The sequence below is a fragment of the Macaca nemestrina genome (genome assembly GCF_043159975.1).
Source record: "Macaca nemestrina isolate mMacNem1 chromosome 10 unlocalized genomic scaffold, mMacNem.hap1 SUPER_10_unloc_2, whole genome shotgun sequence".
In the NCBI taxonomy this organism is placed as follows: Eukaryota; Metazoa; Chordata; class Mammalia; order Primates; family Cercopithecidae; genus Macaca; species Macaca nemestrina.
This window is the reverse complement of record NW_027257571.1, coordinates 1,255-144,252: the sequence shown is the minus strand read 5'-3', so window position 1 is coordinate 144,252 and position 142,998 is coordinate 1,255. Positions and strand designations below refer to the sequence as shown.

Here is a 142,998-nt window from a genome sequence, read left to right as displayed (position 1 = left end):
TGAAAAATGAATCTTTGTTTTTGTAAATTACCCAGTCTCAGACACTCTGCTAAGAGAAGCAGAAAACAGGCTAAGACAAAATGTTTTAGGATCCTCTTCCCTCACAGTTGCAGTAAGAAGTTTATTGCTTTGTTTTGCTTTGTGGAAGATACAATGCTAAATAATAGGCATAATTTTGAAGGTTTCTCCTTCCATCCAAATATTTGATTCATTTTAAAATTTCTATTACACTCAGCTGTTGACCCTTGCTTCTGATGCCTCAGAGATGTCTGGAAGAAAACCACGGAGGAAACCTTGAGTGCCATGTAGTCTGTCTTATCTAAGTGCCCTCTGGACTTCGAGAAGGGTCTTTCTGTGAACCAGAGAGCTAACAATGTAGCCCAGCTCAAGACACTTTCCTCGAAAAGCTTTCAGAACATAGCCATTCCCGGGGAGCATCACAACTTTTAGACTTCACAACAGGCACCAGAGAGCAGTCAGAAGACCATGGAATATTTTGCCTGAATTCCTTCCAGCATTGTGTTCCAGGAACCTTGAAACTCCGTCCCCCTCTACGTGGGTCTTAGGTTTCTCTTTCCAAACCCAAACAGACTTGTTTTTAAACAATCCCCAAGAAGACGACATCTTAGCATTACATATAATTGAGCTGTAAATCTTCTAAATTCAGGAAGAAAGAACATGGAAATAATTCAGAAGACCTTGAGTTTTTAACGAGAAGAATCTGCAGTGAGGGGAAGACTCTTTTTATCGTGCGAATTCCCGGCGTGCTTCTTCCACACACGATCCTTGCTTGTGTCTCTCTCCAAACCTGTCTGTGAATAACCCACTCATCCTTCCAAGCTCAACTAACACGCCATGTGACAGAAACAGTTGCTTCAGTATCCGTTTCCTCCTCCTCTTGTGACCAAGGCTCTGCACTAAATGCTTCATTCCCCAGCTGTCTTTGTGCACCCATGCGGCCATGTGGGTCCATTCTGGCCCATGTGATATAAGTAGAATTGCTGTGTAGAACGTCCAAACGGACTCCTTAAAAGGAGCCAAACTACTGGGTATGGCTCTTTCTTATTTTTTCTTTTTCCTGCTGCTTTGAATGCAGCTGTGATTGCAGGAAAAAAGCTGCTATCTTGGGGTATGAGGTGATCTAGAAGATACAACCACCTTCAGTCAAAGTGCCTGAGGGAATGATAGGAGAAGCTGGGCTCTCTGATAAGATCACAGATCCAGTGCACAGGGGAGGATTGCCTGCTTTCAGATTCCGTTCATGTGAAAAGACAGACCTTTATAGGTGTGAGCCTCTGTCAGCTTGAGTCTTCTGTTTTATGCAGCCAAACTTAACCCCTAACTGTCACACACCGTCTACTCATATTTTATGACGCTCTCTCTAATCTCTTAGGTAATTGTGTCCCCCCAGAAACCTATGGAGAGCTGAAGGGGTTTTAGGGTCATGGAATCCACCCTCCTCCTTTGGTAAAAGAGGACAAAGAGCAGAGAGCTGAGCGATGCCTGAGGCATGCGATTGTAAACCAAAAGGTACCTGAGACCGATCTCAATCCATTTAAAAGTTAATTCTGCCAAGGTTAAGGACGTGCTTGGGAGAAAAAAACACGGAATCACAGAAACAGTCTGTGGTCTGTGCCTTCCTCCCAAGACGATTTTGAGGGTTTCAGTAGTTAAAGGGGAAGGGTGGGCTGGAGGGGAAGGGTGGGCTGGAGGGAAGGGTGGGCTGGAGGGAAGGGTGGGCTGGAGGGGAAGCTTGGGCTGGAGGGGAAGGGTGGGCTGGAAGGAAGGGTGGGCTGGAGGGAAGGGTGGGCTGGAGGGGAAGGGTGGGCTGGAAGGGAAGGGTGAGCTGGAGGAAAAGGGTCGGCTGGAGGGGAAAGAGGGAGTCTGTGGTTGTCCTCAGGTTGCAAGAGAAAGAGAGCAGGTGGGGAATGGTCAGTTACGTCTTCATCTCACATGCAGTAAATCAGTCCTTTACATAAGATAAGGTGAACATAGAACAGCTTCCTGTGGAGATACGTAACCCTTTATCTGTAGCTATCTGCTTATGAACAAAAGGAAAGGCAGTTTCTCATATGATTCAGCTTCCAGCTTATTGTTTTCTTCCTTTTTGGCTGTGAATTGGGGTGCTGAGGCTTTATTTTCCCTGCACACTATATTGTGTGTGAAAATTGTTGTTCGGGACCCAAAGTTGTTAACTTCCTCCAGCTACATCCCTTAGCTCAATTTCCATTTGGAGTGGCTTCTGGAAGGCTGGAATTGAAATCCACCAGTGCCCATTTCAAGGTGTTCCCAACATCGCCCAGATACGCTTCCCTGTGGATGCAGGTCAGTCATCATAATGCACAGAAACAGCGTTGACCTCAGCCTGGAGCCATTGCCCTGAAAGGGGATTCTTCCCAGCTCGGGCCTGAGACTGATCTCTGAGAAGTGGCCGCTCCATCCCTGAACCCTTCCTGCTTGTGTCTCCTAACTTCCTAGAGATCACGGCATTCAGGCTCAGAATGCTGCAGGCCTATCCCACTGGAAGCTGCCGAGGTGCCTCCTGGCACACAGGACGCCCGGCACGGCAGCAGCATCAAGGGACCAGCAGAGAAGAGGCTGCAGTGATTTGGGGTAACAGCATGAAAATCACCTGGAGTCTGGTGGCAGGCCACCTTCTCCCAATATTAGGTCCCAGAGAAAATGACAATATAAGCAACTCATGTCACCATTATTAGCAGAGTCTTTTTATTCTTTCCTTAATTTTTTGCCATTAAATTGAGCTCTATCGGTCCATTCTCTTTTCTTTTCCTTTCTTTTCTTTTCTTTTCTTTTCTTTTCTTTTCTTTTCTTTTCTTTTCTTTTTAGACAGAGTCTTGCTCTGTTGCCCAGACTGGAGTGCAGTGATGCGATCTCTGCTCACTACAAGCTACACCTCCCGGGTTCACGCCATTCTCCTGCCTCAGCCTCCTGAGTAGCTGGGACTACAGGCACCCGCCACCATGCCTGGCTAATTTTTTGTATTTTTAGTAGAGACGGGGTTTCACCATGTTAGCCAGGATGGTCTTGATCTCCTGACCCCGTGATCTGCCCGCCTCGACCTTCCAAAGTGCTGGGATTACAGACGTGAGCCACCCCACCAGGCTTATAGGCCCATTTTCTGCTTTTAATGCCACCAATCCATGAAATTCCAGATCTGCTTCTGTAAAAAAAAGTTTCATTTTCATTATTTTATTATTCATTACAATAATTCTATTATTTTATTCTCTTTGTTTTTTTAAGAAGAATTTCAGCGTGAAAGGGGCTATCCCTGCTGCTTTGTGGCTGCAGGAGAGAGAAGGAGCCTCTCCAAAAAAGGGTTTCATGAAAGCCCTGAGACGAGATATTCACTTTAGAGGATTCAGGACAAGGACACTCACTTTGTTCTGTGCGGTGTGGAGATGCGGGTGAGCATTCCTCAGTGGCACCACCTGGTTCCCTCTTGTCCTCAGCTGCCAGTGTGCCCTGGGACATGTCATTTGGACAAAACACTTTTCCATGTCTGCCCTCCATTCCACGGAGGCAGGAGAAAAGGGTCTGGAGGCAGGAACAAAAGTCCGATTCACCCTGACTTCGGAGAATTAATCAAATGGAAACTTTTGGGCTATGACAGGAAATATCCTCTCCATTTACACAGGGCATACACTGAGTACATGACTTTGTAATTTTACTTCATCCTCTTCATTTACATAGGGTACACATCAAGTAACCAATGGAAACCTCTAGAGGGGATCTAAACCCCAGAAACTTCAGTAACGGGCTCCCTGTGCTCAGGTGCTCCCACCCCTGTGGAGTGTGCTTTCATTTTCTCTAAATCTCTAATTTGCTGCTTCAGTCTTTCCTTGCTCCATTTTTGCATTGTGTCCAAGTCTTGGTTCAAGACACCAAGAACCTGGACACCTTCGACCAGTAACATTATCTTAATATCTTGTTTTAAAACTGAACTCTGTTTTTCATCTGTTCACCTAGTTTTTAGAAAATTACAGTAAAATACAACTTGGAACTTACCACAGCTTAATACGGGGGTCACTATTAGCTATACAACAAGTTTGATGTTTAAAAGTTTGCAGCATTTTTTATTGCTCTTTCATATACACACTACAGTAAATATTTTATTTTTTATGTTTAATTATGAAATATATGACACAAAGGAGTCTATAAAATTTGGGTGGGCACGGTGGCTCAGGCCTGTAATCCCAGCACTTTCAGAGGCTGAAGTGGGCGGATCTTTTGAGGTCAGGTGTTCAAGACCAGCCTGGCCAACCTGGTGAAACCCGTCTCTACTAAAAAAATACAAAAAGTTAGCTGAGCATCATGGCAGGCACCTGTGATCGCAGCTACTCGGGAGGCTGAGGTGGGAGAGTTGTTTGAACCCAGGAGACAGAAGTTGCAGTGAGTCGAGATCGTGCCATTACACTCTAGCCTGGGCTACATGAGCAAAACTCCACCTCAAAAACAAACAAACAAAAACTGAATGTATAATCCGATAGATTAATAATTGCTCTGATGTCATCATCCGTTAGCATCGAGTGTCTTGAAAGGCTACAATATGCCCTTCCTTGATAACCTGGGTCTCCCTTCTTCACCCAGACATAGGACTAATGTGTTAATGTTTGTCTTGCTTTTCGTAAGGTTTATCATTTCTGTGTATATTATTAAGCAATATCATATACTATGGTTTGTGAACTGTATATGGAATAGCAGTGAATTTTTCAGTAATTTCCTTTGTTCACTGTAATTTTTCATTGTTGATGCTTCTAAGTGCCGTTCATTTTCACTGCTGTATCATATTCCACAATGTGACTAGGGCAGCTTTTTTCCTTGATAGAGGTGTGCTTGGATGGCTTTCAGGTGTTTTCTATTTCTACAATCACTGCCTAAATATTCTTGCCCCGTATATGTCTCTTGGAGAAGACCGTGCAAGGGCATTTCTGGGGCAGACATACCGGAGAAGGCAAGTGTGAGGCCACAGAGGGGCGTGTCTAGCTTTTTATGAAATACAGTCTCTTAACAGGAGCAACAGCAGTGGATACTTTGCCAGCAGTTGATCATTTCCACTTTGTGGATTTTTGTGGCTCTGCTGAATTTGTTTCTTGAATTATTGGATGTATCCAAGTACTTTGTTTACTTAAGTTTTGTAACGTTTTGCACGCGGACTTATCTTCCTTGGAATTTTATGTGGGGAGATATTTTGAGGACAGGGTTGCATTGTTTCAGCAAAGATGTTCACTCACATGGGGTAGAGGTGAAGTGAGCAGCCGCCTGGTGCCACGTCGATTTGACCCATGCTCTCGAGATCTTCCAGCATGAACTCCTGGAGGACTGCTTCTCATCAGTTCTCAGGGTCAGTGGTTTTCCCTCCACCCAGCACCAATGCACGGACATCTGCTGTCCTTGCTGCTCCTGCTCTGAGGTGGGCTTTTATTTTAAGTCTAAGATGTCAGATTTCTGACCTCATTTTGGAGAGACATCCGGTTTTGTTTCTGATGCCCCATCCTCTGTGCAACTGTCTAAACAGAAAAAAAAATTCCACTTTGGTTTCTGCCAATTATTTATTGACTGCTGTGGATTCCATCCTTCAATGCCAGCTCAGTAATGCACTTACAAAGATGCATTTTGGTAGGTTTTACCCAACATCTCAGTTGTTTTTCTTGGGAAAGCTGTTTAGTGTCCCTTATGTAGAAAGTTGGAAGCGCCTGGCAACACCATAGGTGAGAGAGCTGCTCTTACCCCTTTCCATCATCTTCATGCTGGGTCCAGGACTTCTTTTCCTCTGTGATTAAGATGCCACAATGGGCTGGGCATGGTGGCTCATGCCAGTAATCTTAGCACTTTAGAGGCCAAGGTGGGTGAATCACCCGAGGCCAGGGGTTCAAGACCAACCTTGCCAACATGGTGAAACTCTGTCTCTATTAAAAGTACAAAAAATTAGCCCGGCATTATGATGCATGCCTGTAATCTCAGCTATTTGGGAGGCTGAGGCAGGAGAATTGCCTGAACCGGGACCCGGCAGGCGGAGGTTGCAGTGAGCCGAGATCATGCCACTGCACCCCAGCATGGGCTACAGAACGAGACTTTGTCTCAAAAATATATATATATATGTATATGTATATTTATATATATATATATTTGAAGTATTATCCAATGAGAGCAGGTGTTCCGGAAGACCTCATTTAAATACAGAATCTGATTGGGGGCCCATGTCACACCTGCCATTTTTTCATCTTTGCAGCTGGGCTTTTCTCCTCTTCTCTGCTGGACTCTGCTGTTTCCCACAAGGTCTTCAGAAAGTTTGCCCTGAATCCTACAACCAGGAGATGAGAAGCACAGTGTGACACCAGCAGGAGAACATAAAGATGCAGTGATACTTGTCCTCCTTCTGCAGAGACCAGAGCAGTGCACTCCTACTGCTGGTGCCCTAGCTAAGCCTGGGGGCCAGCATGCCCGATGATAGCCTGGGAGTGCTGCAGTCAGGGTCCCCACAATGGACACCCAGCCTGTGCCCTTGCACTCTACTTGAGCATGGCCATTGTCACCTCAGAGCCTCTGGGTACAGAGCAATGCATCCTACCAGAGCTGCATGTGAGGAAGGACCACGTGAGTCCCGGGAAAGAGCTGAGGCCCTGCAGGGGGAGGTGACCAGGACCGAGACCTGATGCCTCTGTGGAGAATCATCTGTGGGTGTGAGTGGCACTGTGGGGTTAGTTCCCAGGTTCTGCTGCTCCCCCTCCTCAAAGATCAGTGTCCAAGCAGAGGCTGGCGTGTGTGTTGCACCTGGAACTGCAGGGCCACCACCCATGTGTGAGGCCATCATGGGGACCTGAACATGGTGTCGTCTGCAGACCCCACCCATCCATTAGCCCCAATTCCTGGCCAGCTTCTGCCAAGGTGAGAGGGTGGAATCTGGAAGGTGGGTGTAAGCTGAAGCCTGTCCCCCAGTGGCTGACATACAGGGTGACACTCTCTGTGTGGGGGAAAGAAAGAGAGATCAGACTGTTATTGTGTCTATGTAGAAAGACGAAGACATAAGAAAGTCCATTTTGATCTGTACTGAGAAAAATTCTTCTGCCTTGAGATGCTGTTCATCTGTAACCCCAGCCCCAACCCTGTGCTCACCGAAGCATGTGCTGTGTTGACTCAAGGTTGAATGGATTTAGGGCTGTGCAGGATGTGCCTTAGTGAAAATGTGTTTGCACCTCCTGGGCTCCAGGCTGCCAGCTGCCTGCCCAGGGTCTGAATGTCCTACTGTGACCTGTTTCCTCACCTGGCCCAGAGGACAGATAGAGAAGGCTTGTTTTGAGGATAAAGCAGGGTGATCCCTGTAAGCCCTCATTAGCTTGCCTATCCTCCAGGTCTTTTTGATTTCTTTTTTCTCTTCTTTGTTATGAAACTCTGGAGAATTGTCCTCCAGCCTGTCTTCAGCTGGGGAGGTAGAAACGCTGGACCTTGCCCTTGACTTCAGGGCCCCATCTGGGTGCCCCCTCCTCCTAGGGTTTTTAAAAGCATATACGTGGCAACATACCCTGTACCTGAGAGAGCTGCAGAGAACCTCCTGCATGTCCAAACCAGCACATTTTGTTCCCTGACCCCAGGCCCTCATCACACCCCAAAGCGCAAATACTTTCAGGTGGCCAGCTTCAGACAAGAGTCTGAACTCTATGCTTGCTTTCTGGGGTCTACATAGGCCCATATGATGGGGCTACCTCTATTCTACCCTTGTGCCACCCCCAATCCATTAGGGGCCTCAACTTAGTGATCCCTAACCGGGAGCAATGTTCCCTAGGCAAGGAATGCAGCCCTCCCCAGGATGCTGGCATGGCCATGTCCCAGTGGACATCAGTCCTGGAGCAAGAGGTCCAAGGCAGGGAGTTTCACCGCCCGTTTCACCAGGTGTGGTGACGTTTCTTGGTTCCTAGCCTTCAAGATGGAATTTTTACACTGTACCACAGTGGGGGAAACCGAGGCACAGGTCCGGTGAGCGGTAAAGAAGGAAAACCTCTGTGACTAGGAAACATGTCCCTTGCCCAGCACAGCCGCTCCAGGATAGTACCCTTTGAGATGTATTGCTGAGCTGTTCTTGGCACATGGCATGGCACTGTGGTGCAGGTCAACGGCTTGTGGAGTTGGGGGTGGGAGTGCTGGCAGGAGCAGGTAATTTTGGAGCCACCATGGGGAGGAAGGGGACATTGCCCCTTTCCGCACAACTTGGGCACAGCAGCAATTTTCTTCTCTGATGTGTGTGGGCACCAATGCCTACGTGGGCGTGGGTGCATCCTCCCCTTTTGTTGATGAAGAACCTTCCCGCAGCCATTGGGGTGGGTATGGACACCACGTGTGCCTGGCAGCAGGGTGGTGCCTGCGGAGGCTTGGCTACTATATGTCTCACTGCCACCTCCCCAGGGGAAGGAGACCCTGTGCCCTTAGTGTCCCTCATGCCCAGTCCCTCACATTCTTCACTTGGCATCCCCCTGCCTGATTCTCCCAACTCAGCCCCTGCCAGGTTTCTCCAGGGGCTGTGGGCCCTGGGATGGGATCAAAGGAGGCAGCAACTGTGCTGCCTGCCTCTGCCTGAAGTCGGGGATCCCTGGCCGCTTCTGTCATCTGGTGGGCAGGGTATGTGGGGAGGTCAGGGATCAGTTTTTCCACTCCCCAGCCTGCACTGCCTACGTCACCAGGTGTAACTGGGCTGGAGGCTGATCTGTGTCCTCCACAGTCCCTTGATGCATTATATTGAAGCCAATCCTTGTGTGAATGACAAGACCTGTTGTTACCGCCCAAATCAAACCAGAACCTAAAGACTGTTGCACTTGGGTCCAGAGCCTGGGGCTGAGACTGCCATGACCACTCTGTTTTCTTCCTTCTGTTGCATTTGGGCCCAGAGCCTGGGGCTGAGGCTGCCATGACCACCCTGTTCTCTTCCTTCTGGGGTCCCCAGGAAGCTCCCAGGACTGAATGATCCCCACAAAACCCAGTGGCCAGGATGGGAGGGCTGGAGGTCAACTCCCCCCCGCCCCTACCACCACAACCAAGAGGCCCCATGGAGGTTGGCCCCGAGTTGTGGGTCCCTGTGGGATGCAGGCTCCCACGGATACTTCAGGGGATGAGCATGGGTCCTCCTGGCTGACAGGAGCCTGGTGGGCACAGGGTGTGTGAGGTCTGTGTAGGTGGGTTGGACAGCACGGGGTCTAGCCAGGGAACCAGGGACTGGTGTGACCAAAGTGGGCAGCAATATGTTGCCAGAACCAAAACTACAGTGCAACCAGCCCAGCTGGTAGGGAGGAGGAGGCCTGCCTAGCAGGACCATCCACCCTTGTCCCGGTCCCAAGCCCAGACTGCCTGCCTGTACTGGACATTGCCTGGTCCGGGAGGCCTGGGCATGATGGTCAGGTGGTGTGTCCCTGGGTTCCAGGCCTTGGTGGTCCCTTGAGAGCTGAGCATCCTCTGGGCAGGAGGAAGTCTTGTGGTCCACTGTTTGCATCTGCCCCTGGGGGTTTGCCCCTGCCCCAGCTTCTGAGCCCATACGGGGATGTGGCCAGGGTCCTCACCTGCTCTGTGGCTCCAGTTCTGATTAGCTCACTTGGTGACTCTGACAGCTTCCTCCCCAAAGTTTGGGTCCTCATCTGTGGGAATGGAGTGTGCCAGGGTCCCTGCAGGCAGGAACCCACCCCCAGGTCCTCTGGTGGGCCCTCCTGGGCTTTCTTACCTACTGGCTTGTGAGACCCAGTTGGCCAAACTTGGTGTCCTATTTTTATTTTGGCCTTCTTCTTAGTGTGTGTTTTCTGTAACTACTGCTGTGTAGAACCTCTATATGAGTTTTAGGTAGAGAATCTTGCCCACCCAGAGGTCCCCCACCCCAGAGAGCCTCCATTCAGCACCCCCGGGCTGGTCCTGCCTGTGCTCCGCTTGGTGTGAATGTTGAGTGTGACCGATCCACACGGCTGCTTGACCCTGCATCTCCTTCCTTCTTGTTGCTGAGGCCAATTCTGTTCTCTCTTTCTCTGCCTGAACTGCACTTGAAGCCAAGATGAAGGATGAGAAGTGGTTGCTAAGAAGGATCCTCCTGCAGCGAATCCGCTGTGAGGAGGCTGCACTGGCCCAGCCTGTCCTTTCCTTCTCTAAGCTCATTCCAGAGGTCGGCAAGGGGCAGCCTGTCCCTGCCTGCTCTTCTGGCCCGTAAATCAAGAATGGATTTTACATTTCCAAATGGTTGAACAAATTAAAAAAATAACACTTCACGACACTGAGACGTTTCCATGTCCATAAGTAAAGTTTGATGGGGGTGCAGTCATGCCCATCTCTTCACTGGCCACCTGCAGAAGCTGCTGTCATGCAGCCAGGGCAGAGTTGCATCCTTGAGGCAAAGATCAGTTGGCAAAGCTGAAAATACTGACTCCCGGCTCTTTAGGGAAACAGTTTCCAGTCCCTGGTTTAAAGGCTGTGTGGCAGGACCCCAGGATCTTGGTCAGATTGTTCCTCACTCAGGGCATGCTGTGGCCTTCACTAGTATGTCTGCAAAGTTTGAGTGCTATGGTGCCTCTCATGGGGGCATTGAGCTCTGTCGTGCTAGATTTCAGGGTGTCTGCCTCATGGTCATCTGTCTCACCAACAGAGACCCTGTGGCCAGATTCAAACAAGGAGGAACTGTTGGTCTTTGGCAGCAGGGATACCTTAGAGCTGAGCTGACACCCACCCTGAGGTGGTCCCATGATACCCACTGTCTGGGTCAATGTTGGGGCAGGGCTGGTGTCCTGAACCGCCGTGCGATGTAGATCATAATAGCCAGCGGGGGAGAGGGGGCTATTACTCCCCACATCGCGGAGGGTGCCTCACTCCCCTGCGATGGGGATCTTAATAGCCAATTAATCCCCACCGCAATGTGTGTCCATTATTAGCAGTCTCTTTTTTTCAGGATATTAGGAAGAATTTCACAGGTTGTGTGTACACAGCCTGCGATTGGAGAACGAATACCACAATTTGCACCTCTGGATATTAGGAACCATATCACACAATGGGTGTACACTTTTTGGGAGATTTGGGATAATGTCATCCTGTGTTTCCCTGAATATTCGGAGACATATCACAGGGCGGCTGTACACCCACTACTCTCTTGGCAGGAACATCATACTTTACCTACTGGAAATTAGGAGCAATATCACAGACTGGGTTTCAAGCCACTGTCGTATCTGAAGTTAAATCATGCTCTCCCCCACAAATTATGAGAAACAATATCACAGGGGGGTGTGTACCCTCTCCAGTAGTGGGAGTAGCATCACCATCTCTTCCTTTAGATGACAGGAACAATATCACAGGGTGGGTGTACACCCCGTGTGTTTTTGGAAGCAATGTCATTCTCTCTTCTTCTAGGTTTTACGATTCATATCACAGGCAGGGTGTATACCCCTCGTTGTATTGGATGGAATCTCATCCTCTTTCAACCTGTATCTTTAGAACAATATCCCATGGGGCCTGTAAATCCCTTCAATATTGGTACTAATATCATCTTCTCCTTTCCTGGATATAAGAAACAATATCACAGGAGGGGTGTACACCCCTTGCAATACTGGTAATAATATCACCTCTCCCCTGTTGTTATTAAGGACAAAATCCCAGGGTGGCTGTAAGGTTCCTACTTTACTGGGAGTAATGTCATCCACTCACCCCCTGGATAAGAGGAACCATATCACTGAAGAGGTGTCCACCCCCTTCGATATTGTCAGCCGTGTCATCTTCTTCCCGCCTGGATATTAGGAACGATACCCCAGGGTTGGGGGCGGTGTACACCCACTGTGGTATCAAAACTAAAATCAGCCTCTTTCCTGCTGGATAATAAGAACTATATCAATGGTGTGTGTGCACCTTCTGGGATATTGGGAATACTATCAGCCTCCACCCCGCTGCATATTAAGACCAATATTCGGGGGGCAGGGTGGTTACAGCCCCTGCAATATTGAAAGTAATATTCTTCTATTTCCCCTGTACATTAGGAACTACATCACAGGGGTCTGTACACCTTCTGCTATATTGGGATTAATGTTATCCTCTCCCCCACTGAATATCAAAAACAACATCACAGAAGGGTGTACACTCCCTGCAATATGGCCAGTAATATCATCGTCTCTACCTTTGGATAGGAGGAACAACATCACAGAGGGTGTGTACACTGCCCTGCAATATTGGGTATAATGTTATCCTCTCTTCCCCTGGATATTAGGAAGGATATCCCTGGTGGTGGGGGGTGGATTACATTAAGAACAATATCACTGGGTGGGTGTACACCCCCTGCGATATTGGGCGTAATGTCATCGTCTCCCAACGTGGATATTGGGCATAGTGTCACAGGGGGGTGTATGCCTTCTTCGATATTGTGAGCAATATCATCCTCTCCCCTCGGGATTGTAGGCAAAATACTGAAGGGGTTTTACAACTCGTGTGATATGGGCAGTAATATCATCCTCTCCCCACTTAGATGTTAGCAGCTGCATCACAGGCGGCTGTACACTTCTTGTGATATTGGGAGTCATATCATCCTCTCCCATCATGGACATTAAGAACAATATTACAAAGGAGGTGTACACCCCCTGCCATATTGAGAGAAATATTATGTTCTCCCCTTCGGGATATCAGGAACAATATCGCAGGAGGTGTGTACCACCACTGCGATATTGGGAGTAATATCATCCTCTCCCCCTGAATATAAGAAACAATATCACAGGAGGATGTACACCCCCTGTGATACTGGGAGTCATATCATTTTCTCTCCCTCTGGATATTTGGAACAATATCACAGTGGGTGTGTACACCCCCTGCGATATTACCACTAGTATCATCGTCTCCCTCCCAGGATATAGAGAACAATATCACAAGGGTCTGTACACCCCCTCCAATATTGGGAGTAATATCTTCCTCTCCCCCGCTGGCTATTAGGAACAATGTCACAGAAAGGGTGTACACCCCCTGCTCTATTGGGAGTGATATCGTCCTCTCCGTGCCTGGATATTAGGAATCATATGACTAGGGAGTGTACACCTCCCACAATAATGAGATAATATCACCCTCTCTCCCCATGCATATTAGGAATCGTATCACAGGGGTGGTGTACACCCCCTGCGAAATCGGAAGAAATATCATCCTCTCCACCTTTGGAACACTTTTTAACGGAGCTTTGTATGTGGGGAGGACTCGAGTGATTAATCGAATGTTTCATCAGGTGCGGTTCTTCTGTTTCCCAGTTTTGACACAACATTTGGTGAAATTTCCAGAGACTCCTGTGGTCAGCCTCACGGTTTCACTCTGTCACTTTCTAATGCAGTATTCTTTGGGAGTCTTTTAAATTAAGCGCCGTCATTTAAAAATAAGTTTTATAATATGCAGTTTCAGGTTAATTCTTTACCTTTGTGTCTCAGGCAGTGGCTCCCCACCTGTGAGTAGCCAGAAAGGTTCACGCAGTTTTCCAGGGCGACCTTTGCATTTCCTGGAACTATTAAGAACTCGTTCCTGCTTCCGCCGCGATTGATACGCAGTGCGCGTGAGGCCGTGCGTGGCTTAGCGTCTTCTGCAGGCTTAGAGGTCACTTTCTGTTCTTCCCCAAGCCTGCTCTGCTGTGCCAAGTGTTCACTGCGGGCGACGGTCACACTGTCTGGCACAGGCCACCGAGGCCACAGGGCAGACTCCACGTAGCGGAGCCTGCAGAATGGCAGAGCCCAGCCCCCTTCACAGGGAGCAGAAAGCGCAAGCCTGTGATCAGAGCTGTGCTAGCCCAGAAAGCCTCTGAACAGGTTTAATTGAGGAATCGGCTCCTACCAACTGCCCATGTTTAGGATGTGTCTGAGTTTTTGTGATTTTTCCTGCACTGAAGCTACTGGGCTGGCTCTGAGTCACTGTCATGGGACTTCACGTTGCCCCAACAGGAAGCCGCGGGGGAGGAGGTCTGCACAGAGGCTTGCGACCGTGATAATGAAGGGCTTGTTGCCTCTTGGGACAGCGAGTTCAAGCTCTTTGTAATTGTCAGCGTAAACAGTGACCCGCTGAGGACACGGCTGTAATTCAGGGTGGCATGTTTGCTTGTCATCGTTGGTATCAGGTACCTGCCTCTAAAGTGACGGTACCCGTAGTGCGGCTCCAGGCGGGCAGCTCCTGCCAAACACACGTGCTCCTGGGCCCCTGCAGTCAAGGTCTTGCTGCCAGCCAGGCCTGCAACTGTGGGTGCAGCGGTATCTTCAGGGCACTGAGTGCCTCCCTCATTTGCTTGTGGGGCCCAGCCCTCCATCCCTCCCGGTCCCCAGTGCAGCTCCTCCCTGGGTTCTCCCAGCCCCATGCACACCTCCGTCTTCACAGCTTCCCTAGTTTTCTCGTGGGCGCCCTAGGTGGGTGCCTGGGCAGGGTTCGTGTGTTAGTTGAGTTCTCTCCAGCCCTCCCTGGCTCGTGGTTCAGCAGGTCCCTTCAGATGAGTCAGCCAGCTGTGTGCCTGCATGTTCAGGATACTTGTCAGGGGCCTCCCTCAGGTCAGAGCAAGACCCAAGCTCACCTCCTCCAGGGTACTTTGGAGCCCGCCCTGGAGAGACGCCAGCCACGTCCAGAGGGGCCGCCCGGGTCCCCGCGGGCTGGTGGGAATGACTTCTGAGCCACTCGAGGCCCCACTTTGTGTTCCTACACCCCACAAAGACACTTAAAGCGCCATGTTCTGGTGCCTTGTGCCTCTCGAGTGTGGCACACAAGCCTGGACGGGGATCTGAGCGGGCGCTGCCTTCCTCAGGCTGCACTTGTGTTTCGGGGCCCCTGGAGCACTGGTGGCTGTGATTCCCGCTGCTGTCTGGGCTCCCCTAGACGGTCTTACCCGCAGCCTGAGGGCCACATCGGCAGCCACCGAGGAGCTGGCAGGTCTGGCGTTGGTCCCACTCAGTCTTTCTCGACTTTGGTGACAGAGCAGACAGCAAAACTTCAGCTGGGAGCCCCAGGCCTTCTCTGCTTGGGGCCCTGGGACTGAGATAGCACAGATCCTGCCATCCACTGCTGGGGGCCCCGCTGTGCGTCTCCTTCCTCTGGTCAGGGGCCGCGCCCTTGAGCTGGGCAGCTCCGGGTCCTCACACTCAGGGGCTCGGGGCGGGTCCTGGATGCAGAGAGAAGGAGAAGGGCGGCGTTTTGAGCCCAACTGTGTTGGCTTCATCTTCTGCCTCTTGTCCCTAAATGCATTCGCAAAGTTTTCCAGATGAAAACTCAGACGGGATTTTTAATGACTGGAATCTGTGAATTCCATGGAAGCCAAGTCTGTCCATCTCTTTCACCCACCTCACTTCTCCCCATTGGGGCTGATTTTGGCAGTGTTCATAGGGGCAGGGACATAAGGGGTGGTGGCCAGCCCTCAGCCCTGCGTCCCTCCCCTCCTCCCCTCAGCGCCACAGCATTTCAGTGTCATCCCCTTCCCTGCACGCGTCCTCGTGAAAACCAAGTGCGGCTGGAGGGAGATGCCTGTGCCCGCTGCCGTGACCTTCCCGGCCAGCCCGGCTGCAGTGGCCCCTCAGCAAGCATCTGCCTGGTGCTGCCTCCGTGCCCCTCCCATCACCTGACGCTCCTGCTCCCGAATCTTTACGCGTGTGCTCCGTGCAGCCACCTCACGGGCTCCCCAGGAACGGAGACAGTGTCTTACACGGGTCAGAATGCTCTTCTCTGTCCACTGAATAGTCTAACACAGAAGCATTCTTCTGTGGTTATTTATGCTTTGTTATGTAGAACTGGAATAAAGAAAAAGTGAATTTAGACATTACAGCCATCAGGTTGAAGCTAGGTAATTGCATTAGGGAATTAAATGAAAGCATTTGAGCTTCTCGAGCTCTAATTCCACATCTTGGTATCTCCATCTCCCCATAGCCAGTGTCTAACACAGCTCTTGGTCTAGGAGTTTCTTGATAAATGCTTATTGAATTGAACGGGACTGAGCTTAACATTCCCATCCAGAGTTAGAAGCCAGTCCCTGAGCAAATTGCATTTCGAACGTGAATTCTGTTACTGTGGTAAGGGGTATCCTACACGTCATAATTCCTAGTCAATATCGGGTATTTAGTCAAATAGACTCAAGTATAGAGAGGCATGGCCCATCTGGTGAAAGGGCAAGGCACAGTGCTGTAGGTCCAAGTCCCCAATATCAACTATGAAAATAAAACATTGTCACCTCCAATTACAGCCCTGTCCTCTGCTGGTCCCTGTTTACGCTACCAATTATAAACAGCTTGAACTTGGTGTCCTGAGAGGCAACACACCCTCCATTCTCTCTGCAGTGCGACTGCCTTGGTGGATGGAACATGCCCCTTCTTCCTCCCTCCCCTGTCCTCTTTCCCTCCCTCCCCCCTCCTCTCTCCCTCCCTCCCCCCTCCTTCTTCCTGTCTTCTCTCACCTTTCTCCCCCAACCTTCTCTCCTGGGCGAGGGGCAGAAGAGAAGAGACCTCCGGAATCTTCTGCTTCATCCAAGCAGCTTGGGGGCAGCATCAAGTGCTACAATTTGGCTGCCCCAGCAGGTGCCTCAGGGCAGCCTTTCTAATGGGAATCCTGGAATCACGTCTTTCCTTAATGTGTCCTAAAGGCTGGAGGACATGAAGTGAAACAATGCTCCATGCTCAGTGCTGCGATTTTGTGTATTTATTGGACTTACTTTGAAATTAAACTAAGTGATACCCAAGGTAGAGCATTAAAAAAAAAAGGAAAAAACAGGCTATGGTGTTTGAAAAACAAACAAAGCCATTTGGTTTGTTAGTTTGTTCTTAGACCTTCACAGGCTCCTAGGTCACACGTTTCAGTTTCTCAGCGAGTGACATTCTCTGCAGAAGCCGTGTCAGTCTCTTGTTTGATGATGTCAGTCACAGCAGAAAGAAGCACTCCATAGGCCTCGTGCTCAGCACCTTGGCGTGAGCTCCTGCCGTCTTCTGTTCATGCTCATCACAGCTCTGTGCAGTGGGCGTCCTCCTGATCCATGTGGGAGGGTAGAGGATGGAAGTGGAAGGGTGAGTGACGGCAGGATCACATGAGGGGTCTCTCCCGAGGTAGAGAGGGGAACCGGCCCAGGACCTCAGTGCCCATCGCGTCCTTCCTCCTCCTCCTATGCTTCTCTGTGACTGTTTGACTCAGGCTGCAGGGACAGACGTGAGTATGTGCAGAGTGTGTGTGCACTCCTGGGGTGTGTGCTCATATTGGCTGGGAGGGATGTGAGCGTGTACAGAGCATGTGTGCACACCTTGGGGGTATGTGCTGGCGTTGGCAGGGACAGATGTGAGCACGTACAGAATGTGTGTGCACACCTTGGGGATGTGTACTGGCGTTGGCAGGGACAGATGTGTACAGAGCGTGTGTGCACACCTCGGGGGTGTGTGCTGTCGTTGGCATGGACAGACTTGAGCACGTACACAATGTGTGTGCACACCATGGGGATATGTGGTGGCATTGGCAGGGACAGATGTGTACAGAGCGTGTGTGCACATCTCGGGGTTGTGTGTTGGTGTTGGCACGGACAGACGTGAGCGTGTACAGAGAATGTGTGCACACCTGGGAGTGTTTGCCGGTGCTGGCACGGACAGACGTGAGCGTGTACAGAGCGTGTGTGCACACCTGGGGGTGTGTGCTTATGTTGTTTTGTAAGCGGCAAATACGTGGCCCGTTGCCTAGGGCGGCCCTGCGCCCGTGCTGAGTCCAACAGTGGCCCTCAGGTTGGGGCCTCCATCTCCCCAGACAGCACTCGAGTGTCTTGAGGGTTCAGATTCTTCCTCTCCGGGTACTTGGGCCTCCTCAGGACCAAGCATCAGAACCAGCCAACTGCAAACTACAAGAACGTTCAAATGCATCTTCAGTAGGAAAAACAAAAGCAATTGGAATAATTTTCCAACATGACCCCGTGGTTAAGCCGTTAGATGCTCCAGCCAACAGATTGAGTCACTTTAAAATTCACACCAATTAAAATGGTTGTGAGAGTTGCAGAGCTTTACCGCTAAACCTTGAAATAATTGAAGCGTTCTGCTCCGCTTGCTTACAAACTAGGGTTGAAGATAACTTTCCGTTCAAAGTAGCAACCTTCTAAATCCAGCTTAGATGCGAGGCTCCCACTGACACGGGAAGAGACGGTGGCCCTTGTTTATTCTCCTGTGTTCAGATACTTTGTCATTTTTTCTTTGTATCCTGATCATCACTTCTGCTTTTCCAATTCAAACTAAAGGGAGTTTAGTTCTGTTTTAGAGAAGCTGTGGTTAGTGGTCTCTTTTCATGGTTTGCTTAATCTCTTCAGTTTGGTGCTTACATTTACCCAAATGGACTTTTCTTTAGTAAGACGGTGCCGTAGCCCAGGGCTTCTCCTTCCATATCTGATCCCCAGGAGGCCCCCTAGGAATGGGAGCTGGAGATCCAGCCCCTCTCCGTGTGCCGTTTTCTTTGAGTCCAATGTAGGTTTGGCTCAGAGAAGAAAACAGGCCTCCGGGTTGGGTGCCTCTGACTGCTTGCTTGTGAAATGTGTAATGATAAGGCGCCTTCCAAACTAATTTTACACATTGATAGTTGTAGCTTGAAGTATCGCTGCAGTCATAAGAATAAGAAACACTCCCATAAAGTAGATAAATAGAAAAAAGCCATAAAAGTTTAATAAAGGGCAAATAAAATGGTGTTGTAAGAAGGTACAGTGGGAAATGCTCTCAGTCCACCCAGATCGGCTGTGGCGTCCTCCTGTAAATACATTCAGCTACGTGTGGCCCTGATCACAATCACTACTGTGAATCGTGATCCAGAATGTTCTTGGGGGCGGATGCCTGGACTGTGCCAGCAGCTGAGTCTGATTGGGCGTCACAGAGGTGATGTGCTTAGCGTGGCCAGCTGGGCTGAGGGGTGGCCACCCGTGCACTCGCCACGTGCAGCCACTATTCTGGTGATGGAGTTGCACGCTTCACGGCTTGTCCAACTGGGCTCCTTAAAGTACCGGGAACCCAACCGCAGGTGGGTGCCTCCCGACATGGGAGCTTTCTTTTTTATCCAGGGCCCTCTGGCGCTGCAGACCCCAGCCACCGGTCCCTGAGCCCACGGGGAGGCACCACAGGACTCCGCTGGGCCATGGAGGTCCCCGAGCTGGTGGTCACTTGTTGCTTATGAAGTGGTCCATGGCCTGTGAGTTTATTCCCGGGGTCTGTGTGGGCGAGAGTAACCAGTTCACAGCTGGGCACTTACCCCTTACACAGGTGACACTAGTTGAAGTGGAATCTACATTAGCTCATACAGGAGTACGTGAGGAGCTAGGAGGGTGGGGAGGCATGGCCCTAGCGTTAGAGTCTGGGCTCCTGACGTTCTCTGTCTTCCTGTTGAGGGGCCGTCAGGGCCGCTGTGGGTCCTGAAGACAGTGGGTGCCATATGGACCAGGGGGTGCGGAAGCCTTTAGAGGCTGTGGGAGGCAAGGAGACGGTCGCTTACCCAGAGCCAGCCCTGCCGACACCTCGATGTTAGGTGGTGGGACCTGTTTTGCACTCCAGCTTCCAGAAATGTGAGAAAATAAGTCAGTGTTTAGGGCGCTAAATTTGGGGTGATTTAGTGGAGAAATAGAAAACTAGTCCACGAAGGTGCACGCATTGAAATGTGCTCTGTCCAGGTGTTCACAGTGGCGTGAGGGGGATGGCATCAGGGTTCGGGGAACCGTGCAGTTTTACTGAAGGAAGGGAGCTCGCCACGCCTTTCCTCATGTAACTGAAGGTATGTATGCCTGCCACACCGCCCAGGAGACAGGGACTAGAATTCTGACTTTATTTCTTATGGGAACCAAGCCACAGTCAGAACACGGTGAGGGCTGAAATGAGCTTCCTACAGCCTGAACTGGGAAGAGGAATGGCAAGTAGTTTGTGTTTTTCTACACAGACCTGTCCTTTCAAGTTTTAAGTTCTGGAAAAAGGGAGAAGCTAGACACACCTCGGCGAGGGACAGTGTTTCTGGAGGTGGTGTGGCTTCAGCCTGAATGTGGCCATGTGGCTGGGAGACTCAGAAACTGCCCTCCAAGGGCACTCATCTGTTCCTTATTGCACTAATACCTCATTTATAGAAATCCACAGAAATTCCAGAGCAGTGCGGGAGGCCTCTGGTCTGGATGGGTTTGTGTGGACCGAGGGCACAGGGTGTTGTCCCAAGTGCTTATCCTGATCTGGCAGAGGCTCTGTTCCCAAATAATAATTCCACAGTTTCAGAGCCTATATGTGAGGGATAGTCTTGTAACTTTGTTGCATATAAAGGAAACAAAGTATGTCTTGAGGGTCCAAAAATCCATTTAGTAGTCATGGCTGTAAACTCACTCATGGGGCTTTGGGATGGAGTGAAAAGCACCGTCACCTGGCGTGGACGCTGCGTGGTATTTTTAGTGTGGTGGCTTGCTCGTGCCTTGAGCTCCATCTGCGGTGTGAGCAACAGCTGTGCAGTTGAGAGATGTGGGCAGGTCAGCTTGCTCCTCCAGGTGCGTGCAGGCATCCGGGTGAGGGGCCTGGGATGAGGCCACGTCAGTGGCAAGGAGCTTGGTTGTGTCAGCAGATATGTCTGCCTCTACGGTCCAGCAAGCCAGCCAGAACCCAGTTTTCCTTTGGTCATCTAATGCCAGAAAAAAAACTGTTTCTTAGAGATTCTCATAATTTATATTAATGAACCATTTGACCATACATAAAATGTTATAAATGCATGAGGCTTTACAACTTGGCAGATATGTAACTCACATGTTATGATTGAATCAAACTGTTGAAGATACTTGTTTCACTTGAAGGTTTTTAGCATTTTATGCACAATCCAAATGACAATAGCATTTTGAAAGAGTGTTTTGGAATTTTAAACAGAGTGAGACAGTACTGGGTCTCTGGGATGCTGGTGAGGTGGACGTGACCTCAAGCTCTTGGAGCTTGCAAGCAAGCAGGATTCCTAATGTCAAACCTGCAGTGCTGGAAGTCAAAGTGGATTTCTGTAAACGAGGTATTAGTGCAATAAGGAACAGATGAGTGCCCTTGGAGGGCAGTTTCTGAGCCTCCCAGACACCCCAGGGGGAAGTAGGGGAGGGGTGCAGTTACCCACCAGAACCTGGACGGTGGAGCCGGGTTTGCAGGTGGCCCTACGTGGCAGGTCATTACGTGCAATAAGGAACAAGTGAGCGCCCTTGAGGGCGGTTTCTCAGCCCTCTTGGGAACCGCAAGTGGAAGAAGACCCAAGGTGGGGGGTGGGGGGTCAGTTATTCCCTGGAGCCTGGATGGTGGCGCCGGGTTTGCTGGTGGTCCTGCGTGGCAGGTCATTACGTGCAATAAGGAACAAGTGAGTGCCCTTGAAGGCAATTTCTCGGCCTGCTTCAGAACTGCAAATGGAAGACGTCCCAAAGTTGGGGGGGAGATGGTCAGTTATCCAGTGGGACCGCGTTTGCTGGTGGCCGCTGCATGGCAGGTCACTGCGTGGAGCCATGGGAGGTGAGTGGAGTGGGAATGGAGGACGCACCCTCCACAGCTACTTCTGGGAGTTGACTCTGGTAGCAAAGGGGGCATAGAGGGATTCCCATCAGGGGCAACACGGCTGGTGTCCCACGTGTACTGGACGCCGAGGTGTGGCTATATGTGATCTCAGTCTCCACAGTCACCCTGGGACGTGGGTTCAGTTACCTTTCCATTTCTCATTTGAGAAATCTCACAGGCTCACATCACAGCTGGGTGGGTTAGAACTCATGTCTCAGGCAGGATTGGTCCCAGAGCCCAGCTCTTACCCCACCTGCTCTTTTCAGTCCACCAATCTTGAGAGGGGTGTGTGGTGGTGGTGATGGGCGGCTGAGAAACCAAAACAGTAGAAGGGGGGGCAGGAAATAAACCAGGCAGGAGACACAGGCAGTGCTTGGGAGGTCTGCGTGGGGTCTGGGTGTGGGGGGGCACCTCTGGGCCTGTGAACCCCATTCTGTGCTCCTGGCTTGCCCAACCTTGGCCCTCAGCCACATGCTGCACACTTTAGGTGAAATCTCAGTCCCTCGCGTGGTGTGGGCATCTTTTCTCCCTGGCTTTGCCTCTCCTTAAATCACGGAGTCTCAGTGGGGGTGGCAGGGTGGTTGGTGGTCCCTGTAATTTGCCTTCCACCTCCCCATCCTTGTCCTATCCGGCCTGTTATCTGAATCTGTCTCTTCAGAGCCTGCAAATGAGTGGAGGCCACGGCAGCCTCTCACTGACCGGCCTCTCAAACTTGTTTATTCATCAGAGTTGTGTTAAATGCTGATTCCTAGGCACCCCATTAGACTCTACGCCTGCCTGGCATGGGTACTTTGAGTAAAGTACAGAGGGTTGTTGGGCTGTTGCAGGAGGGAATTTGCATTTGCAGAATGTCCACTGTGGTCCTTCCAGCACTCTTCACACACACGTGGCATTAAGCCTGGAAGATCTCTGGGTGCTGTGCTGGTGAGGAAGCCTCAGCTGGACGAGGGGCTGCTGGGGCTCGGACTTGATTCCTGGGCTGGGGGCTGCGGGCTTGTTCTCTTCAGTGGGCCTGCTGATGGGATGCCCTGGGAAGTCCTGCTGTGCACTCGGGGAAAGGTGCAGAGACAGGCTCAGGGAATACAGACCATGGATTTAAAAATTCCTACTGGAAAATCTTTTATGAGCAAATTTGCATCTGACTGAAGACAATCATTGCTTGAATAGTTGGTTTATTTACAAAATTGATCCTATGAACAAACAGATTAAAGTTATCATTCATGCCTTGTCTATAATGTAAATAGGAGCTATTACCACAACCTAAATTAGCTTTACGTTTTGTATCAGATTGCAGTCCAGATTACAAACGGCTGCTTGATAATCTAATTGAGAAAATGGAGGAATTTAGTACTTGGAACCCAGAGTGAAGAGAACAGAATTGCTTTGATTTCTCAAAAGTGTGTGACTGAGGGGGTGACCTGGGGTGAAGAGAAGTGGGGAGTCATTACCCTGGAGGAGATGATCTGCCCCAGCCTTTCTCAGCTGTCTTCTCAATAAAACAAAGGGGCGATAAATGGAAAAATTCAGCACTGAGTTCGTCTATGCCCTGAGCTTCTCATACGGTCATTAATGTGACCGGGCTATGTCTGTGAAGCCTCCATAGAGGCACAAAGGAATTAGGCTAGAGTAAGGCAGCCAGCGGCCTCTGGCGTTTGGACGGCGTGTCATTTCCTAAAGCCCTTTTGGGTGAAATGACAGTCACAATGTCTGTTCGGAGGAGTGTAATCTCACGTATGAGATGCAGAATTTAAACACCAAAGCCAGGAAGCTTGGTGGGAGTGGCTGTCTTCCAAGTGCTTTTCTGTGCTGCCGTGGACGAGGCCTGGATGTGTCATCTGTTGGTGAGATCCACTGGTGAAGGGGCTAAGCAAACCTTGGGGGGTGGGGGGGGGTGTGTGAAGTTACATCTTTTCTGGCATCCCAAGTAAATACATTTTGTAAAACTTGTGAATTTGACCCTGACCCTAACCCTAACCCTGAGTGTTGAAGTCTGGTGCAGTGTCTTGAGCCCTCTTCTGCATTGAGGATGAGTGACTGTAAATGACCGATTCCTCAGTGGCGAAGGTTCAAATTTAGCTTCCCTGAGGAAGCCAGACCTCAGTCACACGTATCTCCATTGTAAACACTGCGGCCCCTAGGCAGGTGGCTGCAAGTTTCCAGGCCCTCCTTGGAGAAGCAGCCATGCGGTTCTTGGTGATTTGACAACATCAGCTACCTTCTGTCTTCTGTCTAATCACGGTACTAAATGATTCTCCTACAAGGAAATGGATCTGATTTCTTCCCCAATCGTTGGAAGAAGCAGCCTGCCTAGGGACTGCACCATCCGCTGCACTTTCACAGCGAAGCTTGTGTCTGTCTCTGAGGAGTGTCACGTGTGTCGTGGGAATCGCGGGAATCGCGGGAATTGCCTCAATTCTTGCTTTTGAGGGCTCGGGCAGCTCTGCCTGTTTCACCTAGGATGAGCAGCGGGTGGTCTCTGGCTGCTGTGGGACTAGGGCTTGGGGTGCCTCATCACATCCGGTGGCCTATCCAGGTGGGCATCATTGTCTTTTGCCTGTTGGCTGAGGCAGCTGTGATGCCATGGGAGTCATGCTTGTGTCAGGGCCAACCCAGTTCTTCCCATGCGCACCTCTCCTGCTGGAGTGCCTGTCCTTATGACGTGTTGAATTAGCGTGGAGAATGGAGAGAGGCTCTGGGCCTCTCCTTCCCATTCTTACTCCCTGGAGCTGTGATGCCCGACAAGGGAGCCCATAACCTGAGACTCCTTTAATTAGAATAAAGATTTGATTACATAGCTAATCACACTGGAAAAGAACTTCACAGGTTAAATTCCAGATTCAGCCCTTTGGGTCTAGTGACCACGTTTCAGGGCTCAGCAGCTGTAGGTGGCTGTTGCCTTCAAGTTGGCTGAGCAGATTGGGACGTTTCCAGTTCAGCCGGCAGTTCTCTTGCATGGCTCTGCCTGTGGTGAGGGCACCTCAGCTGGAGACCCTTGTGGGGATCCCTTAGGCCTCTGGCTGCAGCCAGGCTGCACGGTTCCTGTGCCCCGGGTCCTCTGCAGGCCCAGATGGATCCCACCACAGAGCCAGCACTGCTAGACTTGTGGTACTGTGTGCAGACACCAGAGGGGCAGGTCCAGGCCTTGCAGGGGCTGGGGTGACTGGCCTCTTTAGCCAGGTTCCTGTCTCCGAGTCTTCATGGGAAATGCATCCACCATCCACACCGTGCACCAGAGGAAAACTGCAGGCTTCTCTGTGGATGGTGAAGTGAGATCATGCAGAGTGACTAGGCTTGGGCTCCTGACCAGTGTGGAACCTGATGGTACCTTTAGGTGGAACCTGACATGCCTCCGTGTGTACATGGCAAAGAGAATGCAGCGTTGTCAGCTTGAATCCAGATGTGCTCCCGTTTTGAGGTGGAAGGTTCTGGGAGTATTGACCGTTGGTTATTGTCCTCCGTGGAGGACTTTGAATGCAGGCACTGGTTTAGGATAACCCTGGTTTCCTGGTCCTGTATGTGGGCATCCCTGAATATCCCGGGCTGGAGGAAGGCAGGGCAGATGTGAGGGTGATAAGCGGTGAGGTGTTTCCAGCTGTGGGGAGTGATGACATCAGATGGCCGAGATCAGGAGGGTGGTGGCTGGGGGACCAAAGCAGGGGTGCGTGGAAATGCCATGTTTCCTGGGCCGTGGAGAGGACCTGTTGAACTCTATTCCTGGGCAACAGTTCTTCCATTCTCAGGAATCGGTGCCATTGTAAATGAGTAGCAAATTCTGTAATTGCTCTAACTACTTACTGTTAAGTCCCCATCCCAATTACCGTGAATTAGCAACAGTGATAACAGCTTGCCTGGTCAAGCCTTGCCAAGAAAAAACAGTGGAACTGGTTTTAGTTGCCTTGAGTTCCCTCCAAATCAGATTCCTTAGCGGCTTGTGTCCCCACAGCTGCTGCAGTTCCCCCTGGGCGTGGCAGGCACATTCCAGACATTCACATCTCAGTCAGATGCAGGCGTGCACATTATAGAAAATCGCACTGTGCTGTGATTGGCTTGAGCTGACATTTTCTAGGTGGGAGGTGGAGGCCGAGGACCTGTGAGGGACTGTCCGAGTGTCCTCTCATTGGAGCAGGTGCACATCTGTTCAACAGTTCTAATGGGATGAAATTAGAAATATGAATTTTTAAAATTCACGTGTTATGAACTCTCTTCAGTGATTTCCTCTGAAATGAGAGACTATTTGTGGACAAGGCAGTCAGCCTGCAGCTCTCCTTAGAACCGTCCTAGACCTTGATGCTGTCCTATGGCGTCTTCCTGGGTTTGGGGTGCTCTGCTTGAAGCAAAATCAAAGGAAAGAACGTGGTCAGTGTGCATCACTACTGCAGCCAGCTCAATGCACACCCACTGGGAGGGGGGCCGGACCACTTAACATTTTAAATGCATTTAACATTAAACCAGCAAGTCAGCCAGTGCTTTCTGTAACCAAGCTGCCTGGCTCATGGGAACCTGACACTTTTTGGAAGAGAATACTTGTGTCTGTGGAGTGTCAATATTTGTCTCATTTCTTGAGACTTTGTTCAAAGTGATGAACGTGTGTAAATTAGGACATTTTTGTGTAAATTGGGCCACAGAGATCTCTAGGCACAGTCAGGGGAGTAAACGGTTGTGAAAGATGCCGCCTGATGTGAACCATGGCCAGGCACTTTGGAACCTGGGATCCCATCTCCAGCCTTTCAAAGGACGTAGAGGAATATAAAATGCAGACGCGAGAGTTTATATTTTGGGCATCTCTGTTCTTTTGAAATCAAAGTGCAAAGAAAAAGTTTGCCTTGAGTTCTTGCCCCATACTTGTTTTTCTCCTGAGGTTTTAAAATTTTCTTAACTGTGCTTTTTTCTCCCCCGGTCCTTGGGGACCTTCTATCTTCATATCTTCTTAAAAGATATGATTAAATTCAACACTGAAATTTAAAAGTATGGTTTCATACTATTTTTCTTTTAACCGATGTATCTGACATTGGTGAAGAACTAAGTGGGCGTGTTGGTTTATTTTTACTTTTTTGTGAGAGTCTTGCTGTGGTGCCCAGGCTGGAATGCAGTGGCATGATCTTGGCTCACTGCAGCCTCACTTCCTGGTTCATGCCATTCTCCTGCCTCAGCCTCCTGAGTAGCTGGGATTGTAAGTGCCTGCCACCATGGCTGGTTCATCTTTGTATTAGTAAAAATGGGGTTTCAACATGTTGGTCAGGCTGGTCTTGAACTCCTGACCTCAGGTGATTCACTCACCTTGGCCTCCCAAAGTGCCGGGATTACAGGCAAGAGCCACCACACTCGGCCTGGGATATTCTTAATTGTAACTGTAACAGATCCCTTTAATAAAAACAAAACAGAACAACAACAAAAAAAAAACCCAGCTGTCTGAAAAGTCCCAAAATTAAAGAGCTCACTTGGACACGGATTTGCACACCAGTGGAGTGGCCCAAAACAAACCATAGTTACATGGGCCATTCGGCCTGTTAGATCCTTAGGGTATTTGAAGTCGTGGGGATATTTGCATTTCTGCCTCTGGATATCGTGCTAGTATGAATTCGACTAGTGTTTGAGGGCCAGGCTCAGATCTGGGAAAATGAGCCCCTGTCCTCATGGTTCTTCTCTTCTGTGTGTGTGTGTGTGTGTGTGTGTGTGTGTGTGTGTGTGTGTGTCTTAGGAAAATAGAAAGCATAAGAGATTTTTTTTCAATTAACTGGGAAGATGGAAAAACAAGCTTAAGATGTTTACTTATTTAGAAGAAGGGAAGTGCAAGGAATACTCAGCTTTGCTGCTGCAAAAAGAGGCCCCTGGCGGAGGCTGTTTCAGAGGTGGGATCTCTCTGAGAAAGGTGGTAAGAGGCAAATAGGATGCCCCATCTGGTTTACCAGAGATGGGGTAAGTTAGTATCCCCAAAACAGCCTCAGCATTCTGGAAAAGGCTTCGGAAAACCAGCTAGGGTGTGGGACCTTGTTGGTCACTGGGTAGAAGGAAAACATTGCTGGTCCTGAGGACTGTACTGTTCAACTGCTATAAAGAGCTACTTGAGGCTGGGTAATAAGGAAAATACGGTTTAATCGGCATACAGTTCTGTGGGCTGTACAGGCTTCTACATCTGGGGAAACTGACAATCAGGGTGGAAGGTGAAGGGGAGGCAGGTATGTCTTCACATGGCTGGAAGGGGAGAGAGTGAAGGGGAAGGCGCCATGCACCTCCAAACAACCAGATCTCAGGAGACCTATCATGAGGACAGCACGTGGAGGATTGTGCTAAACCAGTAGAAACCACCCCCATGAGTCAATCACCTCCCATCAGGGCCCACTTCCAACACAGAGTTACAGTTCAGCATGAGATTTGGGTGGGGACACACAGCCATACCATGTCAGGCTTCCCGTTTTTCTGCATGTGCTTGGCAAATGCTTCTGTCACTTGTTTTGGTTTTTGTTGATACATAATATATGTACATATTTTCAGAGTGCATGTGATATCTTGATTCATCCCTATATTGATCAAATCTGGGTACTTGGGATGTCTTTCACTTGAAATACTTTCTTTTCCTTGTGCTGGTAATGTTCAAGTTATTCTCTCCTAGCTGTTTTGAAATACACAGATGACCCACTGCCATCCCCCTGCTGATTTATCAATAGTAGGTCTTGTGCTCCCGTTAGGCTGTGTGTTTGTGCCTGTTACCAGCCTCTGCCCATCCTGCTTATGAGTGGGCTCTGCTGGGCCCTGTTGGCCACCTACTCTTGGCCTCCATGAGATCTGCTCTCAGCTCCTGCTTATGAGTGAGAACATGCGCCGTTTCTTTGTTTGGCTCGTTCGCTTAACGTCATGTTCTCCAGCTCCATCCATGCTGTCGCGGATGACAGGGCTCTCCACTGTGGTGGAGTATTGCTCCTGTGTATGATCAGGCCACATTCCCTTCATCCCCTGTTGATGGGCACTCAGGTGATTTCGGACCTTGGCTGCTGTGGATGGTGCTGCATTGAAGCCGGGAGCAGTCACTGGCTTTATACTCGGGGGACGTGAGCCACTTTGATGTTCTCAAGCAGCCTATCCCCAAAATCCTCCATGGAATGCCGCATTCCTTTGTGCCCATGGCTTCCACTAGGATGAACCGCTGGGAAGGGACTTTGAGTGAACGCTTGGGTTTCTGTCTTTAACTGGTACCTGATGGCACTGACCAAGTGGGGGTCCCAGTGACCCTGGACACTGCCTCACATAAGGTCCAAAGATGCAGTTAGGTTCTTTTTTTAACTTTTAAAAAAAAAAAAAAAAAAAAAATCTTTTGACCTGGTTAAGCTATAGCATTATCAGTGTTTTTCATATTGGAAAGATGTATATTTTATTTTCTAAGAAGGAAAAAAATCCTGTTAAATACTCTAACCACAGATTAAATCATGTCAAGGAAAGAGGTACTATTTTGGGGGAAAATCACCCCTTCATGTCAAAGATGAAGGAGATTACTTACATAGTTTGAGTTAATGATGAAATCTTAAGTGGTTTTGAGAAGACAAACTGTGGATGCTGCAAGACATGAGACTGAGGCTGATTTAATGTTAGTCAGCCCTGATAGAATGCGGCTATTTAAAGCTTGCTCCAGTATTGCTTGATAGATTGTAAGTTATTGTAAAGAGCTGTTTGATGCTTTTATTTTACAAAATATTGAGAAAAAGTTTGACAGCCAAGGAACAGCCTTCAACCAATTTCTTCCTAATTTCTATCACCAGAAAAATGTGTCCTGTTAATTCCAGAATTTACTTTTGGAAAGTTCCTGTAAGGAGAGCAGAGGTATTGGTGGTTGAATGGTGACTTGAATTTAGGTGAAGACCGTTAAATATTTCATAGTCATGTTTGTCTTGGTGGTTTTAGCAATTTTATATTAAATTTAGAACTGCGAGTCAAACCAAATGTGTTCTTTTGCTTTTGTGATACTCCTTTGTTTGTATAACTATATGGTAAAGAATGATAAAATGTGTATAGGTTATTTTTTCTGTGTAGATATTAGGATTTTTAGGGGAACAAATTAATCATTCTAATAGACATTGTGCTGTATGTTGGGTCCTTTGCATTTTGAATCAGTATAATGAGGACCACTTGAAAGTATGTTTCTATACAAGATCTTTTATATACTGACTTGTGTTATACAAAATCCTTCATCCTCTAAGACTAAGCAATGGGTTGGAGGAGAGGTTTAATCCCCCATTAGGTCTATTCCAAATGCCCAGAATTGAATGCAAGTAACAATTATGCTTTTGAAGTGGGGTGTGTGTGGGGGCGGGGGGTGGACTCCTTTTGAGGTCATGGGAGGGAGGTAAAGCAAAGATCAGATTTGCTGAAGAACATTTGTGCATATTCTAGTGGAGAAGTCATATGACTTGACTGCACTTGCGTACTCTGATTTTGGTTTCATTAGTGTCCATAGCCACAAGCCTCAGCCGCCTCTAGGAACCACACTGAGGGGCTGTGGTGAGGGTTATTACAGAGTGGTGTGTCTTAGTGAATGGCACAAATGGCCTTGTGGGCCTACTTTGGGTTTGCTTGAACCTGTAGATTGTTAAACTAATTTTACTTTAACATTTTGAGGATTATAAATTGTGATTCTTGTCTAAGAAGATGTTTCTATTGTCTCTGAAGACAGGAGCCACAATACAGATGGTCCCTGGCTCACAATGGTTACATTTGTGAGTTTTTTTTTTTTTTTTTTCAACCTTGTGATGGTGTGAACTAGTCACACTCAGTGAATTGTTCGACCTGAGATGGGCTGCCTCTGGATGAACCCGTTGTAAGTTGAAACTATTATGTCAAATGCACTTTCTATTTAGGATATTTTCAGCTTACACTGGGTTTATTGGAACAGTTTCATCCCAAGGTAAGTCAGGGAGCATATGTGCTCATAAAAGTAGAGACGATCTCATAGATACCATGAGATATAATGTCTCTGATGTTATCGAGATACGATGGAAACAATCAAGTGGGACTTGGAAGCCTTGGAGGGACTGACTCACATGGGTGGCTCCTGGAATGCAAACGTGGGCGCCACTGGCTTGTGGATGTGAGGTCTTTGCCTTCTGCTTAGTCCAGTGGGTTATCGACTGCTCTCCAGGGCAGAGAGGTCCAGTGTTCCTGTGTTTAGGTGTTTGAGCTGCCTTAAGAGGCTAGGTCAGTTCTCACTGGTGTCTTCAGGGCTTTAGGCCTTCGGAACAAGCGGGAGGAAGCACGACTTTGGAGAGCTTTGGAAATCTCAACGGACTTCAGGGCCATCCCCTTGGCAGGAGAGAGCCCCACTGGAGGCGAGCAGGGTGCCCTGCAGGCCTGTGCAGGGCCCAGGAATGTACGGACGTTGTGAGGGCCACAGGACACAGATCGGTCTTGGCTCACAACTGGTGTGATGGCCACGCAGCATTTCTGGCAGGTACATGAATGCGGGGACTTGGGTTTTGGGGTGTGTGTCCTGGTTGCCTAGTTGCTTGGAAGACCCCTATTCAGACCCCAGCCTGAGTTACCGTGAGAGGCCTCCCGTTTCACAGGCCACAAGGAAGCCGTGGCGTCAGTCACTCGGTGCCCACCAGATGTCAGATGTGCGTGTGTATCTTCCCTGGTCTCGGAATGGGTCTTGTTTTGAGGTTATAATAAACGTTCTTTAAGAGGGGTTTTTGGATTTTTTGTTTGCGAGGAGGCAGCAGGGAGTGCTTGAGCAGTGAGATCCCCTTCCCAACCAATGCGATTTCAGATCAGAGTAGGTAATTACGGCAGCGGAGCTGCGAGATCACCTTCCCAACCAATGAGAATTCAGATCACAGCAGGTAATTAGGGCAGCGGGGCGGGTGGCAGAACCCTGAACTGTGGCTGTTTCTGGTGTCTTGCCCCCGCGGACAGAGCGTGCTGGGGCCTCCCTAGTCCTCTGTGGGGTGGGTGGAGCGCATGAGCCGGGTGCTGCTGGGCCGTGGCTGGCTCCCCAGCCCGGGGTTTGTGCAGGACTCCTTCTGAAGACAATTTGGAACCCAGAAAGCAGCACTGAGGAGAACAGGTTTGTGCGTTTCTGGATCCTTGGTGCTTCCCAGTCTCAGACGCTGCGCAGGCTCTGAGGGGTCTCGCCAGGGAGACTTGCACAGTCGGCCCCAGGGTGGAGTGGGGCTGCAGCGGGTCTTGCAGGAGCCGGAAGGTGGGGGTGAGTGTCTCTCACAGGACCTTTCAAATGGGCCCAGCAGGATGCATCTGTGGAAATGGTGCCACCTAATGCTGGGCTGTGGCCAGCAGGACCTGAAAGGCTACAGCGGGCTGTGTTTCTGCTCTCTTGAGAGTCTCTGCACAGTTTTCCTTGGTTTTTGTCTGTTTGGAGGACGCTTCCCCTTTTCTTGGGCTTTCCTAGCCTTCTGAGCTTCCTTGTTAAGTATGACAAAGCCCTGAGAGGGCATTTTTATGGCATAATTATGTTATCCTGGTGGCTGGGTAAATGACCTGCAAATGCGGGTGACTCAATAGCTCTGAGGGTGTTCACTATCCAAGACAGAGGTGGGAAGGAAATGTTCAGGCAGGCGTCAGAGGATCTGTTCTCTGCTTTACACTGGGGCCCTGGTTCACTGACAGTCTTCACACTCCATCCAAAATGGGGATAATGAAGTCTCACGGATTGGGCGTCAGTTGAGAGCTGCCTCCAGCACAGTCCTGTGTGAGTAACAGTTTGTATGTTTGGTGCGAAGGGCGGGCGTCATTTGATCTTATTTGTGGTGGTGCTTATTGGTGGCTTTTCCGTAAGGAATTTAGACCTTATTAGCTTTGGCAAGGGAATCCTGAGTGATAAATTGGAAGAATGTTTCAGGAAATTCTGGAACCTGCAGTGAATCTGGAATCTGTTTGAAATTGAGATTTGGATTCTCATGATTTCCTAATGCTACCCCGAAACCCAGTAGTTGAGACAGTCGTAGAGCTTCAGTTGTGCTGCCCCAGTTCCCCATTTTAAAAGGAACACGTTGCTTTCATCTAGAATGTTCTGAGCTCTGAGTGCTGCTGGCGGAGTGACCAGCCCTCTGCATCAGAGGGGAAGCCAGGGCTGCGCTCACGACGTCGCAGCAGCTGGGAGCTGACCCTGGACCTCAGGCACGTGTGCTGCTGACCATTTTCTGTAAACTCCAAGGGTGCAGTGGTCTCCTTGGCGCTTTACAGTCTGCTGAAGCTTTTGAGGTGTCTGCACCTTACAGATTTTTCCGAAGTAGACGGCCTTTTCCCACACCCTTGTGCTGAGTTTTGTCAGAGGCTGGTGTGTGGGAAGCACCACACCCACATTCTGACAGGGAAGACTCTGGTGCCCAACTGAGGTTAGAGTGGAAATTTGTTTTTCCTTCCCTCCAGTCTGGTCCAGCTGCTCCCTGCTTGGCCAGAAGAAAATATGCTTATCCAAGTCATAGGCAAACCCCCTAAGTCAAACATTTGTCTTTTTTCTTTATTATACCAGTTTAGTTTATATGTGAATGATAGATAGAGAAATGTCTTTTTAGGGGAAAATTAATTTCTTTAATCACAGAGAACTTTTTGGATTAAAAACTGCAATCAAGAGGCTATTTTGTAATAAGATCTAGTTAAATACTACAGTTGAAAGCTCCTTGTATTAGATCTTAAACTTGGGCCCGGTGTGTGTGTCAGCACGCTCGTGCTCATGAGGCCAGGCTCAGCTGTGAACTACAGGCACGGTACATACTTTCTGGTTGCTTTTTTGAAAGTCTTACTGCTTGGCCTCTCTGACTCAAATGTCGAGTTACATTGATTCTGTTCAGAATGATCATCCTTCTATCTAGGGTCCAGTCATCTTCCTCTTCTTTGTCTCCTACAGTACTGTGTATTTAATAGTCAAATATTTTATAGGTTATATGGGTGACTGATCTGTTCATTAGGAAAACAATGCCAATTTTTACATCATAATGGACTTGTTAAATGATTATGTTAGTATAATGAAGTTTACATGGCAAAAGAGGCTTTGCAGATGTGACTGTAAGGGACAGTGAGATGGGGGAGGACCCTGGGTTGTCCAGGAGTGGTCCAGTGTCCTCACATGTGCCTTGATGAGAGGGAGTATGAGAGTCTGCCTCAGGAGGAGACCTGAGGATGAGATAGGGGCCAGAGGGCTGTGGGGCTGAGGGCAGGGCTGGGGCAGGGGCCGGAGGGTCATGGGGACAAGGGTGGGGCAGGGGCCAGAGGGGGGTGCAGGGCTGAGGCCGGGGCAGTGGTCGGAGGGGTGTGGGACTGTGAGCCAAGCTGCATGGTGTGACCTCTATAAACTGGGAGACTCCAGGCAGGAACACAACCTACTGACCCCTTGACTTCAGCCCTGGGACTCCTGACTTCCTGGGCTGAGAGGAGGTTTGCATTTGTGGTAATTTGTTGCAGCAGCAATAGGAAGTTAATGCATTGTATCTGCTCTTCACCTCCAAACCTTTGAAAAGTAACCGTGTTGTATCGGCCTTTTGTGTGCCCTAAATTCTAATGAGATGGTTTGTAGAAAGTAATGGACACAAACGATGGCAGAACAGAAAGGTGGAGAGAAGCAGTGTCTTCTGTGGTTCTGTAGTTTGGGTCTGTGAAGTTAGATTTCGGTCAGAGTGTGTGGTCTTGTTCAGTGTATACCTGGAGTACTTGTTCAGAGCTCCTGGGGGAGTGGTCTTTAACACTGTTAGGATTAAAGCTTCAAGCACATCAGAGAGTTCCTGAGTCAGTGTTAGGTGACCTTCGAATAAGAGTTGGCATGTAGAATCTGCCCACTTTACTAGTATGAAGCAGCAAAATCTTTCTTTTTTTTTTTTTTTTTGAGATGGAGTCTCATTCTGTCACCCAGCCTGGAGTACAGTGGTGCGGTCTCAGCTCACTGCAACCTCCGCCGCCTGTGCTCAAGTGATTCTCCTGCCTCAGCCTCCAAATTGCATGATTTATTTTCCTGTTTTATATACTTAGTATATGAAAACTCTGCAAACTTTATTAATACAAATGACATGCCAGAACTTATGAGAATCCAGCATTTTCCCATGCAAATTAGTAGTGATGTGGAATTCTGGGCTGGTTTGGTTTTATAAGACTTAGCGGTGGATTCTTTGCCTAATTTCTGCGGAGCTAACAATTGTTAATCACCCAGCACTCTTACCTCCCCCAACAGCTCAGGTGAGGGGTGCTACCCCCGCTGTTGTGTTGACAGGTGAGAGACTGAGGCTTAGATGAGCAGGTGACATGTTACTGTCCAAACCCACCCACCCCGTAGTTTCCTGCCATGGCTCAGTTATCTTCCTGCAAGAAAGGATAGATGCCCTGATGCTGGGTAGAATTCCTTGGGAACCCCTTTCCATCCTCCAGGGAGTTCTTGCTTTATGGTGGTGGCTCACGGGGAGGCCTCTGGCCCACTGAGAATGTGATTCATATTGTAACATGACTGTGTCTCTGTCCGGCTGCTGTCGATTGGGTGATTTGTAAGCACATTTATTGCTCACAGTTCTGGAGGCTGGGAGGTCCAAGGTCAAGGCACCTGCAGATCTGGTGCCCCAGGGCCTGTGGCTCACAGTTGGCAGCATCTCACCGGGTCTCGCATGGCAGCAGGCGTCTCATCAGGCCTCACGTTGTGGAGGAGCAGGAGGGTTCCTTCAGGCCTCCCAACAAGGACACCAACCCCAGTTCTGAGAGCGGGGCCTCCCAAAGACCCTCCCCACCTCTTAGTTTCCCATTGGAGATGGTTTCAGCATGAGGTTTTGGGGACATTCAGGCCAGAGCCGTTGCTCTGCTGTGGTGTCAGGGCTGCCATGGCATCACTACTGCAGCAGAGCCACAGCCTCTCATCTGCATTTGCTGCAGGAGGAAGATGCAGGTGCCTGTGCAAGTTGGGGTTCAGTGCAAGAAGTGGAGACTCTCTGGGAGTCTTAGCAGGAGGAACCTAAGGGCTTTGAGAACTGACACCTTAGGACTGTAGTTTTCTTCAGACTGTTAAAACCTTGGTGTGTGACAATACTGAACATTGCCTGAGCCTTGTGATCCTGTAAAACTGATGGTTAAGACATTCCCCCTCCCCACAACTGCGCCCCCACTTTTACTGCAAGAAGCCCCTTCCCATGTGGCTTAGGCTGACTTTCGGATGACCATTTACCGAGGACAGGGCGAGACACAGGCCTTCAAATCCCCCTTCTCTGCCTTATAAGTGATTAGCTAAACTGCCTGTTCCCACTGATGAATCAGAACAAAACGCTTGTTAGCCAAATCTTGGTTCCTCCTCTTCTCTCCTTACCCGAGCCTGAGACCCCTCTGAGGAAACCTCTGATCCCCAATCAGCCACCCCTTCGCTTCCCCCACCGCTTCCTCCTGGCCTTGTTTCCCCTTCCCTGTGAAGGTGGGAGCAGTTCTGGCTGCTCTGAGATGCCGGCAGGCCTGCCGTTGGAGCAGTGGGCACCTCCCACCTTGAAATGGTTCTTCGTGGTGCGGTTGTGCCTAGGGGATTGGACTTGTCTTTGACTGTTGCCTTCCGCAGAGGACGGTTAGGGTGGGCAGGAAAGAATTCTCTGCTACAAGTCTGCATTTCAGGCTGTTTCCAGAAGTGGGAATTCTCATACCCTGCAGTCTGGGAATGGATTTCGTTTCCCAGCTTCAGGTGGAGTTGAAATTGAGTGAGGCAACCCAGCACATATCTGGAGCCAGGAACTAGAGCCGTTTTTAAAGTGGCAGTTTCTCTGTGAGATTACAAAAAAAAAAAAAATGCACTCAGCACATTTCTTTCTTTCTCCCATGCATTTGGCCTTCTACAATGGGAATGGTGGTTTTTTGAAGCATGGATATAGTTTTAAATTTTGGAAACCTTAATGTAACTTCTTAAAATGTTTGCCTGATTATCTGGAGATTTACTAAACCTTTGGAGTGGTAATAAGTTGATCTATATGACTCTGCTTTCTCTGATGCAATGAAAGTAGTATAATTAAAACCTCTGCAGTTGGGTGCAGCAGGCGATTGGCCAAAACAAATTCTGCCTTTTGGTTTTCTTGAACCAAACAAGGGAGTAGAGTGTAGGCTGAAGTGGCAAATTCATTTCAGAGCACGCCAGAGCCATCAACAATTGAGCAGCCTTCTCAGGTGAAGGTGTAACGTGCCGTGAGTCTTTTTTTTTTTTTTTTTTTTTTGAGATGGAGTCTCCCTCTGTCGCCCAGGCTGGAGTGCAGTGGCCGGATCTCAGCTCACTGCAAGCTCCGCCTCCCGGGTTCACGCCATTCTCCTTCCTCAGCCTCCCGAGTAGCTGGGACTACAGGCGCCTGCCACCTCGCCCGGCTAGTTTTTTGTATTTTTTTGTAGAGATGGGGTTTACCCGTGTTAGCCAGGATGGTCTCGATCTCCTGACCTCGTGATCCACCCTTCTCGGCCTCCCAAAGTGCTGGGATTACAGGCTTGAGCCACCGCGCCCGGCCCGTGCAGTGAGTCTTGACAAGCCTGCCTACTGATGTGTGCACGTGACACCATGGAGCCACACCTAGGAAGATGTGGTTTTTGTAAGAAGCTTTGGAAATCCAAAGTTCAACTTAATTATTCGACTTTGTTACAGAAAAAGCTTTGACCAAGATGACCAAAGACCTGATTGTCTCATGGTCGAGACGTGGTTGTAAAATTGCCCTTACTTGGTGCCCATCAGTGTTGGTCCACAGTGATACTCCTCCCACCTCACTGAATAGTTTGGAGACTGAAATGAGACTGTGAACATCTCCTTAAGGTGAAAAGGGCTCTGGGACATCCAGGAATATCCGCACACCCGTGACCATTCCCCTTTAAGGTGGAAAGGATGGCTGGGTCATGCGGGAGCATCCGCACACCCGTGGCTGTCCTCTTTAAGGTGGAAAGTGCTGCTGGGGTGCCCAGCAATATCTGCACACCCGTGGCCATTGTGGCTGTCCCCCTTTCTGCTCAGTCACCTCTGGGTTCCTGCATTCAGGCTTTGAGACACTCATGAGCAGCTCATCCCCCTGGGCTGGTGAGGATGTAGTGGGAGGTTGTTCTGAGGCTCTGTCACCCTCTGCCCTGTCATGAGCTGGGCAAGGCAGCGGCAGTGACCCTGGAGGAGTCTGGTTAGTGAGGGCTCCGGCAGGAAGTGCCGAGGCTTGAGGTGGCTCTGCCAGTCGTAACCAAATGTCTTTCCTCTTATTTCCACGATTCCTTCTAGTTCTGCGCCATGCACTGCGGAGTCTCTGTGTCTATAAATACACATTAATTACGATACAGGTGTCTCTTTCCCCTCTGGGGCTGGGCCTAGGTAGTGAAGTGCAAGACCCCCTTACTGCTGGATGCCCACCAGCACGAGGCACTGCCCGCCCTGCTGACGAATGCCTACAGCGAGTCCTGGAAGCTCCCTCCTGAGCACCTGGCCTGTTGACGGTGTACACGGGAGATAGATGAGCTCCCCTTGCCCCACCGTAAGCAGAGACTGAGGAGGTGGTGGCAGCGCTGTCCCCCATGGTGCATCCTCGGTGCATGGAGGAAAAGTCTGTTCATGCTTAAAACAGCCCATCCTCTCAAAAGCAGGGTGACAACCACATTTACATCTGGAATCTTATAAAAGGGCCCGTCTCTTTGAGAGAAGAACGTGGCATGTGTGTGTGTACCTCCTTTTTTTTTTTTTTTTTTTTTTTTAAAGACAGTCTCCCTCTGTCGCCCAGGCTGGAGTGAGTGCGGTGGTGTGATCTCAGCTCACTGCAAGCTCTGCCTCCCGGGTTCACACCATTCTCCTGCCTCAGCCTCCCTCCCGGGTAGCTGGGACTACAGGCGCCCGCCACTATGCCTGGCTAATTTTTTGTACTTTTAGTAGAGACCGGATTTCACTGTGTTAGCCAGGATGGTCTCGATCTCCTGACCTCGTGATCCGCCCGCCTCGGCCTCCCAAAGTGCTGGGATTACAGGTGTGAGCCACTGCCCCGGGCCATATGTGTGTACTTCTTTACAAATCTTGCCCGACCTTTGCATTTAAAAATTATTGAAAAACTTAATGTACCTGACAAGAACTTTATAGGTTTCCTCAAGTAAAAATTTGAAAAAGTTAAGTGAACCCATAATGGATTTATTTCTATGAGTCCCACACTTGGATTTCAAAGGTGGGCAAAACATCTCAGTTCTTCAGCCTGATTTCCGTGGAATCGTGAAGGAAACGTGCTGAAGTTGCTGCGCGGATTTTGTTATGTGGTGGTGACAAGTGGGGCTGGTCATGAAACAACTGGAGCGATCCCTGTCCTTTCTGTGCTCCTGTTGGACACTAGGCACGTGCTTGGGTGTTTTCTGTGTGTGTGGACAAGATGAGGACAGAATTTCCGGATGATCCACACGGTGGTATCTTCTCCCTTTTCTGTTAAAACGTGTCTTCTGCTGCTTCTACATAGACCAAGTATTTCTCTCTTGCCTGTCTACATAAACGCTGTTTAACAAAAACTGTATTGTAGACATGTGAAGCAGAATTCCACATTATAAAGCAGATAGAGATAACTGAGTATACTGTTTTGTGGAAGGAAGGTTTAAAATGATTTTTAGCTTTTTCCCTGAAAGAGGGAATAATTTTAAGTTTTTCCCTGAAAGAGGGAAGAATGAAATGGGAAAGTTTTTCCATTTAATTGTTAGATTATATTTAATTATTTGTTAGATTATTCATGTATTGCAAGGGAAAAAGGAACTAGATCACCCCATGTACCCAAGTGAAAATTTAAAGGGTATGGGCAAATTCGTTTGAACTCCTTTAAATTTTTTTTTTTTTTTTTGGACAGTCTCACTCTGTTTCCTAGGCTGGGTGCAGTAGTGCAATGACAGCTCACTGCAACCCCAACCTTCAACCCCAGGCTCAAGTGATTCTCCTGCCTCAACCTCTCCAACTGCTGGAATTTACAGGCGTTAACCACCACACACAGCTTATCACCTCTTGGACACTAACTTTGAGTTTGGGCATTCAGTGAACTATATTTTGGTTAATTCCCAAAGTTTCTCACTGTTTATCTTTAATTTGCTAAAAATCTAAATGTATTGTGAAATGGATTAGATTTCCTTAGCATTCACGGATTCCCTGTTAATGGGGCAGAGACGTAGAAGGCGTTCGGACATCATCAGGGTTGCAGTTGAGTGCTTGCCCCGTACACACTGGAGCTCTGGGCTCTGTGGCCCCACGGGGGTCCTCTGTCCACTGAGGGGGCTGGGTTACCTGGAAGGTCCCTCCAGCCTCTGCAATTTTGCCCTTTTCAGGTTAACATCTCCTCGTTGTCCTGGACAGCATTGCCTTTCGTTCACTGACCCACGAGTGAACAGCTGGCCAGTGGCCAGGGCTGCTTCCTTCAGCTGGGAGGTGGTGATGTGATTTCACTTCTGTGGAGCTTGGTTCTTGGTGTATTAGGGGTTCAGTTGTATCTTGATTTTTAATCTGCACCTCTGAATTGCTCTTTTGATTGCAAAGAGATTGCTTGTTGGATTTGTTTCTGACTATTTCGTGGATAACAGGAGAACTTTGCTTATCTGTGTGTTCCTTTAATGTGTTTTTGCTGGGCATGTACATGGGTGTCTTAGCCTTTAGCCCACTTTCTGTGTGTGGTGGATTCATTCTAATCATTTATGTGAAGTCTCTCTTGTATTAAGGCCAGAGGACGTGGGGTGCTGTCTCCCTAAACTCGGGGGAAATGGCATTGTTCTGCCTTCCTCGCTGGGAACGCTGGGGTTTCCAGGTGTCTGGACTTGGCTCCCACACTGAGAGAGTGGCTGTGGCTTCTGGAGCTCGTTTTGTGTGGGACCAACTCCTTCACTTGCTTTATTCCCCGCTATCTTTGCTACTTTATGAGAAGGGATGAGAGAGTTGGGCCCGGGGGCGAGGCCTGTGCCTGAAAGGCTCGATGCAGAAACTCCTCGTGGGAAGGATGTTCCCTGAGGGCAGCTTGGAGTCTTTTGCTACTTTTAATAGAGAAGTAACTATTGACATGGTTCTATTCTGCTAGTGATGTTTCAAAATAATTGGTGTAGAGTTACGAAGACGTCCGAGACACCCATGATCCACTCCGGGCCAGTGCCAGGCATTGTGCTGAGATGCCTTCAGACCACATTCAGATGCCAAAGATTCTTGCTTGGTTATTCTCAAACTTATGAGAATCTAAAATACGGGCCATGGTGTGGTTTTTCTTTTGAGCCCCCGTGCCTTTGCTTTGCAGTTTGGGAATGAATGACTTCATCAAGGGGAAAGAATTTGAGGAAGGAGCCTCTGAAGCTAGGAGGGGGTGGGGAGGGGCGGGGGCAGAGGGAAAAGGAGTTGTAGGGGGAGGAGCCAGGCTGGGGCTGGGGAGTCTCCCCATGATGCTCCCCCACCCCTGGCGCGAGGCCCCAGGGAGGGACTGACTTTCCCACAGGAAATGTGTATGATTGCGTGTCTGTTTTGTGGGTTGGCCATTTGGATTGAGGGAATGTCCGTGTTGTGATTCTTTATTGATTCGAAGGTTGAAAAGGTTTGTGCTCAATACAGGGGTCTCTTAGTGCGATGGGAAACGTGATCACAGCCGCCTTCGGGGTGGGAAGGGTCCTCAGTGGTGGCCGGTGCTGGCCTTCACCTCCCTGGGTGAGCTGCCTTCAGGGTGGGAAGGGAGGTCCTCTGTGGTGGCCGGTGCCAGCAGGCCTTAGCCTCCCTGGGTGAGCTGCCCTCAGGGTGGGAAGGGAGGTCCTCAGTGGTGGCCGCTGCCGGCCTTCGCCTCCCCGGGTGAGTGCTGCCCCATCCCTGGCGTCTCCGACTCCTTGCCTGGCACCTTCCTCGTTGGAGGCCGTGATCCATCAACCTTGTCCATGCGTGTCCTGCAGACTAGTGCTGACTGCAGGTCCAGGGGTGGTCAGAGGAGGCCAGAGGAGGCCCTCGTGATGCAAAGCTAAACACTGAATGAATGCGCTGCTGAGTGCATGAGCCGCGTCAGCCCAAGAGTCCGGGTAGGAGGGAACTGCGGGGTTGGAGGGAAGACTGGATAGATGGATGCTTTCCTTGGCCCCTGGGGGCATGGCCAGGTCCATGCTCAGACCCTCCTGGTTTCTCCCATAATTCCATAAATAGCAAGGGAAGGACTCGGGGCACCCAGGGACCTCATGGGTATAAGCTGTGTCCTCGCGTGGCCCCAGCTGTGGCCAGTGACGTTATTCTCTTTAACCTCAGGCTTATTTTGTATAAAAACACAAAGGGACAGAAGTAGTTCAAGGGCCTCTAAAGACTTACGTAATTGTTAATAGGCCTACTTTTATGATTTCTTATGTATTAAGAGCAAATCATGAAACAAACTCATTTCTGTTTGAAGAAATCTTTACTGATCTCATTTTTGTGGAAAGCAACATTGATTCTTTGCTTAGTGAGAGCGTTAGTGCCCTCCTGCCCAGCGCCGCTGTCCTCGGCACACACCTCTGTCCACTGGTCTCCGTTCATCTTTCCGTTTAGAATTGTAGGAGGGGCGCTGGGATCTTAGGGCTAGAAAGAAACTCTGAAGACCACTTGTTTTAGGGGCAGCTTTTAGTCAGGGCTCTCCAGAGAGACAGCCAGCCAGCCACGTGTGCGTGTGTCTCCAGGGGAAGGCTTGCTGCAGGGGCTACGGAGTCCAAGAAGTCCCAGGACCCACAGCCTGCAAGCTAGAGTCCTGGGAGGGTGTGGCTTGAAGACTTGAGGAGCAGAGGGTGCAGATCCCACCCGGGTCTGAGGAGCTGAGACCCAGGAGCACGGGTGGCAGAAGACGGATGTCACTGGCCCATCAGCCAGACAGGTAGAGTGAGCCCAGTCTTCCCTGCCTTGCTGTTTTACTCGAGCCCTGGGTGGATAGGGTGGTGCCCCCAACACCGGCGAGGATGGGTCTCCACTCAGTCCAGAGGCAAACATGCATCTCATACAGAAATAATGCAGAACCAGCCATCTGGGAACCCAAGGCACGCTCAGGTCGAGGCACAAAACCAACGCCGCGCGTGGCCCTGACGTCTGCGTGTTCGCATCACTCCACGCGCATTGCTCGCTCATCGCCTCGGTGAGTTTGCAAGCTCGTGCGGTTCTGGGGGTCTTTGCCCCGGGTGGTGGTGGTGACAGGCTCCCCACCGCCCCAGCTCAGGTGTGGAAGGTGATGCCACCAACGGGTCCTTATTTCTCAGACACTTGAGCGGGTGCTCTGTGCAGCCAGTTCCACCTGCAGCAGCATCTGTGTTCCCTACGCCGATTCCATTCGCAGTGTGTGCCTGCCTTCTGTTGGGGTGCAGCCTTCCTTCAGGGAGGAACTGTGTCCTGTTGGACTATGTCTCCTGTGGTGTATCTCATGGCTGAATAAGTAGCTATAGGATACCTCGGTGGCTGAATGACAGGTTCATTGGAAGGAAAACTTTACACTTTTTTTTCTTTTTGAGATGGAGTTACACACTCAACGCCCAGGCTGAAGTGCAATGGTATGATCTCGGCTCATTGCAACCTCTTCCTCCTGGGTTCAAGTGATTCTCCTCCCTCAGCCTCCCAAGAAGCTGGGGTTACAGGCGTCTGCCACCATGCCTGGCTAATTTTAGTATTTTCATTAGAGACGGGGTTTCACCATGATGACCAGGCTGGTCTTAAACTCTTGACCTCAGATGATGCACCCACCTCGGCCACCCAAAGTGCTGGGATTATGGCCATGAGCCGCTGCACCCAACAACTTAATACCCTTTTTGTTTTTGTTTTTTTTAATCATAATGGGCTTGTTAAATGCTTACATCAATGTTTATTTTTAAAAATGTTATCTGTGACCTTTCAGCTTTTCATAGCACTTCTCGTGTGAATATTTTTAAAAAAGCCCTTTCATCGTGGGGGAGAAGGAGTTATTCCTTTCAGCAGAGGGATATGGAGGAACAGGGCTTAGTGGGTCTGAGCACAGGCAGTCACCCCAGCCTTGGTGCTTGCTTAGGTCTGTTCTCCATTCACCGTAGCAGCGTCCACTGTCATTGTCAGCTTGTAAAAATAAGCTTCTTCCTCTTTCTAATCAGAATGAACAGTTAGTTTGTTAACCGTCATGTTAAGGTATCGAGAATGATGGCTTTCAGGCCTCAGATATGACACAAGTAGTAAATGCAGCTGACCCTGAACGACATGGGTTTTGAGCTTCGAAGGATCACTTATGTTAATTTTTTTTCCAACCTAACCCTTATTGAGAAAACGTGGCTTTGTGGAGGGCCGACGTTTCCTACATGCGGTTCCATGGGGTGGCCGTGGGATCCTGTAGATACGTAGATTTGGGTAAACTCGGGGAGTGTTCTGGAATCCATGTCCCTGTGTATACAGAGGGACAACTGCAGCTTTTTAAAAGTTTGTGTCCTGCCTTGTCCTAAAAAGGCTCCAAGGTGGATGCAAAATTATTTCATTCTTTTGGTTTCCTTGGTGGGATATTGATGTTTATTCTTCAGTGTCTAAAATCCTGAGTGAAAAGAGTTGGTGCTTCAGGAACAAAGCCAGTCTGGAAACACATACTGAGATATCCACCTTTTCTTCATGGTTTCACAAAAGGTCATGATCATATTTTATTCGGTTGAACCGTAGCAAACTGCCAATATTTGCTGTTTTTGGCCTACAAAATGGCAAGTTCATACAATATTAAAAACAAAGGCTTCCTGGATGGGGAGAATAGGAATCGGTAAAAACCTGAAGTTGTCTGTCATGGCCTGTGAGTCACAGGTAAATAAACCTGTGTGAGGGGAGGTTGGCTGTACAGTATTTTCTTCTGTTTTGAGACTGTCAGAAAAAGATCAGTTCTATTCCGTTGGGTCCCTGCGCCTCAGCTTTGCTGCAGAGGGGACTTGCCATTATACTTCGTGTCCGCAGTGCCCAGGAGGCTGATGCCACATAGAAGACCTATAGGTCGGTGAACATGAGCAGGCATTGGACACGCTGTGCACCTTGGGACGCATCTGAGAAGTGTGTGCTTGCAACAGGTCTGGGGTGAGGGTGTGTTCCATCTCCTCTCTCTTCTCTGACTTTGCAGACCTTTGAAGTTGGTCCCCTGGAAAGTGAAATTAGTTAATGCTGATGAGCTCGAGGTCAAAGCCGGAATCAGGCTCATCATTTCCTGCAGTGTTCACAGCAGCAGGTCGTAAACTCGACATGACCTGAACCCAGAGAGTCGAGGTTCCGCCCTGCTTTGTGACTCGGTTGTGTGTGGTCTTGAGAAAGTGAACATGGGTTTTCTTGATTCTGAGGGGGCCGAAGAGACCCGCTCTTCACTAGGGGTGTGAAGCATTGGACCTTCCCATCAGGAGGCAGCAGGGACTCGAGAAAGCCCCACATGCCCTCCAGTTCCCTTATGTTGAAATGGTTTGTACTGGGCCATGCCGGGTCATTTTCGGAGGTAAGTGGGGCGTTCACATGGAGGTATACACTATTCTTGGTGTCAGGTGCGAGAGTTGAATTTGTAGAAGCTGTACAGACAGGAAAGAGCCTGGCAGGGAGTGCTGTTTACACGGAACCGATTTAACGCGAGGTCTGCGCTCTCCCTGGGTCCTTGTCTGACCAGTGTCTCCCAGTCTGCAACGGGATGTTCCCGTGACTCGGCGCTATTGTCCCACTCTGTAGATGTCTGAGGATCCGTGCGTGGTTGCTGTTAGAGTGAGTTGTGATAATGAACTGAAACAGTGAACAAACCCTGAATTGGTTAGCACTGGTTCCACGGCCACTTCTGCCGTGGTTGGAGTCATTCATATTAAAGTGTGCTGGACTCCTACGCAGAGCTCTGAATTCCAGAGACCCTTTAACTCGGCAGCTAACCAGCTGCTTCCTTCAGAAGACATTTGAGTCCCCTTTACGTGCCAGGGTGACCCTGGGAGTTTGAAGATGAGTGAGACAAGCCCTCCCCGTCTTGTGGATTTTACTGTCCAGAGGGGGAGACAGATGTGGATGGTGAAGGAGGCCCTATCAGAGGTCAGCGCACATCCGTTTTATTTCTTCAGCACTTACTGTGTTCAGGCGGTGTCCCGGGCCATGTGCAGAGCATCTGGGGACCCTGCCCATGGCATCCCAGGCACAGTTAGCATCTGCGCCATCTTCATACTTGGCCTGAGTTTTGGGGGAAGTACCGAGGACGGCTTCTGCCTTTGCCGGAGAGGGTTGGAAGTCAGGGCAGCCCTCCACAAGGAGATGATCGCCAGCTGATTCCTCAAGAAAGAGAGGTGGTCCCCACATGGGCGGAGCAGGGCAGCATGCACAGACCTGGCTGTGGGGTCTGGGGCAGGTGCATCTGAGTGGGGTCTGCTGTGAGACAGCAGGGGTGAGGTGTGAAGGCAGTTGGAATTTACAGGATAAATTATCACTAAGGCGATGCTGGGTTAACAGATAAAATCGGGACTCTCTGGGGTAAACTTGGACTTAAGGTTACCCTGGGCATGGGTGATATCAGGCTCTAAAGGCAGAGATTTAGGAAATTGGGGCAGAGCTGAGCCCCAGACGAGGATGAAGACCACCCTTGGGGGGATGTTGAATGAGACAGGGGTGGAAACCCAGTGAATGTCTTGGGGTCAGTCCAGCAGGAAGGCAGCAGAGGACACCAGTGCCCTCAAAGGCCCTGTGGATTTTACAGGCATGAGCCACTGCTCCCTGATGCTACTGGTAAAATTTCTAAGCAGCTCTCTCTCATACCCACTCCTGTATTTTTTTGTTTTTAAACCAGGTTTATGGCTGTATTTTTTCCAAGAAAACTAAACAGTTACCTGTTTGAAGTACAAATAACACCTGTTTAAAAACCAAAAATGTCAATTTGCACAGAAGTTTCCAAATACCCAGCTGGTTTGAGCCTTGCATTGCAGTGTCACTACCTGCTCTTAAATTTCTACACGATGTATAGATAGCGAGGCAGGGACAGCTGGTACATCTTCAGGTTTCGATTCTACTATCTTGGGCTATATTTTCATTTATTTTGGCACACCTGTGGGTGTGGGGAGCAATGCCAGGTATTTATTTTGAAGCTTGTCAAAGGAACAGTTGGGAAGATGTTCACATTTTTAGAATTTTCATAGTAATAGTTATAATTTACAAAGTATTTAAAATTGTGTAGTCATCATTCTGCTTTTTGCTAGATGTACCCCTCAACAGGGTTGCTAGCTATAATTCTACATCACAGGATTCAGAACAGTACCCTTTTGGAGCAGATGCCTGTAATCGAGGAATTCCGCCTAGTCAGTTCTCTTTAAGCGTGTTTAAAAGATTTTCTTTATCCTAGTTGGCACCTGTGGCTATAGTTGGTTTTCACTGCTGTGGAATATTCCATGATGGAAACAGTAATTCATCTCTTTTTGATATCGGTGGACATCTGGATTATTTTGGGAGTGTGTGTATGTCTATTCAGCCTTCATTTTTTCAGGATTTTTTGTAGAAGATAGTGTAACAGTGTAATATCCTCTGCTACGGAGCCAACACGAACCCTGATTACAGCCACACAGACTCTCACACAGACTCTCATGCCTTGTTACCAGTACACAGAACCAGTTTCTTAAGTTGAAACCCAGTAGCAGAACCTGAAGTCATGTGAACGTGTCCTCCGATCTTACACTTGGAATTCACTTTTTATTACTATGTCTGCTAATTAGGAAGCATATCAATTATACAGAAATCTGAGAATGTATAATTATACATTTATAACAGAGAAAAGCTTATTTAATACCCCGGAACACATGGCTATGTTTTTCCCTCATGCCCCACCACTGTTTTCTTTGCTTGAAATGTGAAATGACACTTGAATACAGTTTTCCAGTGACTGTTAGACTGACATAGTTCTTCAGAGACAGCGCATGTAAAGCACATGGAGAATTTCTGTTTGTGGAATGTGATTTCCCGGTCGCCTCATTCAGGCTGTCGCTGCCTTCCCCTTTGGCCGCCTGCACCGTGGGACGTCTGAGGAGGTCCCTGTTTCATCCTCTGGAAGTTCTGAAAAGGAAGGAGGAGAGGAGGGCGTCTCACGCTTAAAGTGAACTGACTAGGCGGAATTCCTCGATTACAGGCATCTGCTCCAAAAGGGTACTGTTCTGAATCCTGTGATGTAGAATTATAGCTAGCAACCCTGTTGAGGGGCACATCTAGAAAAAAGCAAAATAATGACTACACAATTTTAAACTCTTTGTAAATTATAACTATTACTATGAAAATTCTAAAAATGTGAACATCTTCCCAACTGTTCCTTTGACAAGCTTCAAAATAATATCCCCTTTATGTTGGTCCTTCGAGCTTTTATTTGGAGTCTCGGCTGCCTTAGTGGTTGCTGCCTTTATGTCCCTAGCTTGTGGCTTGGTCCTTCTGTCTAACTCACAGGCAGACAGATGGATAGGAAAGTTGTGTTCAGCCAACAGCTTGATCATACTCTCAAGGCTCAAATCGACTGGGTATTTGGAGACGTCTGTGCAAATTGGCATTTTTGGTTTTTAAATATGGTGTCTTATTTGTACTTCAAATGGGTAACTGGTTCTCTTGGAAAAGAGATAGCCATAAAGCTGGTTTAAAAAAAAAAAATGGGAGTGGGTGTGAGAGAGTGGCTTAGAAATTACACCAGTAATGGCAGGGCGTGGTTGCTTACGCCTGTAATTCCAGCACTTTGAGAGGATGAGGCAGGTGGCTCACCTGAGATCAGGAGTTGGAGACCAGCCTGGCCAACATGGTGAAACCCCGTCAGTACTGAAAATACGAAAATTAGCCGGGCACGGTGACGGGGACCTGTAATCCCAGCTACTTGGGAGGCTGAGGCAGGAGAATTACTTGTACCCGGGAGGCAGAGGTTGCAGTGAGCCGAGATCGCGCCACTGCACTCCACCCTGGGGCGACAGAACAAACTCTCTCAAAAAAAAAAAAGAAAAACACCCCGGTAAAGGAAACCTGACTGCGTCATCTGTGATGGAGATGGCGGATTATTTCACTTTTAGTGACAGGATGAATTGGATATGTTTGCAGTATTGATCTTGACAAGTGAAATGGTCAGAACCAAATGTGCCCCTCAGCTTGGGCCTCGCGGTTGGCAGAAGACTCTGGCGGGCAACAGACTGGAGACTCGGAGACCGAGGGGAGAATTCTCACGCCCTGACGCTGTTGCAGTCACTGCTTCTGGACTCCTGCTGGAGTGAGCGGCCCCTTCGCCTTGCAGGTTTTGGTGCAGTGGAGACCTTAGGACCTGCCCCTCCTGGCACACCTGTGAGTGTGGTGAGCAGTGCCAGGGCTGAGGCATAGGTGCTGAGCCCGGAACGTGGGACGGGAGAGGCTGCACACACCGGGCGGCAGGCATCTGCTCCAGCAGCCGGGGTTTCCGCAAAGGGGCGGGGCGATGGTTTTCTTCCTTGAATTTGGGTGGGGAGGGTGTCCTGGGGTACTGTGTCTGCACTTGTGTTGCTCTGAGGTCAAGGTGTGGCCCCGAGTCCCTGTCCCTCTGCCAAAGTGAGGGTTTGCCCATTTTCAGGTCAGATTTCCCTTGGGTCCGGGCCTCTAGGAGTGGGGGGCATCGAAGGGGGCGTGAGCATGGTGGACGCGCGTCGGCCTCTTCCTCTCCCCCTCCCCCCAGCTCCTGGGCTGTGTGTGAAGAGCTGCCCATCGGAATCGCCCTCCTGCCTGGTGTCTCATTCACCAGAAATCGTTCTCACTGTGGACTCTTGACTCAAATGTAATCCAGGAATGGAACGTGCTGTTGCTGGATGCCAGACGCAGCATCGGGAGCCGAGTTGGGGATTATATGATCTTACCCCACACCTTAGAAGTGAAGATTATCGTTGTCAGGCCTCTGAGCCCAAGCCAAGCCATCGCATCCCCTGTGACTTGCATGTATATGCCCAGATGGCTTGAAGTAACTGAAGAATTACAAAAGAAGTGCAAATGCCCTGCCTGGACTTAACTGATGACATTCCACCACAAAAGAAGTGAAAATGGCTGGTCCTTGCCTTAAGCAATGATATTATTTTGTGAAATTCCTTTTCGTGGCTCCCCCTGCCTCAAAAAGCTCCCCCACTGAGCATCTTGTGACCCCCACTGCTGCCCGCCGGAGAAAAACCCCCCCTTTGACTAATTTTCCTTTACTTATCCAAATCCTATAAAACGGCCCCACCCTTACCTCCCTTCCTGACTCTTTTGGGACCCAGCCCGCCTGCACCCAGGTGAAATAAACAGCCGTGTTGCTCACACAAAGCCTGTTTGGTGGTCTCTTCACACGGGCTCGCATGACAATAGTTAAGGAGATACTGAAGTCTTTGCCAGCTCCAAGAGCTTTTTCAGTTTGTGTCGGGCCATTTTAGGCAGAAGAAAAGCTTGCTTAGAGAATCTTACAGAAATGTTTGGTGCAGCGCCATTCATGGAATAAATGTGTAACTTTCTGTGGCGGCCCTCTGGAAAGAGATGCACTTTGAGTGCACCCTGGCCTGCTCGCTACAAGAATCGGCCCATGTCACCCCGCTTTCCGTGGGTCTGCAGGTGGCCGTGGAAGGGAAGATGATCAGGAATGCTGGTGACAGTTACCGGTGCGTGTTGATGTGTGCTGCTTTCTGCAGGTGAGAACATTTCTCTTGAATAAACATCGCATCAGGATGATGACTGCAAGATATTTGAGTCTCATTCAATAGTGTTTCTGAGTTTCTTCTGTTTTTAATCTGCTTTCTAGCACTAGGCAAGTGAAGACATGGAAAGTAAAAACCCATCGAACTTGTAGAGACGTAGTGTTGTGTAGGAGCAGACTGTAGCCTCTGGCTCTGTTTCAAGATTGTAGGAAACTCTTAGCTGGCATGGTCAGGGTGTAAATTATCTTGTTTAATTGAAATGTAAATGAGTCAAAGCTGGCGCCTGCATTGTTGATGAAATACCAGATTTTAAAGGAACGTGTCGATACGCCATAAGATACCAGCAAAGTTCCTTGCTGAGGTTCGGCGTGGGTTCGGAGGAGCTGGGCCTTACTTGTCACCAGGGTCGTCTCTGGGAGCAGATGCTCAGTGTGGGCAATAGTCACTTAGCCTTTCCAGAGCCCAGGAACAGCTCGCTGTGGTGTTTTTAGAACCTGTATTTTGAGTCAGTTTGTCCCACTTGACTCGAAGTTGCTGCGCAGTTTCAGACCTTTGCCTCGCACCGTGCGCTCGTTTTCTTGTTCCCTGATAACTGCCTCGGTTGCCCCCGGCCTGACATTCGAGCCTCGTCGTTCACGGACACAAGCTCCGTGGTGGGGCCCAGGCCACGACTCCGGCTTGCACAGTTCCGTGCCTGTGGTTTATCACATCACTCCCAGGATCTCCCGTTTACAGGAAGAGTGTCCCTTTCCTGCAGGCCCTGTGTGGTGTGGAAACCACCCCTCCCTGCCTTTCTCCTGTTTGAACTGTACCGTGAAGCTACTTCTGTTCTAGTCAACCATCAGAATTTAAGGAACGGTGATTTATGTAACTTATCACATGCTTCTCAGCAGTTCTTTATGAATTTCATTCTGTTGTGAAATGATTGCAGTTTTCATGGCTATGCTGGTCTCACGTTGTGGCCCTTGGTAACTATCTTGAAATGAATTGCCTTCCCCATTGTGTGTTAAGGTTTTGCCTGGGAGCTGTTGAGCCCTCACCTCTGCTTAGGGCGGTGGCTTTGCTCTCCTGACAAGAGGAAGAATCTTATTTAAAGCATTTCTAATGTGGTTTTTGCTTCCAGACAGCATTACTTTTTTCACAAAGAGACAGCCACTAAAGACGTGGAAACACGTAGAATCCTTTGACGAAACGTGTGTGTTTCTAACTTGCTATAAGATAGAATTGGAATTTGTAATGGTTTTCTTTTCTAGAGTCTGGGTAGAATAGGGAGACAGTGTAATAAAAGCTAATTTTGAAATGAAGAATTTGAAAGATTTTCAGCAGCAATAGCTCTAGGAAGTCACCCTGGAAATGTTTTTAAAGATGTTCAGTAGCAATAGCTCTAGGAAGAGTCACCCTGGAGTTGCTTCTTGAGCATTGGTTTCCTGGCTATATGTTCCGACTTTCATTTTTAAGTTTTGCTGTGAGTTGGGGATGTGTGGGAATAACCATCCCCAGGTGTTGGGTAGGAGTGGCCCTGCAGGGGTGCATGTGCCCTGAGGCCTGGGGCACTGTTTCAACCTAGCTTGGAACATGGGGACTCTTGTCAGTGGCTGGAGTAAGAGTACCAGCCTGGCAGGCTGGGGGAGCCCTGGGGTGGTCTGGGCACTGTCCTCCCTGCCTGCAGGGATGGCAGCTGGAGGAGCTCGAAGGCTGCCTGCCTCGTGGCTGTCAGCGGAGCAGCCCCTCCTGGCCCTGGAGCAAGCTTTGGGTCCACGAGTCTCTGCGCCTGGACTTCCTCCTGGGACCTCCGCCACTGTCCCGAGGGCCCTGGTGCCACTTTTCCAGTGGGACCCAAGCCTTGGGCAACTGCGACCCCAGATTCGGTTGCTTTCCCTGACGTCTCATTCCAGCACGAGTGCTCACCTCACTCAGTGCAGAGCCTCAGGTTCCCTCGAGATCCCCAGACAGAATCTTCCAATTTAACAAGATCGTTGGTGACAAGATTTGAGCGACACTGATTTAACTCAGCTTCCAGAGTTTAAGTTCCCAAGACACAGTCCTGCTCCTTTCCTGCCCTCATCCTGTGTGGATGCGGGGTTTCTGGAGGGTGGGGCTGAGGCAGTGGCTGCTGTGGGATTTCAGTTTCCGGAGGGTGGGGCTGAGGCAGGTCAGCAGCAGGGAGATGGATGGCTCATTATTGTTCGTTCAATGCCTTGAGGGATAGCTAGGATTAATGACCTTTATAGGATTGTAGGTTTGGGGTATTTTTTTTTTTTTTTAAAGCGAATTGGATTTCATGTGGGGCAACCTACAGCAGTGTGGCCTCACCACGTGCCCAGCAAGTCACCTGCTGACACTGTTACTGTGTGTGTTCCCGTCATCCCACGAGGTGGCCACAGTTATCACCGCATTTTTCTGACATGAAACTTGGAGAGCAAAGGGTTTAAGAAACTCCTGAAGCCACACTGTCAGCGGGACCCGGGTGCTCTGACCTTAGACCCTGCATTGTTTACCCCTCGCCGCGCTGTCAGCAGACCCGCGAGGTCTGGCCTTCGAACTCACGCTGGTTGCCCCTCCCTGCCACGTTGTGGGGTTTTTCCTGCTTCGGGGCAGCGTTTGATAGCGTTTGATAGCTTGTGAAACAAAACCAAGACTTACTACGAGTGGATATGCCATTCTCTGAGATCCAGAACATTCCTTGGACCTGGCCTTGCGGATGTCACGTAAGGGGAGGTAAAAAGCATTTTCACTGTGGTCATTGGGGCTCCTGAAATAGTGTTCTTCCCAGTGGAAGTTCACCATAAAAATCTGTTAACTCAATACTGTGAACAGGAAGAGGTGTGTTGGGCTCTAGTTAAATGTCTCAGAGCCACAGAAGTAAATGTGAGGGCACCTTCCGAGCACAGCCTCCTGGAGGAGGCCGAGGACGTTTGCCTGGAGGGTTTGCCGTGAAGCAGGACTTGGGCAGGGCTGGTCGGCCTGGAGAGGCCTCTGGCATGATGTAAGTTAGTTGAAGTAGTTGAGGGGTGGTGGCGTGAGGTCAGTGGTCCCCGAGGAAGCCCCTAACAAGGCCGGTTGCGGTGGGATGGAAAACTGCCCTTCAGTGGCTGTAATCCTGGCTTCACGGGTCCGACATACATTCCTGCACTTTGGATACTTGGATCGCAGCCAGGTCAGAGGGTCCTGAAAGGACATTCGGGCTGTGACGGCTGCACCCATTCTCAGCATCTGCAGGGACTTTGCCGGGTGTGTGTTTCCATTTTCTTTCAGAGGCTCAGCACAATTTAATTCTCTCTCTCAGAGAAGTCTCGAGAAATAGAAGGACACGTGGAATGAAGGACGTGATTGAAGAGAGTGTGGTGTGGTCTTCGACCTTGTTTTGCCTTGGTTGGTGCTCAAGAACTCCGCCTGCCCTGGGCTGAGCGTTTCTGCCAGGAATTCCTGCCTTTTATCCTGCCTCTGAGGCCCGTTGAGACACTCCAAGAAGCTTCTTTAACAAATTGCCTTTTCCTTTTACAGCCGTTGGATATATTTGCAGCAAAACAAAGGAATAACCCCCCAATGTGGTGATTGTTGGAACCGAACTGTCGATTCTCTCCTGGGCAGGGGTCGCCGTGAAGGATCACCGACACGAGATTCACAGCAGAGAGTTATTTATTACTAGCGCGCTAGGGTCCCAAGCTCTAAGTTGGCCCTGGGAACCCGACTGCTTGTTACAGGCTGTTTATATAGGCAAGCACAAGTTCAAACACAGCTTAGGGTGCGAAATTCAAACAAAGCTTTAGGCGCGTGGTAATTGGGTCTGTCTATGGCCTGAGCAAGGTGTCTTGTTCTAATTGGTTAGAGCAGGACCTTATGAGGTTTTTTTTTCCTGGAGTTGTTGATTCCCGGAACTTCGAGGCAGGGTGGGACCCCATGAGGTTGTTTCAGGAATTGGCAGGGTGGGACCCTATCAGGGTGGGACCCTATCGAGGCAGGGTGGGACCCTATCCAGAGCCACCTGGTGTTAATTTTTTTAAGTTCTTTTTTTATGAGGCCTAGTTTCTAAGTTTTATGCGGCCTAGTTTCAGTGATTAAATGCATTTAAGTATAGATAACATTCAGTCTTGAAGGGCCTGGGGTTTTAATCATCTTTGGGTCATGTAACCAGCGTTGTTGGTGATTCAAGTCTCCTGACAGCTCTGTTCTGCCACGTTCCTCAGTTTTGAATGATCTTCCTGGTTGTACCTTGGAGTGGCGTTTGTGGCAGTAGAGAGGAGAGTGGTGGTTCCCAGAGGCTGGGAAAGGACAGAGGTGAAGCCTCTGCAGGACGCCAGTCTTCCTGGTTTAGGGGTTTCGGGCTCAGCCACCTTCCTGTGTCAGTGTAAATTATACCCAGGATCATTTTCACTCCCCCCACTTTAGTTGAACATTGGATCTTCAGGATGTGTGCGCCCACGTCACCTGGGCCATGATCCTGGAGCTGGGTGAGACTGTGATTCCTGGTTTTATAGAATTACTTGGAGATTATTAAAAATAAAAGCGCTTTGAGGCATTCAAATGCTATTTCTTGAACGTAATTTATGTGTAGTTCTTGGGAAACATTTCTCTGAGGAAGCATCTATAATTTTTGTTTTCTGCTGCTCAGTGCTAGAAAGAATTGTGCAACACTTGAGTGAGAGCGGCGTTATTCCCCTCCCTCCGCCATGCAAGCAAGATTAAACGTGCCTCTGGCTCCCCTCGGTCTTCTCGCCTGGTGTGGCAGTGTGCTGCCTTCCGTCTTCTCTCTGGGGAGAATTAGTGGTGTTTGTGTGTGCTGCTCAGCTCAGCGTGGTGCGGGTGAGGAGCTTGGTTTTGTTAGGTGATCCTCCCAGGCCCGCCTCCTGCCTCCCCAGGCCTTGTTGTAAACTGACAGATAACTGGTGTGTTTTGGAAGAGGACAGCTGCAGGGCAGGAGAGCGTTTGTTCAGACTTTCTCCTTGCACTGACGTTTGAGACCTGGTCCAGCCTGGGCCCCTCTACCACTCCCTCCTTGTAACTGTGTGTTGCAAACCACTCCCTCCCAGTAACTTTTCTTTCAGAGATTTGGAAATGTGACTTAACTCATCTTCAATTTAAAGCATACTATTAAATTTTAATGTTGAAACTGATATATTTTATGACCTTTATTTGATTTCTCTTGATTTTTTTTTCCCCATATGAGACATGGCATCTTAAGGGAGACAACCTGGTGTTGGCCGCCTTTCCTAAGGATGGAAGTGAATTCTGAAAGCCCTTTAGGCAGCAAAATACTCAGGGAACCGTTATTATGGCTATGTCTGTCCACGTAAAGTGAACACGACTCATAAGCAGAAAAAAAATGCAGCCCGGGGGCAAGGTGAGCGCTAATGCTGCCTGTGCCTGGCCTCCCCGCCACGAGGAACAGAAGTGCAAGCGGAGGTGGTTGATTAGCCTCCAAGCTGGGTCTGCGCCCCCCTCACATCCCTCTGCATCTGCAGGGGCACAGGTCGTGCTGCCACCCCTCGCTCAGTGCCAGGGCTGATGCGTCAGGAACAGGCGGGTCTGTCCGCCCCTTGTTCGGTGCCAGGGCTGATCTGTCAGGATGCCTCGTGCTCATCTGGTCCTCGTGTCTTCATCACCAGCCTTCTGCTCGTACTGGGCTTGTTATTACCTTGGTATGGGTTGTGGAGCGGTGCTCAGTCCTCCGAGGGAATCGGCCCTTAGCCGATTCATATTCAACAGGACCGGGGAATGGGTGCTTGTTCCATGTCCTGGATCCCAGGAAGCCCGTGCCCTGGACCCTGTAATGCCCAGGGTCTTCCTGAGAAACCCCGGTGCCACTGGAGCACAGCCCGGCCCGGCCCGGCCCCCTCCAGGCATCCCTGTTTCTCCGCTTTGTAACTGCACTTGTGTGTAGCAGGTCTTCCAGGACTTAGACGTTGCTTGGTGTGAGCCAGGTTTTGTGTGGAAAGAGGACAGGTCATAAGCAGAAGCCTGAGCCCTGGTCCGAGCCAGCAACCAACCAACCCAGAGCCATCTTTTATGCTTCCAGATTCTGTTGCCAAAAACTTACCCATGGGCATTGAGGGTGATGCACTTCTGCTCCGAGACGTCTGTGGCCTCAGCTGGAGGGATGGAAAGGATGTGGAGCCTCTTCACTCCTGGCCTGGGCTTGGACCTGCTGTGCAGCCTCTCAGGGGCACCAGGGCCCCCGTGTGTCACAGCGGCCTCGGGTTGGTGGCACTGCCCCAGGATGTCCCAGGCTTCATGATGTCCAGGCTCCCCTGGCATGGCGGCCTCAGGTCAGGGGCCCTGCTCCGATGGACATCTCAGGCTCCATGATGCTAGGGCCTCCTTGTGCCATGGCGGCCTCGAGATGGTGGCACGGCCCCAGGGTGTCCCAGGCTCCAAGACCAGTGTTCCTTCCAGTAAGGGCAAGTTGTACTATAAGGTCTAGTCTCGGAAGGTGCCTGGGGTCCTATCCTTCAGAGCGGTCCCACGCCCACCACAAATCAAGCCAGGGGAGGCCCTGCCAGAATTTGCAGCTGTGCTTCAGGTGGTCCCACCAGGCCTCTTATTTTGGCCTAGCCATGTATATAATTCTTTTTCTCTTTGGTTTTTTCGAGACAAGGTCTCACTTTTGTTGCCCAAGCAGTGGTGTGAGCACAGCTTACTGCAGCCTCGACCTCCAAGGCTCAAGCGATCCTCCTTCCTCAGCCTCCTGAGTAGCCAGGACCCACAGGCACATGTCCCCATGCCTGGCCTATTTTTGTTTTTTTTTTGTAGAGATGGAGCTTTGCAATGTTGCCCAGGCTGGACTCGAACTCCTGGACTTAAGCAGTCCAGCTTCCTCAGCCTCCCAAAATACTGAGATCACAGGCATGAGCCACCGTGCTTGGCCAAGCATGTTTCTAATTTCAAAATTAAGAGGACCCAGAGCCAGTTAATGATGTCTCTACTGGAACGTGCTGCTTATAGTACATTAAGAAAAATCGTCCAGAACTTGGAAAGGGGCTGGTCAGACACAGTCCTTTGAGGTTGTCTGAGCCCCTGGGGTCTTTAACCATCTGGAGGGATGTACCATGTCAGACTCACTGTTGTCGATGGGCTGAAGCCCAGGTTTCGTGAGGTCACATGTCGGCTTGCAGGACTTTCTCTGGCAGAGAGATGCGAGCGACTTCTGTTCACTGAGAGGCTCATCTCAGGGACTTCATGGCCTGAGGGACGGCAGCCTGTTTGAGCTGATCAAGCAATCTCATGCTACCCTTATTTTTTGAAATGCCTGTGAGTGACTTTTCACACGTTCTTTGAAGCGGCTTCTTGCCCGTGTTACTTGTTAAGGAACGAATGCTTTTTTTTTGATCCCTCATCCCCTTTCTTTGGGGTGTTCCCGTCTCGGTTCTCACGTGTTCTGCTTCTACGGGAATTTCTGACGCTGCTGAGTGTAGAAAGCACTGAGGAGGCTGTGCTCCTGTCCCCTGTGAGCCTTCCAGGTGGCCTCCTCTCCCCTCCAGGGAGTCAGGAGGAACCTTTCAAACCCTTCTTAATCTTGTTTTCATGTCTTTGTTTTAACAGGTTTCTTGGCATCTTCTCCCTTATCCAGAAGTGAGGGTGAATGCCAAGTTATTCACAGGAGTCAAGAGACCACACACAGCCCAAAGTGACATTTGTTTCCCTGAAATGATTTGTGTGTGTTCACCTTAAAATGCAACTCAGTAAAACAGGTATGTTTTGAGGAATGACTTTAAATTACCCAGGTAAAAATGTGACAGTTCAATTTCATCCAGTCTGTGCAGGTGTCCATAATCCCTTCTGTGGTTGCGTGTGAGTTTATGTGACTTGTGGTTATTTTTGAAGAAAGAAAATCTGTTGTTGCTGAGGACTTCAGATGGTGCGCTGGGATTGTGTGGGGCGGACATCGGGGGCTTCAGTGTGTGGCTTCCTTGAAGAGGTTCAAATTAAGGCTGAGCGTCCCTACTCCAAAATGCTCTGAAACAAACATTCCGAGCTCCCTCATGACACTCGAAGGAAATGCTCTTCGGAGCACTTTGGATTTCAGGCTGGGGATGCTCAACCAGAAAGTGAAATATTGCAAGACCCTTCTTGTCCCAGGAGCTTGGATGAGGACATGTGGCCTGTGCCGGGCAACCCTGGCGTGCGTGGCAGCCTGGGCTCCCTGGACTGGTTTTGTAGGAGCCACAGAAGGAAAGAGGCTCAAAGTGGCCATGCCTGACTCCTGAGAAGGGCGGACCAGAAGGGGGTGGGCACGGAGGGCAGCAGTGGAGTCCCCAGCGTCTGGAGCTCCTGTCCCTGTTGGAGCTGAGAGCCTCCTTTAGTTGTGGCCTCTGCCCTGTCAGCAGCCACTGAGGCCTGGAGGGGAGCTGGGGGCTGAGGGAGGAGGAAGGATGATAGGCCTGCTTCTGGAGAGGGCCGGCATCAGCCTGTGCTAGCCTCGTGTGCTACTCCTGCATCCAGGGTGCACGGATTCCTCGTGGCGCAGCAGTTCCCGGGGTGCACAGCGCTCTTGTGTGCAGTAACAGCTTTGTCTCCAACCCTTGGAGGCAAGTTACCTTTTATTCCCCCACAGTGAAAAGAGGTAGGAAATCTTATAGAAATGCATTTGCTGGAATGTCTATTTTCCGATAAAACATCGTACGCTTAGGCTAAATTTGAAAGTGTCTCCTAGTGAGTCTCGTGTGTAGAGTAAGAACAGTTCACGCATATCTTAAAGCAGGTAGATCTAGGAACACAGAGCATCCCGATGCTAGGATGGAGTTTTCCACTAACTCTGGGAATGGAATCTGTAGAGCCTCGGGTGCTTTTGCACCATGAGGTTAGCCAGGTTAGCGAGGGTGCACTCACAGCCCCGCCTGTGCCGCATCCCTTCTGCTAGAGCGTCTGCTGGGGCCTGCGTGAGTCGCCTGAGCATTGCTGTTACCTTTTTCACTTGAGCCTTTTTACCGAATACTAGGATAAACTTGACCTCACATACTTTGTGGGGAGAGAGAGAAAAGTATATCTGGGACCTCTGTAATTACATGTTGGAAAATAGATTTGGGCAAAATATTTCTGCGTATGCGTGCTTGGTGGGCATGGGGTTCCCTGCCGCACCCTGAGGCGGCACGTTCGCACATTTTGATTTAATCTTGAGCCTATGGCAACAAAACTGTAGAAGCTGGCTATGACTTACTTTCTAAAATCTAGAAATAAACATACACTTGGAATCATAATCTATTGGACTTCTTTGTAAAACCTGATTTGAGCGATCACTTTTGCTTTGTATAAACAATTTCATTTTTTTATTTAACGTGGCGTAGAATGAATGGAACAAATATTCAAACTCAAATTTAAAAATGAAGAATTGTTACCATTTTGTTTTTGTATCAACATATTGCTTCACCAAGTTTCTTATTATAATAGTTATACTTTCTCTGAATGTGGCACAATTGTTATAGAATTAAGAAAAAGATTGGGCATGCTGACTTATGCTTGTAATGGCAGCTCTTTGGGATGCCAAGGCAGGAGGATCACTTGAGGCCAAGGAGTTCAAGACCAGCCTGGACAACATAGCAAGACCCCATCTCTATAACAATCTCTATAACAGAAAAATTAGCTGAGTGTGGTGGTGCATGCCTGTGGTCCCTGCTACTCTGGAGGCTGAGGTGGGAAGATCACTTAAGGCTACAGTGAGCTGCGATTGCTCCACTGTACTCCAGTCTTGGCGACACAGCCAAGACCCTGTCTCAGAAAGAAAAAAAAAAAATCCAGAAATATCATTTTCTTTTTTAATCATCCCAAAAGAGAAATCGGTTTTTTCTAAGAATGTCAAGAGTAACTGATAAGATTCTTTCCTTGCATTGTTTCTCCTTTTCAAGTATTTAGAGTATTCTGTCCACATGGTCTCTCGTCATCTCGTTACAAATCAGCAGGTGTCTTCGAGGTTAGTGGTGTTTCTCTGTGTTGCACCTTGGAGAACAGCCATCATGAGACCTCTTACCATGATCGTGCACATTGTAGTCCCAATTAAAATCCTCTGTAGAGCGCCTGTGCTGCTTATTAGAGCAGAACTTCGGTTGTGCTAAAACGTGCATTCAGCTAATGGTTTTAAGTTCATATCTGAGATGATGTTGTATAATTCATTAAGCATATGGGATCAGTAATGATAGAAGATAATTCTGGCTGATGTCATTTAGAGGATATTTTTCACATCAAGTTAAAACTTCCTTCGTGATAGTCATTTTGGGATTCATTTAAATATGTGGTTTATTTCATAGCTCAAATTTTGATTAGTCATTTCATAACATAGGATTTTGAAAGCAGATTTGGCAAAACCTTTCTAACAAAATGTTTGCTTATGATGTCCCAGGGAACAGCACTCAGAATTGCTGGTAACTGTGGTACATTTTTAAGGCTGATGATAGAAGTCACTTGAACAGTAAGGGCTTCTTCGTGAGGCAGATGGGGTTTTGAACCCTGACCCTCCTGATACGCCAGCCCTGACCCTGGCCTTCTCTCCTCTCCTCTCCTCTCCACTGGGAGATGAGAAGGTGCCAGCATCCACCTCACAGGCCGTCCTGAGAACCTGGGACTACGGGCTTGTGTTCCTCTTGCAGGTGGCGCAGTTGTGAGGGCTTGACGATATATACACTGCAGGCTGCCAGTGTCGGGATAATCCAGTTTTAGTTAAAAGGTGGGATTTGCTTTGCTCCCGTGCGGACCAGGTGCAGTGCTGCTGTTGCAGCAGGTGTGCGGATCCTCTTGGGTGGTCAGGTGGACAAGGAGTCACTGATTCCGATTCCCAGGGTTAGATGTGAGGGAACCATGGACCTCATGTGTTCAGAGGGAAGGGGAGTAAAAAGCTTCCCTTGTAATTCCAGAACTGTCTGTCCCAGGAATGCCAAACCACTGGCTTTCACTTGATGCTGTCGTAGGTGGCACTGTATGGAAATGAGGACTCATGTTCCGCATACCTGGGCCAGTACCCGTCTCCCTCCAGGGCCGTGGCCGAGCCCTCCTGATTTCGCTGGGTTTCCAGCCTGGGGATCTGTAAGCCCAGTGACGTCTCCGGTCTCAGCCCCCGCTCCCCTTGGGGACAGGAGGTGGCTTCAGGAGACTGGTGATGAATGCCTGAATGAAGCCGACTTGTGACTGCAGTTCTAAGGGCCTCCCTGGGTGTTAGATGTCAGTAAATGAGACCTGTGTGTCGATCTCATGTGATGAAACAGTGGGAGAAACCAAAGCTTGTGGAGTCTGCAGGTTCTGGACTGGGGGGTGTGTGCACCTGTGTACTTGGTGAGGGGTGTGATGTCTGGAATGAGTGTGCACGTGTGTCACGATTGTGCGTGTGTGGTGAGTGTATTTAGCAGGTGTGGGTGGAGTGAGCATGTTCATGTGTGTCGTATTTGAGGGTGTGTGTGGAGCGTGTACACGCATCACATTTGGTGAGTGTATTTGAGGGTGTGTATGGAGTGCATACATGTGTTTGTATAGTATTGGGTGAAGGGGTGGCGTGTGTGGAGTAAGCATGCACACGTGTGTGCTGTGTGTGGGGTTTCTACCTGGTCCTCCCCTGAGCCTGCTCCTGGGCCCTGCTGTCCTGGCAGCTTTACAGTTTGGTGTGTCTTTGATTCTGGAAGATTCTGGAACCAGATTCTGAAGCTGTGATCACAAACTTGCAGCCCTGGAGGACGCCGGCCCGTGGAGCTGGCATGAGGGTCTCTGTGCTGGCCTCTCCCTGGGCTCTGTGCACAGCAGAGCGTGTCTGATGATTGAGCTGTGCGGGTCTGTGGCTCCCCAGCCTCGAGTCAGCCCTCAATTCTGTCCCGCCTCTGTTTTTCTTGCTGAGGGGCTCCGAGAAGCAGTGCCTGGGATGACGTTTTCACCCTGGGGTTGCTTCGCCAGCTGCCCAGGTGCTGGCTGCCTGAGCCCTGCTGCCGTCCTGGGTGGACGGGGCTGGCGCGGGGACATCCCTGAGCACCTGTGGGGGAGGCAGGTTTAGGAAGTGCCAGAGGTGAGTGGTTTCCTTCCAGACTTGATTTTCTGGAAAGTTCTGGGCCTCATATTTTTCCCTAAGGGAAGTTAGAAACTGAGTTTCTCTTTAGGGGAACGTCTTTGCAGCGTCTGTTTGAATGTTCTCCAGGTGTGGAATACTCAGGGCCGTGTGTGTTTGGGAACATCCGTGTCCTGAGCGAATTCAGTAGGGAATGGAGAGAGGCCTCCTGTCAGCTTGGCCTCTGTTTTGAGTTTGTGAGGGTTGACGGCTGCTGGTATGCCAGGGAGAGTAAAACACTGGGCGCCGTGGGATGGGAATGTTCGCTCTGACAAGGTCAGTGGGAAAGTGTCTAAACAAACGTTGCTGTTCTCCTGGCTCCTCGGGGTCGAGCTTGTTTTGTGGTGTTGAGGGAAAGCTACCCTTGTTCCTGTTCCTCACCATTTGAATGGTGTCCAGGGCCTGTTCCGCTGGAGAGGTGATGCTCATGAGTGGGGGTCAGGTCACAGGCTGCGAGGTGATTTGGAATCTGTCAGCTGATTTCCTAAAAACACAGGTGCCTGGTAAAGATGTTCCTGATTAGCTAAAACATTTCAACAGGATGTGATAGCTGGTGGTGGTTCAAAGACTATCACAATTTTCCTGTTACTTTTTAAATGCCTGTTGAATAGGGGAAGATTCACATATTTTTCTTTTCCTGTCTGCATACTTGATATTTCGTTTTTTGTTTTATATGTGGGTGTGCAGTTAACTGGATTTAGAAGCAGTCTCAGCCCTGGGGAGACTTCAGGGCAGCCTCAGTCAGTGATGAAGGGAGGCAGGGATTGGGGGTCTACCTCCTTCATAGGATGGACACCAAGGGCCAGAGGTCAGCAATCTCAGTGAGGTCACAAAGACGGGCACACCCAGCACCCTCGCCCCTGTGCCTCTCCTTCACGTTTGCCTCTGCTCAAAGCTGCTCTCCTAGGTCATCACGGGTGATCTCTTGGCGTGTGCTTGGTTCTTGCAGAAGTGGTGTCTGGCTGTGGTCAGTGTGGGCCCTCAGGACTTCCATGTTTTTGGCTCACATCAATACTGGGCAGTGGTGTTCGTTTGTTTTGGAGTGGTAGATCGGGTGGATTTTGGCTTTGCCAACTCATTTAATATCTGTTTCTCCTGTTTCTGTATCAGGTGTTCTCTATTTGGTTAGAAGGGGGATGAAGGTGGTGGAACTGCTTCCAGCTGTTGAGCGCCTGCTAAGAGCTGTTTGGCGTGCACAGATCCATTTCGGCACAATCTCAAGAGCAGTCCTGGGCGGTGCAGAAAGCAAGGCGCAGGCGAGGCTGTGTCGGACACAGGAGGGCCCTGACCTGTGTGCTTTCGGCCTCTGAGCCACCCCTCTCCTGACTGCTTACAAAGCTGTATCGATAATGAAATCTGCGCATTGAAAATTCGCTAGAGGAATGCCATTTCCAGGGATCTTACTGTGGACCTTCTGTAAAGGTTTGCTGTAGAATAATGAATTGCCTTTTAATGCAGGTACCAAACAGGCTCCCTGGGATAACTCATTCCATACAAACTTTTTAAAGTAATGTTCCCAACCAGCTGTCCTATACATTCTTTCTACTAAGAGGTGCTCCTCTCCTGTGCGCTTTAGTGATATCCTGTGTTTGCTTTGCATGTGCTTGGATTTTCAGAAGAAACCGTGTTTGCAGATACACTTGGAGTACAACATTCCTCTTCCTATTAGTATAGATGCTCCATTGGAGGAGATATTCTCATGCATTTGTGTGTTTTGTGGTGAATAAAAGTAGTCACTGGCTTTTGCAAACCTAGAAGATGCCCAAAAGTTGATACATGTGAAAATATGCGGCCACTGCCATAAATCCCCTTGTATGATGTGTGGCAAAGTGGTCTGTGTGTTCTGTCTGTGGAGAAAATTAGTCTTCCCTATTTTCCCAAGAGGTAACACTTGAATAGACACCAAAAATTGTCTTATTTGAAAATGATACCTTCTTTCCATTGTTATGAGACTATGTCATAGGAACTCACACATGTAATTGTTTTCTCCAGTTAGAACTTCCAGGTTTTGTCATAGTCCCTTTGTGTCATTACAGTGTCTGGTTCCACTTTATTTAAAGTAGGAAGAGACCAGCCATGTGGCCTCACTGGTGCTACCCAAGCACAGGGTCTCATAAGGGCATGAACACTTGGTTTGAAGACACGCTGTTCTTCCTGATAGAAACCCTATCATGCCATTCTTTAGTCTCCTGCGGGGTTTCTTCCACCCTAAATGCACCCAGTTTCTGTTGGTTTTCAGTTTATTTGTATTTTCTGAGACAGGCTCTTGCTCTGTCACCCAGACTGGCATGCAGTGGCGTAATCCCGGCTCACTGCAGCCTGGACCTCCCTGGCTCAGGCGATCCTCCCACCTCAGTCGCCCGAGCAGCTGGGACCTCAGGCGCGCACCAGCGTGCCTGGCTAATTTTCTTTTCTTTGTTGTAGGGATGGGGTCTTGTTATGTTGCCCAGGTGTGGCTCTGTTTTCTGTTGAGTGTACAGTGGGTTTTTATGGAGAACCTCTGTATTTGGGTTGGGTGTGTGGCATCCTGCTCAGGAAGCTGCCCTCAGGCTTCCTTCCTGCCCAGCAGGGTCACGAGTGATGTCTCCACCTGGGCTGGTGTGTGTGCTGGCCAGTAGGGCTTAGTCCTGGACTGCAGACTGGTACTGGTCCATGGTCTGTTAGGAACCGGGGTTATAGCAGGAGGTGAGTGGTGGGCAAAGTGAGCATGTCCGCTTGAGCTCTGCCTCCTCTTGGATCAGCGGCAGCATTAGATCCTCCTAGATGCTGGGACCCTCTCGTAAGCTGCGTGTTCTCCTAGGTGCTGGGGTCCAATCATAAGCTGTGTGTTTTCATAGGCGTTGGGGCCCTATTGTAAACTGGATGTGAGGGATCTCGGAGGTTCTCCTTATGAGGATCCAATGCCTGACCTGAGGTGGGACAGTTGCATTTCAAAACCACCCCCCAGAAAAATTGTCTTCCACGAAACCCATCCCTGGTGCCAAAAAGGCTGGGGGACAGCTGGCCTAACGCGTGGATGATGTCAGTAGATTTTTGGACTCGGGCCGCAGTTGGAGAGGATTAGATTTTGAAAGGTGGGGGATCGAAGGCTTCTAAAGGGCAGGTTTTCATCTCCAGTGGGGCCTGGGCAGAACTGGGTAGAACTGACCCAGAACCTGATGATTAGTCAGGCTAGCTCACTGCCTGCATCCTGTGTATGCAGCCTTGCTGTTTATTCAATTGTCTCGTCGTGTGGTGGATTCCATCCACAGCCTCAGAGTAGTGGAACCCATTACTTCAAGGCTGACCTGATTTAACTTTATCAAAAAAAATTAAAATCACTGAGTATAAATCTTCCAGACACCCGTATCCTTTTTTTTTTTCCCCAGAGGCTTTTAAATATTGCAACTTAAAAATCTTCAAAAATAACTTGAAAAGAAAACCTCTAAGTACATTTTTGATGAGCGTCCTTGACAGCTTTAATATGTGAAGTAAATTCCCTTGACTTCTGTATTCCTAGAAACTCGTTCATATTTGCAGAAGACTTTGTATTTTGTCAACAGTGGCCACTGTTTTGTGACCATCATACCTGTCGTCTCATTTAGAAAGTTGGATGTGGATGTATTAACTTCTCAGACATACAAACACATGGGCTGTTTGTTTTTGGTTTTGATTTTTTTTTGTTCCCCCCACCCCCGAGCTGAATTCAAGAAAGGGAAACAAGTAGACTAGAGTAAGTACCAGAAAGCGTCTAAGTGGCTGGGTGGGGGATCCTACTACGGTGTTGGATTGTGTTCTGCCAGACATTGCTCCTCAAAAAGCTGACCCTGAAAGGGCTGGCATTGCCCTCACTCTGGGACATTCGTCTGTCTCACCAGAAAATGAAGAATCTGCCAGAGTACCGTGAGTCAAATTCAGTCAAAACTCAATTAAATAAAAGAGGCTTTGTCTCAAAGGCCAAAACATGAGGACACACTTCTAATTTTTAAGGAGCGCTTCATCGTGAGTCAGTCCTGACGTGTACTGCATTAGGAAACCTCTGAACTTCCACGGTCAGGCCCAGAGCTCTGAGGGAAAGTGGTTGTGCCCTTCCCACTGTTTCTGTCACTAGTTTTATTCATTAATTTCCTTAAAACCCTTTTTGTATGAGTTCTATTATAGTTTGGAAAAAAATTCACATAGGTAGAACTGGAAGCGTTTCCGCAGTGTTAATACTCATGACCCGTTCTGGGTCTCGGTATATGTGTACTGTATAAATGTACATGTGTGTATGTGGTGTATGCATACTAAGTGTATTTCACTGCATGTATTGACAGTGTATAGGTATGTACACTACATATGTCCTACACACGTACATGCTGTAGGCATGCATGTACACGTGTATGTGTGTAACTGGGCACTATGGTTATATGCACACTACTTGGACACTTATCTGTTCTGCATGTGTACATACATGCATGTGTTTAATGCCATATACATACCTGTGTACGTACACCATGTGGTTATGTGCACATTATTTGTACACATGTATATATACATATGTGCACACAAGCATGCATGTACACTACGCACACTAAAGTTCTGGATATGTACACACTAATACATATACATGCTGCATATGTATGTACACTGTTGCATATGTGTATACCTTAGACTTTATACGTTAGTGTACTGATGTACAGTGTATACATGTGCATATCTGTACACTGTGCATGTGTATGCGTGCTGTAGTGCACCTACATACATTGGATAAGAATGTACGCTATATGGACGTGTATACATATAGCAAATAGCATACCTGTGTACACACGGATGTGCATGTGTGTGCCATATGCATGTACATACAGGTTATAGTATATCTGTGTATACTTTTTACATATAGATGTGTGTACATGCTATGCATGTGCATACATGTTAGCATACCTACGTACACATGCTATATGGATAGGGATGTGTGTATGCTCTATGCTTGCACACGTAGTGAACTCTTGTACACTATACATATGTGGATGTGTACACTATGCAGGTACACTACATGGATCTGGATGTGTGTGCACTCTGTACGCATGTAGTGCACTTATGTACACCATACGTATTGGGATGTGTGTACGCTCTCTGCATGTACACGTGGTACAGTGTACCATATACGTATACTATGTAAGTGTAAATGTGTGTGCGTTCTATGGCACCAGGAATAGGGCTCCCGCAGGGATCCAAGAACGCACCATCTCGCTGGCACCAGAGTGTAGGATGAAAACAGTTGTTTGTTGCAACCGAGTTGAAATTTGGCAGGTTCCTATACCCTTGGTAACGATTAAGGAACAATCACTTCATTGATGTGTGTGTTCCTGAAATCACAAACAGCTCTGTGAGGTGTGTCTCATTCCCAGATGAGAGAGGGAACCGAAACAACAATGACTCGGTCACTGAAGTGAGGTAGAATGAACATAGCAGCTGTCTAGCTTTCCATATTATAACTTTGTCAGCAGCTCACTGAGAAATCGCCACTCATCAGGAAATGTGTCCATTTTCTACTGTTCTTTATTCGTGGCATATTTACTGCCTTGTGTTATTCCTCACGATGTAGCAAAATCCCTTCTAGAGTTGTGAATATAAACAGTTCATGAGAAATGTAGTATATTCTTTGTTAACATTGAAAATGATATGTAAGTTCATCTTCAGGTACTGTTTGGAAGGATGAGAAAGAAGATATTTAGGACAAAAGAATAGAGAGCTTTCAAGTATACAGGGAAAATAAGGGCTTAGTGCAAAATATTTCCAAATTTGGAATTTGGGAATAATAAATCTCACATCTAAGATGGTAGGTAGTTTTTTGGGTTTTTAACATTAGTACTTGGTTTTCCATGCCTTTGGGAATGTTCCTCCTGATGGAGGACTGCAAGAATAATCTGATTTTTCAGAACAGAAGGGACAGTCTGTCTCTAAAGGTAAATTCCAGGTTCTACCATAGACAAATAGAAATTGCTGCCAATTTTCTGTAAGGTTCTTCAGTTCTTTCCTCTTCTGTGGTTAAAAAACCATCTCTGGGGCTGGGTGCGGTGGCTCACGCCTGTAATCCCAGCACTTTGGGAGACTGAGGTGGGTGGATCACGAGGTCAGGAGATCAAGACCATCCTGGCTAACACGGTGAAACCCAGTCTCTACTAAAAATACAAAAAACTAGCCGGGTGTGGTGGCGGGCGCCCGTAGTTCCAGCTACTCGGGAGGCTGAGGCAGGAGAATGGCGTGAACCCGGGAGGCGGAGCTTGCAGTGAGCTGAGATCACGCCACTGCACTCCAGCCTGGGCGACAGAGCGTGACTCCATCTCAAAAAAAAAAAAAAAAAAAAAAAAACCATCTCTGGGTTTAGTCTCAGCCAAGTTCCTCTTATCAGGTTGCCTTACATTTCTCACAGCTGTTGAGAGTTTTCATTTGTAGTTAACTTGTTGAAAGCAAAAGCTTGTACTAGTTAGATCTGAGCACCTTGAAGACAAGGCTTTGTTTTATATTTTTAATGAGCAGCAGGGTGATGGCAGGGCTAGGGCCCTTCATCCCATCATGCGTTCCCCTGAGCTTTCAGAGTTCTCACTGCGTGCTGAGTGTGGTGTTGGCTGTTTAGGGTTTAAATAGGAATACGAGGCTCTGCGACTTGGTACGCTCTTACCTCCTTCATAGAGAGCTTGGTGACAGCTTAGCATGATAAAGTATACACAACAGGTGTGCACACTCTTACGGCCCCACTGAAAGGGTATTGATTTAAACGTGACTAATTTCTCATGTTTATATTTGCCTTTATTCCTAGTTACGGTCCTGATACTTTTTCTTCCTTTACCATCTTGCTAATCGCTAGTGAATTAGTGATAAACTATATTTATGTGTCCTCTAAATCTAGCGACTTAATTGCAGGTCATTCTTCTTATACCATCTGTCAGTGCTATGTCAGGATGGCTCAGTTTTACGTTGTCAAAGGATTAACTACGGCAGGATGCAGCCTTTCTGGAACTTGCTCTCTTATGAAATATCGGCACTTTTTTTTTGTTATACGTGAGGTGTACTCAAATATAAACATTCTGAGCTCTGTTAGGATACACAAGATTGTAATGAAGTAAACAACAACTTGATCAAGTATCAGCTAACGAATTTTATATTTTAAGTACATGGAACGTGGACCTTGGCAATCAGTTTTCATCTTGACCTTTCACGTTTTTGCTAGAATCTTGCTCTGTCATCCAGGCTGGAAGGGTGGAGCACAGTAGTACGATCTCCGTTCACTGCAACCTCTACCTCCCAGGTTCAAGCGATTCTTATGTCTCAGCCTCCCTAGTAGCTGGGGTTACAGGGTGTGTGCCACCATGCCCGGATAATTTATTTTTAGTAGAGGTGGAGTTTTGCCATGTTGGCCAGGCTGGTCTCCAACTCCTGACCTCAAGAGATCCACCCACCTCAGCTTTCCAAAGTGCTGGGATTACAGGTCTGAGCCACCATCCCTGGCCTGACCTTCTGTTCTAATATTGGTTATTCAGTCTCGATGATAGCGCCTGGTTGTATTAAATTGGGGTAGAATGCACAATTGAAATGAATTTGGTTGTGTATGTACGTGCTGACTTAGCGTTCATGGCAGCACTGTGAGTTGGGCATTGTTCCTGAAGGAAGGCCAGATGGGTAAGTCGGGGCTTCGATACGGGACTTGTGGGCAGTCACTGCTGTCCCATGGCTGAGATCAGGCCTGTCTGACGCCTGTACCCCGAACTCTTCTTAACACACGAACCAAGCAGTTGTCAAGAGTCAGTGCTTGAGTGTGATGTGGCCCGTGGTGTTTGCCTCACAGCGTGACTTTGGCTCGGGGTAACAGGGCAACATCTCCCTCCCTCTTGCGGCTGCCTGGGAGTCCCAGGAGAACCCACTGATACCGTTTATAAATGCCGGACATCGAACCTTCTGCTTGGTACCAGCACATCTGGAATCGGACAGCGCGGTTAGATTCTCAGCCAGCAAACCCGTACAGGAGTGTGTGAACTCTGCGTTTGCTTGTCCCGGACAAAGGTGAATTCCTGGTCACTACTGGATGACAACAGGTGTGGCCTCAGGAGCAGCATGGAGACGGGCACTCTGGTGCAGGAAAAGCATCTGCATGAGGGGTGGGGAACGTGACAGACGAGCTCAGCTCTTACCGTGGGGTGGGGGGGGTGTGGGTAAGACCAGATTTTCTCATTGTTGCCCCTTTCTGAAAAGGACCCTGAATTGACTTCTCTGTGGCTCCTCGTGCCTCCTTGTCAGGTTGGAGGAGACTGCGCCTCTGGCTCAGGCTCTGCTTGCAGTGAGACGGAAGCCGCTGTTGCTTGCCCTGCGCTCCCTGTGACGTCCTCTGTGCGTTCTCCTCCAGGAACAGTTCTGCTGAGCAAGCTTGGACTCTGCTCCCTTCTGCTCTTGGATTTCATGTCTGGAAGGCTTTTCTTCTTTCCTGGTTTTTGATGATGCTGTGCTATGTTTTTGCAAGGATCACACGTACCCATAGCCGGGAGAAGCCCCTTTGCAACTTTAACATCTTGACGCTCTCAAGCAGAGCTTGCTATCGAAGTTGACAGACTCCTGGGTTTTTGTTTTGGCAGAAACTGAATGTCAGTCCTAGGACAGCTTCAGCACACTTGATCCTAGCTCTCCTCTCTCACTGCTCCCCTCGTGTGTGGCAGAAATCATATGCCCTGAAGTTTACCAGTCCCTTCATTTGAAAATCAGTTAATGTATGCGATCCTCATGAGAATTTTACTTTTTATAAAAGCAATCACAAAGACTGGGTTTTGTGAAACCAGTGTTTTATGTGCGTATTATAATTGCACTCACAATAAGCTTTGTCTTCTAAATATTCCATGTTTCAGATTAGCACTGGAATCATGCCCTGGAGTGAGTAGTTTCGCTTTTCCGCTTTTATTTTTGGCTAAGGTAAAGTTGAGAACGTTGTGATATTAGGTGTAGTGAGCCCTTTTAGTTCCTTCTATGTCTGTTTTCCTTTAAGCCAAAAGCAGCAGACTGATACCAGTTTGTGAGCACCAGGCATCTCCCGGGCCTTTCCTGGGTCTTCCCTCCGCTGTCTCGTGGACAGAGCAGTCACTCATGGAAGGTGAACCTGAGAATCCCTGTGTGGAATTAAGTAAATGTCATAGCTCTCTTCTGTGATGAACTGAATCATATTAGGCCCAGTAAATTGTAACAGCAGGCTTTGCACATACAAAGCATTGAACACCAGGACAGGTAACCAGGCTGTGACGCTTCTGGTCCTGCCCAAGACCTCCAGTATCACAGCGCATTTAACATACTGACAGCATTGAGTGTTTGAAAACATTGTGTATGTACCATGTCCGTGATTTTCGAGGGCCTGGATAACACCTTTGTGGGTATCGCAGTCTTTATCAATGGGAGCTTAAGGTTAGTACTGTGGCAGACTGTATTAAAGAATCAAGGTCTCTTGAGTATGTTTCAGTTTTCCCATGAAGAAGAAAGATGTTAGCTGTTCTTTCCCGGACTGTGGCTATCCGAGTGCCCCAGCACAGTCACTCACACGTTTACCTCATTTCCATTTAACCGGGCTGGGCTTGGGCCAGAGTACTTCGGTTGTCAAATGTCATATGAGGCTGACGAACTGTCTTCTGCTTCATCGTTAGCATATGGAAATACTGTTTTCCAAAGCATACTCTACTTTATCACTTGGGTTTATATAAAATAATGGAACCGTTACTTTAACTGTGCAGTTTCCTATGCTTGGTTATTTAATTGTGGAAAGATAACGGTGTTATTTTGCTAAAATCTGTGCTAGGAATTGTGCCAGATCTTTGTGAAATGCCCAGTTTACTAGCTTAAGGTATAGATCTTTGTATGAAAAGAAAAAGCCTATTGCTAAAAGGAGCGTTGTCTTTATCGATGCAAAAAGCTTTAAACTTATTGGCCGTGTAGTCAGTAAAATGCATCAGACTGTGGCGAAAATTGAGAAAACATTGAAGTTCTAAAATCTGCTATGCAGTTTTCTTCAACTCCCTTGCAAGATACTTAATTTGAATAAAAGACAGAATAAAGTGTTCCCATTGAGGAAAGTTGGCAGGAGAATGTGTTCGGAACCTGAGCAGTCCTGCCATGCTCGTCTGTGATGTGGTGGTGTTCATGGTATCACTTTTACAGAACTTTAAGAATGCTGCTTCTGCGAATAAAAATACATTTTATTCTTAGCATTTCAGTTTTGAGATGTGTAAAACGTGTTAATGGTTTCTTTCCCTTACAGAATTTGCTTGTTGTTCTTTTTTTTTTTTTTCTAAATGTCTACAAGACTCTGAAGCACATTAATCACTTAAAAAGAAAAGAAAAGAAAAAAAAAAAAAAGGCGGGGCGTGATGGCTCACGCCTGTAATCCCAGTGCTTTGGGAGGCCAAGGCAGGCTGATTGTTTGAGCCCGGGAGCTTGAGACCCAGGAAACCAGCCTGGGCAACCTGGTGAAATCCCATCTCTACTGAAAACACACAAATTAGCTCAATGTGATGGCTGCACACCTGTAGTTCCAGCTACTCCAGAGGCTGAAGAGAATCACTTGAGCCTGGGACGTGGACCTTGCAGTGAGTGGAGATCACCCCCCTGCTGTCAAGCCTTGTTGACAGAGTTGCGATCCTGTCTGAAAAACAGCAACAATAATAACTTATGGGTGGAACTGCTCGGCTGCTCTCTGTCTAGAGTAGAATAAATCCAATTACATTTTTGTCTTTTATTAGCATTGAAATTTTCTAAATCATCTCTTTGTTTTCATTACATTGTAGCAATATATTGCTGCTTAGAGTCTGGAACAAGTAGGTTTCTCTTGATCAGGTTCTTACTGAATTGCTAAAACTTAGAATGATTTTTCCCCACCTTGAATGTGACTTACAGAACTTTGCCTTTTGAGGTGATGTGCTGCATTTGACAGCAGACCCAGGAACACCCAAAGAATTCACTTATGGGCTAAAATGTATATGCTTTGTAGTGTTTCCCTCCTAAAATGAAAACGGTACCTCTCATTTGTGGGTCGATGATGCTATTTGCTGAAAACTTGTTAAATTTTACTTTGTTTTGAGACGGAGTCTTGCCCTGTTGCCCAGGCTGGAGTGCAGTGGCATGATCTCAGCTCACTGCAAACTCCGCCTCCCGGCTTCACGCCATTCTCCTGCCTCAGGCTCCCGAGTAGCTGGGACTACAGGTGCCCGCCACCATGCCTGGCTAATTTTTTGTATTTTTAGTAGACACGAGTGTTTCACCGTGTTAGCCAGGATGGTCTCGATTGCCTGACCTTGTGATCCGCCTGCCTCATCCTCCCAAAGTGCTAGGATTACAAGTGTGAGCCGCCGCACCTAGCCGAAAACATGTTTGTTTACTGCCTCAGTCCTCAGTTGGGTAGCCCTGTTCTTGGTAGGACATTCAGGGAGTGTGGGGACATTTTGAGTCTTGAAAGGCGCCCTCTGCGAGATGGGAATTTTCCAGCTGCTTATTTAGGGAATCCTGCCAGCTGTCATTGACTGGAGAGCGCAGTTTCCTGGCTGCCCTGGTCTTTGAGGGGAGTGAGACTGAGGGGTCATTTTCCCACCTGGACCAACGTGTTTATTAAACCTGGCTTGTGGATCATTTGGATCTTGTTATGAAGGAAAAACCACATCTGTGTCTTTCAGATGAGTGGGAGTCATGGTAAAAAAAAAATTTTTTTTTTTTTGGCTACTATGGAGAAGTTTTGTCCTTGTGACCTGTGAGTACAGTCACGGGAGAGCAGAATGTTCACGGTGTGGGTGCTAACAGTGTACATACAGAGTCACGTTCTTCACAAGAGAAAAATATTTTTCTCATTACAACCTCGGTAAGAAGCTGGCAGTACTCTTGTTTTTGGAGGGGTGTGAAGGGAATATTGAGAAAGTATCAACGTTAGACTCGCCCACTCTGCAAATTCTGTACCAGCTGGAGTGAGGCCCCCGTGATGGAAAGATGCAACCCTCTGCCCAGAAGGAGGTGAATTTTGGTGGCGCTCAGGATGCGCGGTTCATCTCTATATAAAGGCAGAGCGTGAAACGCCGTGGAGGCTGAGAGAAGAGATGTGGTTAGCAAGTATGAGTGAGACATTTGGGGCTTGTTAGCACCTGACGTGTGTGCAGCAAGCTTTGCCATGTGCACGTGTGTGATCCTTAGAACACTGGCGTGTGGAGCCGTGAGGCTATCGAGGGCCCCAGCTCCCGGCAGGCTGAGGAGTTCCCTGTTACCACCAGGATAACTGTGATTGAAGGCTGTCGCTCAATCCCCAGTCCTGGAAGGGGCTCCTTTCAGAGAGGAAAACACCCCTAGAGCCTCTGGCAGAATTCGGTGATTTTTATTATTATGTTACTTAGATTTCACAAACATGAAACCAAGAACATATTTCAGAATGCTTATGGTTCTTTTGTAACCATGGAAAGAAAGTAATTTGCAGTCGATGGACAGTTTGCAGAAGCCGAACTGCCTACATCATGAACACGGCGCTCTCCCTACCGCCCTGGGCCTTGCTCCGGTTTGCTGGGGAGGCTTTGCAGGGCCTCTTGGCTGGGATACCTCTCCCATGTTGCTGCCCCTGGTCACAGCCATACTGCTGGGCACCTGCACCGTGAGGACACTGAGTGGACATGGAGCCATGGGGCAGCAGTTGGTCATGAGGTGGCATCCACATGGTCTGAAACAGGTTTCTGTTCATTAAGAATGATCATTGCAATAAAAACATGGAGTGAAAGAAAACCCTCTACTGACCTGAGAATGTGTCAGCTGAGTTGGATGGGGAAGTGCAGTGAGGAAGGTAAGGGCTGAAAGGAAATGAGGGAGGGAGAGGAAAGGAGAGAAGAGAAGCGAAAGCGGGAGGGAGGATGGGAGTGAAGAGGGAGATGGAGGAGAAGGAAGAGAGGGCGGTGGGCAGGAGCCTGGGAAATGAGCCCCAGAACCGGTTCCTGACCCTCGTGGGTGCGTCAGAGCTGATCTTCCAGGAGAGGCGGCCCGGGAAGGCTGCCCCTTAGGAAGTGAGTGCCGGGGGGAGCTGATTTTTTGGCGCTCAGTGGGGCTGTTGCTGACCTGAGATGCAGTTGACAGTTATCCCGAAGAGGTAAGAGGTCGTCTGCACAGCCACCATTTGCCGTCAGGTTGGAGAGAGAAGTGCTCGTCCCCATGAGTTCTTTCTATTGTGGATTTTCCCCAGTTTAGCTGAGCAGCCTGTCAGTGGAAATGTCAGGGATTACTAACATGTCTCCATTCTACAGAGCAGTCGGCCAGCTTCCGATCCTGTCGTTGTCGGGGGCACCACTCCCGACCTGTCATTAGGCCATTGCCGGCCCAGCGTGGGAGATGCAGCCTGAGGCGCTGGGAAGCCTGTGGGGCTCTTGCTGCCGGGGCTCTGATGGGAGTCATGCACTGAAAGAATGATGTCCCTTGAGCAGAGCCTGGCGAGGAGGGGGTGCTGCTGTTGCTGCAGTACATGGAATTTCAATGACAAATGAAATGCCCTTTTAATTATGACCAGAGCTCTATGCTCTGCGTTTCTTCAATGGAAATGTGCTGAAATGAATTTGCTGTTAATCGGTTGCCTCATGCAAGACAGTGTGCTTGGGAGCAAACTAGCATGTGGACTTACCTACAGAACTTCTTTCTCTCAACAGACTATAATCAGTTGGATGGTGCTACACAGGAATACGTGAGAATTCATGTGAGAAAGGTGATAGGTGCAGATCTGTGTGACCAGCAGGTGTGGGGGGAGGTTTGAGAAAAGCTTTTGGCTGAAGTGGTGTCAGGTGCAGGTGCTGAAGTGTGATGTCTGGCTGGATGGAAGAGCACATGCCTCTAGGCTGCAGGAAACAGATAAAGGAGGAGGTGGGCACACGTGGGTCGTGTCTTAGGAATGGTAGCAATTCAGGCAGACCCAGGATCAGGCTCCCACGGGGGAGGAGTGGACTTTAGGACCCAGGGAGCATGGGGTGGGGGTCATGCCCAGGCTGCTGCAGGGCTTGCTGCTGTGTCAGTAGGGCCCTGTGCTTGGCCTCTTTAAAACTGTTTCCTGATCCATAAAATGGGCACTACAAAATCCACCTTGTGACACTGAAGTTTAAATGAGATGATCTACATGGTGCCTTCCTTCCCTTTCTGACATCATAGGCTCACAGCTATGGTGGCAGTGACAGGCTGGATGGAATGCTGGAGCCACTTTGTGTCTGGTGAAGCCACATGGATTTGTGCAGTGCTTGTGACTGTCTCTGAAAGCCTTTGGTCATGGCAGTGGCAGCCTCGAGTGGCTCTTGGCATATTTCAGTCTGTAGAGTGCAAGGTTGACTGGAGCTCCGAGGCCATTGATACTATCCAGGGGTGAGCTGATGGGACCCTAAAACTTGGGGGAAGGTCGAGAGGAGTTGGCCGCCAGAAGTATTGTAGATTTCTGGCTTCAAGAACTTGTTGACTTATGGACACAGGAAGGTAAACCCAGATGCCTCCAAAATTTTAAGTCCAGAAGAAAGGTGGGAGGGTACAATTGTTGACTAGGTCATGGTTGCCCTGTCCCTTTCTTTCTGACCATCGTTTCTCCTCCCTCCCCTTGCCTTTGTGGGCAGGAGGGCCTGAGTCTGTAGAGTGGTCTGTTTCATGGTGATGATGGCCGATTATTACCCTGCAGTAAGAAGTCTCTCCACTTTATTTTGCAGCAGTAGTTAAATAAATTTAAGGAATAATGGTGAAGTGGAATTTGTTTTGTTTTTGCCTTTTTTTTTTTTTTTGAAGTATGATTTATGTGAATGTTCTTCCCAATTTCACTGATCACTTTGAGAGGCCAAAACATGCTTTGGTTTGTTATTTTGTGTTTGACTTTGAGCTAGTTTATTTTCTCACAGAATTACATTCCTTATTTGGGCTTTTACAAAACTGAAACACAGGATGGTGCATCTCCATTGAGGGTTGTTCTGAAGTGTGACTTTTCTTGGCATGCTTGAGAATCAGTGACATTATTTTATAGAAACACTTTGTAACTGACAACAAAGCTTTAGAAGCTGTTGTAATGGGCAAGGTAGGCAACGTGTTATGCTTTGTGGGTCACAGAATTCTCTGCATATTTTTCTTTTGTTAAAACTTCAAAGTGTAAAAACCACTTGTGGTTCCCTGGCCAAGGCTGGTTCGGGGATCATGGTTTGCAGACCCTTGACAGCACCTTACCTGAAAGCTGATCTCCCTGCTCAATGAAGTGAGTAGGAGCCCACCTCATTGGTTCAGCTAGAAAGATGCTGCCCTCATGCTGGAATTTGCTTCAAACAAACTTGAAAGTTCTGGCACCGCTGCTCATTTCCGTACTGTTGCAGGTCATCTAAAATACGGAGGGTGCCTTGGCGTTTTGATTTTGTTACTCCTCTTTATCGGTTCTGAGATGGCTTATCGAGGGTTAGACATTTTCAGAAATGATCAGGCAGAGCCGCAGCCATCTTGCAGATCAAGTGAGGTTTTTTCTGAAAGTTTGTTACAGGCTTAAATTTCTGATCCCTTTCCATCCACTGATCTTGTATGATTGGTTTCTTTTTGTTCCCATTTGGGTCTATGAAACTTGTTGAACAGCGTCTCCCCACCACGGTAGAACTTTAGCTCTGATTTCATGCATGAATAGGTATCCTCACTTCTCATTTGCGATGAGAAAGTGCTGCAGGTCCTGCATGGCTTCCGTCTCTTCCCTGCACACGGATGGATGTGAGAGTTATTTGAGGTGTGTGAACTTGCTACCCTTAGAGCCTCCAGGTTCACTCCCCTGGACCACACTCCTCCCTCCTGGTTCACACCCCTGGAATGTACTCCTCCCTCCTCCCCTGGACTGCACTCCCCCCTCCTGGTTCACTCCCCTGGACTGTACTCCTCCCTCCTGGTTCACTCCCCTGCGCCGCCACCCCTGCCTCCTGGTTCACTCCCCTGGGCCCCCACTCCTCCCTCTTGGAGCTCAGTAGTTTCTGCTGTGCTTGTGCCAGCATGATAAGGCTGAGTGGCAGCTCCAGGGCTGTGGCAGCTCACACAGCTGTGACGTTAGTGCAGAGAACCGCGGGGATGCAGCTGCCCTTGCTGTGACGCTTTGAGTGTTGTAGTCGGGGTGGGAAGCTGGGTGGGACGTGGATGTCCCAGGGTGGGACAGGAGCCTCCCCTCAGCCTCTGTCAAACACTTCTCAGCCAGGTGTGGTGGCTCATGCCTGTAATCCCAGCGCTTTAGGAGGCCGGGGCAGGCGGATCACCTGAGGTCAGGAGTTGGAGACCATCTTGGCCAACATGGTAAGACCCTGTCTCAACTAAAAATTAGCCGGGTGAGGTGGTACCCACCTATAGTCCCAGCTACTCTGGAGGCTGAGGCAGGGGAGGATCCCTTGAACCTGGGAGGTGGAGGCTGTAGTGAGCAGAGATCACACCACTGCATTCCAGCCTGGATGACAGCAAGACTCTGTCACAGAAAAACAAAATGAAACTTCTCTATATCATGCTCACAGCTTGTAAGCAGAGGAGAGAATGTTTGTTTGGCAGAAATATTCAGATTTAGGAAGTCTTTTCTGATTAAGAGAATCAACAACTCAGTTAATCCTCTGCCAACTTTCAGTCGTGTTGTGGCTGGGAACAGGAGTGGCTGTTAAAACAGGTGCCTGTCTTTGGGAGGCCGAGGCGGGTAGATTACAAGACCCAGGAGCTGGAGAGCAGCCTGACCAACATGGTGAAACCTCATCTCTACTAAAAATATAAAAGCTAGCTGGGTGTGGTGGCGTGCACCTGTAATCCCAGCTATTCAGGAGGCTGAGGCAGGAGAATTGCTTGAATCTTGGGAGGTGGAGGTTGCAGAGAGCTCAGTCAGGGGTGGGTGCCGGCTCCCGCAGATAGAAGAGCCAAGTGTCCTGCAGGAGGCCAACGTGTGCACTGGGAGTTTCCAGGTGCGTGTCCTGTTACACGGCCCAGAGGTTCTTGACAAGGCTCAGTGCACCAGGCACACAGTGGACTGTTGGTGCCTGATCCAACGAGGGAGTGAGTGAGGGCCGAGACAGAGGTGCGGGGATGCACGGGACAGTGTACAGTCAGGTGGAGAGTCATGCTGTGGGGTCCGGAAGAGACGGGTTCGAGAATAAATGGGACGGGGGTACATTTAGGTGGAGAGTCATGCTGCTGTGGTCTGGGAAATGTGTTTTTCCTTCTATCTGAGAAGGTGGACCTGAGCATTTCTGTGCTTTGGCATTTAATCTGTGCACTATCCTCCACGGGGTGCGTATCTCTGTGGTAGAGGACACCCCGGGCACAGTGGATGTCAGCGGCCGTGGCTGGACTCAGGGTCCATGAAAGTTGCGTGATCGAACGTGTTTGGCACATTCTCAGCTCCTGCCCAGGTGCCTCCCAAGCATCGGGTGTTGTGGCTCCCCACAGCCTTCCCATCTGCGTGTAGCATGACCACCACCTTCCTACCATGTGTTTGTCCTACCACGGATGCCGTGTCTAACGGACGCTGTGCTCTCCAGCTACTTTCCTATAATCAAAAGCCTTGACTTTGCCTGTGTTTCAGAGACGACAGGGTATTAATCTTTCATGATTGCTCTGAGGATTTCCAAAAGCAAATGCATCTTACAGGATGCAAGATAGTGGAGACAGTAATTACAGATGACTTTTCTCAGTCTTTTGATTGTGGTAAAGTTATATAGCACGTGAACCATTTTTAAGTGTATGGTTTGGGGGCATTAAGTGTGTTCACACTGTCATGCCGCGATCACCACCATCCATCTCCAGAGCTTCCTGGTCTCCCCATGCTTGAAACTCGGTCTACCGAACACTAGCTCTCCTCCTGCTGCAGCTCTGGTGAGCACCACAGATTGCTTGCAAAAGAGGCTTTTTCAGTAAGAGAAGGGGCGAGGAGAAGAGCTCTCAAAACTCTTGAGATTTGAGGAAGTGTTTTAGGTTTTGCTCTCTGGTTCCCAGTGTAAAGGAGCTATTGAAGACGTGGGAAGGCGAAGGTCTGTGATCTCAGGAAGTGCTGGGCTGGGCAGCTTTCCCGCTGTGATGGGGGCACTTGCCCTCAAACCCTCCTGAGATAATCGTGTGAGGATGGTGCTGTATTGTGACAGCTCTGAACTTGGTCTCCTCCAACGTTGCCAAGTACATAAGCTTTGGTGGTTGCCGTCTAGTGTCTGCAAGAGACCTAGAAATGGAACATTGTTGACTTTAGAACACACTCATTCTTATAACACTCTACCTGTTCTCATCAATAGGAAATATACTGTGTCCTTTTTTTTTTCTCTTTAATATTCTGTGTTGCAGTAGCAGCAGTTGCAGCGGACGCTACTTCTGGTTCATGGTTATTGCCAAACACAAGCTTCTGGAAACCGTGTGAAAAATGAAGGGGGAAAGTGGTTTTCTACATAAGTCTTTTTTGAACATCTTGTTTTTTTCTGGAATATTTGTTGTGGTGTAAAACGTTTTCAATTTAGGGGATTGTAACGTGTTTTATACTGGTTAGCTTTGAAACCCCATGTTTCTGCATGTCATGGGGTTGCTTTATCCTGTTATTCTATGATATAGCTGGTTTTCAAAACTATTGGTTATTTCACTTTAAAAACCAAAGCAGCTTAGAGTATGAGTGTGATTCCCATAAGAATTTAATTGTAAAATTGATTCGTGTTCAATAAACTTACTGGAATGACTCGTTAGATCAGTGGAAGAAAAGATGATAAGAACATGTCAAGTCTCTGGGCCAGGAAGGACTTGCAAATAATACACGTGATACACAGGAATTTCTTAACAAAAGATTAGATTTGGTACATAACTGTTTAAAATCTCTGTTTTCTATTATAGCCATTCCACAGTGCCCACGGGGGTGGGCTGCAGGACTGCCTATGGACACCAAGGTCTGTGGGCGCTCAGGTCCCTGGTATAAAAGGCATCGTGTTTACATATGACATACACACATCCTCCCGCAGACTTTCAGTCATGTCAGGGTTGCTCGTAACACCTATACCATGGACATGCCATGTGAGTAGTAGTTAAACGATATTGCTTAATGAATAATAGTCTGAATGCTTAGTACAGACACCTTAAAAAAGTATTCTTGGTCTATGTTTGGTTGAATCCACAGGCCTGGAACTCGGGGATAGAGTACAAACTCTAGAAGCAAAATGAACAAATAAAGATCTTGAGGTCAGCAGTGACGGGTGTGGGATCACACTGAATCTCGTGTGTTTTGCTGTCTGTGTCACTACAGAGTGTAAACGGGGATCATTTTTAGCTTTAAAGTAAAATAGGTAACAGGAAACACTATGGAATGGGCACGAAGGCGCGCCCCTCATTACCACATGTTACAGCCAAGCCCCTGCCTCCTGGGGAAGAATCTGTTCTGTGGGGAGACTAGATGTTGATGATTTCTGGACATGTGAAGGGAAATGCCCTCCGAGAAGCGTGGCTTTGGCTGGAGCACGTCAGATGAGAGTTAGCGTGGTGTGGAGTTGCCACAGTGCCCCTCACACCTGCTGCTTCCCTCCTCTCCTCACCCCTGGCCCTGGCTCTGGCTCTGGCTCTGGCTCTTACCAAGGGAGGAAAGTTCAGCTCCAGCTGAACCCCACACAGGGCTGTGGGTCTCTAGGGTAGGTGCTGCCTTCTCCTGAACAGGCTGTGGCAGAGGAGGGTCTGGCTGTACTTGAACTGTGAGCGATGCTCTCAGAGATCCAGCATCTTGCAAACCCAGGTGCTGAAGGTCCCTTCACTGTCCTGCAGGGAGAGGGGTCTGTTCCTGCTTCCCCTCAACCTGAGCTGACTTCTTGTCTGTTCTGTACACCTCGCTCTTAAGAGCAGTTATTGTTAAAAATAATCATCCAGCAGACAAATACCATAAGGTGACAGCCTGGGAGGGTAGATGGGGCTGGAAGGTGGTTTCCTGAATAACAGGGTTCAGGTTCCTGTTTTGGCGTCACTCAACCCAAGGCCCCCAGGCAATTGAAATATTGTTAGCAAAACACCCATGTTGTATCTGAGATTTTTTTTTAAAGGAATGGGCGCAAACTTCTAACAGGGACCTGCCAGAAGAGAAGGATTTCTTCTCTGCAAAGCGAAGGTCAGGGCTGATTGGCATTTGCCACCTGGGACTAGCAGGGACCCAGGCTGCTTCCCTCCTGCTGCCCGACTCCTGCCCCTCCAGCTCCTGCCCCTGTTCCTGTTCCCACCAGCAGGAAGAGGAGTGGGAAGGTGCCTTTTCTCCTTTAAGGGGATGAGGTGAGAGTTGCACTTGCCATTTCGCTAGTCCCTGGGGTGATTCTCCAGCATGGATGGGAGTTGGGTTTGGCGGCCTGAGCCCCATGAAGCTGTGGTTGCTGCTCCCTGAGCAGCAGGAAGCCGGGGCTCTGGGGAGTGGGGTCAGAGGGTAGCCTTTGCTGCATCCCCAGGAGGGGCCCCTCGTCCCAGTTGACATCACTGCAGAAGGGGGTGTGGGCTTCATGGTCCATTGATAAATAGAACGTTCCTTTTTTTTTTTTTTTTTTTTTTTTTTAAAGTACATCAAACCCTAATTCCTTCGGCCTTTACTAAAGTGGCATTTTGTGATTCCACATGATTGCATTATACCCGCAGGAGAGAATGCTTCCTGTAAACCAGAAGCATCTGAGATAGTTCTCGGCCCATTCAGAAAGTTCATTTTCCCAAGGTTAAAGACACAGCGTCAGGAGGGGTTGAGGACACACCCGGGACACCAGCCTTAGGAGGGGCTGAGGATGCGCCGTGACAGTCTCAGGTCCTGGACATGTGCCCAAGGTGTGTGGGGCACAACTTGGCCTTACACTTTTTAGGGACATGTGAGACATCAATATATGAGATGTTCGTTGGTTTGGTCCAGGAAGGAGGGATGACTCGAAGCGGGGAGGGGTTTCCAGGTCACAGGTAGATCAGAGACAGATGCATTTCTGGTGAGCCTTTCCAGAGAAAGCAGTAAGATCCACATTTATCTCCGTGTGCAGATGGTGGCTTTGAGTTCTACCCTCTGTCCCTGAGGAATTTCCTTGTGGACCAACGGTTGTGAGGGAAGTACGTGGCTTTTTTTTTTTTTTTTTCCTCTAGTCTCTGTTAGGAGCATGGGAGGCAGGTTTGCCCTAAGCCGTTTCCCACCTTGACTTCACTTTAGCTTAGTGATTTCGGGGTCCTGAGATGTATTTTCACTTCACACTTCTGAACACACTGGCACTCTAAACAGTGTTGTAGGAGGCGTTCTAACTGATTTAGAAGAAGAAACTATTTGGAAGGACTTGAGCACCTTCTTCCTTGAGAGAAACAAGCCTTTGTCTATTTGCCCCGAGGCTGTTAGGCTGCCGGCGTGGGTGGCCTTAGAAAGCTGTGCCTCTCTGAGCGCCTGCCTGTGGAATCTGGTGACTTTGAGGTTAATCCAGCAGTGACATGTTTTGGAAAGCAGATTGTCTCTTAAAGTGTTGATTATGATTCTAACACCAGAATTTCAATGTGTATTTTCCACCCTTCTTACTTTGTCTCCTCATACCCTGAGATGCTGCTGCATTTGCCCTTAGGCTTCATTGAGGGGGGAGGGTCAGTTCTGGCCCTTTCTTTAGGTGTTGATCTTGAATGGACAGAATCGAGATTCAGAAAAACCTTTGAGCTGTGAGAGTGTGCTGGTATCTATGTCAGTGGAATTCATGTGTTAAACTCAGTAATAGTTTAAGAAATATCAATCCTAGGCTGGGCATAGTGGCTCACACCTTTAATCCCAGCACCTTGAGAGGTTGAGGTGAGCAAATTCAGTTTTGAGCCCAGGAGTTTGAGACCAGCCTGGGCAACATAGCAAGACCCTGACACTACAAAAAATTAAATAGTGGTGGTGTGCACCTGTGGTCCCAGCCACTCAGGAGGTTGAGGCTGCAGTGAATCGTGATAGCACCACTGTACTTACGGTGCACTGTGCCTGAGTGACAGAACGAGAACCCCTGCCACCACACACACACACACACGTCCCCCCACACACACGTCCCCCCACACACACGTCCCCCCACACACACGTCCCCCCACACACACGTCCCCCCACACACACGTCCCCCCACACACACGTCCCCCCACACACACGTCCCCCCACACACACGTCCCCCCACACACACGTCCCCCCACACACACGTCCCCCCACACACACGTCCCCCCACACACACGTCCCCCCACACACACGTCCCCCCACACACACGTCCCCCCACACACATCCCCCACACACATCCCCATACACACATACACAAAGTATCAATTCTAAATGGACAAAAATGAGACCTTTTAAGTGGAAAAACATCCCGTTTGGTTGCTGTACTTGGGTAACTGTAGACTCATTTGCCAGTAAGAAAATGCAGCGGCCAGGTCTGCTGGGACCACCTGTTAAGGCTACTCTGGGCCTCATGGTTTGAGAACGGTCTGTCCAGGGGAGAGTGGGAGTGGCTTAAGGCCTAGAAGCCAGTTCTTGTGGTTCAGCGTGACTGAGGGTGTGGATCTGGGGGCAAGGATCTTCAGGGCATGAGAGGGTAAATGGATGGGCTTCCAGGATGAGCCCCGGTGACTTTGCCTGGTTTACATCCATCCAATACAAATCCACAGGCTCTTACTCTAGAAGCTTCTGCCAGGGCTGATGGACTGGTCTGGGGACAGAGGGTGCCTTCTGGTTTAGGAAGAGCACTTACTCACCTAGATCTAGGACTTATGGCACTACAGGGGACTCATCACACTCGGAGCAGCAGCCATCTGCATTCTAGACTTGGTTCTAGGCAAAGTATTTTGGAGCCTGTTGGAACCCTGTGTTCTGTTTATCTGTAAAACAAGTTAGAGTTGTAAATAGCTAAAACCTATTTTTAAAATTTTGTCACAGAATATGGCAGTTGTGGTGGAGCCTGGCCAGAGACCCCCACACTCGGACACTGCCGCGTGCTGGGGTTGCAAGCGTTGCCTTCATCGGCTGCCTCTCCTGGCGTGTCTGTGTTCTTGACACGGGTGCCCATCGAGGTGCGGCCTGTGGGACTCGTGCAGCCATTTGTCTGTGTTCCTCTGAGGTCCTGCGGACTTCATGGTCCAATGGCAGAGCGTACAGTATCTGCTTGCATCCTGATTTCCCCAAACCCCAGGACAGGCCAAGAATTCCTTACACACAGCTGCAGAGGGCCCCGGGGTGTGGATTTGTGGGTGACGCAGCCTTTCCCCAGCTCGGCCTTCATCTCCAGAGTTGGCTTTAGGGTGACAGAAGCTTCCGTCAGACTGGGGGGCCCTGAAGCTTTGGTGGTAGGAACTGGGTGACCAGCACGGATGATACCCGATTTCTTTGCATTTGGAGCAATAGTTGCTAATATGACCTATGAAATGTACAGAGGAAGGGAAAAAGGAGGTTTTGTTCTCAGAGTAAGTCTGTGCTTTGGGAAATGTGGTCTCGGGGGAGCTGTAAGCACACATCCTTCAGGAAGGGGGGAGGCCGCGGCGTTAAACCTTCCGGTTTTTGTTTGCTGTGTGTGTTCATCGGGCTCATGGAATGTCTGAACGTTTACAGGGAAAGTGGGGTTTCTTCATCCGGTTCGTGGAATGTCTGAACACTTACAGGGAAAGTCTAGCACATGCGCAGTGAGTTAACCTGTAACATCCATGTTCGCCTTGGGGCTAGTGTAACAATTGAAATGAGGCGGACTCAGCGTGTCATGTACAAAGGTGAGTTGTTGGGCACAGACGTTTATGCGCAGCCTCAATCACAGCCAGGACTGGCTCAGAGTCTGCGGTTTCTGGCGGGAAAGGACACTCACGAGGCCATTCTCTCCAGTTGGGGCTGTCTGGTTGGCTGGCGTCGGAAGTCCACCCAGGTCCCGTGGGCAGCATTCCTCTAAACCAGGCTTCTGTCTGATGGCGGAGGAGACTTCAGGCTGGTTAACAAACTGCAAAGGAGTTAGTGTCGTGGGGCTTCGAGGCTGACCTTCCTCTCTGTGATGCCGATTACATTTTTCTCTGGGCCTCATTGTAGCCACAGAGAATCCACCTCGTCTGACAGCAGGGGGTGCCATGTTGACATAGTAATTTATTGTATTAACCTTTTTATTACTATTTTAATAAAAGACTTTTTTTACTTTTTAAAGTGATAGGGTCTTGTGTTGCCCAGGCTAGTCTTGAACTGGTCTCAAGCAATCCTCCCATCTCAGCCTCCCAAAGTGCTGGGCTTACGGTCGTGAGCCACTGCGCCCAGCCTACAGCCATGTTTTTAAAAGTCGGCAATTTAAAAACACTGCTCCTTTCACCCCTCAAGCAGGCTGGTTGGCCTTGTACAAACTGGGGTGTCAGGACCTTGGTCCCCCTTTTATTTTTCCCTTTCTTCGGCCTCAAGTTCTGATGGAAACAGCAGTTACAAAGTGGGCATTAGTTGAGTCTTCCGTTACTGAACCCAGAATTCTCACTAGTTAGAGACGTTTGTCCCCAGGATCCCAGAAAGCTGTTTTGAATCAAGCCTATGGCAAATAAGTAAGGAACTAAAGCCTTGGTCCTCTGCTTAGTATCTGGGAAATGTGTTATTGCTCACACCCTTTGATCTGTGCTCACGTGCTGCATCTCGTCATGGGAAGCAGAGTCACCCTGTGGAATAAAGCCTGGCTTACGGTGGCACGTGGGGATGCTCCGGTCTGTCAATCCCTTAGACGACGGCAGACGTGGAGACTCAGCATTGCATGCAGAGCCTGGGCAACCAGGGTGCATCCTCCTTAGAGACCACACAGCCGGTCAGCAAGGTGGACATCCAGGCAGATGGTCCTGATGGGCTCGCCGCACGGTGGTGAAAAGGAATTGGTTAGCAAAGAAATGAAACTCGCTTGTGGGTCCCAGCTACTTGGAAGGCTGAGGCGGGAGGATTGCTTCAGCCAGAAGGTCAAGGCCACGATGAGTCATGACTGTAATACTGCACTCTGGCCTGGGTGACAGAGCGAGACTCCGACTCAAAACATAAAAGGAAAGCAAGCTAAACCCTTACTCTCCATAGCAGGAGGGAGAATTTATCAAAGTAACTGAAACAAAAATCTTAGATGATGTAATTTCAGTGACTAAATGAGCTGTCCAGCCCACGTAGCTGGCTCACAACGCAACAGAGCCAGGTGCTGCTCCAGCTGCCCTCCCACCCGATCGCTTGTGGATATTTTCTGTTTTCCCATATCTCTTTTGGATACGTAGCTCCCTCCTTTATAGTTAAGTATCAGTAAAACAGGTTGTCTATTTTGACACCTAATTATGGTGTCTTTTAAGGAAAGAAAATGAAGCAGATGAGAGGAGCATGTAGGTGTGGTGAATAGATTTAGATGAATATTTAGTACTTGGCACCACTCTGATCCCTCCTTCTTCTCTCATGCTTAATTACAGCTGCCGCCTCCCAGCACAGAACACTTTCAGCTCTGTGAGTAGGAATTAGATTTTCTAAATCAGAAGTTTGAGTTAAGTGGTATTTTACATGAATGGCCAGTCCCTAAGTGTTCTCTGTACTGGTGTGTGGTATAGAGGAAGGAACGGGGGCTTGGGGCAGGGTCTATGGTGCAGTGTCCTGGTTCCCATCTGTTGAGATGAGGGCCATGAGATGGCCTAGAAGGTTCAGACTGTGGAGATTGAATGGATCTGCCCACTCCTGGGAAGCCTCGAGTCTAACTCGACTTGGGCTGGTTTTAGGGAGATGTCGGCAGCGCTGTCCTCACGGGTCACTGGCAGGGGCTCTGGCACCGTCCCCGTCAGGTGTCTCATGATCAGCCCAGCTTGCCCATCTTAGAAGCTGCTGGTCGTGTTCTCGTTCCTGTTGTTTGTTGCTTAGGTTCTGTTCATGTGGAGACCTAGGAAGTTCCACAGTGAGAGGAGAGCTGCTGAGCCGCCTTCCTGCCTGGACGCCAGCCCCACAGAGGACCGTGACTGCTTGAGGTTGGCTTCTGCCCCCGGCGTCACCTGTGGACGCAGTGGTAGTTTCTAAGCTCCTGGGGCACACAGCGCAGTTGTGTGGATCCACAGGACACTCTGGCGTTCAAGCTCGTGCCTCCCGGAGGAGAGGACCCTGTGGGCGCTGATGCTGGGAGCTGGCCGAGAGTCCAGTGCGTAAGACTCCCTGTGACGTGCACAGCTGCCATCTGCGCAGCCCCTCCTGATACCAAGATGGTCGTGCGATAAACGCACAAAGCGCATCTCCTGCAAAAGGCCGCAGAGTTTCCACATCCAGGATATCCACCGCGGTGGCTTTTTGGTGTTAATACGATGAATGTGAGCAGCAGGTGGTCTGCGTTCTGGGGGGGTGTGACTGTGCCACTGCAGTTTTGTTCTCATGTCTTGATGAGCATGAACGGCTCCTGACGAGGGTAGGTAAGGATGCTGGGACCGGAGACTCTGCAGGATTGTAGCTTCAGGAACAAAGGAGGTTTTTTCTCTTGCAAGCCCTTCAGGGAGGAAGTTCCAGGCTGGTGACTACTCCATGAGGTATTTGGGGATCCAAGTTCCTTCCAGACCCCTGCTTTGCGTTCCCAAGGACACGGCTGTCCTTGCTGTGGTTGGGACTGGGTGAGTGCCACGCTGGCAGAGTGGGTTGTGGGGGTGAGGCTTAGGGTGAGAGTGGCCATGATTTGCCTAATCTATATAATGACAGGGAGCTGGGAGTAAAGTGTAGCCATGGTCTGGAGGACGGATGTTGGTGAAGGACTGGCTGCACTCACCGCAGCTGGCCCAGGGATGGGGAAGGATGGCTGATCATGCCATTCAATGGTACCTGGTTCTTTCAGATTTGACCTTCTTATGGATTTTCTGCTATAAAGAGGAGAGAGCCTGTGGTTCTAGGCCAAGCATCTCACTCATCTCAAAACATCTTATATCCCTTAGCCAACATTTATGTCAAGTTTTAGAAGTCCTACAAACTGGCAAGCATTTCTCAGTCTGGTTTAACCGTTGGATTTTATATCTGTGTCTGCATCTCTATTTACATCTATATGGTTATTTGACACTCTGTAGTACATTTGTAATAGGTTCTATTCGTTGGAAGTTACTTTCAGCAAACCCTTGCTGCTGCTAGAATTTTCAAGTTTGCAAGTAGAAAGGAGAGAATAAAAACCACATCTCTAATTTTAAAATTTGTTGTTCCTCAAATCACACCAGAAGTACAAATATTACAAATTACAAAAGCAGCCAGAATCAAGAGATTTCTGGGTGATTCTGGCTAATCAGCAGTATTTGCTGAGGTGTGTGAAGCAGAGCAACACACCAAGAAGCCCTGGATGGGGGAGAGTTGGGAGGCCAGGCTGTGACTCCAGAGGTGCTGTTGCCTCAGGGAGAGGAGCTAGATGCAGAGAGGATAAATGGCCGCAGGTGCGACCACCACCGTCCTTGCTGCGGTACGGGGGCCTTTGTACGGGGGCCTTTGTGAGCTGGGTTATGAACCAGGTGAAGGCCGTGCAGGCGTCAGAGAATCGAGGCCAGACATGACGGGTGGAGGCTTGGTGGAGGTGAGGAGCCAGACAGCCTCGCTAAATGTGCGGTGGCTCACTGCAGACAGCGTCCATCAGTCGCTAGACAGGCTTGATCTTCAGCCCCTACGACAGCTGCCTTTATCCTGTCTGCCTCCACCTTCTGAGGCCTATAGGCATCTCAAATGTGTGTTTCTTAAACAGATTTGGATGAGTTGCTTTCTGCACAACACACCTGGACAGACGGAGGCTGGTTCTCCACAATGGCACCAGGGACTTGGCGGAGACTGGCGGGACAGAGGCACAGCACCAGCTCCCTGGGAGAAGGCAGTGCCTGTGGGATGGAGGAAAGAAGAGGCACACAGTGCTGAGGTGTGAACTCTAGTTTGCTCTTAGACATGACACACATGCTTTCTGGAGGTTTCCACGAAGCACCGTTAAAGCCACCAGTGTGGACAGGTCCTAAGATCAGGAGACCGAGAACATACGTGTATTTGAAATCCTTCATGTGCTGCAATCTCTTCAAAGAGGACCACAAGTCATCTCTAATAATGTTGTCAAATTAATTTTTTAATAAGTGCCATGGCTTTTTTTTTTTTTTTTTTTGGTGGAGTAGGGCTGGTCTGACAGTAAAACAGATGCAGTGGCACAGCTGGTGAGTGTTGGTTCTGGGCCCCAGTTAGGCAGTTGTATGAAAACCAAAAAGTCTCCACAGTGGTATGAACCGAAACACCTGGATTACGTGTTTTCATGTATTTAACATAAATGCACACATTTGTATTCTAAACACACATTTTTCTATATGTAATAAAATTCACACCTTTAAGTATTTAGTATAGAAACAGCTGTGCAGCATCTTCTCCATGCCCGCAGACACCCGGATGTTCTGAGTGGAAACCGCACTGCTGTGGACTTTGTGAGTGGTGAGCCGTGCACAGATATGTGCTGTGTTTGCTGTGTCCGCTGACGCAAGCCCTGGTCAGTCCTGTTTCAGGTGGATGTTTTCCCTTGTAGTTCCCTTCTCTTGTTCTGTTTGTAAGTTCAGTAAACTCGGGACCAATGGTGAGAGTAGGCGTAGAGGAGCACGGTGTCGGCAATTAAGGAAAATCCACGCCAGACCTTGCAGAAGGAGGAGGCGTGTGGAGTTCCGATGCCTGTGTGAGCCATGACTGGTGAGGGCCTCTGGGTAGCAGCTCATCTGGGCTACTTGGAAATGCAGATTCCTGGGCACAGACCTGAGAGGCCCTGGAGTGACCACCCTCCAGGGATTCCGCCCAAACTTGGCCATCTTGTCTTTTGGCAGATCACCCGTGCCCAGCTGTCTCATTGAGATGCCCGGCTATCACAGTTATCTGCACAGCTGGTGTGGGTGTGCCGATGGGTGTACGGGACTGGCCTGTCTTCCTTTCTCCCCCTATGAAGTGTTTGAAGGTCTGTTATCCTACCCTGTTCTCTCCCTGTCCTCAGTGGGCAAGCAGGAGGTTCATTTTCACTTGCAGATGAGGAAAATTCTAAAAGTCTCATAAAGCAGGGAGGATCATCTTCAGAATCTTCTTTGTTCCAATCAGCTCTGATATTTTCAGTTGGAAAGACTTTTCCTCAAACACTTTGCATTCGTTCTGTATGAGAAGTGCTGTAGACTTTCCTGTTGTTTTAGTAATTAGGATCTGTTCTGTTGTCCATTACAAACGTATATATTTTCATTCTGAGACACGCTGAGTCAGTCTTTGCAGTCCAGAGGGATTTCATGTGCATTCATAGAAGCTTCCATCAGAAACCACATGCCAAATAGCTGTGGACATACAACCTGCTTGTGACTTTGGGAATTGCCAAAGTCAAATTCTCTCTCGATTTGAGGCTTTAGGAGCTTTAGAAATTTTGAAATTATAAAACGAAGATGTGACAAAATTAAGTGTATGTCAAACAAAAGAGATACTATACTGCTGTGGTATAAGGGCTGTGGTACATTATTTGGTTATCTTTAAGGATGTCGTGTTCCACCCAAGTTACAAATACATGAAATTTAAATATAAGGTGACCCCTTCAGAACATCCTGGATTTGGTCTTGATCTTCTGCCCTTGAAAATGAGATTCTTTTTTTTTTCTTGAAAATGTAATTCTTTTTTTTTTTTTCTTGAAAATGTGATGGTCTTAAACTGTGTGTCTAGACCATCTCATCTGAATTGCTTTGGAAACATCTGCACGGGCATCTTTCTATTCTTGGGTATAGAGAGAACGACATCATTATGCTTTAAAATAACAAAAGTCCCGTAGAGCAGTTTTTCTTAAACTAATGAGCTATTGTTGGAAATCAAGGTGTGTAGCAAGTTATAGAATCTCTCAGTGAAAGTGATTATTTAAAATAGAAATCTTAGTTTTTAAAATAAAATGCTAATAGAGAACCTTTTGTTCACAAGAATCTAAAATGTTACGTCTTTGTTTAGAATTTAAGGATAGTAATTTGCTTCTGAGATCTTTGTGACTGAGATTTGAAATCTTAACTACGGTTTATCAATGTTTTGTATATATGCATGTATGGATATATATATGTAAGATATATAAAACGAAAATAAGCATGCATGTATTTACATTTATATACCCTTCTATAATGTGTATACTTCTAGTCACACAGAGGTCTAAGTGACTATGACTTTATTTGATGACCAAGAGGATAATTAAATAATTTTCCTGCTCTTAGCCTTGCTTTTGCATCTGATCAGGGACCCTGCGAAGTGTGCCTCCCATGTTCCAGGCCTCACACAGCCCATGCCAGGTTTTGGAAGCAGGAGTTTGTCTGCAGCCACTTCGGGAAGCAGGTGGTTGCCAGGATTGCCTAGAGCTCCAGGCTGTCTCCAGTCCAAGCCTCCCTGGGTAGAAGCTGCCCCACTAGGGGCCTGGACATGGATGTTGGGGCCTGGACATGGATGTTAGGGCCTGGAGCCAGGGACTGCTCCGGAAGAAGCGCTCCTGTCACTGCTGGGCATGAGAACCGAGGACAGGAGGTGGAACCAGCCTCAGGCCAGTGCACGGCCTCCCGGGAGTGCTTGCGGGAAGCCCCAACCACCCTTTCCTGACTCCAAAGCCAGCACCAAACTGTGAGATCCCCTTGGCCCACCCCTCAGGTTCCTAAAATGGTTAGGGTTTCCTGGGCTGTGAATTTTTAAGTCTAGGCTAAAAAGTCCTGGGACAGACTCACTGGGTTCTTCATGTAGAAACGACGAGGGTGCTGGTGACTCAGAGCAGGCACTGCACCTCACTCCAGGGTCCTTTGCGCCAGGTGGAAACGAGCGTGTGGGTCACACAGAGTCCCTGTATCCTCGCTCCAGGCATTGCTCTTTGGTTTCTTAATTAATAAGCCTTGATAATGAAAACGTGTTCTCCCCAGAGTAGAGTTTCCGGTTACGGAGGCTCACCTGTAAATGCCGTGCCAGGTCACATATGCTGAGATCTGGGCCAGGTCCTGCTTCCTGCCCATGGCCAAGGCAGGTACTTCATTTGGGAGGTGACCCAGAGGGACATCTGAGAGGCCTGCCTGTCCCCGAAGGATGAAGCCGCTGGCCTTCACACTCTGCTCCGGCCTCCATCAGCTCCCTGCTATCTGCAAACTGCCTGCTTTTATGTTGCCATCGTTGGAGATATGTTAGGAACTTCGTATGGAGAAACCCCCTTAGGACGAGCAGATCGTGGAAAGGTGGGAACCAGGGCTGGGAGGGTGGTGACCACGGCCAAAATGAGAACCGCGGTGGGCTGGGAGGTCCATCTTCTGTCTAAAATGTTTTTTAAAATAGTGTCTCAGGAGCATGAGAGGGCAGGCCACAGACGAGGAGAACGTATCTGTAAAAGACTCATCTGATAAAGGCTGTTATCCAAACCGTGCAAGGAACTCTCAAAACAAGAAAATGAACAACCTGATTAAAAATGGAGAAAAGACCTGGACAGATACCCCAACAAAGAAGATACACAGATGGCAAATCTACACGTGGAAAGATGGCCCGTGTCTTATGTCATAGGGCGAGGCGCCACTGCACACCCACCAGCCTGGTCAATACTGGAACTCCGACACGACCGTGAGCTGGTGGATGTGTGGGTGTCAAGACCGTCACTCGTCGCTGGGGGAAGTGGGGCAGCTGCTGTGGGAGGCAGTGTGGCGGTTTTCCATGGAACTAAGCACTCCGACCACAGGAGCAATCACAGTCCTGGACGTTCACTCAGAGGAGCTGAAAATTTACCTCCACGAGGAAATGTGCACACAGATGTTGACAGCAGCTTTATAGCTTTATTTACAATTGCCAAAACTAGAAAGCAACCAAGATGTGCTTCAGTAAGTGAACGGATAAACTGTGTTACGTCAGAAACTGGGATATTATTCAGCACTAAAAAGAACTGGACCACTAAGCCATGAAAAGACACGGATCTTAAACGCATGTTGCTAAGTGAGTCTCCAATCTGGAAAGGCTGCCTGCTGTGTGAGTCCAACCGCAGGACAGTCTGGAAAAGGCAAAGCTGTGGAGACAGTAAAATGGCCAGCGGCTGCCAGGGGTTGGGGAAGGGAGGGATGAATAGGAGGAGCATAGGGGGATGTGTAGGGTGGGGAAGCAACTCCGGATGGGGCTTTCATGGGGGATCCATGCCGTTCCATGTCTGTGAAACCCACAGAGTGAGCAGCAGCAGGCCGAGCCCTCGTGGGAGCTGTGGACTCTGGGTGGTGGTGCCGCATTGATGCGGGTCTGTCGGTCATACAGAAGTGTGCTGCTCCGGTGGGGGCAGGAGAATGATGGAGACTCTGCCTGTGCTGGGGAAGGAGATAGATATGTGAGGACTCTGTACTTTCCTCCTGATTTTGCTGTGAACTGAAAACTGCTTTTAAAAACGTCTATTGAAAAGGCAAACAAGAAAGAATGCTAGCCAAAGAGTGCTAGCCAGATAGCATCTGTGTGCGGGTGTGGCCTGTGTTCTACGTTCAGGATTTCCGTGTTAGAATACACATATCTGAATTACTCAGAAGTTAAACCTTTGCATTAAGTAACTCACTACAAAGTTACAGTATCAGCTTGAGCACTGCCAGGATAGCCAGGATCCTGTATCCTGACCAGCTTCTCCCCTTACAGGTGCAGTGACACCCACAGCCTCACCCCAGTGAGCAGCAGGGCTGGGACCAGGAGTCAGGCTTTGGGGGGCGGAGAGGAAGTGAGATCTGTAAGCCCGTGGCAGGGAGGAGCCCATGGCAGGGAGCCGGCATGGATGATTTTTTTTTTTTTTTTTTTGGGCTAGTTTTCCTTATCACTGGGGCCTTCTTAGACTTGGGGAGTCGGGAGTCCCCACTTTCGGGCACCTCAGAAACTAAAGACTGCTCCTAATTCTCATGTTCCAGATGCCTCAGGGGGAGGTACCTGGGTTGTTGGGTGCGGTTCATTATTTGCTGCTCGGTGGAATTTGCCCCCAGCATTTCTGGTGGTTTTTAAGAGCTGATGCTTGAGCTGCTTAAAATCACACATGGATATTGATTTACCTGTAAAAGTTAAGAACGGAATTTTGAGTTCAAAGGTTTGTGAAAATGTTCAAGTTTGTGTACTAATATATATGTTACATTTCTGGAAATATCTAAAAGTCCAGGATTTATATTAAACACTTCTCTTGATTTTTGTAATACCTACCTCTCATATTTCCATTTGGATAATAGATGTCAGAGGGCTTAAATTTTGAGTGCCTGAATTCACTGAATTTAAGACTTCTTACCTCAAATGTAATTAAACTGAATGTAGCCAACAGTATTATAAGTTTTGATTAAAATATATATATAAGCACATATCCATGAGCATGCAGATGGGGGCAACATATTAAACCATGGAAGTAGAATTAGTGTTCTTTGTTTTCTGAGAAGACAAATTTTTAAAAAACCAAGGGGTCTTACAACTTTTTAGTTTCCAACTTATTTACCCTAAGTGAAAGTTTGGCAGGAGAAGATTGACAGCAGCAGAAGAGTAGATCCTGGGCAAGTGTAGGCTCTTGGAGCAGCGGGGTGAGTGCTGGAAGGAGCTGGCTGGAGGCAGAGCAGGGAGGTGCTCAGACAGGTCAGGATGGCCTCAGGGAACGCGGCTCAGTGAGAAAGGGTTCACATTTCCTGGAGAGCCCTTGTCTCTGCCCACAAAAAACCCAGACTCCTTCCAACTGGGATGTGCATCTCATGTAAAAGTTACTACTCCCAGAAAGGAAGCCAGTGGATATAGAATTTTTTTTTGTATGCAGAAATTACTTTAAATTTGTTTTTAATCTTATCCTTTTCTTCCCCCATCTTAGTGTCTAGTGACTTCCTGCAGGTAACGCACACATCTTAGGAGAGCACTGTATTTCAGTTGCTGTTGGCTCTGATGTGACTTTGTGGTGTCAGAGGTTCTGCCCAGAGCGTGGCGCTCTCTGCTGAGCGTTGCTTGTTGAAGGCCCGTGTGGAAACTTTCCCTGTAAGCTCGTCGACCCCAGCAGTCTTGGTTCAGAAACCTTTGGACTTGCTGAGACTTCACAGGGCCTGCTAAGCTTTCTTGCGTGACCTTTTCGTTTTAGTGTTCCCTATTAATTCAGATGTTTTCCAGAAGGTAAGTAAGCTGCTGAATGCAGGGTGGGGGGTGCCCTCCATTAGCCCTGGGGAGAAGCATCGCTGTTTCTCCGGGTGGAGCTTCCCTCCCGCCATGGTGTGCTCCAAGATGGAGTAGGGTTCTTTGGCAGAAGTAACCGTCAAAGGCCCGCCTCTCAGCGGCAGTGTGGCTGTGGGTGTGCGGCCTCGCGGCCATACGGGCCCCCCTCCCTGTCAATGGCACCAAGGAGAGGAGCAGGGGGAGGCCTGGGATCTGTGCTTCCGAGACTGTGTCGTCCGTTTGTAACTAGACGTGCAGAGAAAATGTTGGAGATAAGCAGGCGACAGTGTCTGTCCCTAATGAGCTCAGGCGTGCCGTCTGAAATGGCCCCCTTCCCAGGCTGGCTGTGCCAGCTGGGCGCCCAGGCCTGACCTCCCGCCAGGACAGAGGCCCCGTGTATGTGGTGGGGGGAGGGTGGGGGTGAGGGTCTTGCTTTATTGCGGTATCCAACGCCACGCGGGGTCAGCGATTGAGTTCAGAAACCTCAAAAACTCAGCAGTGCAGACTTTGGACATGACCCGTCCAGCCCTGGGGCTCTTTCTCTGAATTTCCTTCCATGGTATCCTCATCCCAGAGGCTCCTGTCCCCGCACGGCTGTTGGCAGCTTCACAGCTTCCTCTGCCTCCCCTCCCAGGCCCTGGTGTGGCTGGGGCAGCTGGTGGCTGTGCAGACCCCACAGCCAGTAGGTGGTTGGTGCCAATGGCTTGGGTCTGGGTTACCTGAGCCAAGGACTCCAGTGCACGGCTGAGCTCACCTTGAATGGCTGGATTGGAAGGCCTTGGGTTGTAGAGAGGCAACCAGAAGATTGCGGATTGAAGGACAATCTGCAAAGGAGAAGGGGAAATAGGTGTGCTGGATGGGCAACTGGAGAAGTCTGTGCAGAGCCTGGGACCCGGTGCAGATGCAGAGCTGGCATGGGGAATCTGGTGACACGGCCACCGTGGAAGTGGACAAAGTCAAATGCTTCAGACCGACATGGAGGGGCTGGTCTAAAACGATCCTCCTTTTCCTTTAATCGTAGCATCTGCTGGCTTACGGGGTGTGGGGGAATGAGATCTGTGGTGGCAGCGAGGAGAGACAGGGATTTTAATTAAACCCCTCTTTCTGGGAGAGGGGAGTAGCCTTCTCTATAGGACGGTGAGCATTGTCACCTCAGGCAGCTCAGGCTGCTGCAACGAAACACCATTGACTGAGTGGCTTATGAACAACAGAAATTTGTTTCTCGTAGTTTTAGAGGCTGGAAGGCGGGATCAGGGTGCCGTACGGGTGGGTTCTGGTGTGGGCCCCTTCCTGGTTCACACACACCTTCTCTCTGGCCCTGACACAGTGGGAGGGTGACAGATTTGCTGGGCTCCTTGTCTGAGGCACAAACTCCATTCACGGGGCTCCAGCCTCGGGAACTCATCACCTCCCAAAGACCTCCTGACAGCATCGCACTGAGGGTGAGGATTTCAACCTGTGTTTTGGGGGACAGGCAGGCGGTTCATAACCGTCAGCCTCTTTGTGTATTTCTGACTCAACATTGAGTCTGCATTGGGCAGTCCAGGGGACAGAGCCTATGTGGACACTGAGCGAGGTCAGAGCTGCAAGCATGTACACATCGGGGGTAGGGGAGCTGCCAGGGCTGTGAGAAGGGGGTTTCAGCGTCAATCAGAGCTGCTTTCCTGGTAAATGTACTCATAAGCTATCCTGGCAACATTTGCTTTTCATGAAGAGTCGGTCAGGCAGGGCAGCAGGCAATGTTGCCAGAAGCTTAGAACTGATGGGCAGCAGAGAAGGGGCAGAAGCTATGACCTTGGGGTGGTCAGCAGTGCCAGGTGTCTGCCCTCCAGGCCTCACACCTGTGACTGCAGAGACTGAGCCGACCGGGGCTTGCCGGCCAGTGTGACTCTCATGCAGGTGATTATCGGGGTGTGCTTTCTATGTAATGTTCCCTCAACCCTATCCCCACCCCTCCAGTTTCTGTGCCTAGCAGAAATCATGCTGCTCTCCTTGATGAAGCATTGAGTTTCCTGTGGAGGTGTAGGAAGAGCACGATTTGGCTCACGTCAAAATACTTTGCAGTGAAGCTGCACGGAAGAGGATTTTAGGCTTCCATTTGACGTTTCAGACAACGCCTGAGTGTTACAGGATCCTCTTGCTTGTTAAAAAAGCACCAGATGAGAAAGGCTACTGGTTAATAAGGGACACTTTTTACATTAGCACAGAGAGTGTGGCTTGAGATAAATTCAGTGTAACGTAGGTGTGTTTGTAAGCCGTGAAAGGGACCATCTCTCTGCTGGCGACATATGTTTTCTGGTATGGATTTTGTTCTAAAAAAGGATGACTGGCATTCGGTAGAATCATTCCAAAATTCACCTGGAAGGCATCCACATGGTACCTTGTTTTCTCCTGACATTCTGGGCACCACGAGGAATTATTCTTGTCTTCAGCACTAGCAGGAGACTTTTCCTGAACACCTGCTCCTCTTTGGAGTTGTGGGTGCGAAGGGGTCAGAGTGACCCCGTCTTCATGGAGCTTTCGGACACCATGGGGACAGTGTGGCACGATGTCGGGCTCGGGTGGGATGGAGGCTTTCCCCAGAAAACAGCTGCCGATTCCAGGGCGGCCCTCGACCCCTCCTCCCTCTGTTCCTCCACGTCATGTCTGAATTAAGGCTGTTCTATCATAGCGGGGGTGTCATGTTAACTGGAAATGTGCTTTTGTAAATAAATTAATGGTACATTTGCCAAGGACAGCGACATTTGATTTGATGAATCCAGTGTGGAAAAGGAGAAGGGGCTTGGCTGGGTGGGGACATGTGTGATGGGAGCAGAAAGGAGCAGCCATGAAAGCTGGTGGGATGGAGGGGTTGCGCCCGCATTTGCATGGGGTCTGTCGATGTTTGTGCCACTAGACCTGAACCTCTGTCTCCACTTCTAAAACCTGCATGGTGAGGGAAGCCCCTGATGGGCCTGAGTTGTTACTTCCCATGGCCATTGCTGGGAAGGGCCCCGGACGCCTCTCCTGGCTGGTGACGGCCCCGGGACTAGACACTGGCTTCGTCCTGACCTCTGCGAGGGGCTTGAGCTCCACACACAGCAGGTACCTGCGCATGCCTTTGGATGTGAGATGTTGGCGCTTGGCTTGGAGGCCACCGCGATCTGGGTGTGGTCAGGACTGGCTCATCCTTTGGGGAGAGAGCACCTGCCCGGTGGCTTCTCTGAGGTGCATAGCCCTGCAGTGCCCTCACAGGATGCCCTGTCCTGCGGGGACTTCCTACCATTCCCCTGGACCCTCAGGTGTGGGAGCCAAGTGTGGTGTGTGTGTGTCCCGGGTGGGGGTGCTGAGGACACCACGTGCCTGCTCGTGCGAAGACCCGAGGCACTGCATGGGCTCATTTCCAGGGGCCTGTTGGCATCTGGGGGCCTGTGGGTGTCTTTCCACTGGCAGGAAATAATGGGTGGCCCATGTTACCTTTTTTGTCTTTCTTTTTTTTTTTTTTTTTTTTTTTGCCAAAAAGCCCTAATGCCAACATTGCAGTCCCGCTGTGGGAACCACCCATCTCAGGCTCACTGGCCCTTCTGTTTCTGGGCTGTTGCAGTGTTGTGTTGGGATAACTGTGTTAACTTCGTTTGAATTTTCTTCCTGTTCCTTTGGAATAAGTGTCGATAGCTTGTGCTGCTTGTTCACCCCAGAGGCAAGGGTGTCCTTTAGGCCTGGCAGAGCACAGCGGTGCAGGGAGGTGCTGGGCCTCGGCCTCCCTTGTCCGCAGCCCTCACTGCACGTCTGCTCTTCGCTCCTCGTGCACACGGCCGGGGTCACGGGCTGCTCACTCTGCTGTTTGAGATCCTCTGAAAAGGTGATGCTTACACTGAAGGGAGATTGGGGGTGTGCGGCTGATTTTAAATAGGAGGAAATGACGGTAACAGAAGGAGCAATGCCTAGCACTTAGTCTTAGGCCTGAGAAATTGTGTTTTAGAAGCAAGGTATCCTCAACTCCGGTTTTCTTCAAATTAAATCTTTTAAAGAGTCCACAAATAACAAATAGTTAAAGCCTAAAACTATGTAACAGAGGGCCTAGAGCCCAAGCCACTGCCACCTCTGATTCCAAGACACCTCAGCAACTTGGTCCTCCTCCTCAGAGAACCGCCCTTCTGCTCCTCCCTCCACGCTCCTCCCTCCACGCTCCTCTTCCTCCCCCTGCCCCTCCCTTTCCCTTGGACAGCCCTCCCCTTTCCCCACTTCCTCGGACAGCTTTCTTCCTCCTCTTCTCCCTGCCTGTCCTTGGGCAACCTCCTTGGAACTCCGGTTGAAATTCACTGGTCTGTGGGGCCGCCCATTTGACAGACGAGCATGCTGAGGCCAAGGCACAAGTGAGTGACTCAGACCCGCGCAGAGGCTGACCCAGAGGCCGTACCAACGGGTTGTCACTAATGCAAGAGAAGCAATGATGCGGCTTCACTGATCTCCAGGGAAAGCAGGTCGATAACAGGTTATAAACATGGGAACATTTTGGAAAAGCCGTCGTCCACCTGTCAGCTCCATCTCTCCTGCCCGGAAGATGTAGGGAGAACCTGCCTTCAGTCCACCCTCATCCCGTAACAGGACAGAGGACAGGGGCAGAGACCCAAGTCCTGTCAGTGCCCTCAGGAAACCCCCGTTTCCTCCTCATGGTGGAAGTGGAAACCATCCCGCTGGATGATCTTCCCGGGGAGACCCTCCACCCTCAAAGCGAGGAATCTGGTTTGAGCGCACACACATTCTTGGTGCCATCACTTTCTGCAGCTGAACACTGCGTACGTGGCCCATTATTCTTGCTAGTCCGGTGTTACTGGGTCCTGGGAGTTTCTGTGGGCTGATGGCAAGTGTTTACCATTGTGTTTAGAGAGAACAGAACTTTTTTGTGTCGAAATCACATGATAACCATTGCCATGTGATTCCTTGGGTTGATTGGGGTGGGGGATGCTCAAGTTTTTTCTGAGGTCTAAGTGCTTGTTTGAGACAGTCTCACTTTGTCACCCAGGCTGGAGTGCAGTGGTGCGATCTTCGCGCGCTGCAACCTTTGCCTCCTGTGTCAAGCAGTTCTCCCTGCCTCAGCCTCCCGAGTAGCTGGGATTATAGGTGTGTGCCACCACGCTTGGCTAATTACAAAAATTACTAATACAGGAAGGGTTTTGCTGTATTGGCCAGGCTGGTCTCGAACTCCTTACCTCAAGAGATTGGCCCACCTTGGCCTCCTAAAATGCTGGGATTACAGGCTTGAGCCACTGTGCCCGGCCCGATCCTGACATCTTTTAAAGCTGCCTTCATGTACCAAAAGCCAGTCTATGTTTGAAAATCAGCCTTGTTGAAGAGCCTAAGAGGAGAGGGATATACTTCAGCTAGGTAAATAACTATGCATATGTTAAAAATATGGGCCAAAATCTATCCCAAATATTAACTCTTCTGCTTTGCGTTTTATATCCATTAATGGTTATTTCAGTATTAAGATTTTTAAAGATTCTTTTGATAATTGTGGACAAATTACTATGAAAACTCAGCTGCATTTGTAACACTTTAAAGAACTAACTGATGACATTATTTTTCTCGGAGGCATTTTGGATAGTTACATAATTGTTTATCTCTTTGCCAGAAATCTTTTTTTTTTTTTTTTTTCCAGAGCAGAAACCTGAAAAGAAACATTCCTTTGTATTAAGTGCTATTTCACTGTGTAACAATCAAGTTTTGAATGTGAGAACAAGATCATCGTGTGTTTTTGGGATAATTCTTGCTTAATAGTGATAATGCTAAGTGTTAAAATTATGGAACAGTTTGTTTCTTTGAAAATTACTATTTGCCTGCTCACCAGATGGGAGCTGATGAGAATGTGGATGTAAAAATTAAATTGTATTTAGCTTGTATAAAAGAAGTTTAAAAAAGCTTTTTTGTTTTGTGCTACTACTGAAGTTGCTTAGCTGTGGAAATGAGGTGATTGCAGGCACCTAGAATTTGATCTCCTTCACTTCCACGATCAGAAGAAATTCTCCAAGAAGCACAGGAATCTGACTTTCTGATATTGAGACTCCTAGGCGTCAAGCCCCATGGAAGGGGTGGTGATTACATGAGTGTTGGCGTTGATGTGGGCATCCTCCAAGCCGGACGCAGGGAGCAGGGAAGGGCAGAAAGAACAGGCCCCTCAGGAGCCATGAGAAAATAAAGTGTTGGCAGCAGTGGTGAGGGTTGGTGTCAGGGGCCAGGAAGAGGTGGCAAAGGGGAAGCATGTGCCTCAAGGCAGCCCTGGAACCCGCAGTCCCTGCAGTGAGGTCTGATCTGCAGGGGACATGGACAGCCAAGCGGCAAGGCCCACAGACAGCCTGGACTCTGCTGCCTCAGAACTCTGGTGGCCGTTGCAAACGGCCCCACAGGGTTGCAGTGCACATTCCTCGGACAGAAAGAAGACGCTTGGAACTGTTCCCGGCACGAAGCCAGTGCCCTGTGAACAGTGGCTGCTGCTGTCGTGACTGAGTGCCGTCCAACTGGGGACATTTGCTCTGCTCAGTTCACTGCCTTCAACAAGCTTGACGCATTGAACGAGGGCTCAGTCGATAATGTATTCTGTAAATACTCTCTCCCGGCTAATTACTCAGGTGTTTGTGGCAGGGCCAGCTGTGCGGCTGCCAGAGCGAATGTGACCAGGAAGCCTCTGTCCCCCCGAGGTGGCCAGCGATCCTGTTACATGTGCCATAGGCAGAAGGTGGGCACTGCTGGGGAACTTGCTCATGTTCCTGTTTTCTGATTGGAAATTCAAGGTTTCTGAGCATCCTACTTCGAATTTGTACATTGCTGAGACTGTACACATTTCAACGCTTGTTTTTTTCTGCTTTTCAGATCTATACAACCTGGCGTTTGGCCGTGGCTTCCAGGACAGGCTGGATGCAGAGTGAAGTCCTCTCCTCACTGTCAATGTTTGCAGATGTCTTCTTGTATAAACTTCGTATTTCTTGAGACTTTCAATTAGGTTTTTACTTAACTGGACTTTTAAAATTGCCATGCACATAACTCTACCAGTTACAATCTTGAGCTAACATGGGTTTTTGGTTTTTGGTTTTTGGTTTTACTTTGATGAATGTTTAACATTTGCATGCTGGATGTGGGGGTGGAGGTCATTTATCTGCTTTTCATTGCCTTCTTGGTTATACTTAGTGACTTTCAGGTAAGGTGTGGAAGGCCTGGTACAGGGTGAATTGCAGGCCGCACCGTGGCGTCGTGGAGGACAGGTGCGGGCTGCAGTGGTGTGCACAGTGGATGAGAGACAAGAGGAGACTTCCATCCTTGAGGGAAACACACAACAATTTAAAAAACTGATCGTCTAGCTTACATGAGGTCCAACAAATTCAGTTTGCAAAGTTTAACTTCCAAGTTAATTTAGTAATTTTTCCCCTAAGTCATTAATTTAGTAGCTTATGTTTAAATATATTTCTTTTGTCTAAAGGAGGCCATAAATTCTAAAATGAATGACTAAACATGTAATAATTTAGGCATACAGCACCTGAAGGGAAAACTGCCAGTATGCTAAAATATTGGATACAGATGCTTTTAAAAAATATAATGTAGCATTCTTACAATGCATGTGCTCTTAGCGTGTAACTTGGTGGGTAGTTTTGAACTATATTTGTGGGAATGTGTATCTTGAATACTTGAGGCTACCACTGCAGATGTGTGTGTGAGATGTATAAATACTGAATGTTATTCTCCCTTCCCTTAAATGGAAAACATTAGCTCCCTTTTATTTTCATTTTTATTTTTTATTTTTTGAAGTGGACTCTTGCTCTCGTTGCCCAGGCTGGAGTGCAATGGCACAATCTCGGCCCACTGCAATTTCTGCTTCCCGGATTGAAGTGATTCTCCTCTCTCAGCCTCCTGAGTAGCTGGGACTACAGGCACCCGCCACCACGCCCAGCTAATTTTTCTATTTTTATTAGAGATGGAGTTTTGCCATATTGGCCAGGCTGGTCTTAAACTCCTGACTTCAGGTGATCTGCCCACCTGTGCTGGGATTACAGGCGTGAGCCACCGTGCCCAGCCAGCTCCCTTCTGTAATGATTTTTTATACAGTTGTTTTTGCTTTTTGTTTTTTTGAGACGGGGTCTCACTGTGTCACCCAAGCTGGAGTGCAGTGATGCAAATCTAGGCTGACTGCAGCCTTCACCTCCTGGGCTCAGGTGATCCTCCCACCTCAGCTTCCTGAGTAGCTGGGAATAGACACATGTCACCACGCTCAGCTAATTTTTTTTTTTTTTTTTTTTTTTTTTTTGTATTTTTAGTAGAGACAGGGTTTTGCCATGTTTTCCAGGCTGGTCTCGAGCTCCTGGGCTCAAGCGATCTGCCCGCCTCAGCCTCCCAAACTGCTGGGATTACAGGTGTGAGCACCACATCTGGCCCATTTTTTTTTTTTTTTCCTTCCAGGATTAGAAGTCGACTTTCAGAAAACCCTTCAACCTTGCAAACTTAATTTTCCATAACAATATGCCTCTAGGATAAAAACAAGACAGAAAGAAAGTATGTGTGGACTGCAGTTAAAAAATTTCTACACAGCATAGCTTAGGAGAGTTGACATTTACAAAGAGCAGGAGGCCCCTTCAGTGCCTTCTAGGCATTGGGAATGGCGGTCTGTGGGCGACCCTAACGTGTGCGGCGTCCTGAGACTTGATCGTGGTGCTCACGCTTTTACCGAGGGCCCACCGGGAGTACCAGAGACTCTTCTTCTGCAGTCGGCCAGCCAGGCAGCAGCTGCTGGAGAAGGAACAAACAGTAAAAGACAGATGTACACGGTGTTGTTGTGGCAGAGAGGTTAAAACCAGGCTCACTCTGTTCTTACAGTTTTAAAAAAACTAATAATGAAGTCCTTGAATATGTATTGCATTTCAGGATTTTAAAGCAGTTATGGGTGTGTCTGTGTGTCTCTCTAGCTCCCGTTCGGGTGCTACCTGTGAAGAGAGCTCAGAGATGCCACCTTTCCTTGCTGAGGTGACAGGGTCTGGAGAGGTGTGAACCCCGTGGTGAGGGGGGTGACTGAGCTGGGGGGAGGCTGGGTCAGCAGTGGGGATCCACCCCCACTCCACGTTTCTGTAGGGAATCCACAGTTCTAAGTCTTTATGATATGGGTAACATGAACCTGGAAGAGGTGTTATTTTTTAAGAAGTAAGTGCCATGCTCTTTTTTCCTCATACTTCCCCATGTTTAAGCAGCATTGAAGGATAAGGCACTAGTAGCATGTTGGTTTGGAAACAATCTTGTTGGTTATTTTACCTTGAATCTGATACTAAGGTTGCCTGGTAACAGAAGTTTTCCTTTAATAATATGGAACTCTGTTGAATCTGTTGCCCCATTGGCTGAGCAGTCTGAAGTCAGTGCCCTGGTAGCTAAAGAGGCCTTAGAGGAAGGCCTTGGAGGAAGCCGCTGGATGGGCAGGTGGCACCCCCCTTGATTGAGGGAGAGAGGTGCAGTTTGCAGGGACCCCACGTGGCACTTGTGGCTCTCTCCTGCCCCCTGCTGGCTGCCAAGCAGCCTCGCCACAGTGTGCTCAGCGTGAATGTTCACGGGGCAGGCCAAGGCTTTTGTTCCAGAAACACTGACTTCAGAAACCGCAGGCTGTGTGTGTTGAGCATGGCAAGAAAGACTTACGTGTGTCTTAAACCTCTTGAACAAAGCAAGTTGATGTTTCAAATGCATCTCCAAGGCTAATGACTTTGCTATGGTCAATATTCAGGAGAAAATAGGGTTTGATGAAATAGAAGCACAGGAGTGGCAAGTGAGGTGCTTGTGCCCCGTATGACTAAGCAATGTCCTGGCCGTTCCACACCATGGCCTCTGAGCAGCCAGCGTGCAGATACTGGGTCAATTTAGATGGGACTCCTGGAACTGTCGGCCGTCCAGGAGAAGTACGAGGAGTTGTGCCTATGATCATGGTTCCCGCTACTGTGTCCAGCAATGTGCCGCGTTCCGATTTCAGCATCAGGGCAGACACAGCCCTGAACACTATCACTGAGGTAAGTCCCAGTGCGCCCCGCCAGGTGGGCGCCCGCTGACGCTAACCCGATGGCCCCGGCCATTATTATCTACCAGTGCGCTAGAAACAGCCTTTTACAAATACCCTGAATGAGAGCTTCTCGTTCTTTTCTCCCCCCTGGAAAAGTAGGTTTTTAGACTGAACATTTTTGATCTCACTCCCAAAAAAGTTTTATCGCCTCTTCTGTGTGGCCACCGGCCCGGACTTAGCGTGGCCAAGGCCCCGGATGTGCCCGTGAGTACCTGCAGCGCTGAGGATGGCTGGGCCGCAGTCTCCTGTGATTGCACCAGCATTAAAATCCGCTTTTTTTTTTTTTTAAATGTTGAGCCTAAATTTTCTTTGAGCCTCCAATTCCCATTATGAGGAACCCCTACCTTGATGCTGAGGGTAGAAATTGAACTGAATGTTTTATAATTGTAGTCATTGTCCTGAACGCACCACTGCATTTGTTATCTCTTTGGTCTTGGCTGTTGACCTCATTTTCCCCTTTGTAAACTGGGGATGTTAAATTACATCTAAGGCAATATTGGGACTAGTTTAGTTTTTTTGCCAAGAGACAATACTGAAACATACTCTTCTGTTTGTTTTTTTCTTTGTGAGACAAGGTCTTACTCTGTCACCCAGGCTTGAGTGCAGTGGTGTGATCTCGGCTCACTGCAGCCTCGACCTCCTGGGCTCAGGTGATCCTCCCACCTCAGCCTCCCGAGTACCTGGGACCACAGGCACATACCGCTATTCTGGGCTAAAAGAAATATATGCCTATCCTCATGTTTGTGTGTCACACTTGGTGATTCACGTGGGAATCTGAAGATCCGTACCTAACGCAGGAAGCATTTCATTTTTTTTAAAACTTGATGTCTAAAATTTTCCAGAAATTCTCAAGTTTTGATTTTTCTTGTGCGACTTAGTTCTCACGAATATTTTTCAAAGGTTTTTTTTTTTTTTTGTAAACCCTTGGCATGCAACTTATTTTGAGCACTGGTAATTAAAATAACAAGATTTTAACATACAGCTCAAATGGTTAGAAATGCTTAGCACTCATTTCTTGCTTTTCTGAGTGTCTTAAACTTTCTTCACTTTCTTTGTGAAGGAAACCTGCCCAGGTTTTCCCGTGTTCACTGGCTTTGGGGGCAACTTTCACCTTATTTTTGGCAGTCACTAATCTCTGACCTAGACATTGCTTCTGTAATCCTGGTGACGGGCGTCACGGCTTTGCTGCTGTGGGTCCAGCCCGGCTCTGGGCTGACCTTCACGCTGGGAACGTGAACATGAGTGTCTGTTTCACAGAGGGGGGATTCCAGCATGGCTTTCACTGCTCTTTCACCAGCTTTAGCTGGATTTTTGAGTCTGTGAAAGTTGGGTATGCAATGGGAGGGATTGAAGCTTCTTTTTTCCCTAATCGTTACCTAATTGGCGCTTGCCCAGAGGGAATGGGTGGAGAATTTGAGAGCAGTCACTGCAGTTAGCTGAGCATCTGAAGATGTGGGACAAAGCTGGTGTTGATCTCCCTGTGACACTTTATTTTCAAGTTTCCACACAAAGCATAGATGCTTGTGGTATGTGATGTACACTTTCATTCAGGAAGAAAATCTCTCTTTAATTCCAGCGTCCTCTGCTATAAATAACTTATTTTTTTTTAGATTGTAAATATGTAACAAATGTGTAGGGTCAAAATTTGAAAACCAAAACACGTGAGGCAAACACCCCACAAATGGTCAGTTCCACCCGCTTTGAGGGACTGTGTGATTTTATTATGCGATTGTTTTAAATTCAGTTTTTCATTCATTCGAGTTTCTGAAAGCTAGGTTAAATAATTTTGTTTTCTTTCTTTCTTTCTTTTTTTTTTTTTTTTTTGGAGACAGGGCCTCACTCTGTTTCCCAGGCTGGAGTGCAGTGGTGAAATCATGATTCACTGCAGCCTCGACCTCCCAGGCTTAGGTGATCCTCCCACCTCAGCCTCCTGAGTAGCTGGGACTATACGTGCATGCCACCGTGCGTGGCTAATTTTTTGTATTTCTACAGAGACGAGGTCTCCCTGTGTTGCCTGGGCTGGTCTCGAACTTCTGGGCTCAAGCAATCCCCCTGTCTTGGCCTCTCAAAGCACGGGGGTTACAGGGATGAGCCACTGTGTCGGACCTTAAGTTAACTGATTACAATAGAGAAAGAACTGGAGCGTGTAGTTAGTTGAGCCTCCCGTTGGCCAGGCACAGCCACTTTAGTGTGTGTGTGTGTCCTCATTGCCCTTCTGATCCTGAGCTCCGAGGAATGAGGCTGTCTTGGGAGTGCTGTGGTTCTAGTCTCGTGATGGGTGAGTGACGCCGGCTGAGCTGATCGAGGTCACCCTGGCAAATGCTGCAGCTGCTCAGGAGTCGGGGCAGGGACGAGAAAGCCGCCGAGGATCCCTCTGTGGACCCCTGAAGGGAGAGGGACCGAGATGTGGACATGGCAGCTGTTTTCTCCAGAGCCCTGTTTACTGACGGCCAAACAGGGTGAATCCTGAGAAGGTTTGAATTTGGGTCTGAACTGGGCTCGTCTGGCCGTAGTACAGGAGCTGGTGGCGAACTCAAAAAATGAGGGCATGAGGCCACTTGACGTGGGTGACTCCAGGTCACTCCAGCCACTGTCCTGAAGCCGTCAGAGGCTGAGGACGTGTGGGAGTGGGCGTCTCTTCCCTGTCTGGCCACACACCCTCTGTGACCCGTGACTCCTGGCCTGGCCCTGGGCAGAATTTATGTTTGGGGTCTGTGGATGGCTCCAGTTGTTCAGTCAATTTGGTGATTCTCATGGGGTGATTGTGCCCCAGGGGATGTTTGCACCGTCCAGGGAGGTTTCTGGTTAGAACTGGGAGAAGGGATGCTCCCAGCACCTGGGACTGGAGACAAGGGACGCTGCGGAAAGTTCCTCCAAGCACAGGGCGAGCTCCATAGTAGGCGTCTGGCTCAGGACGTGGCCATGTTGCGCTTCAGAAGTCCTGGGCGGATCTGATGTGGTGAAGTCGTCATCTGCTTTGGACACGTGCGTCCTCATCCTCATCCTCACTGATGATTTGCTTCTTGCCAGCATTGATGCTTAGCTGACGCCATAGCCCCTCAGAATCTATGCGGTGCTGGCGAGTGGGTCTTCCGGGCAGAACAGAATGAATGGAATATCTCAGAGCAGGTGTTACACATTCTCAGGATGTGGCTGCAGGGAGTTTCGGTTGGACTCCTTTCATTCCTTAGCGCTGGCTGGTGCATTACTCTGTCCTGTAAGCTTGATCAGGTCACATCAGAAACACAGTAGGTGGGTGCCACGCTGCTGTCAGGTGTCGTGAAGGTGGCGGTGACCACAGCCTTGTAATTCCTTGTCATAGTGGCCCCACCACAGACCCAGGGGCCCGGCTGTGTTTGGTCTTGAGAGTTTTATGCTTTTCTGGGCAGGGTCTCCCCTGTCTTGAAGCTTCCTTGCCCTTTTTTGGAGACTGAAGGAAGGGAAGAGGGGAGAGAGGATTTGCAGCAATGTGGCCATTCCCACAGATTTCAGGCCCCTCCTGGCCCCGGGTCACCCACACCCTCTGGCTTCCGGCAAGGGCTTCTTGGAGAAGCAGCCAGCTCCCCGCAGCCAGTCTTGGTCCAGCCAGTCTTGGTCAGTCCTGAGCTAGGGTATTCCACAGTAAAGGAGTGACGTCACCTGTCTGAAAAGCATAAGGAGCCCCGCATGTGGTGGTCCTGAGGGGGCCACATCCTGGGCACCAGGCCAGTGAGTATCCCCAGATGAGTGTTTCTGGCTGGGAAGCAGGCTGGCATTCGGATTGAAGTCTGCCATGGCCAGAGCCTGTACAGAGCAGCCCAAGAGCTGGGCATATGCTGGGCCTGGGTGGATGTGGAGGCTGTGCCATGGGGGCACGGGGGCCCCTGCTCACAGCTCACCTCGTGGTCACCCCGCACTGACCCACCCACCTTACCCTCCTACCCACCACGCTGTGAACTCACCTGCCACGGATCTCTACTCACTGTCCAAAGCCCTCTGCCCACACACGGGCTCCTGGCCTTGGGATGCTTTGGGTTGCACCAGGGCTGCAGAGCCTGGGTCGCTCACTGTCCAGCTCTCCTGGGGAGATGTGGGCCCCGCCCTGTGTCCCAACAGTAGCATTTCTGCAGCAGATGTGGGGATATTCACAGGAAGAGGGACACATCCAAGTCCATAAATAGTTGGTTTTGCCACCAAGTGGATGACAAAACACCTTGCTGTGTGGGGCCGCTTGGAGGTGGGAACAGTGGGCGTGTGGACCTCTCCGGCTGTTACCTTGGTTAACACCCTGAGGTGGAGTCTGAAAAACCCCGGTGCACACAAGCTTGAGAACTGCTCCCATTTCTGACACCAGAGCCCATTTCCCAGTGGAACCCCAGAGCAGCAACTCAGGTTCTTGCTCGCGTGTGTGGCTTTGTGTGCGGCTTCCCGCCGGAGAGCAGAGATGCGGCCCGGGGCTGAGTGTGGCCCCCCGGTTACCCAGCTGCCTGCCTCCTTCCCTGCCTGCGCGTGGAGGCCGCCTCTGCACGATGATGGCGGTCACTTCGTGTGGTCCTTACAGCTGTGGGCCCCATCCCACTCATCCTTGCCTGCCTGCAGAAAGCTACAGGACTGGCTTTGCCTTTAAACGTCCTGACCGCCCTGGCCTCCCTTACCCACAATGAGATGCCGAGAGCTGAGCTGTCCGGCTCGTGACTAACTCGCCACTGCCTGCAACCTGCTCTGCTGCTTGCCTCACACCCACCCTGCTGTGCTGCCTGCAGGCCTCCCCTTTCATGAGGACCTGGGCTGTGCCCAGGCAGCCCCCTGTGTCACTGAGGCCTGTCCTGCTCCCACATGACCTCCAGAGCTCCCCTGGGCCCCTTGACCCGCATGAACGGGCTTCCCCTGGTGACTCAGGCCTCTCCTGTCGCTTCCTGGACCTCAGCGCAGGCCCTGGGGCTGGCAGGTGAGCACCCAGCACCCCCGCTAACCGCTTGGCCCTGCTGCTTCATGCTTACAAGAGCACGTGCGACATGTCCAAGGCATGAGGCCACCACCAGGAGCTTTGCATCCCCCGTGTGTGGTGCCAGCCACGATTAGCAACAATGTCCCGGGGACAGAAATAAGCCTGGGCACGGACACTGGCCTGAATGCTGTTGTCCAGGTAAGAGAACCCCGTTTCCTCCCATTGCTTTCTTTCCTTTATTTTAGCAACTTGTTTCTTCTGTGCTAAGAATGAGCCAGATTTATTATTACTCTTTCCCCCCAACCCTTTGCTAGCTTGGCTTTATGTCGGTCATACTGGCCAGAACAGGGTAAATTTTTAGCTTCTCTGCCTTAGGGAGAGCCTGTCTTTATTGATTGAAAGTGAGATGATATATCCAGTCCTTGGGGGTCCTGTTTCTATGCCACCTAGACTAGGGGAGCATTAGCACCATTTCTGTGGAGCCGGCCTCTCCTGCCTGCGTTGACAAGCGAGGCTGCAGGGCCAGCTGCGGGAGCCTGCAAGAAGGGGTTTGAGTGCCTGGTACCTACGAGCTCTGGGACAGAGCTGTGCCCACTGGGGGCCGCTGCCTGGAACCATAGCCTTCCTGGTGAGATGAGAGGTTCTTTAGAGAGCTGAAATCATGCCCTCCTCGGCAGGCAGCTTCACCAACATGTGCTGTGGGGGGAGTGGATTCTGCCGGTCATGGGCGTGGTGCTGACACCCGCATGGTGGCCCCTCCAGTCCCTGATAAGCTGATCCACCTCTATGGTCAGGTAGTTCCACAGGCCTTTGCTGCAGAGAGGGTCCTCACTCAGCTGCAGACGGGATGGTGGCCACCTTGGCACGTTGGGGTCACGTCAGTGGCTTGGCCGCCTGGCGCCTCCTGGAGAGCAGCCGCTGGCCTTTACCTTAGATGTTCACATCCAAAAGGGCTCCAGAGTTTGCGGTGAAAACTCCCAGCCCTGTTGAAGACTCCTTAGTTCAGCGTGGCACAGAACCTCAGAAAACAGTAGTTCTGCTCCGGGTTCTTCCTTCAGAACTGAGTTCCAGTGCAGGGAAGGGAGCAGAGGGGCCATGAGGTCAGCTGAAGCCGCCTGTGCCTCCCACTCGAGCTGAGGGCCATCTCTCTGCTGGGCTTTTCCCTGTTGAGTTCCCTAGTGCTATGCTGGCCTTGCTGAGGCTGGCCCCGGCTCGTTTCCTGGACTTCCTTGGGCCCCACGCTTGACTCCTGTTCGTTGAATGCCATTAGGGTCCGGTCATCACTGGCTTCACTCTCCTTCAGCACCTTGTAGATGTCCACACGTGCTTCCACCTTCGCACCCCGCACGTGGTGCAGCATTACCCCGGCCAGCCAATTTTTTGGTCAGACACTGTTTATCAGGCCGTCATAGGAGATTCCATAGAAAGGCCACAGGTCGAAGAGGCTATTACTCCCAATATCGCAGGGGCCGTGGCACTACACCCCTCCTGTGATATTGTTAATATCCTAGGGAAAAGAGGATTATAGTACACCCAATATCGCAGGGGGTGTACCCCCACCCAGTGATATTGTTCTTAATGTAATCCACCCCCCACCACCAGGGATATCGTTCTTAATATCCAGGGGAAGACAGGATAACATTATGCCCAATATTGCAGGGCAGTGTACACACCCTCTGTGATGATGTTCCTAGTATCCAAAGGTAGAGACGATGATATTACTGGCCATATCGCAGGGGGTGTACACCCTTTTGGGATGTTGTTTTTGACATTCAGTGGGGGAGAGGATAACATTAATCCCAATATCGCAGAAGGTGTACAGACCCCTGTGATGTAGTTCCTACTGTACAGGAGAAAGAATATTGCTCTCAGTATCGCAGGGGGTGTAACCACACTGCCCCCCGAATATTGTTCCTAATATGCAGCGGAGTGGAGGCTGATAGTACTCCCAATATCCCAGAAGGTGCACACACACCTGTGATAGAGTTCCTAATATCCAGCGGGAAAGAGGCTGATTTTACTTTCGATATCGCAGTGGGTGTACACCGCCCCCAACCCTGGGGCATCGTTCCTAATATCTAGGCGGGAAGAAGATGACACGGCTGACAATATCGAAGGGGGTGGACAATTCTTCTGTGATATGGTTCCTCTTATCCAGGGGGTGAGTGGACGATATTACTCCCAATAAAGTAGGAACCTTACAGCCACCCTGGGATTTTGTCCTTAATATCCACAGGGGGGAGGTGATATTACTACCAATATTACAAGGGGTGTACACCCCTCCTGTGATACTGTTTCTTATATCCAGGAAAGGAGAAGATGGCGTTACTACCAATATTGAAGAGATGTACAACCCCCATGGGATATTGTTCTAAAGATACAGGTTGAAAGAGGTTGAGATTCCATCCAATATAACAAGGGGTGTACACCCCGCCTGTGGTATGCATCGTAAAACCTAGAAGAGAGAATGACATTGCTTCCAAAAACACGGTGTGTACACCCACCCTGTGATATTGTTCCTGTCATCTAAAGGAAGAGATGATGATGCTCCTCCCACTACCAAAGAAGGTACACACCCCCCTGTGATACTGTTCCTCATAACTTGTGGGCGAGAGCATGATATTACTTCCAATACGACAGTGGCTTGACAGCCAGTCTGTGACATTGGTTCTGCACACCAACTCCGCGCCCCTCGTTTCCCATGCGTTCTCTCCTCACTGTTGGAACCTCGGGGGAGGCTTTGTCTTTGGTTACAGATGAAGAGATGAAGGGTCTGAGAGGTTAAGTAAGTTACTGGAAAGGGGTCCCGATCCAGACCCCAAGAGAGGGTTCTTGGATCTCACAGAAGAAAGAATTCGGGGCAAGTTCATAAAGTGAAAGCAAGTTTATTAGGAAAGAAAAGAATTAAAAGCATGGCTACTCTGGTCGGGCGCAGTGGCTTACTCCTGTAATCCCATAACTTTGGGATGCCGAGGCAGGTGGATCATCTGAGGTGAGAACTTCGAGACCAGCCTGGTCCAACATGGCAAAACCCTGTCTCCACTAAAATACAAAAGATTAGCTGGGTGTGGTGGCAGGTGCTTGTAGTCCCAGCTACTAGGAAGGCTGAGGCAGGAGAATCGCTTGAACCCAGGAGGCGGAGGTGGTAGTAAGCCAAGATCACGCCACTGCATTCCAGTCTGGGCAACCTCCAAAAAAAAAAAAAAAAAAAAAAAGAATGGCTGCTCCATAGGCAGAGTGGCCCCAAAGGCTGCTGGTTGCCCATTTTCATGGTTATTTCTTGATCATATGCTAAACAAGGGTTGGACTATTCATGAGTGTTCCAGGAAAGGGGTTCCAGTAATTCCCAGAACTGAGAGTTTCTGTCCTTTCCTTTTTAGACCATGTAGGGTAACCTCCAGATGTTGCCATGGCATCTGTAAACTGATGGCGCTGGTGGGAGTGTCTTTTAGCAGCTAATGCATTATAATTAACACATAATGAGCTATGAGGACAATCAGAGGTCACTCTCGTGGTCATCTTGGGTTTGGTGGGCTTTGGCTGGCTTCTGTACTGCAACCTGCTTTATCAGCAAGGTCTTTATAACCTGTATCTTGTGCCGACCTCCTATCTCATCCTGTGACTAAGAATGCCTAGCCTCCTGGAAATGCGGCCCAGCAGGTCTCAGCCTCCCTTTACCCAGCCCCCATTCAAGATGGAGTTGCTCTGGTTCACGTGCCTCTGACAAGTTGGCGTGGGTTGAATGTTCTCTAGTGTGTGGTTGTTGGAGCTGTTCATAGGAGTAAGAAGTATTGTCAGTAGGAAATAGGCCTCTATTAGCCCTGGAGCTGGCAGTCTGCCCCAGTAGGTCGACCTCATTTTAGTGGTGACCAAACTGGGGCTCAGAGAAATCAACTCCCTCACCCCGCACCCCCAGACTGAGTGGTGGGCTGGCTGAGGTTTGAATGTGGGGCTTGAAGACCCATCATCTCCTCTGGTCCCCCAGTCTCTGCTGCCCAAGAGGAACAGGATCCCAGGATCCAGGCCCCTCATGGCACTAGCCACGGTGGGTGGAGATGGGGAGGCACAGTTCCAAAGTCCCCCAGACTCTGAGGCGGGTCGGGGGCCGAGAGCAACCCGGACCTGCGGACCCCACCCTGAGAAGAATGGCTGCAGGCTCGGCCCAGCGGGCAGGAGGTCTGTGTCCTCAGTAAACGTGACGGCGCTTCCCGCTGCTCCAGCCAGGCCGAGCCGTCTTCATGTTTCCAATCATGCGGCCTCCAATTCCCAAGATCAACCCACAGAGACAGCGATCTGGGGTCAACATGAATGAGGCTTGTCAGCAGATCTGACCCACTGCTTCCCGCCAGCCCGGCGGCAGGTTCTGGAAAGCTCTCTGCTGTCCCCTGGTGGGGAGGCTCCGGGCAGGGCTCTGGCTCTCCCAGAACCTCCAGGCTCTGTTGTCACCTCTGCTGGGTGGAAAACCAAACCAGGACTGAAGCAGCAGATGGGTGCCTGATTCCTTCTCAGAGCTCCGCCCACTGGCAAGTCTCTCTCCGGGCCTCAGTTTCCCCTTTCATTAAACGAGGGGCTTGGGGGATACCAAGGAGGGGTAACTGCTTAGTGAGGATGGGAGGTTTCTTCTGGGGAGATGAAAACATTTTGAAACTAGATGGCGTGAGTGGTTGCACACGACTCTGAATGCACAAATGCCACCACATGATTGGCGTTGAAATAGTTAATCACATGCGATGTGAATGTCACCTCATTTAAAGTGTTTAAAAGAGGGGCCTGGGAGAGTGCAATGTATGTAAGAATCACGTGGGACACCCACAGTCTCTGAACCTCGGTTTCCTTGCTGTAAACTGGCAAAGAGACCGTGTGAGCCATGTTCCCTGGGGCCAAGAGATTCCAAGAAGGAAAACCTGGATTCCTGGGACTGGGATGAGGGCCGGGGGCCGGAAGAGGAGGGGTATGTGGGGACGGCTTGGGGGGCAGCCCAGATAAGGCTTTCAACACTGGGCAGCAGCGTCTACATAGGCAGTCTGTGTAGATCCCTGCATCTCACTTCCCGCAGGGCTGATCAGTGGCCAAAGGTGGGACTGACCAGGCTCGGCCCAGCCAAGTCTGGGAGCAGAGGACACTGAGTGAGGGATCCCCGGGGCCACCCTCACTGGCCTGTGGCTCTCCTGACACCACAAGAGAGGATCAGGAGCTGACCTTGGGTCCTAATGGGGGACACGTTCCTGGCAGCAGGCTGGCAGGGTGGTGTGTTGGTCAGTGTACTGGGCTCTGTCTCCGCCCCTACCTGCTTTGTGACGGTGGGCCAGACACTTAACCTCTCTGTGCCTCTGTTTCTTCAATGGTGAACAGGGGCACTAGCAGCCCCCACATCCGGGCACAGTGGCCTGAAGGTTAAAGGCAAGGGTGGCATGAGACCTACAGCAAAAGCTCTGAGCAGGGAGCTGCCCAGGGAGTTCACCATCTCCCTTCTGGCCACCAAGGAAACCGAGGCTCATGGTGACCTGGCCCAGGTGTGTTGGACTCAGGGTCCTTCCCATCCCCAAGATCAGAGGGCTGCCACCAGGGAAGGAGCTGGCCCCTAGACACACCCCAGGAAGCACACAGGGAAGGATGCCCTGGGGACTTCGGTAGGTTATTGCAAAAAAAAAAAAAAAAACTTTATTGCTATTTGACCCCTGCTTTCATGCCTCCATTTCCCAGAAAATGAGCCATGGGAGGCAGGAGACCACCCTCCTTGCACAAAACCCACTCCCGCGGATGCTGTCCTCAGCGAGGGTGGCTGGGGGCCAACCTAAGGGGGCCCACCCGCAGAGTGGCAGAGGAGGCAGGTGGACCCTGCGGACGTTGAGCTCTGTGGCGAAGGTCCTGGCCTTCTGGTAGAAGAAGAGCGACTTCTCGCGGTCCAGGAGAAAGTTGTGGGAGATGGTGGCCGGCCGCGTGTAGATCTTCAGCTGTGCCTCCTTGTTGCCCAGGTCCACGGTGGCTGCCAGTGCCAGCTTGGTAGTACCTGGCTGCATCAAACGGGTCCTGAAGGGGACAGGCCATGGTCAGCAAAAGGGGGACTCAGAGTCTGTCTTCCCAGAGGGCGTTCCTGTCTCCGGGTCCTTCCATATGTCCAGCCAATCCTGGCTCACCCCATGAGCCCTGAAGCCTGTGACACTGCTGTGGTCTCAGCTGCAGGTGGGGGGGGATGACCCTGACACCCCTGGAATACTTCCTGACTGTCCCTACGCCCCCACTCACATCAAGCCTCCTGCCCCAGTCCCACCCTCTCTGCAGGCAGTGGCTGCTTTTCCCATGGACTGAGGTCAGGGCCGATCCTGCCTGCTCTGAGAGTTCCATGCAGGACCCATGGCTCCAAGCCCCAGCAGGGGCACAGCGTTGAGTGACCCAGGCTCCCCTCTGGCCCCTGTCCTTGCTGACCATTTCCAGGCCCTCCAAGGGCCAGGCCAGGTACACAACCATCTCCCAGGTGTCCTCTCTGGCAATGTTCCCTGAAATATTGACGGAGTGTGACTCCCCAGACATCCACTCCTGTTTTCAATGCATCTTTGGCTCAAACTCACCATCCCTGGGTTGGCCTCCCATACCTCCTCCTTGACCGTCCCATCCCCCACCCGGCTTCTCCCCAGGTGCCGCCTCCACATGGGGGTCACCCAAGGGACCTAAGACTCGAGCCTGGCCTGTCCCCCTTTACCATCTCAAGATGGCTCCCAGGGCCAAGGACAAAGTCCAAGATGCAGCAGTCCATTCCCTGACTGCCCCACCCCACACACGGAGCAGGGGCGTGAGAAGGCCCTGAGTCACCGCCCAGCCGAACACTGGACTCTGTGCTGGGTGTATGGCTGAGCCTAACATCCTTGCTCCCAGGCTGAGGGACCTGGGAGTGAACACTGACCATACAGGGTGGCCCGGGCTGTGGTAGAGGGAAGCCCAGAAGCCTGTGGGGGGCCCAGGAGGCCCCAGACTCAGCCAGGGGTGGGAGGCAAGGGCTTCCTGAAGGAGTGGGGGCATCCCAAGTAAACAGGAAGGAGCCAGCCAAAGCATATGTCTCTGCGTATGCGTGTGTGTGCGCCTGTGTGTGTCCTCCAGGAAGGAGTTGCTCAGTGCAGGCAGGCCTGTGTGTGTGTGTGTGTGTGTGCCTGAGTGTGCGTGTGCCTGTACATGTCAATGTGCCTGTAGTGTGTGCAGCAACTAGTGAGTGGCAGGCTGAGCCAGGACACACCTAATCCACCCTATTCCAGGGCTCACTCTCATGTGTAGACTAGAGGGGACCCCATTTTAGAGGCAATCGGCAAGAATGCCCATTTACCCCTGCCTCTCCGCCAGCCTTCCAGGCCCCATCCAGCCCGGCTTTCTCTCCCACTCCTCTGGGCCCTGGGTCCAGAGCCTCCTATACAAGGAGGAGGGCGTGGCCTTGGAAAGACAGCCTCCCTTGGGAATTCCGAGGGGGCCTTCCTGTGGGAAGCTGGCCTGCGCTGACAGCATAGTCACAATGAGGCCCAGAGGGCTGTGCATGGGAAGGAGGTTAAAGGAGGCTTCTGCCCCTCGACCCCAACCGTGGACGTTGGCATCTCAGCTACTGCTTGGCCCTTTCCTTCCTCCTGGGCAGGCGGAGTGGGCGGCAAGCTTGACCAAGAGAGAGAAAGGCCTCTTCTGGGAGGCCCGTCCCCTGGATCCCAGGTGAGCCCCTGAGCAGTGAGCAGTGTCCCTCTGGGCCTGACACCTGGCACCTCCCTGTCTGGCTGGGACCTGGGAGGCCACCGTGACAGCTTCTGAGCACCAGGTGTCGCCAGCACTGGGCGGGGGCCTCCCGGGCAGCCCCAGGCCTGTGGTGGGGGATTCGGGGTGGGGTCTTAAGGCTGCCCCAGCTCCTCATGTTGTTCTAAGGTCCCCAAGATCTCAGTCCCTGGACTGGAGCGCCCTGGCCCCTCAGCCCATAAGGAGCACTGACACGGTGCCAGTGCGATGCTGAGGAGGGGTGGGCACCTGCTGGCCAGAGGGGTGCAGACATCCCAGGTCTGAGTCTGCCAGTCCCAGCTCTCCACCCCTGCAGGGCTGGGGGCAGAGGGAGTACAGGTCTCAGCACCTTCCCGCGAGACAGACCCGACCCAGCAAGGCCTCAGTCTGGCTGGCTTGGGCCCCACCCCATTGCACCTGCCCTGCGCTGGGGTTTCCCTGTCTGTGAAGCACATGGTAAGACACTGGCCCCACCCCACCCTTCCTGGGTGATGTGAAGATTCAAGGTGTCTCGGGACTCCAGGAAGGAGTTGCTCGGTGCAGGCTGGCACCCTGGGCAGGCTTCCTAGAGGAGGCGCTGGGATTTGGGTTGGATCTTGCAACGTGGATTCCACATGAGGATGATGCCATCCTCCTAAATGTCCTCCTCCCGACCCTGTTTTTGTTAAATGCAACTTGACACTTGATTGTCAAGACTCAGCTTTGGTGTCACCTCCTCCAGGAGGGCCTCCCGACTACGATCCCCCTTTACCCAGAGGCCACCATTGCCCGCTCATGTGTCAGCCTCCTTGGCTGAGACTGAGTTCTTGGTGGGGCCTGGCCAGCTTGGGAGCTGGGTTGTATCTGCTAACCTTGCTGGCTCCTCCAGCCAGGTGCAGAGCTCCCGGGAGGCCACTGGGCCATTCCTAAGGAAGGCTGGAACCCAGGCCTCTGGGGTCTGGGTGGAGATCCCACTCCAAGGGGGCCGGGAACACCCCGAGCCCTGCCCCTCCCACGCACCTTCAGGTCGTAGATGATGTCGCCGAGCACCAGGTACACCTTCAGGTAGTAGAGGGTCTCCTGGTCGAACTCCAGCGGTGAGTTGCAGAGCGACAGGGCCTTGAGGTAGAAGTGCTCCGCCAGCTCGCCGTCGCCCAGCCGGTGGTAGGCCACGCACTCATTCAGCTGGTCCCCTGGGGTGCAGGCCAAAGGGGCAGGTGTGAGGACGTGGCTTCCTGGGGCAGGCAGGGCACAGGCCCCTTAGGAGCAGGTATGCAGACCCCGGGCAGCCCCTGGCTTGCCTCCAGGCACCTGCAGTCACCTGGGCAGCTCTGGCCAGTCCCTTCCGGGTTCCCAGACTCGCTTTCCCATCTGCAAAGCAGAACTAATAAGGCCTGCCCCCGTCTACTGTGAGGCTTTGGCAAAGTCGGACTTGGATGGCCCAGCTCTGCCTACACATAGCCACCTGCCTTTGCTCACTGGTTTTAACCAGGGGAGCCCAAAAACCATGCAGTCCAGGTGCTCCCGGGCACCAGGGCTCCAGGCAACCCACAGACGTGACATCGGACTCCTGGGTGTGTCACGATCAGAGCCCCCTACCCTGGGGAGTCACTGCGTGCCTGAGCTCCAGGTCCCCCCACAGATGTGCAAACCCACCTTGGCTGTCTCTGATATCTTTCCCTTTTCAGGGCGAGTGCCGTGGAGCCTGCATTCAATGCATTCCCACACAGCTGCACACCTACTGTGTACTGGGCCCGGAGCACAAGGCGCTGGGGCATGCGGCCTGCCCAGGGCTCCCTGCCTCTGGAGGCAGACAGACAACCCTGGCACAGCACCAGGGGATGCCCGACCTTAAAGGGCAGGCTGCTGGAAGGGGAACTGGGACTTCATCAGCCAGAGAGCTCTGTGCTTGATGAGGGTGGGAAGGGCACAAGAGAAAGGGAATATGCCATTCAGCCAGGCACAGGGACCAACGAGATGCCTGGCATGTCTGGAAGGCACAGGCCACACTGGGCAGCCCTTGTGGTCAGCAGCGGGAAGAGGCAGAGGAAGCAGAGCTCAGCCAGGCAGGGGGCTCAGCACCGCGTGAGAGACCTCGGGATGTGCCCCACAGCCAGACGGGGAAGCCAGCTGGCCAGATCTGCCTGCCTGGGCAGAAGACCAGGAAAATCTGGCAGGTGTTTCAGCTCCTTCCCTGAAGACCTGGAGGCTGGGCTCTGGCAGAGTGTGGGTCCTGGCAGGGTGGGGGCTCAGGGGACTTACCCAGAGTGATGCTGAGTGCTAGGGCCATGTGGGCAAACTCTGTGCCCTCCTGGGCTTCCTCCAGCGTGGCCAGCAGTGCCACCAGCTTGTTGCACAGCCACAGCTCCGCCTTGCAGTTGCCGGTAGTCACTGCTGGGGCAGGGCCCGGTCCTACCACACAGGCAGGTGGGGTCAGGCTTCCCGCAGCACCCACCTTGCCCAGCGCCCCCCTCAGAGCCCGAACATGTGCTTGGAGCTTCCCACGCCCCAGCTACCCCTGGATCTCGACGCAGCTCTGTGCTCTCAGATAAAGCACAATTCAAACACCCAAGTTGGGGGCTGAAGAGTCACCCGAGGTCCATCCAGCTACACCCGGCAGCCTCAGACCCAGCCTCTCCCACCTGGGCACCGGGGGTCTGACGGGGGGGAGCCAGCACTCCTCTCTAAAAACATATTTATCTCTGCCCAGGGCTGAGCCACACCGTGAGCTCAGAGAAAGGGAGAAGCCGTCCCTGCTTTGGGATGCATGCAGTCCTGGACCTCCCACTGACATGCTGTGTCCTTTGACATGTCCCTGTGCCTCTCTGAGCCTCAGTTTCCTCATCTGTAAGATGGGGACAGGACTTCCTGCTCGTGGTTGCTTGAGAGCATCAGGTGCAAGGGTAAGGCCATTGCCATGTCCAGGCCCCAAGCATTTGTCCCAGGCACAGTATCATTCCCGGTGAGACCACTAGGAAACCAAGCATGTGCATGGGTGGCCCTGCCTCCAGGTGCGAGGCCTCTGCCCTGCCACACCTGTGCCTCAGCCCTCCAGGTGCCCCCTGAGGCTCACCCACATCAGCCCACAGGCCAGCTCACCCGGTAGAAGGACACGGCTTTCTCCCGCTCCCAGGCCCCATTGAAGAATATGTCTCCAGCTGCCTCAAACAGCTCCAGCCCCAGGTTGGGGTCGCCTGTGTACAGGGCCACATTCTGTGCCCCCTGAAAGGAGGCAGAAGTTCCCTCAAGACCCACACCTGGCGAGGTGGCCACGCCCACCCTCGCCAGCCTCCTTCCTGTCACACACTGCAGGTACACCTGAGCATTTTTCAGACCCTGGGCATTAGGGCTGCCCCCACCACTGGATGAGGACAATGAACTGATGAACCTGAGTGCCAGGAGGTGACTGAGCAGCTGCAGCCCGGGAGCCCGACACCTGTGAATCCTACCACCAGGGCTAGCCCTAGCCCACTCTCCCTGCATTCAAACCAGTCTCCGTGGCCCCCAGCTTGCTGGGAGCCCATCCCCTGGCTCCTTTCTGCATTGCCACATCCCTGCCACAGCTCCGGACTGCACACCAACAGTGTTTGTGGGTGGGCCTGGTCCCCTCTTGGCCATGAGCTCTTGATCCCTCTCCTCAGCTCAAGGAGGTATACAGCAGGTGCTCAATGATGAAAGCTTCACCAGGTTCATGGGCTTCACAAGTTGTTCCAGATCACACTGTTTGGGAAAGCCTCTGAAAACAGCCGCTACGATAGATGCATTTTGTAAGGAGATGTGCCACGTGTCGCCTGGAGCAGGTTCTTCTGTGTGTTAACTGAGTGGCCACATTATTTGAGCATGTGCTGTACACCAGCAGGTGCTGGGCACTGTGAGGGGCCCCGCCTCTGCCCTCAGGGAGAAGATGCTGGCCACTGGGGGAGGATATGAGGGAACCAGTTGGACAGAGGGAAAAGGCATACAACAGATGCTCAGTAGTGGCTTAGGAATGAGTGGATGGATGGATGAATGGATCAATAGATGTATAGACATGGATGGATGCTTGGATGGATGGATGGACAGATGAATGGGTGGGTGGTTAGAATGATGTGTGTATGTATGGGTAGGTAGACAACGTATGGATGGGTGGAGGGTAGATGATGTATGTACATATGGATGGATAGATGGGTGGATAGACAAATGTATAAACATATGGACAGATGAATGGAGGGATGTATTAATAGGTAGACTGGTGGGTAGATGAATGATGGATGGATGGAATGATGAAGAGGTGAATGGATGGATAATGGAAAAATGGATGAACAGGTGAACAGAAGGATGGATAGAAGGATGAACAGTTAGAAGGAGGAACAGTTGGATGGATGATGGAAAGACAGATGGAAGGATGGATGATGGATGGACCCACAGGTGGATGGGTAGATGATGGAAGGATGGATGGATGAACAGGTAAACATGATGGACGGATGAATGGATGGGTGGATGGACAGGTGAATGGATGGATAGACGGGTGAATAGATGGATGATAAAAGGATGGATGGACAGAGAGTGAACAGCACAGGGGCCCTCCTGCAGCCCTTGCCACTCACCTGGATGTACAGGTCCACCAACTCGCTCTGCTGCAGGATGTAATAGATCTTCCCTGCTTGCAGCCAGGCATGTGCCGCCACCTCTTTCTTCTGGAGGTCAATGAAAATCCCCAGACTTCATTTGGTGTAGTCCAGAGCGGATTTGTAGGCCCTGGAATCAGACACAGGTGTCAGAATAAGGGCTCTCATCCTCCTGGAACCAGTCTGCCTCCTCCCATAGGTCTGGTGACACATGAATCTGGAATGTGGGGACTGGGAACGGCCCTCTTGTGTGTGCAGTGTTCTGCCCTTCCCAGGCTGCTGGGAGGGCCAGGGTGAACACACACGGCATGGAAAAGATGAAGGACATCCTTCTGAGGGAATCGAGCATCATGCTGCCCTGTGGCAGGAGGAGTGTGCTAGTCCATCTCCCCTGCCTCCCAGACATGGCCTCTGTCTTCTCCAGACGCACCAGGAGACGTTAGTATTCAGAGGCTATCTAGGCCGATGGTTCTCAAGATGTGCAGGCGTCGCAGTCACCTCGAGACCTGTCTGTATAGCTTGCTGGCCCTGCCCCCAGAGCTTCCGGCTCCACAGGCCTGGGGCAGACCCTAGAACTCCCACTTGCCACAAGCTCCTAGGTGACATGGATGCTGCTCTGCTGGTCCAGGCACCACACTTTGAGAAGCATGGCTCTAGCACACTGGCCCATTTTCCTTCTGTGAACCTGAGGCCAAGACTGGAGCCAGTCTCCCAGGTCCCCATGGAATCTGGCTCCTCCTCTGCTCTCTCAGTAAGTCCGACAGTCGAGAGGGTGTGACTGCAGCAATGTCACCGGGCCCTGTGAGTGGGGTGGCCAGGGCCATGGTTACCCCACCAGGTCAGGATGCTCGGGGGAAGCCAAGTGGGCCACATATGGGACGTGAGACCTTGAAACCCTGCCCCAGGGAAGCGGGTGACACAACGGGCTCTGGCTGCTGTGGTCACATTTAAGGGGACAGATGAAGGCCAGGAGTGAAGACTCGGGGCAGGCAGAGGTCAGATGATGAAAGCCACCCTAGTAGGAAGAATAGCCCAGACTGCACGTACTGCCTCTGCTGGGGTTGAGATGACCTTTGGGGAGATGTGCAGGCAGCGATGGGAAGACGTGTCACCCAACGAGAGGCTCAAGCTGGGACTCGGGCCATCCGCAGCCCTGGGACGACCCCAGGCCCAGCAGCTCAAAGAATCTGATGCCAAGAAACCAGATGATCCCAAGGACAGGGGCTGCTGGGGTCCTGGGCCAGCTTCCCTGTGCTCCCCTCCCTGCCCTGCCCCCCCCGCCCTCTTTGTGCCCCTCCCCACAGTGGGGGCTTGGGCGCTGGGTTCCTGGAGGGTCTCCTTCTAGTCAGAGAATGCCCCTGGGGAAGAAGCCTGGGTCTGAACCCCCCACCCCTCCTTGGGCAGATGTGTGGGACCGGGGCCCCTTCACACGGTCCTTTCCAAAATCTCATCCCTCCTAGGGCCAGGAGTGGGTGACAGGCCTGTGCTGGGAAATGGGCAGATTTGGCCACAGCCCCTGGGGCTCTGGGCCAGGCCACAGGAGGCACCTCTGAGTGGTCTCACTATGCCATGACGTCCATCCTGGGAGGATGGACAAAGCGCTGCAAGGCAGAGGGGATCCACAACAGCATCCCTTGTCTTGGTCATTTCCCTAGACTCAACTTCCTCATCTATCCTATATCCTATTCCTGCGGCCTAGCTTTCGGACAGCCCTGCCCACCTACTGTCCGTTCACTGCTCAGTCTGCAGTGACTGTTCTATAGCACTCCATGGCTCCCCAGTGCTCTTGGGGAAAAGGCCAAGCCACAGCCTGAGGCCCCAGGCCCTGCTTAGCTCTCCAGAAGAGCTTCTCACCATCCAGCACCCAACCCACCCACTCCCAACTCTGCACCTCCCTGTGTAAGCCCGGCTCACTCAACCCTGCTCACACTCCCGCTCACTCACCACCATTCACCCACCGCCACTCATCCTCACTAGCTCACCCCTGGGCCTTCACACAGGCTACACCACCAGCCCCTCTCCCCTACCACCACCATCTATTACTTGACTAAATCCTCTCAACCCTCTGGTCCCACACTAAAGAGGCTTCCTTAACCCGGGGCCAAGTGCTGCCCCGCCATCACGCCACTCACCCTTTTGTGGCTTCTCTGGCCTGAAGCTCACATTCCCACGTTCAGCCCCTGCCACCCAAGGACCCCACAAGCCCCATTTGTGGGTGGGGCCTGGCCCACTCTGCACAACAAACTGCTTTTGCATGAACCGCTCTGCGGCTTTGGGCAATCACCTCCCCCGTGTCCTCTGTGAAGCGGGATGACAGGTGCACAGGCTGCCGATATACCAAGCAGATAACATGGGCACAAGAACCGGCGTTCCAGGCCTGGCTCATGGCGGGGCCCCAAGTCCCAGCTCAGCAGAGCCTGCCTCGACCCCAGGGTTATGTCTAGGGATTCCCAGCATGCAGGACTTTCAGTGCTCAAGGCAGGATGGTCCCTGGGCAAACCGGGAAGAGCTCGCTGCCCCAGTAGGGCACAGAGGGCCTGCCCCTGCATGGGAACGGCCTGTCTCCAGGGCGCTTGCCAACATCTGCTGTTGGCCATGACGCAGCACTTTCGATGGTGGAAAAACCATCACTTGTTTCTGAATCACAAACCCCAGGTGTGCCCTGACCCAGGTGGCCCCAGAAGGTGCACAGGAGGAACTGGGGCACTCACTCTCCACGTGGCCCATCTCCACGGCGACCAGACGGGCCCACTCATAGTAGCCCTTGCCCTGCTGAGCCGGGCCCTGGTGGGTGCAGAGGTGGCCCAGCTGCAGGAGCACATGGGTGAAGTCCCGGCCACACTCTCCACAGGGCAGTCTCGAGAACAGCCTCATGGCCTCCAGGAGGTCGTGCTGGGCCAGCCTGCTGGCACCCGCATGCAGGCACCGGGCCCCGAAGTTGGCCAGCACCACTGCCTGGTTCCTCCGCTGGCCCAGGTCCCGAGCCACCCGTAGGGCACGGTAGTAGCCCTCGGCTGCCTGCCTCATCCGGCCCGTCCTCTTCAGAGCCACGGCCACCATGTTGGCAATCACGCCCTCCTGGTCCTCGCTGGCCACCACTGGACAGACTGCAGGATGTCCAGGCCACTGGGCTCTGCCCATGAAGCACGTGCAGGCAGTCCACGATGGCACGGACTCCGGCAACAGCACTAGCTTACACCGCCTGTGTCACGAAGGTGATGGCCGGGCCGTGGTAACCATGGTGGCTGTACAGCTGGACCAGGCTGGCGTGGAGAAGGCCGCGCAGCGCCTGGCCTGTGCCCGGGGTTAGGGAGGCCAGCGCTCACCTGAGGTAGTGGGAAGTCTGGGTGGGCAGGCTGTGGGGCTGGAGGACGTTCTGGAGCACCAGGTTCACACTCCTCAGCAAGTCCTGTGTCCTCAATGAGGCCACCTTGACACAGCTCAGCACCAGGTGGGGCAGGCACTTGCAGCTGTAGATGTCAGCTAGGAGTAGGTGACAGTCTGAGAGCCACGAAGCCTCTGGGGCTCCCGAGTCCCTGTGCAAAAGCAGCAGCTGCTCTAGGAAGGGCAGGGCCTCCTCGGGCTGCTTGAGGTGCACGTGGTGCCTGGCCAGCAGGAAGCAGGCCCGGGCCTTGGCCTGCAGGCTCTGGCCACCCACCGCCTGCCGCAGCACCAGCTGCAGGAGCTCTCCCTCCACCTCAGTGCTGCAGATGTGGCCAGGTGTCCCCAGGAGCAGGGCCACAGCTTTGGGAACCACCTGTGTACACTTCTCCCGGTTCTTCTGCTTCCAGTAAATACTGGCCAGGTTGGCGGACACAGCCACCACCAGGAACAGGTCCCCAAAGCTGCCCTCCAGGGCCCCCGGTGCTTCCTCAAAGTACACCCAGGCCTGGGACAGCTTGAGCCTCCTGCTGCACAGCCGCCCCAGGAGGAAGCAGAGCCTGGCCAGGGCCATGACGAGGCCAGCTTTCTTGGCTGCCCCTCGGGCCTGTGCCAGACACCCAGTCAGCTCCTCGTCGCTAAAGCTGCAGAACACGCTGCTCAGCCATGGCAGCGCCACGTCAGCTGGCCTTGTACCCGGGGGCGTTCAGGAATAGCAGCAGTGAGCCCAGGGCCTCTGGGTCCTCCCGGTCGTCCTCAGCTTCCAAGCAGAAGGAGGGCTCCTCGGGGTCCTGCAAGCTCACGTTGCTGGATGCTGGCTCCTGGGGGCAGCCTGGGCAGGTCTTACATTGTTCCAGAACATTCTTCATCTTCCGCAGGGTCTCCTGTGGCTCCGGGCCCAGGCAAGGTGGAGGTATTTCTGCAAGTCACAGAAACACCTAGACAGATTAGAGTCCAGCAGTGAGTCCTTGGTCCACTGGGGAAAGGGTCCCCGCACCCCTGCCCCCTGTGTCCCTGGTGCAGCTTGCCATGAGCCCTTGAGAATTATGCGCAATACAAACCCGGGGCCTGGAGCACGTAGGAACTCCGGCACTATGGGGACAGAACACGCAGGCCCGAGGCCCGACTATCCTACAAAATCACCCTCCCGTCCTGCTTTGTCGCCCACCTGACAGCACGGTTTTAGGGCACTATGTCAGCTCAGTGATCCCTCAGAGATGCCTTTCCCTTTAGAAAGCAAGCCTAACTGGACCCATGTATATGCAGCACTACAACTACAAATGTAACTTTTGTCAGCATATCCGGCCCCCCGATGGGGTAAAGGAATCCAGGAAATCCCCAACAGCCAATCAGCTATTGATCAGCTCAAAAGTTGCTATGCAAAATTGGTAAAGCCACCGACAGCACAGGACAGGGATGTTGTATCCATGTACCCAGCTCCGTGCACGGAAACAGACCATCCCTGCAGGAAGGATGGGAAAGCTTCCAGGCCCCTGTGGCCACCTTCACCTTGGATGGTCTGAAAACCTGAACCCCACAGTTCCTAAAGGGTTAACAAAGGCCAGGCTGCTCAAGCAGCCCGCTGGCATCTGCTGGCTTCTTAGCCAAAGCCCCCTCCCAGAGGTGAGCAAACAAGCGCATTTCCTGTTGGAAAACCTGGGATGAAAGGAGGCATTACTGGGAAAGAAAAAACCTAGATTTAAACAGACTCTGTTTCAAGCTCACATGTAAAAAGTATTTTCAATACAAACTGTCTCCTTATTCATCTGTAAAGCCTTGGAATTAAAAAAATAAATATGATTTAGAGACAAATGTCTGACTTGACTACACTAGATTAGCTAAGAAATCTCCCCCACCCGGCAGAGGCACACAGCCCCTCCCAGCCACTACCCTGGCCTCGAGGGCAGCTGGAAAGCCACGTGCCTTTGTTCCAGGGACTTCGGCAGAGGGTGGAACCACCCCCTCCCCGAGGCAAACCTACAACAGCCTTCCCTTCCCCACTGGCTTCGCGGGCCGCCTCTGGGACCTTGTGCCTGCATCCCAAATGTACTGGGATGGATCCCATTCCCAGGGAACTTCCAAGGGCCCTTGGGGCGTCCACATCACCAGGCTGTCCACATGCGGACCCTGTGTGAGGGGAAGAGACAAAGCCGTAGAGGGGAGACGGGAGGGCCTCCCTGAATCAGCCCCTCAGGAAGGAGCAGACCCTTCAGGGACCTCAGTTGAGGCCCCTGCAACCTAAGACTCTGAATTCTGCCACCCACTGAGGGCAGTGTGGCCTCCCACCTCTGAGGCAGAGCACAGGGCGAGCTGCAGCTTCTCCAGGTCATGAGAAAGTAACCCACAGCTACACGTGGGTCCCAGCAGTGGAAAGGATGCCCCGCCTCTGTCGGGGACCAGGTGGGGGCCAGCATGTTCACTGGAAGAAGTGTGGGACCCCACAGCCTCCAGTGCCAGAGTAGATGGGAGGTTCAGGCCCACTTCAGGCGACGTCCCCCCAGCCCACACCACAGAAGGGTGACAGCCGGATCCAATGCCCACCGTACTCAGCTCTGTCACCTCCCCCGGCATTACCCCAAGGCCCAGCTCATAACCAGAGGAAGCCTGAGCCACGGGCAAAACCCACCTCGTTCCTGCGGCTGCTCGGTCTCAGCTTCCTCTACTGAGTCTGGCAAGGGAGAAAAGAGAAGCCATCAACACCCCCAGCCAGCGCCTCTGGTGCCATGTCAGCTTGAGTTGGTGTCGGTGTTGCAGGGTGAGAGCATTGCAGGGTGCAGGGCTTGAAAGTAATATCATTCTCTTCCCTCCTGGATCATGGGAACAACATCACTGGGGGGTGGACACTTTCTGCGATATTGGGAGTAACATCGTCTTCTGTGCCTTGGAATATTAAGGACAATATCACGGGGTGGGGGGAGGGGGCGTGTACATCTTCTGCAATATTGGGAATAATATTATCCTCTCTCCCCCTGCAAATTCGGAAAGCTATCACATAGTGGGTGTTCACCTCCTGCGATATGGGGATTAATACCATCTTCTCCCCTTCCGGATATCAGGAAGAGTGTCACACGGGGGTGTACAGTGTCTGCGATACTGGGAGGAATATCAACCTCTCGACCTTGAGATATTAGGAACAATATCCCAGGCTGGGTGTACGCCTCCTGCTCTATGGGGAGTCATATCATCCTCTCCCTTCCAGGATATTAATAACAACATCTCATGGCGAGTGAACACAGCCTGCGATACTGTAATTATTATCCTCCTCTCCCCCTCTGGATACTAGGAACAATATCACAGAAGAGCTGTACCCTCCCTGCGATATTGGGAGTAATATCATACACTTCTGTGAATATTAGGAGCAATATGACCGGGTGGCTGTCCATTCATTGCTATGTTGGGAGTCATGTCATACTCTACCCCCCTGGATATCAGGATCAGTGTCACAGGGTGAGTGTACACCTACTGCAATATTAAAACTAATATCATGCTCTGTGTCCCTGGATATTAGGAATGACATCACAGGTATGTGTACACCCCCAGCGGTATTAGAAGCAATAATATTATAAATTATTAAACATCAATGATTGATTTTAATAATTATCAGTCTGGTCTCGAACTCTTGACCTCAGGTGATCTGCCCGCCTCGGCCTCCCAAAGTGCTGGAATTACAGGCGTGAGTCACCGTGCCCGGCCAACACTTCTTGATATCTCTTTTTGGACCTCAAATTTAGCATGCCCAAAACGCACTTTTGATTCCCCCTGCTATAACCCACTCCTCCCAGTCTTCCCAATCCCAATAACAGCATCTCTAGTCTTCCAGTTACTCAGACTAAAATCCTTGACATCATCCTTAAAACTTCTTTTTCTCTCTCTTGTCATCCAACCCATTTAAACTCTCCTTTCAAAACATATGCCAGACCTAACCAATTCTCACCTTCCTCATCATTTCCAACCAGGTCCAGCCCTCATCATACCGCTCTGGGTAACTGCAAAAGCCTCCCAATCGCCAGGCACAGTGCCTCACGCCTGTAATCCCAGCACTTTGGTAGGCCAAGGCAGGTGGATCATCAGAGGTCAGGAGTTCAAGACCAGCCTGGCCAACATGGTGAAACCCCTCTACTAAAAATACAAAAAATTAGCCGAGCATGGTGGTGGGCACCTGTAATCCCAGCTATTTGGGAGGCTGAAGCAGGAGAATCACTTGAACTCAGAAGGCAGAGATTACAGTGAGCCGAGATCGTGCCATTGCACTCCAGCCTGGGAGATAAGAGCGAAACTCCATCTCAGAAGGTTAAAAAAAAAAAAAAAGCCTCCCAACCCACCTCTCTCCTTCTGCCTTTCACCCTACCCTGCATTCTACCTTCCACTCTCAAACATTTCAGAAAAAAAAAAATTATATCCACAGAGAGAGAAAGAGAAAATACAAATGGGGTGAAATGTTTGGGGAATCTGAGGGAAGAGCATACGGGAATTCTCTCTACTATTTTTGCAACTTTTCCAAAATTCTGAATTATTTCGAATTCAAGAGTTAAACAAAGAAAAAAAAACAAAAAACAAAAAAACCACTATCTCCTTTTGTGAATCCATCCTGTCTTTCCCCTGGCAACTGAAGGACGTTCTCAACTAAACACATCTATTTTTTCATGAACAGTAAAAGAATCCTTGCCTAGTTTTGTCTTTCTGTGCTTGGCAGTAGAAGTGTGTGTGAGTGTGTGTGTGTGTGTGTGTGTGTTTTTCATATATATGCGTATATACGTGTGTGTGGTGTGTGTATATATAGAGAGAAATATATATGTGTGTGTATATATATAAATATATGTTGCATATTGACAATGATAACGTGTATATATATAAATATATGTGTGTGTGTATATATATGTAATACATACCCCATAGCCTGTCCTTAACCAGTTCTAAACTTAGTGGGAAAAATACATACCTAAGCAGAGAATTTCAAAATAATATGATGAATATTTTGACAGAGGGATGCGTTGCTATGGAACACGCTGCTAAGACACAAAACCTCCTAGATGGGACAAGGAATGAACTAAGTTTTGCACCTATAGGCACCCCCACTGATATCCTCACAAACTTTTATAGTTATATGCATTTGCTTCCCCCGGAACCCCCGTTTCATAAGGGTTAGTCCTAGAGCCTAGTAAGTTCCTACTACAGCTGGCACACGTATGCCATTCAAGAAACAGTGGCTGAGTGAATGACGAGTTAAGAACCATTTGTCAGCCAGTGCTCAGTAATACAACACGCACTGGTATGCAAATTATATTTGTGTTGAAAGCAAGGGCAGGATCACAAATTGTCTTTCCAGAGAAAGCAAACCTCAAAAACTTCTTTGCCCTAGTAAAGCACGTTATAAGAAGTTCCCCTTATATAACAGAAAACCTCCTCATTCGTTACCAATGGCACGTAAACCTAGTACGCCTCCGCCTCTGATGACATCTCTTCCATCCCCAGGGCTAGATAAAGGAGGTTCTGGAAACCCTGGTAGTTGTGAAGGTGGCTCCCAGCTCTGACAGTCTTGAACCCTGCGGCGCGGAGGTCACACAGCAGAACAACAACCGAGGGAAGCATCAGCAGGCTCCGAATATGTTTGAACCAGAGACGGCAAATAGGCTGCAACCAACTGAAAACACCAGAGATTCACGGTGGCCACCTGAGGGGTTGTGCTCTTAAAATAAAAAAATTAAAAATAAAAAGTAAAAAAGTGAAAAAGGAAGGGGTCAAGAATCCATCAGGTCTGACTGAGACATGTATCAGTGACTAACACCACATATGGCAAAAGCACTCCGGTACGCTTTGGGTCCCCACAGCTTCAGCAGTATTCAAACGCGTGTGCTGCCCTAAGACTAAGCCATGGGAATACCCCCAGCAACTCTGCCAGGAGAAACAGCTCACATGGATTTGGCTAGAAATACTGTTGTCTTTAACAAATTAACACTGAATAAATCCTGACTTATTAGAGCCTGCGAGAATGACATTCTCAATGATAACAGTTATCACTACAATCTCCAAACATCTGCGATCCTGCAAGGAGGAACTGTGACAGCGCAGGCCACATGTCCAGAATGCTTCCCAGACTGCCTGTTACAGAATAAAAGAAATGAAACCCCCCCTAAGAATGTCTTCACTCACATTTAGCCAGTTGTTCCTTTGTGTGCATCTCTGTGCTAAAATGGCCATTCTTCCCCACAGCCTGAAGTCCTATGCTAAAATAAATGAGACTCACATGAAGCCAGAAACGTTCAGATGCGAGGAAACCAACACAAACGAAATGGGCTGGAGAGTGTGGCCAGGAGGATGGTACTTCCCAGGAAGCAATTACTCCATCTCTGCCCACGAAGCAGGCAGCTGTCACTGTCCCCCAGGCCCACGCCAGCCACTCGCAGTAGGTTCTAACCAAACTACCTCCAACAATCAACATAAATACACCACACAATTGGCTTCTGAAAGGACACCTTGCAACCAACAAGAAACTGTAAGCACAACTTTGAAAAACTGTGCAACTAAAAACCTTGGAGAGGGATAAACACTGCCACATTTTGACTCAAATACTGTTACGTGGTAGCACTGCAATAATTCACTGAAACGAAAGAAAGAATGAATGAGGAATATGTTTACATAGGAATCAGGGGAAGCGTGACTAATCATTTAAAGAAACAGGTCAAGAAACTGCTAGGTTCAGATGCTACCGTGAGACACTCTCAGGGCCTTAGGCAAATTCACTTCTCTTGGTCGTGTTTCCAGGCTCATCAAAAACCAGCTTTGGACTAGGGAACCTGTTGCTTTCCAATGCCTTCCTTCTGCGATTCCAGCCCAGATTGTAGGACTGCTCTCCCACTTGGTATATGAAAGCGCTTTCAGTGTATAATAGCAAGAGTACATTTCTGTGTTGAATGCGGTCTGGGACCTACTCTATGAGGAACAATATCACCATGTAACTTTAAGCATCATGACAAGGCGCACTCTAGAGAAGGATAACACATAGGATGTGGCCACACGCCTGTGCATGCCTGGCAGGGAGATGGGGAATAAGATGTGGCCACATGCCTGTGCGTTCCTGGCAGGGAGATGGGGAAGTCTCATTTAGTGAGGCCAGGGGGGCCGGTTGTACCTTAACATCCGCAGTCCACGTCAAGTTCGCAACGTCCTTCTGACATCAAACCACAGGTATCACATACTTTTCCATCCTTTCCACCCAAGATTAAAATATGCAGAGCATCGTGATAAAGACGCCTCCATCACCAGCATGTTGGCTCTCGTTCTGTAGAATTACATACTTTCGGTGCAAAATGATCCCCAGGCTGCAGCGGCAAGCAAGACTGGCCTCCATGGGGACAGCAGGCCCTGCAGCTGCCACCACTCCTCTCGCCACAGTCTGATGCAGCTGCAGAGAAGCTGTGGCTGAGGCCATTCACTTTGTAAGAGAACCGCACAGGAGGGAAAAGGTAGGGAAGGTAGGGAAGAGGGCAATGTGGGCCTCTGAGTCCAAGCCAAGCCATCACATCCCCTGTGACTTGCACGTATATGCCCAGATGGTCTGAAGTAACTGAAGAATCACAAAAGAAGTGCAAATGCCCTGCCCCACCTTAATTGATGACATTCCACCACAAAAGAAGTGAAAATGGCCAGTCCTTGCCTTAAGCGATGATATTATCTTGTGAAATTCCTTTTCCTGGCTCATCCTGGCTCAAAAACCTTCCCCACTGAGCACACTGTGACCCCCCCCCACTCCTACCCGCCAGAGAACAACCCCCCTTTGACTGTAATTTTCCTTTACCTACCCAAATCCTATAAAACGGCCCCACCCTTATCTCCCTTCGCTGACTCTCTTTTCGGACTCAGCCTGCCTGCACCCAGGTGATTAAAAAGCTTTACTGCTGACACAAAGTCTGTTTGGTGGTCTCTTCATACGGACGCACATGACAGGCAGGTGCAGAGCCAGGGAAGGACCTGTGATGAGAACAGAAAGGAATTCGCCTCCCTGTACGCACACTCGGATTGTATGACAATGTGGGCAGGGGGCTGAACTGGATGCCTGAGAACATTCCTCCAAGTTCTTTTGCTGATTTTCTAAATATTGATGTAAAATCTGAACTCAGACAAAATTTTTTTAAATCTCTTTAATCAACATCTTTGTCTGGTGCTCAGCATCATGTCCACATGATCATCTAGAAAACCAACTTCTGTTCTAAGGCTCACATCTTCCTATAAAGTCCCAGGGATTTTACAAGGGAATGCACCTCTCATTCGCATCTAGAACACACACAACTACCATTAAAGAAATGCTTAATTTGCTTACACGATTTTTTAAACACCCAGATTTGAAATACAATAGAGAAGATAACTTTTTGATAGTTCCGCTTTTGAACTGCGAACTGCGAACTGCGAGTGGAGAAAATAACCTACCATGATTTCTAACCAGTCAACAACCTGTCTTCCCTGGCTGCAGTAGGAGTAGTGTTTCTGAGCTCTTTCTGGGTTCTTTCTGAAAAAGAACCCAGCTGGTTAGGGGACAGATAATCAGCAGTTGTCAGCGGGCTTCCCGGGTCCCACATCCCCACGTGATACATGGAAGTAAAAAGCTATCAATGACCAAGCATCTGAACGCTTATCCCACCTCCCCATCTGCTTCTTCTGCCACGCAAATTTAAAATTAATAAGCCTGCTATTAGAGAACAGAGTTGGTGCTGCATCTGTCTTCCTAAAATTATGGATAATTACCAGCCCATAATGGCTTCAAATCAGATTTGAGTAGTCCCTTAGACAGGAAGCTAAAGTGCCTCAGCCCTAAACTGAGAAGAAAACAGAAACTGGAAGGCTCTAGGTTTGATTTTTTCCCCCTTGTTCTAAAGTTGCTGTTCCCAAATCTCCTTCTACTGTCTTGTTTATAAAATGTATGGGAAACAGGGAATTTAAAGACATTATAGAAATGGCCACTTTTTCTAGGTACAAACTTTGTGAACATGATTTTCAGCTGCTGGGCTTTTTCTCCACAAACTGTGAGCCTGGAGTACATTTTCTCCCTCGTGGTTACACATTCAGAGTCAGGGAAGGTGGCTTTAGCAGTAAAGAGGGGACTGCAGTGAGAAGTGACTGGGCACTGAGAAGGGCAGACAGGGACTCTACCTCGGTGGCCTGCAGTGCTCCCGGGCCTCGGCCTTTACTTTTCTATCTGTACAAGGGATCTAAAGGCCCGTGATTCTAGGCCACGACAGCTCTTCATACACACATACGCAAACATCACATGCCTATGTCAAAAGCTGTGACACGCGGCTGATTTCCTGAAGAAGTTATCTTGTATCATTTCTACTCAAGTACTCCACCTCCTTCCAGACAAGTATCTGAGGATGATGGGCTATCCCACAGCAATGTGTGTAACTCTCCTGCTCACGATCCCCGTTCACACAGCGTTTTCCAAAAGCATTTGGCGTGAAGTGACAGAAGAAAGAAGAATAAGGTTATTTCAGCCCATTCATTCATTCATTCATTCATTCAACAAATATTGACTATCTACGTGCCAGGCACTGGTATATCACCAGGGAGATATATATAGATATAGATATAGATATAGATAGATAGATAGATAGATCTCAGATATAACAGGGAACATATATTTTTGTAGGTGGAGACAGACAACCAAAAAGCATGTTCAAGAGTGATCAATGCTGTAGAGGAAACACACCAGGAAACAGGAAAGAACAATACCCCTAGCCACCCTACACTGGGGTGATGCTAGCGTTACAAAATGGAAACAGCGGCCGGGCGCAGTGGCTCACACTTGTAATCTCAGCTCTTTGGGAGGCTGAGGCAGGCAGATCACCTGAGTTCCAAGATCAGCCTCACCAACACAGCGAAACCCTGTCTCTACTAGAAACACAAAAATTAGCTGGGCATGGTGGCACACGCCTGTAGTCCCAGTTACTCAGGAAGCTGAGGCACAAGAATCACTTGCACCTGGGAGGCAGAGGTTGTAGTGAGCTGAGATCGCACCACTGCACTCCAGCCTGGGCCGAGATCGCACGGCTGCACTCCAGCCTGGGCCGAGATCGCACGGCTGCACTCCAGCCTGGGCCGAGATCGCATGGCTGCACTCCAGCCTGGGCCGAGATCGCACGGCTGCACTCCAGCCTGGGCCGAGATCGCACCACTGCACTCCAGCCTGGGTGACAGAGCAAGACTCTGTCTCAAAAAATAAAAAATAAAAATACAATGTAAACAGAGAATAAGATACCAAAAGAAAGAACATGAAAGATTAATTGTAACAAAAGGCTTTGTAAAAGCTGATACTTTCCTTTCTTGCCCCTTACAAATGGAAAAAAAGGGCGGGTAGGGGGTAGCATCAAAATGATGGTGATGTTTTAAGCTGGCTTCGGGTTTCAGATGTCTGACAGCCACACTCATGTACTTCAAGGAAAAAGCTCTGTAAGCCATCTGGGCAATGGTTTAATGTCTTTTTTTTTTTTTCCAGAGAGTTTTTAAAATACAGGAAAACGTGTGTGTTTCTTTAGCTGCCCTGTGCCCGCACACGTGCAAACTGTGCTAACAGATTTTTCCACGTTTTGCTGAATTTGCCAGCTTGCCATAAACAGGCTTCCATATCTTTTCTTAATTATCTATAAATAGCACAAACACCCAAAAATGCAAATCAAGACAAGCTGTCCCTTCAACTGCTGCTGCCAATACCACGAGTAACGCCAGTGATAGACTATGTTTAGCCATAATGACCCATTAGCATTCTTTTTCCTCTAAAATGTTGAAAGAATAACATTGAGTGTGCACTCACGAGGTGCCAGGCTCTGAGTTTTATCTCGTTTAGTTCTTGTTGAAATCCTGTAAGATCAGTACCATATTCTCTCATTTTTCATCAGTGAGGAAACTGAAGCCTAGAAAGGCTAAGTAAGTTGTCCATGGTCACAGGTTATTTAGGAACTTTTCTCCAAACTTTCAAAAGTTAACTACTGTCACTATTACAAATGGGTTTCTCTTTGTTTGTTTGTTTTGAAACAGGGTCTTGCTCTGACCAGGCTGGAGTGCAATGGCGTGATGATGGTTCACTGCAGCCTTGACCTCCCGGGCTCAAGTGATTCTTGCATCTCAGTCTCTCCAGTAGCTGGGATTACAGGCATGAGCCACCACACCTGGCTAATTTTTTAATTTTCATTTTTTGTAGGGATGGGGTTTCACCATGTTGCCCAGAGACTGGTTCTGAACTCTGGGCTCAAGAGATCCTGCCAGGTCGGCCTCCCAAAGTGCTGGGATTACAGGTGTGAGCCACTGTGCACAGCCCTACAAATGTGACTTATACAAAGTCCGAGCAGTGACAGGAAGAGAACAGAGACTTCAGCGAAGTCTCCTGGCTGTTGCAACACCATATCCCTCCTCCATACCGTAACGTGTCTACACCCACCAAGCTCCTACACGTTGAAGGCAGGCCAGCTCAGAGACGAAACAGCAGTAAAGAAAGAGAAGGTGCAGACATGTGTCTTGATTTCAGCGCCAGCGTGCCTCTCTGCCCTGCAGCTGCACAGGCAGAAACCAGGGGCCGGGAGTCTGAGACAGTGCGTTTGGTTCCTGGCAGGAAATCTTTTGGGAGACCATCCCATACAAATAGTGTTACACTTCTCAAAAAGGAAGTGTGACTTTTATAGAAAAATCGCTTCCATTTAGGAGAAAGGTTTAATAAAACCACAAAAGGATAATACATTCATACAACAAATTAAATTCATCCGCCACAAACTGAAATCCCAAAGCTCTCTGGGCTGCTTTTCTGAGCTGAAATTCAACTCCAGTTGAGAAACAGGTCAACTTTCCTAAAAAGATTTCTTTTTCACATGTCTTAAATAAAAATTCCTTTCTCTCACTTGTCATTTTCCAGATTTAATGGCTCTGTTGGCCTTCCTCTCATTTAGGCCATGAGCACTGACTGCATGTCGGCTACGGCCAGGACTCCAAGGGAGGCACCCTGGGGAACACAGATGACCGCAGCACAGTGACACCCTCAGGGAACACACACGGGGAAGGCAAGATGATACAATCGCAGCCTTCACACAGAAAAGAACTTGGCATCCATACCCCGTCCCATTTCTAGAAAACAACGACGCTGAGTCAGAAACATTTACCGAACAGCCTGCAGTGTGGAGGCAGCACCAGGGGGTCCATGCGGGGAAGAGCACCTTCAGAAGGGGGCATGCAAACAACCTGGAGGCAGGAGACGCCCCCACGCACAAGGGCCAGCCTGGGGCCCTGCGGAAATGCCCATGCATCTGGGAGGAGGGAAAGAGGACAAGATACTTAAATGCTCCAAAATGAATAGAAACCTCCCAAGAACATCCTCCGAAATGGGGCAGGGATTTACAAAAGACCAAAGCAAGCATGCGCAGTTACCTGAGCAGAGCGCCACGAGAGCGAGCTATCGAAGAAGAAACAGGGTCCCTAGAAGCCTGAGCCTCTACTCCCAGCTCTGTGACTCATTCACCCTATGACCTTGGTGAAGGCTCTTAGCTTCTGCGAGCCACAAGAGAATCATGGGAAAACAGAAGATATGAAAACTGCTCTTTTTCACAGAACTGCTGAGGGAATAAAATCAGATAATGGATTTTAAAATTCTCTGTGAATTACGAAGCAAAATACAAACATATGAAATCATTCTTACCATTAATAACAGCACTGTAAAATTAAGAGCAGAGTTAAGACTGCAGCACTTTGCACCCCCCGACTCCCGAGAGAAATAGTGAGTCCAGCCGATGTATTCGGGCAACCCCAGTATCTAGGCTGTAATCCCAGCACTTTGGGAAGCCGAGGCCGGAGGATCACCTGAGGTCAGAAGTTCAAGAACAGCATGGCCACTATGGCGAAGCCCTGTCTCTACTAAAAATACAAAAATTAGCCAGGCATGCTGATGGACACCTGTAATCCCAGCCACTCGGGAGGCTGAGGCAGGAGAATCGCTTGAACTCAGGAGGCCGAGGTTGCAGTGAGCTGAGATCACGCCACTGCGCTCCAGCCTGGGCGACAAGAGCGAAATTCCATCTCAAAAAAAAAAGAGCATTCTTTTTTGCTGATGTTAAATTTCCTGTGCTTAACACAGAGAAATCATACAACACTGAAATCCTGAAAAACTTAACATAAAAAGCATTTAGTGACTGAAAAGACATTCAATATAATCTGTAACAGTGAGTTCCCCTCCTCTTTCCAGCCAGCTCCACTAACGCTGTGACCCTTAACAATGCTTTCACTAACACAGAGGAAAATTAATAGGACCGCTTACCCCTCTCAGCTGACAGTTAAAGCAGTGCTTCTCCCTGGGCTCACTAAAGATGACCTTTACCCAAAACCAGGCTGCAACGACCCCGTAAATGTTGACTAACAATTTCAAAATTCCCATGTTCTTTGTCCACTCCTAAGGAAGATGAACTAAAGCCAGGTGTCTCCAAGTCAGAACTAACGGAGGCCTTAAACATCAGATGGCCCATCCCCTTCTTTCATAACCGGGGGATCTAAAGCCAGGATTATGGAAGAAAACAGCCTGTTTAGTAACAAAGCAAAAACCAAAGCCTAGTCACCTAACCTCTGGTCCAGAACTGCTGCAGCAGTCCAGCACCCACACAGGATGCGTCTCCCTAACCAGAAACTCCGAAATCCACAACTTTTTGAGTGCCGACGTGATGCTCAACGAAATGTTCATTGGAGCAGCTCAGACTCTGGAGTTTTGAATTCAGGATGCTCAACTAGCAAGTATAATACAAATATTCAAAAATCCAAAAATGTAAAAAAATCTGAGACACTTCTGGTTCCAAGAAGTTTGGATGAGGGATATTCAGCCTGCATTTTTTTTTCCCCCTCTAATGAAGGAAATTAAAAACGAGGCCCGAGCAAAGCCATTCAATCCATACTAAAGCCATTGAATAGTTTAATTAGTACCCATTGAAAGTTAAGTGCTACCCACAGATATTTGAAAGGATGAATACATACATGCCCATAATCCCAGAATTTGGAAGGCCAAGGCGGGAGGATCACCCGATGTCAGGAGTTCAAGACCAGCCCAGCCAGCATGGTGAAACTCCATCTCTACTAAAAGTGCAAAAATTAGCTGGGCCTGGTGGCTCACACCTGTAATCCCAGCTACTCGGGAGGCTGAGACACGAGAATCGCTTGAACCTGGGGGGAGCATGTTGCAGTGAGCCAAGATCACACCACTGTACTCCAGCCTGGATGACAGAGCAAGACTCTGTCTCAAAAAAAAAAAAAAAAAAAAAAAAAAATTAATTTAAATTGTGTTTTCACATGGAGCGCATGTTCCCAGAACACAAGCCCTGCCCTATGCTCCAAGGGCACACAGGGTGCCCCTTTATCTTAATACTCACCATATTCTATGGCAGCCGTTGGCGCGTGTCTGTACGTCACACTAGACTTCCTGCGCATGAGGCAGGGATCATATATTATTACCTCTCTGTCCCCAATGTCTGGCCTAGAAGACACTCAGTAAATGATTACTGAACTAAGTCAGTTACTAAGACATTTTAAACTTGTATTAACAAAATTGATTTAATAAGTTTGCCAATGCAGCGTTCATACCACACAGCTTAAATCTCAACCTGCAGATTTATCTTGTGTTCTGCTAGATTATCACCTATTAACATTCAGGAGGCACCTAGTGTGTGCTAGGCATTACTAATTGCTGGGGACCTAGCAGTGACAAAACAACATTCGTTGTTTAAAGAGAAGTTCTAGTGAAAAGAGGAATAGAAGGAACAGGCTAGATTGATGAGAGAGCTAAGAAAAGGACAGGCTGCCATGGGAAGCACCTGGTCTTCTCTGGATGGTACACAGTTAACGAAGTCTGAGTGCTTTGTACAGCGTAAGATCATCTCCTCCAAAGAAGCTAATGAAGCTTTGATTCCCCAGTACCACAAGTCACCACAAAGGTGCGCACAGCCACATGCTTAGTGTAGGAAGTGAAACCAAACAAACAAAGTTCCAACTTCCAGAGGCAACGGTCCAATTATGAAATCTTCTGGCTACGTTCAATTGAAATTCAAGGTATTCAAGAGGCCAATATTTAAGTGATAAATTAACTCAATCACTTAAAACTAGTCTTTGGTTCAAGAGGTAAGGGTATACTACCTTTTACAAATTTATTAGCTCTTAATATTTACATTTAAATATGATGATGACGGTGTAATAATAACTTCACTGATTAGTTTCTATGTGTTAGGCACCAAACTAAGCACTTTACACACACATTTGCACAATCCTGTGAGATGATAATGACCCCTTGTCATCCCATTTCACAGATGAAAGTCAAGTTTACATAAGCTTAAAAACTTGCCCCCAATGACATAGCTAGTTAGCAAAACCCAGGCAGCCTGACTCCGTAGGCCTTGCTTAAAGAAGTAATATTTATAAACTGTCCAGCACAGCGTGGTACAAACAAGAGTTTAATAAATGCCTAACGAGAACTTCATATCCAAAATCATTTCCTGCCAATCAAACGAGACTTACTCTGGTTCTGCATAACCAACTGTCAAATTATTGTTCCATGAAGAAAAGGTGGAATGGGTAGAGGTCACAACAGAGTGAATAACTGGTAAATATACTTCATGGCAGGTAGTAACAGGATGTGGCATTTAGGCTATTTCCACATTTGTTTGCATAACACTTTTTTTCACAGTTCTAAAGCACAAGAGCCATTTTAAGCTGGTGAAAGCATAAGGCATGTCTACGATCCAGGACTCCAATTCACTGTGGATCAGTGGATCTCAACCTTTACGGTATATCAGAACCACCTGGGGGATTTTAACAGCACTATAGCTGCCCAGGCTCCATTCCTGCAGATTCTATTTCAACTGGTTGGGAGTAAGCAACGCATGCTTTTTTCACAGCCCCCCAGATGCAGCTAGGTTTGCAAACCACTGTCCAAGACGCTCTCACACTTCCGCTCAGTTCAACACACACTCGCTGAGATTCTAAGCACTACGAATCGGGCTAAGTTAACAAGTCAGGCTCCACTCCCTAATAATATTGGCAAAGAAACCAATATCAGAGATTTATTCCAGTCCAAACCAAATAAATTGCCAGGTGAAAAAAATGCCCTGGTATAGTTTGTCATACAAAACAACTTCCTGTATCTTCCCAGTCAGTAGCCTAGGGACTGACTCTGAGCGATGAGAATTCAGAACCAGGGGAAAATGCC

At 49.8% G+C, this 142,998-nt stretch overlaps 2 long non-coding RNA genes and 1 pseudogene across 5 annotated transcripts; 1 reads left to right on the top strand and 2 right to left on the bottom strand.

Moving 5' to 3' along the window:
- Nucleotides 1-31,249: 31,249 nt before the first annotated feature.
- Nucleotides 31,250-103,156, top strand: LOC139361127 (uncharacterized). Of its 4 annotated transcripts, XR_011618666.1 has the most exons (4): nt 31,250-31,548; nt 87,836-88,566; nt 89,667-93,895; nt 102,941-103,156. It is a non-coding gene; the product is annotated as an uncharacterized lncRNA (long non-coding RNA). The 4 variants fall into 4 exon arrangements; XR_011618667.1 differs by lacking the exon at nt 31,250-31,548 and having other exon boundaries at nt 86,738-88,485; XR_011618665.1 differs by lacking the exon at nt 31,250-31,548 and having other exon boundaries at nt 86,738-88,566.
- LOC139361128 (uncharacterized) lies at nt 93,902-105,444 on the bottom strand. Its single transcript, XR_011618669.1, has 3 exons — nt 104,674-105,444; nt 94,853-94,971; nt 93,902-94,254 (listed from the first exon to the last, which is right to left on the bottom strand). It is a non-coding gene; the product is annotated as an uncharacterized lncRNA (long non-coding RNA).
- Nucleotides 105,445-113,947: 8,503 nt separating this feature from the next.
- On the bottom strand, nt 113,948-141,227 carry LOC139361126 (SH3 domain and tetratricopeptide repeat-containing protein 1-like; annotated as a pseudogene).
- Nucleotides 141,228-142,998: the final 1,771 nt, after the last annotated feature.